This window comes from Pogona vitticeps, chromosome 3, assembly GCF_051106095.1.
Source record: "Pogona vitticeps strain Pit_001003342236 chromosome 3, PviZW2.1, whole genome shotgun sequence".
NCBI classification, from domain to species: Eukaryota; Metazoa; Chordata; class Lepidosauria; order Squamata; family Agamidae; genus Pogona; species Pogona vitticeps.
Window position 1 is genome coordinate 183,441,045 of NC_135785.1, and position 114,692 is coordinate 183,555,736.

Here is a 114,692-nt window from a genome sequence, read left to right on the forward strand (position 1 = left end):
TGTAACACCTTTTCCTGCTCAGTAATGTCCTTTTTTGAGATGGGGGCAACCCAAAGTGTATATAGTATCCCACATGTTGCTGCACCCTATATTTCTATTTCGAATGCGGCTCTGGGAGTAGATCCCTATTTAGAAGCCGCATGGAGCACTGTGAGTGCATGAGGAAATATTCAGATCACCGGAGTAATAAAGCAAACTCTTTTCTTCTGGGAGGAGGTCAACCATAAGCAGAACATATGCATTGCCTCATTAAGACGTCCAAGTGTGAAGGCAATCCGTGATTGATAGCCTTCTTTGGAGCTTAATGGTTAACGCAGGAAAGCTGAGAGAGCCAAGCTTTGAACATTTGCAGACAAAACAGCTACAGCACCTGCAACTGGAGTGACGGTTGCAACAGAAGACAATGTTTTCCTCGGGCTTTAAATTAAAAAATAACTATGGATAATGATAAAAGGCATGAAAATGCCCTTAAAACCAACTGCCAGGTATTAAATGCATATCCTCGAGCTGTGTTTTGAAAGATGAAGGATCTTGCTTTACATGTTCCACCTGAAATATGTACATGCACATTCTTGAACCTCTTGAAGAAGCATCCTGGGGTTTGCCCATTTCTGTCAGAGAAAGAACCCTGGAGCAGCCATACTTAGGAGGCGAGAGCATGTTTGTTCCCATAGAATTCTCCTTTGTTTCCTCATGTGTAAAACAACCTTTCGGTCATTTTTTACATTAGATCACAAGATAGGAACATTGAAATGATATGACAAAAAGCTTTTATATCCATAAAGACAGCCTATTTGGGTAGTCCCCTCCCATTTCATAATCTGCCTGCGTTTTAGAGCCATGGTTCTGAATCAGTGGCACACATTTCACTAGTGGGTTTTCATAAGCGTGGCCAAGAATTCCCTCTCCCTTGATCCCCATGTTCTTCTGCAGCTATGATGTATACGTTTGTATCATGGGTCTTTAACAGAGTGACTGATAAGTGGTAAGATAACAAGCAGTGAGAGCCATTGTTCTAGACTGCAGTTTGATAGTCCTGAATCAAAAAGTCCCTGGATTTTCATGCTGTTTTTAAGAAGCAATATATGTACTCCTTTTGTTTAAGCCAAGTAAGGCCAGAATTTAATTGAAAAGATTACATGGCAAGACTTCATTGAAAAATTACAAGTCTGAATTGCCACAAAGTAAGAAGCCAGTGTAGGCATTTACTGTCATGTACTGAGTTATGCAACTCAGCAAATACCTATACTAATTTCTTAACTTGCAGCAATTAACACTAGAGATCTGAACTAATGGAGTTATGCTATCAGGCATAACTAACAGGATTATGGCCAGTACTGTTTATTATCAAAATCACAATAAACTACCAGTACAGTTAACAGACACAGTGAAGTCGGAGACATGTGGTTAGTTGTGACTTCTATCCATTAGGTTGGTGTACAACAGGAATAGGCAAAAGTAGCCCTCCACATTTTTGGTTCACAACTCATAGTGTACATAGTGAGTGGAAAGAGATTATGAGATCCACAAATGCAATCCACAAATATTTTGAAGGTCACAAAATCCTCTCCTGCTTCTCTAATCACATTTATACAGAGGTAGGTTTTAATGAATATATTAATCTTTTTTAAAGAAAGTGTGGGAAATTGCTAACTTTGACTATTTCTTAAATGCATTACAACCAGGATTCCTTTTGCTTGCTTATGTTTTTTTATACTGTCTGTCTTAAAGCTGGTATCTGATATTTTCATTTTAACAAAGTACACAGGAAGTTACTGCAACAAAACCAGGTAGTCAAACTTTACAATGAAGGGAGAAGTGAGTTGATGGAACAACTGTGGCACTTTACTCATGTAATTTGAATCCACTGCTTTGGATTCGATCTTCTAGAGCTGTAGAAAACAAGCCTGCTGTAACATAAGCCTTCCCCTTTTCAAGCTAAACATACCCAGCTCCCTCACCTGTTCCTCATACTGCTCGGTTTCCAGAACTTTTTGCAACCAGCTAGTTACCATCCTTCTTTGACTGTGATGTTCAGAACTGGACACAGTATACCACGTGAATGCTGTTTCTGCCTCAGTGCTGCTTCAGGGGTTTCTTTCTGAACAGGAAGCTTGGGTACAGCTAGGCCCACCTAAGCTTCAGAGTCTTCAAGCTTAAGCCTTTCTTCCAGGTGCATCACATTTAAGTATTTGTAATGTAGGTACAACCCCCAGAATGGAGAATGGTGGTATTTGTAGTTGAGAACATCTGAAAATCCCATCTCTATTGCTGACTAGCCCACGTTCAGTTTGTGATCCAGGAAGATTCCCACATCTTCACTTGTACAGCTGCCAAGCCAGATATCACCCATTCTGCATTTTTACATCTGGGTTTTTTTTCTGCCTAAATATAAAATTTCACATTAAATGCTGTTGAAACTCATTTTGTTTGTTTTGGCTTAGTTCTCCAATCCCTTAAGGTCATCTTGCACCCTGATTCTGTCTTGTGAAGTATTTGTTATGACTCCCAGTTTAGCGTGCTCTGCAAATTTGATAAGCATTCCCTCCAAGTCATTTAAAGAAATGTTGAACTACCCCAGCTCCAGGACACAACTCTGTGCTCTCCCATCTGTCACTTCTTTCCAGGTTATCGTGGAACTGTTTGTGAGGACACACTGGGTACAATTCATCAATAAACTTCAAATCCAGTGCTAAACATAGCATTGTTGCCCTGCAACCCACATTCTACAAGAATATCACAAGGATGTTTTCAAGAGCCTTGTTGAAATCAAGATATATTACATCCACAGAATTCCCCTCATCTACCAAGCTTGTGACTGTTAAGAAACAGAGAGAGACAGAGAGAGATTTGACTGGCATGACTTGTTTTTTGAGAAACTCATTCTAACGGTTAGCAATCAGTATGTTTTTTCTAAATGCTTACAAAGCCCTAAATGCTTGCTCCTCTGATTTTTACTGAAACGTTGTCCACCAGTGTTCTCTCCTCTAGCTTGTGGATCTCCTTGCAGGTCCATATATTCTTTGAGTGCAATGGTACACCTCCACCCTTCTTGTTTTGTCTATTCCTTTTTAATAAGTTATACCCTTCAATTACCATATTCTAGTCATGCTTCTGATTCTGCCAGATTGCCTATTATATATTTGTATCTTGTATCAAATGTTCTAATCTGATTGTTTCCCATACTCTGTGCATTGGTAGAAAGACAATTGAAAATATGGGTCATTCCCTCCAGCTGCTTCATTACTGTCTTTTGTTATTTACTTATTGAGGTCTTGTTCCATTATCCTAGTTTCTGGTACATCACTAGCAATCTTGTCCCTAGTATTAGATGTCTCTGTATCTGCTGGCTAGATGCTGTGAGCAAAAAACGATTGACAGAGTTACAAAGGAAACAACATGCAGACATGGGCTTTTATCATCAGGGGGAATAGAAACCAACATTGTCTAAGCTTTATAGAAAAGCTGGGAGGGGTAATGATGAGGTGAAGGAGCCTTCGATCATTGATTATACCACTCAAAATAAGGAAGTCTTTGTTGAAATTAGAGACTTACGAAGGAACCCAGATACTGTATAGTTATTTCCAACTAATATTAAGGTGAGTTACCAGAAAATGGAGGAGTATCCTCTACAACAGGGACTAGATATCTAGTTCTGATTCAGAGAAAGAGGAATTAGGGCTTGGGTAGCTCCTCTCATCTGTAAAAATAAGTTTGGAATTATGTATATTCATAAGATTGATAGAAGAGGTTTGTTACCTGGACCAGCAGTTATTAGAACTGTTTCTTTCCTTGTCAAAAGATATTGGTTTTGGTTTTATGTGTATGTGTCCCCCTTTACTCATTCTCTCATTCAATTATCTACCTACTAATCCACCTATCTATACTTTTCCATCTGCAATTCTGGATGCCAGTTGGACAATAATGTACCCATGCCTGACTACAAACTGTATTACAAGACCAAAGTATAAAAGATCATGTATGGTTATTATTACTCTTACAGCACAACAAAAGTACACAGAATTCTACAGGAAGATACTGGCTGTATAGTTAAGTGGGTTGGAACAGAGTTAGGGTGTTATCAAACAGACATTTAGCCCACTGTATAGTGAGTTGCAGTGATGGGCTGGTTCATTTTCTTGGCAAGCGCACAATGTAATCACCAGAACAAACCAGGCTGTTCCTACTGAATTCCTATTCACACTATCTAGCAATGGATTTGGCTGCAGACAGCTTCTGAGAGGACATTTTCAATTTTTTTTTATAAATGATACAGTGCATCAACTCTGTGTAATAGAGTTTTTTTTAACTTCCTCTGCACCTCCATAGATAAGCATGTGTTTTGTGGTCCCAATATACACCTGTCCACAACTGCAAGGTAACGGTATATTCCTGCAGTGATGAGGGGGTCCCTTTTGTCCTTTGCTAACCATAACATTTGTTGTATTTTTGTGGTGGGCCTGAAAACTGTTTGTAGGCTGTGTTTTTTTTTCAAGTTTCTCCATGCGGTCCTGACCCCTTTGATGTATGGCAGAAATACTTTATTTGATTATGCCTCTTTTTTGTCATGGGTGGTGGCTGGAGTTTTTGTGTAGGTACTGGTCTGTGTGGGTGAATTTTCTGTAGACCTTGTGTCCCAATAGGAAAAGGGTGCATAATCAAAACACTGGTGGACTGTGTGAATCGGAACTGTGAAGCTCAATTTTTCAGCACCGAACTCAACTATCTGAATTGGGCCCTACAGGCAAATGGCTATTCCAAGAATGAATCACAAGAGCCATCAAACCAAGAAAACAACACCGAACTGAAGAAGAAAAACAGTCACCCACAAATAGAGTATTTCTGCCATATATCAAAGAGGTCACGGACCACATGGGGAAACTTTTGAAAAAAAGAAAATCAAAATGCAGCATCCACACCAGAATCAAGGAACATGAAAGACACTGCAGACTGAAGCAACCAGAAAAATTGGCAGTAGCTGAACATGCCCTGAAACAAGCTGGACATGAAATCCTATTTCAAAAGACAGAAGTACTGGACAACAGCAGCAATCATTATGTCAGACTACACAGGGAAGTCATTGAAATCCACAAACATTCAGTACAGCTTGAACAAGAAAGAAGAAAGTCTAAAACTCAACAAAGTCTGGCTCCCAGCACTGAAAAATGCAGCCTGCATAAAGGTCAACAAACTCTACCCAGCCACAAGGGACTGGTGATAACTGCACATAAAAGATTAGCTAAGGGCACCCATCAATTACACTGACAGATCATCTCTTTCCCCTTATCACAACAATATACCCATAACAAACAAAAAAAACCTGATCACCATAATCACCCAATCTCCTGAAAACGACAAAAAGCTGATCCCACAGCTACAAATACTCAGCCATCCCACACACTATACCAGAACACAGAGTTCTAACTCCTGTCCTCTGAAGATGCCGGCCACAGAGACTGGTGAAACGTTAGGAAGAAAAACCTCAGAACACGGCCAAACAGCCCAAAAAACCTACAACAACCATTTTTCAAATTTTCTTTTTTATAAAAGATACAGTGCATCAACTCTGTATAATACAGTATTTTTAAAAACTTCCTCTGTGCCTCCATGGATGGGCAGAGGAAGTGTTTTCATTTGCTAATGTCCTGAAGTGGCTTTCTCTTAAGCTACTTCACAATATGGCAAACTGGCAGTTAAAGGAACATTCTCACTGTGTTCATTTCCAGTGATTGCTTTTGCTGGAAACAACCCAAAATGGAGCAATCCTTCATGCCCCCCAAAAAGGAGAAGCCCCTGACAGGGGCCTAGAAATGTGCAAGTAGGAATGCTCTGGGGATGGGCTGGTTTGCTCCAGTGTTAGATTGTGTCATTGCTGGGAAAACGAAGTGAAGCAACCCATTCCCACACTGGACCAACAGTGGGCTAAATGCCCATCTGATTGCACTCCCAGTCAATATTTATACATCTCTATAAAGCTCTTTTTATATCAAATCCACTTTGCTCATCTCCATATATTTCAAATTAGCAATGAAGTGCCTGCGAGGCTTTAGAAGACCACACCAAATAATCAAAAGATCACATTGGACCTCAACTTGATTTCTAACAACTTTATTTAGTCTGATCCAACCCACTCCAATAAGCCCAGTTAAACAAGCCCTTAGATTCTCCACTGTTACTCCCAGAAAAAACAGCCAGCCTTGGGGAAGTTGCATGACCCCAGAATGCCACCAGAAGATGGAATTGGTAAACTACTTCTATGTATTTTATATCTAGAAAACCATGGAAAGGTTTTCTAGAAGCAACATTATACATAATTAGTATATTAACTTGGATAACTTGGCAAACTCCATAATACTAATTATGTTGAATATATCACAATCCTGCCTAGCATGTTAGTGACTGAATCTAGTCTTGTTCTTTAAAACTGTTCATCCAGAGAAAAGTAATGGGATTAGAAGACAAAGGATAACTTCAGCATGTAAACGATTGCTATAAAATGTACAGGAATATAGTTTCATTTTAGACCTATTACTGATTGTACATTTCAGAATTTACAAGGCAATAAAACCAGCTTCACAAGGGGAGCTATTCCTATTGATAATGTAGTACTTTTGAAGAGTGGAGGCAGATATTGAAATAACTTCGCTGTTTTCTGACAGTGAACCTGGGCAGAGGATTAACTATATGAAATAAAGTTTTAATGTCTTCAAAGTCTCCAATCATTTCTCATATTTCAAGTGTATATTGGTCCAATGCAAAGCCTTTAAGAGGAATTTAAGTAAAAAAAATTATGAGTATGGGTTCTTGGGAAACGGTTTCATATTACCCAGTGCAAAAGGAGCTGACTCCACAAGACATTGGAAGCAGGACACCAGATGATGGGAAATTATTGTATTTAAACCCTCTGCTATCGTTTATTAGATGAATGATCACTAAATCAGGAGAGTGACTCAAAGTAAAATATTTGAGGATATGTTGATTTTACATGAGATCTGAGTCCCTCTTCTGACTAACTTAAAGCAGAATTAAAAATTAATACGACAAAGCAAGCTGTACATGCACTTGTTAAAACTATAGAACATCAAGGGAACATCAAAACAAGTGATTTTTTTTAAAAAAAACATGGATATAGGATATTAAAATACTATAATAAGTTCCCTCCATGGAATATTAGTTTGGCTTTATCTCCTGTAATTAGTCACTGGCATGCAGAAACTCTGTGATGTTGGGTGGCCACTGCACACCAGGCACCAGAAAATTTTATTTTCCTGTCTTCCACAGATCAGGGGCAACCCACTCTGTATCATTTAGGAGACATTTTCACTTGCTGCATCTCCATGTCTGTGACATTATCTGTGTGTTTCTGGAGTATCAATTGTTGTTGTTGTTTTTAATTACCCCCAATGAATGGGGGGAAATGCAAATAGCTACTAGTTGGGGAGGGGGGGTTACACAGTGCCTTAATTGTGTGATGACCATTCAAATCTGATAAAACAATCAACCACATGCATGCTTAATGCTAATAGTGGAATAATATTTCAGTAAAGCGAAGCAAAATTGAATGAGAAAACTAAGAAAATGAAGAGTATTTGAAAATGCAAAAGGACTATCTAGACAGTGATGCAAAACTTTTCCTGACACCCTACAGTTCCACAAAATGGCAGGCAGAGCGGCTACAGGGAACTATATGTAACATTATCTCAATCTGAGCCCTTCCTAGTGCCTCAGTGGTTGGAGTGTCCAAGGAAGGCTTTTGGGCTTGGGATGTTCAGTTGTCAGTCACTTTCTCCCTTGGCTCTAGAAGCTCATGGCTTGTTCAGACAAGCACTTGTCCCCTTGTTTGGTGCATTACAGGGGTGGATTGATTCACTGTTTTTTTCTGGCAACCACACAAAGTAATCACTAGTGCAGACCAATTTGCCCTCCCCCCAGCACCCGAACCTGCACCTTTTTTGGTCCCGTCAAGGACTTTTACTTTTTTGGTGTCGGTTGGAGTGCTCTAGTTTCCAGCATGTGTGATTGCTGGGAATGGGCTAAAATCGAGCCTTGCAGCTGTCCACTGTCAATTTGGGGGTGGGGGGAATTAATCTAAGTGATTTAGTGCATCAGCAATTGTTGAACATGGGCCAAAATAATATTTCCACTTCCCCTGCCCTCCTTCTGCAGAAGAGCAGGGGAAGTGTTCAACTGACAACGGAAGGAGTCAGAGGACCGTTTGATGTCGACATGCTTTTTGGACGTGAACATTGCACCAAATGGCATGTTGCTCCTCCCCCCCGACTTCAAGCAACCCTATTTAGACTGCATGAACCTGCACTTCTTCAGTCTACTCTTTTATGTTCTATTTTCCATTTTCCTCAGTTCAAACTGTTGACTATCTTTTTAACCCTAGGAACACCAAATGGGGTACAATGAATCTGTTGCAGTGTTGCTTCATCCCGGGAGTGATCAGCAGTGACTTGCTCTGCCCTTCGCTCAACCCTGAATCACACAAATAACCCTGATTTGGTCTTATTTTGCACATTTGTCTCAAGACTGTTCACAAGGGTAGTGCGAACTGTGATATACTGCCATCAGTGCTGCTATGTAGAAAGAGCTTAACTAAATTGCCCTGGATTTCTTTGTGGCCTTGAGATGAACTCTCAGTATAGGGTAGGCACTCTTTTCTCTTTGGGGATTGCCAAGGCAACACTTAGATATGGCATCAGCTGCAGAATAGCTTTTTATTAATATGTGGAATATCCTTGGTATGTTGATGGATGGGGTGTGAGAACCTGGTTTCCTTTAAATTGCAAGATGAGAATTTTTAGTGTTACCGCAATAAAAATTCTTCTTTGAAAGATGTGAAGGGTATTTAATCTTCCTCCTCTCTTCCTGTGGTTCTCATTTTAATTTACTTCTTCTTTCTCTCCCCGCCTTCAACATTTGTACAACCTAAGGAAATTATATATGCTACATCTACTCCAGTTCCAATTTGTTCTGTACATTAAAAAGCAAACTTTTACAACAGATTACTTGCAGACAGAAATGGTCTTCCAAATGAAGAAGACTCTGAAGCATATCCAACTCATTTCAATTGTAGTTCAAGAGATTGTGAATGTGTTTTGTGGAAGGAGAAATAAATAATCCCCAAATTCTTAAAACAGAAGTCTTTTGAAGGATATAACTAACCATTTGGAAAGATGTTGCATGAAGGAGTGGTTTTTGCTGATATTATGTGCCATCAAGTCACCCCCGTCTTCTGATGACCCCATGAATGAGCAATCTCCAAAATGTTCAGTCTTCAACAATTCTGCTCAACTCTTGCAAACTCAAACCTTTAGCTTCCTTTATGGAGTTGATCCACCATATTCAGTCTTCCTCTTTTCCTACTGTCTTCCACCTTTCCTAATATTATTATCCTCTCCACAGAATCCTGCCTTTTCGTGATGTGCTCAAAGTAGGACAGCTTGTTTCATCATTTTTGCCTCCAGAGATAGTTCCGGCTTGATTTGATCTAGGACCCACTTGTTTGTCTTTCTGACAGTCCAGGGTATCTGCAAAGATCTTCTCCAGCACCACATTTCAAATGAATCATTTTTTTCCTATCAGCTTTTTTGATTGTCCTGTTTTCACACCCATACATGGTGACTGGAAATATAAGTGTGTGGATGATCTTGGTCTTTATATTTAGTCATACATCCTTACACTTGATTATCTATTCTAGTTCCTTCATTGCTACCCTTCCAAGTCTTCTGATTTCTTGGCCACAGTCTCCCTTTGGACTGATAATTGAACCAAGGTGTACAAAATCTGAAGGGGTAGGGACCCTTAACAGATCTGATGCAAAGAACATTTTGTCTATGCTGCATTGCTACCAGTGGGTTTTGCAAATTGGTTTTGGCATCCAGAACATGTAGGAACTAAATTCCACAGTCAGGAGACCTAGGAATTCATGGAAAGAAAGAAAGAAAGAAAGAAAGAAAGAAAGAAAGAAAGAAAGAAAGAAAGAAAGAAAGAAAGAAAGAAAGAAAGAAAGAAAGAAAGAAAGAAAGAAAGAAAGAAAGAAAGAAAGAAAGAAAGAAAGAAAGAAAGAAAGAAAGAAAGAAAGAAAGAAAGAAAGAAAGAAAGAAAGAAAGAAAGAAAGAAAGAAAGAAAGAAAGAAAACAAACCCTTGGATGTAGTTGGATGGTATATATGGCTCCTTGTTGTTTAGGCATGCCACTTAAAAAAAATACCAGTCAGCACAGCTTAAAGCTATGCTTGCTGGAAGATTCTGGGAGATATAATTTTAAAAATGTAACATTTCAAAGCTTGGGCAAAGAGTTGTTTGGTAATGTTTGAACAAGCTTACCACTTGCAAAATATTTTTGGAACAGATCCCAATGTGAAAAGACTGACCGGGCCAATTTGCAGTGCAGAGGGAGCAACAATTCAGAGAAACAAAAATGCTAACAGTCCCTAAGGGAAGAGTCATGATCAGCACAGCATCCAGAAACAAATAAAGGGAAGGAAAGCTCAATGGGAAATGACTTTATCCAATTCAATTTATATTTTCTCATTTCCTGTTATTCTTTTTCACATTATGCTGTTTTATCAATTACAGTACTAGTATAACAGGGTCTTTCCTTTCGTCAAACCATGCAGCCTAAATAGAAGTTGGTATTCACAATTTTTCCAGTGGCTTTTCTCAGTGGCTTATTTTTGCAAGCCCCACCAGCTTCCGGAAAAGGGTAAAGCCTTTCAGCTATGCAGATTTCTCATTTGTCCACCAAAGATGTTGGACCCACATGGAATTGAGTCCCGGAGCCCTCCTAAGGAAAACTGTAGGTTCAAGACAGCCATTAGTATAATTTCAAAGGGCTTTAGGTTATGGGAAAATTAGTTAACATGAAACTCATATTTGCTTTACCAGATAAGAGTACAGCTATAGATTACAACTCCTTTCATGTTTAATTATCATGGAATGGTGTTCAAATCAAACTGAGAAGATCACATTTCATTGCATAAATATGTGAAGAAACAGATATGCCCCTCCACCCATCCACCACACATAGATTAAATGTGTCAGATGTACTTAGGCCACTGGAGAAAATAAATCACATATTTTGTTACATCAAAAAAGTTTTAAAATGAAATAAAAGTCCCCTAAGCGTTGACAAGGAGAATGGCAGTTAATAATACTTCAGGTGGGGATGTGCCAGACATGGAAATGATAGGAATGATTAAGATGCATAATAGAACATTGTAACCAATTGGATTCTGTCTAATGTTTGCCAATGGGTGTTTGAGGGGTTAATTGCCAGATCGGATTTACAGGATGAGGCTTATTCTGCTTGTTCTATTAACATGAGGCTTTTCTGCTGAGAAGTTGTGTGTTTTTTTAAGTTATGCAGCCTGCTATTAGTGTGTTACAAAAAGAAGCTATTATGAAACTGCTATAAGTCTGCCAAGCAGAACATCTATACCAAGTAAAAATGTTTAAGAACTTTTAGCTTATTTTTCAACATGTTATACAGTAAACATTCTTAAAGTTTTTTTCATGATGTATGAATGAATATTGCTTCAACTGTAGCACACATAAGTTCATATATGTATGCCAAGGAAGAATCTATTCATGATCTGTGAGGAGTGTGTGTGTTTTTATGCTCATACTTGATCCGTTGTGCGTGTAAACTCTCGGCAATTTCAACACTGAATTTAATTTGGCCCTAAATTATTTCATTTTTAAATCCTTTAGTCTTAAAAATCTCCCTCCCTTTTGCGACTTACAGACCCAGTGCAGGAATGGCTTGGAAAAGCATTGAAGAAAATAATGCAAACTCCATGTAATCCCCAAAGGACTTTCATTACAGTTCAAGTATTATAGATACCACAGGAAAATAACAGGATAAGAGCCAGGCTTTATTGCCAGAAAGGTCAGCATTAGTCGGTAACATTTTAAGTCAGTAGAACTTAACACGTGAGCAACAGCCATATGATTTACACCCAATAGCTTTCACATTAAATACTGTCCTGTAACTGGGAACGTCTCTCTATTTTGTGGGCCTGGAAGAAGAAAGCAATTATGTTAGAAATCACATTAGCGGCAGCAAAGAAGAACACAGGATTTTTCAAAACAACTTTGCAAATACGTTTTGTCCTGCTTGACAGCGTACATCTTTCTTCATCTGAGATACTTTACTTCAAGATTCAGTGGCAAATGAAAATTCAGTGAAATGATGCATTCAAGCAATGCATGAAAATGTGTTCTTGTTTTCCAAAGCAAACTGGAGGAGTAGCAATTTCAATGTACTTGCATCCCTCCAAAAACTCATTTTCTTGGGCAGTAGATAAAACTCTACAAGGTACGACAAGGCTGTATACTGTCTCCCTGCTTATTTAACTTATATGCAGAATACATCATGTGAAAGGCTGGACTGGAGGAATCCCAAACTGGAATTAAGATTGCCGGAAGAAATATCAACAACCTCAGATATGCAGATGACACCACTCTGATGGCAGAAAGCGAGGAGGAATTAAACAAGCCTCTTAATGAGGGTGAAAGAGGAGAGTGCAAAAAATGGTCTGAAGCTCAACATAAAAAAAAGTAAGATCATGGCCACTGGTCCCATCACCTCCTGGCAAATAGAAGGGGAAGATATGGAGGCAGTGACAGATTTTACATTCTTGGGCTCCATGATCACTACAGATGGTGACAGCAGCCAAGAAATTAAAAGATGCCTACTTCTTGGGAAGAAAGCAATGACAAACCTAGACGGCATCTTAAAAAGCAGAGACATCACCTTGCCGACAAAGATCCGCATTGTCAAAGCTATGGTTTTTCCAGTAGCGATGTATGGAAGCGAGAGCTGGACCATAAAGAAGGCTGACTGCCGAAGAATTGATGCTTTCAGTGGGGATTTTTTTTTTTAGACCTAACTGAAGATGCTGGGTATGGAACCTAGGACCTTCTACAGGTAAGGCACGGGCTTTCCCATGGAGTGATAGGCCCTCTCCACAAGGTCTGCTGTAAGAATCTATAAGGCCTTTACTTACACAGCCCCTCCCCATAGTTGGGTGTAGGCTCCAAGGAACAACAAAGGGAAGAAGAGAAAGTGATCAAAGATAATGACTGCTGACAAAGCACCTCAGTGCCTGAGCTTCCACAGTCACATTTATCAATATATTGATGTACTTCAGCTTCAAAATATCTTCATATAGAGGTTCATTATTCTTTAGAACAAATCCTGTAAGGTAGGTCTACAGTGGATCCTCGACTTACAGACGGCTCCACTTACAGACTTTTCGAGTTACAGACTTCTCTGGCCGCAGAATTTAGGTTCGATTTGCAGCCAGAGAATCGACCTACAGACCGCGGGGGGGGGGGGGAACCAAAATGGAACAAAAACGGCCAGTTATGGGATTAATCGGTTTTCAATGCATTGTAGGTCAATGGAGCCTCGACCTATAGACTTTTCAGCCTGCAAACACCATTTCCAATACAGATTAATTCCGTAAGTCGAAGGTCCACTGTATATGGTTATCCTCATAAGGAATGATAGATGGAGGCTTTCTTAGATGCAATGACTCAGATTGATTTGAATTGTGCTGCTGGAGGAGACTCTTGAGAGTCCCCTGGACTGCAAGGAGATCAAACCTGTCCATTCTGAAGGAAATCAACCCTGAGTGCTCACTGGAAGGACAGATCCTGAAGCTGAGGCTCCAATACTTTGGCCATCTGATGAGAAGAGAAGACTCCCTGGAAAAGACCCTGATGTTGGGAAAGTGTGAAGGCAAGATGAGAAGGGGACAACAGAGGATGAGATGGTTGGACAGTGTCATCAAAGCAACCAACATGAATTTGACACAACTCCGGGAGGCAGTGGAAGATAGGAGGGCCTGTCGTGCTCTGGTCCATGGGGTCACGAAGAGTCGGACACGACTTAATGACTAAACAACAAAAATTTGATGGGCCATCTATTGAGTACATGGCCGAGGTGAGGTTTGAACTGAGAGGCTCACAGGCAGGGCATAGAAAGTTACTTTGTAAAAAATAAGGGTTAACATTACAGTTCAAAGGTAAGCATATGCCTCTATAAGTTACAATTTATAGGAAAGATCAAGTGTAAGGATGTGTCCCCAAAACCAAGGTCATCCCCATTCTTGAATTTCCTGTCACTATGTAGAGTCATCGAAGCTACCAACATGAATTTGACCCAACTCTGCAGTGGAAGACAGGAGGGCCTGGCGTGTTCTGGTCCATGGGGTCACGAAGAATCAGACCCAACTCAACGACTAAACAACAACAATGTATGGGTATGAAAGCTGATTTTTTGACATGTGGTGCTGGAGGAGAACTTTGCAGCTACACCGGGCTGCCAGAAAGGCAAAGTGGGTCCAAGATCAAATCAAGCCTGAACTATCTCTGGAGGCCAAAATGATACTTTGGGCACATCATGAGGTGACAAGATTCTCTGGGGATAAAACAATAATGCTAGGAAAAGTGGAAGACAGCAGGAAAAGAGGAAGGTCAAATACAAGATGTATTGGCTCCTTAAAGGAGTTTGCAGGAGCTGAGCCGGGCTGTTGAGGACAGGACATTTTGGAGATTGCTCATTCATGAAGATGCCGTAAGTCAGAGATTTCTTGATGGCACATAAAAACAAATATACAGTAGTTTCCACTGCCTGTAACAATAAATGCAATTGAACCATTTACATTTTCAATGCTGAGGGCATGAATTTATCCCTCATTAAGTTTCAATTATGTAAGATGTTTATTTGTCTTTTAAAGTGCTGCCAAATTGGAACTCACAGTAACCTCAGTAGGACTTTGGAGATATTTAAGGAGTGCTTTTACCAATTCCACCCCACTCCTCCCTGTGAGAATCCAGCAGGGATTCAAACCCAGGTCTCTTGGGTCCTAAATCATCACTCTATTGAGTTTACCCACTAAACCACATTGGATACCCATAAGTTAGTTTTGTTTTTCTTTTCAAAGAGAGTGTATGAGTCACTTCCAGCAAGTATAACAAAAGCAAAATAAAAATAAAGGCAAAAGTACTGTGGCACCTTAAAGAACAGCAGGTTCATTTAGGCATCTTTCTTTGTGGATAACCCTCCACTTCCCCAGGCATACAGAGTGAAATGTTTAGCCACAAGTTTATATACCAGTATACATTGGGGGGATGGAGAGAAGGCACAGATAATGAAAATTCAGAGTAATGAATACAAGTTAGGAACACTGAGATCACTGATTACCTAACCAGACAGGTGGCAGCTAGAGTGATTAGTCATCTACCAAGGCTGCTACATTTGCCTTTGAAGTTCAAAGACGAATCAACTTGAGGTCACAGTAACATTTGTCTATAAATGTTTGTACATATAGTTTAATTAATTAATAAGTGTTAGTTATGTATGTACGTAGTTCAAAAACGGCTACTATGATGGGCAGCAGAGTAGACACTCCAGAGAGAGAGAGAGAGAGAGAGAGGTCCTCCTTATGATTTGCTGCCTGAATCTTTGAAGTGGAAATCCTGAATCTTTAACCTGCTATTGCTGCCAATGGGTGCTAGTTCCCACTGTGTTGGTGTGGTGGAAGGCACAGCAGCTGCTGTTGCCCAGTGCCAGGGAAGACTGTGCGATGCTTCCGACTGCTGCTTCCCTCTCTGCCTGCCTGGTTTGATAGCTAGGCCTCCCCTTTGCTTTCGCCCTCTTACTTCCTCCTGACCTGCAAACAGAGCATGCTAAGTAAGGCTGGGATTGCAGCAAGAGGGGAACACCAGCCTCTGATAAGGAAGCGCCCACAGGGTCGGCTGGGGTTCAACTGAAGCCAGAAACAGACATTAAACATAGGCAAGCTGTTAATTACAGCTAAGCACCTGGTAATATTGTGGAAAGGTGATCGAAGCAGCTTTTCGGGGTTTATGGACTCAGACGGCAAAGGAATCCCCCTTTAAATCCTGAAGCCCTACCTGAAGATGCTGAGTATGGAACCTGGGACCTTCTAAATGTAAAGCATTTAGAGTGATGGCCCCTAGAAAGATCTCCCTTTAAATGCTGAAGCCAAACAAAGGAAGCTAATCACAGAAGTGAGAGAAGAACCTGCTATGACACTCAGATGCTTTTATTGGCTAAGGATTGTCTACCTTTAACGTCTCTTTTTGACTTGAGCAGTGCCCCGTTTTCCCAGAGGATCAGCCTCCACTGCTTGCGACTTTCTGCAGCAGGGAAAGCGGCTGTCCCGTGTCTGGCTGGCTGGGCTGCGGTTCTTCCTCTGCAAAGCCACGTAGACCCGAAAAGGCAAGGGGGGCACCGCTTTGGCAGGCTCGATCTTTCAGAGCAGCTCTGCTTTCCTTTTGATCTCTGAGCCCTTCCTTTCTCTCTTTCCTCCCTTCAAGCGGGAGATTCACAAGACCTTCCCGGTCGGGATTGTCTCCGCAAGAGATGCTTCGTCGCTCCGCGTAACACCCGCGCTGCCTCCCCTGTGTCATATGCGAATGTATGGGGTGGGGGGGGAGAGAGGAGAGGAGAGGAGAGACGGAGCCCGAGAACTTGAACAATGTGTGTGGGGGGGTGGTCGTCGGGGCGGATCTCCGACGGAATTCTCCGACCCGCCCCTCACCCAAGCCTATAGACCGCGGTCGAGTGGCAGACAGAGGGGGGGGCGCGGACCCTGTCCTGAGGTTGTTCCTTCGGGCAGGGGGATTCTTGCCGTGAGCTCGGCGCGGTCGCCCACCGACGGCTGAGGAAGGACGGAGGGAGATCCCGAAGGAGCGGAGCCGGGAGAGCCCCCCCCCCCCGGTTCAAAAGGCGCCGCGGAGCAAGGGACGCGGGGGCAAGCGCCCTCCGTGGGGCTCGGGGCGTCCAGGCAGGGGCACTCCTTCGCCCTCCCCTCCGGCCAGCATGGGGCTGGGCGCGTGGAGCACCTGCCTGGCTCTCTCCTGGCTGCCCTTCATGGCCGGGGGCTTCCCTCAGCGCGCCAGGTCAGTTTCCGAAACGGAAGGTGGGGGGGAAGGGAGAGCGAATGCAAAAGATTCTGAACTTTCTTTACAGAGGAATCGTGATTAAAAGGTGTGTGTGTGTGTGTGAGAGAGAGAGAGAGAGAGATGCCTCCGAGTTGCCTCCACCTTATAGCGACTCTAATAGGGTTTTCAAGGGACGTGGGAAACCCACTGTATACTATAGTCGGTAGCGTTACCGACTAAAACTCGGGATGCGTGGATTCGAACCCACTTTGCCGTGGATACTCACTGGGTGCGCATATGGAACTGGTAAAACCATTCCTTAAACGTATTAGTTATCTTGAAAGCCCTGTTGCTGTTGTTCTTATGTCCCCTGGAGTCACCTCTGAGGGAAGGCAACCCGGTCTAGCGATCCGTGAGCGATCCCCAAAATGTCGTGCCTTCAACTTTTTTGCAAACTCAAGTCAGTCCACCTTGCATTTGGTCTCCCTCTTTCCTGGCGGTCTTCCACCTTTCCCAGAGAATCCTGCCTTCTCATGATGTACCCAAAGGAAGACAGGCTCAGCCTCAGAGATAGTTCAAGGCTTGATTCGATCTAGGACCCAGTTCTTCCTCTTTCTGACAGTCCAGACGAACAACAAAGCTCTCCTCCGCCCCCACTTCAAACAAATCAATTTTTTTTCTCTCCTGTCAGCTTTCTCACTGGTACATGGGGATTGGAAATACAAGAGTGAGTGGATGGCCTTGGTCTCCAATGACACAATTAGCACTTTCTTCTTTCACTTTCACTAAAAGCCCTCTCAGGGTTTCTGTAATTCAAAACACAGAAGACACACAAAACATACAGTAGGGTTTTCAAGGGATGTAAGATATTTAAGGACTGGTTTTCGTAGTGCCAATCCCAGCCCCCTCGCCAGGTATTTCGTGGACAAGTGAAGATGTGACCCCAGGCTCCCGAGTCCTAATCTGTCCATCTACCACACACTGCTCAATCAAAGTATTACACCAATGTACTTACACTAATACTCATGTACAGTGGACTTGCTTAGCAACATGCACGCCTGCATTCACTGCCTCTCTCTCTCTCTCTCTCTCCATCACCACAGAGGGATGGGTCAGGCAGGCACCTCTTTCTTTCTCTCCCTTTCTCAGGACGGGAGCTGAATGTGCGAGTTGCCTCTGTCGAAACATCACTGGTTTAAGGAATTATTTTGGCTGCAGGGACCTCTTTCCTTGCCTCGCATGGTGCACCATCTCTGGAGGCTACAGTTCTCAAGTGTGGGTTTCCTCAGCTAGGGGTGGAGAGAAGAAAAGATAATTGCCCCCCCATCATAAACTTGTCCATTTTTAAAAAATATACACAGGTAACAACTATAATCAGGCTAACCTGTATTTTTAGCTGCCAAGGAGTGACAGTTCTGGAATTTTCTGCCCTGGGAGCCTAAATAACTTGGCTGGGCTGGGTTCCCGTGCATTTTCACTTGAATGGGAAAGGGAGCAGCATTTTTTGCTGTCTCAAGTGGCAAAATACGTTGGGCCAGACCTGCCCAGCTGGTTTCTTCACTGTGGGCAACCCAATCTTTAGTGGAATTTTGAGAGGAATTCAGCAGTTACAATGGTCTGTACCTAAAATAGGCAAAGGGGGAAATGATAGAGCTCCTTGTCAATATACCTAGCTCTGCAAGATGCACACCATCTCCTTTGATTGCTATGTGTTATACTATTAGGATGTCCTAAGTTACAATACTAGTTCTGCATATTTTTGTTTGACATTTGCCATCATCCCCAGCCTGGCAGGTCCAGATATGGACTATATATTTGGGTATTGCTGATTTTTTTAAATTTCCCTTTACCTTTGAAACTGCATTAAAGAAAAGACTGAGCCATTTTATATTGCTATATGATTTAGTTTCTCATTTTTGAGGTGAAATCTGTCAAATGTTTCTGTGCAGATCAGATAGATAGACAGGCAGGCAGGCAGGCAGGCAGGCAGGCAGGCAGGCAGGCAGGCAGGCAGGCAGATAGATAGATAGATAGATAGATAGATAGATAGATAGATAGATAGATAGATAGATAGATAGATAGATAGATAGATAGATAGATAGATAGATAGATAGACAGACAGACAGACAGACAGACAGACAGACAGACAGACAGACAGACAGACAGACTAGATAGATAGATAGATAGATAGATAGATAGATAGATAGATAGATAGACAGACAGACAGACAGACAGACAGACAGACAGACAGACAGATTAGATAGATAGCTAGATAGATTAGGCAGGCAGGCAGGCAGGCAGGCAGGCAGGCAGGCAGGCAGGCAGGCAGGCAGGCAGATAGATAGATAGATAGATAGATAGATAGATAGATAGATAGATAGATAGATAGATAGACAGACAGACAGACAGACAGACAGACAGACAGACAGACAGACAGACAGACAGACAGATTAGATAGACAGACAGACAGACAGACAGACAGACAGATTAGATAGATAGACAGACAGACAGACAGACAGACAGACAGACAGACAGACAGACAGATTAGATAGATAGCTAGATAGATTAGACAGGCAGGCAGGCAGGCAGGCAGGCAGGCAGGCAGGCAGGCAGGCAGGCAGGCAGGCAGGCAGGCAGGCAGGCAGGCAGATAGATAGATAGATAGATAGATAGATAGATAGATAGATAGATAGATAGATAGATAGATAGATAGATAGATAGATAGATAGATAGATAGATAGATAGATAGATAGATAGATCTGGCATGATTTTCCACCCTGGAAACTTTTGGGGATATCCAGTAATCCTCTAAATATGTTTTCCCAGCAGTGTTTGACAGTGTTGCAGGGCTTATTCCTGAAAGGGGGTTCATTCCAGGATGAAATCAGACAACAATTCTCAACCATATAAAAGCTCATCTGGGTATCAAGATGTTTTTTTCATTGTTGCAATCATTCTGGGCAACATCAGCCTGTCCATTTCTATGAGCTTAATTTATCCACATTGCTTCTATGTTCCATAAGCACAAAAATACTTCAAAGTAGTTCAAAACATCCAAAAGTCTTACAGCTATGGAAAAGCTGTACACACAAATGCTTAAAAAATATATATGAAAACTAAGCTCAACTGGAAGCAAATACTTGAGTCAGAATTCAGTCCAAAATATGAGCACATAAAAAGGACAATTATTTTTGGTGTTTAGTCATTAAGTCATATCCGATTCTTCATGACCCCATGGACCAGAGCACGCCAGGCCCTCCTGTCTTCCACTGCCTCCCAGAGTTTGGTTAAATTCATGTTGGTAGCTTCAATGACACTAGCAGAGAATACATCCCTTAAAATATCAAAGTTCTTAAAAGTAAGAATGGATTAAAGTGATTTTCTTAGCCTTTAAGCATATTATTAAAACACACAGAGAAAATTACTCTAAGCGTTCTCACCCACCAAGCTAGTTGGAACCTATGGAGGAAAATCCATGTTGTTCTCACTACGACTGTTATGCTACGTGATGTCTGATGCTCCTTGTGTTGTCATGTTGTGTTGCATTATTGTGTGTGTCTCCTGCATATATTTATAGTTCTTTCAGATGTTTACACTTCTCTTCAACTGTAAATAATAGGCTCTTGATGTACAATGAAAGTTTTTATAATACAATTTTCTTTTGCTTTTACAACTGCTGTAAAATGCAATTCCTGTAAATCAGAACCTGGCAAGCATCCACCATGACAATCAGTATTATTGTTTTGATGAAAGTTACCAAGCCATCTATTACACTGGGTGTAAATCACAGGAATTGTAAAATAAAGGTAGAACAAGTCAACAAATGCCACCCACTGGTCTTCTCACACATTGCAACATTCTACTATAATATAAACCAATTATTTCAATACCCTTTTAATTCTCTGCTTTGTTTAGATTTTTTATCTTTTGTAAACATGTTCAACTGTCAGGTGTGAAAGAGATTCATTCAGTTATTTATTAAGTTATTTAACTTCTATGCCACCCACTCTACCCAATTAAAATACAATAAAAAAGGTAAAACCATTAAAATACAATTAAAATATATACTCTAAAAATTATTTCCCTGCTTTCAGACTTGGCTGGAGAACTGGCTGATTATTTTGCCGTGACTTTTAGTAAACTGCTGTTTAAACCTCATTTTAAAAATACAGTACAATGTACATTTTCAGGGCTGCTTTTTCTACACCCTCCTTTTTTTAACGCTCTATATATTCAAAATTTCACATCTTGGCAGATGGAAGCCATCGTATCAGGCAGATTTTCAGTACCTAAAAGCCAAAAGAGAAAGAATGAGGGCTAGGAAATATTACTCCTTTAGACTATAACTCCCAGAAAAATCTCTGAAATATTATGGAAAAGATTACAGTACTCAGAAATCAACCTTTTCAGGTTCTGGAAAGAACCATGCTATTTCCTTCCTCATCAACCACATGGCAAATCAACTTTGAAATTGTGCTGGCATTTAAAAGAGATTATGACAGAGCATATGCATCCAGAAATCGTACTGGAAATGTCAGGCTCTCGAGATTGCCTGAAATAATAATCTGAATCTCAGCCAATGTCCTTACATCTAATACTGAATGTCAATAGTACTTCATATAGAAGCCGTGAATAGTCTGATGGCACATAGTATAACTAATGGTGGAATTCTTTAAAAATGTATCTGTTTTGGTGTAGGTTGATTTAGAAACCTAGTGGGCAGAAAAAGCAATTAACAGATTTTTTTAATGAATAATTAAGCAATTTATCTAATGTTATAGCTACTGGAAGTGAGATTTGATGATAAAATGCTGGCAGGCTTCAGGCTTAGATGATCTGCTCTTTTCTTACTAGGACTTACACCCGGAGTCTTCTGACCTGAGCCATGTGTCCAATGATGTAATTGTGCCATCTTGGGGGGTGAGGGTGGGGGGAGGTTCAAGGTGCCAATGTTTTTTTTGCAGCCAAGACCCTCCCTGTTGGCTCTGTCAGATTGCTCTCTCCACCCCTCCTTTCAGGTAGCTGCTGGTTCATGTCACTTCAGACTGGTCCCTCCTTGAAACCCCCCTGGGAGTTAGAAAATCTTTGTTGGTTCTCCTGCAGATCGCCCAGCAAGTCTATCAGTAGAAAAGAGCATCTACAGGAATTTGGGGGTGGGGGTGGGGACAAGAGATAGCATAGTGGTGCATAGTGGTATAATGAGCATAATGAGCACACCCTCAACATGGTGTGTCTGTCCGTGTTCATTAAAATTATAAATAAATGTAGGATTCTAGGGATAAACACCTCCATTTATTCCTCTCCCTGTGAACACGCAAGGCAGTAGATCCAAACCTACCTTCTGCCTAATCTTATAGTAGAAGCAGAAGAATATCCGAGGCATGAAGGAAATGCTTTAAAAAGTATCCAGTGTATTCTTTAGTTACAGGGAAGATTTCATGTTTGGTTTGTGGTTAAATTAATCATGTATCTCTCCAGAGACATTTCATGGTTTCCACATTGCATTCTCATTTTACCTAATGAAAGTTCACATAAAGTTCATGGAAGTCTGGAAGATGGTTGTATGCAACTGCTCAGTAGAGAGAAGATTCTTTATGAAACAACAAAACACATGAAGCTCTGTGATATTGCCCCCTTTTCCTGTCCTTTTTCATAAATCTATGCAGCCCAGATTGCCTATGAGTCTAAGGAGACAAAGGACTGGGGGAAGCAGGGAAAAGCAGGTTGATCCTGCTCGCTTGACTTGTTGGGTTTTCCCCTGCTCCAAATCCTCCTCTTCCACAAACTAAGTGGGGTAATGCTGGCCCTACCATTAGCCAGAATGAAGCAGTTGCCTTAGGCTGTATATATTGTGGGAAATGAACCCTTCTTCTTCCTCCTGAGACTCCTTGGCTATTTCTTATTCTTGAAGGACAGGGTTGTGTGTGCTGTTAGACATCTGTACATAGAACAAAGGTGGGTGCGCTGTGTTTCAAAAGAAGCAAGATTGATTCTTGTACTAAGAAGCTCTGAGAGATGGAAGTGGGGAGAGCATTAGCAGCTTCTCCTTTTCTGTCATTTTTCTGACTGGAATTGTTGCCTCCTGAGACTGTTTTTGATAGGAAAAAAAAACAGAAATAATGCATCATGGGAGTGCTTGTAATGTATAATATAATCTTTTCCCTTCTGCATCATTTTTATTGATTAATAATAAATATTTCTTTACACCTTCTACTACATGAGCTTTTATTGTCACTTGATTTTTTAAAAAATGCTTTCTATGACAACAGCTTTAGATTAGCCAGTAGCGATAGATTAGCCAGTGCTGGCAGAAGGCGGGATGGCGAACCTTTCTGCCAGGTTGCAGAGTGGCTAATCTATTGCGAGCAACGGAGCGATAGGAAGGCACCATGGAGCTCGTGGCAGTGGCGGAATCATGAGTGGTCGGTCTGGCCCCAGGGGGCCGGGCCCTTGTTGTCTGCACCTGTGGGGGAGGATATTCATATTCGTATACGAATACCTGTATCTCTATTTGTAATCATTAAATGTTCATTTTGTCCTAAGGTGCGTTTCTTGAGTAAGTTTCATAAAGAGAAGGTCACTATGTTGCTGCAAACGGTTTGTACATGGAAAGAGTTTGTGTGCTGTATTTATGAGTCCTTGGCTCTTGTCATATCCAGCAAACCAGAATGCACATAAGTTACTTGAATTTGTGCTACTGTTTACTTGAAAACTATTGTTATATTTGGTAGTAATGTAGTGATGATCCTATATTTACAATTCCTCTCCCTCCAACATACAACTAGCACCATGCAGTTGTTAAGAGAATATTCTTAAGACAAATAATGTAGAGCTTAGAAGCACAGATACTTTGGAACTTCTCAAAGCATGGATGGAAGAGCTTCTTAGAACCCCACAACTGTTCCTCTTAAATCTCGGGGGGAGGGAACTACTATGGAATTCTACAGGTTCTGTCCCCAGTGCTAATTTAGGAAGCCAATGTGGGGGGGGTCATCATTTGGAAATCAGACGTAATAGTCTGATGATGCCCAGCTCTCCATTTGTCCATTGCATTTGAAACAGGAGACACCAAGCATGATTTGACCTAGATACAGGAATAATGAGGCAAAATAAGTTTAATCATAAAATGGAAGTAATATGGGTATGAGAATACTTTTTGGGGCACCAGATATTCTTGGACTAAAACTCCCAGAAGCTGTCACCACTCATGAAGGCTTCCTACTCATGAAGGTCATCCAAGAGGATACTGTGGCCAACAGCATCAAAAGTCTCTAAGAGATTAGATATAGTAATAGAGTTGCATTCCTCCATCTGTTTCCTGTACAAGATAATCCACAAGGGCAACCAAAGCTGATTCTGCCCAGATTTGGGCCTGAACACCAAATGAACTGTTTTAAGATAATTAATCTCCTTCAAGAGTATTGACAGTTGAACCAGTATTACTCAAATTCCTTGTCTCGAAACAGAGTACTTGTCAAACACCTCTGATTGCAGAGAGCACTCCTTGCTGAATGGGTGCATTACCTATTTCCCTAAGAGTGGCAACAACCATTGCATTATGTCACACTCACCCCTTCCTGGACCCATCTGGTTGTCTGTGGCTACCTTGAATAAGCTCCAGCGGGTGAAGCCCCAGTGACCATGCCATGGACCAGCCGGTTTCAAGTATCGTCCCATCTCCTCAGGCCATAGCAAAGGAATGTTAAGGAACTGCCCCGAACAGAAATGACTGCTCTGATCATTTTATCAGATTTTTGCTTTGCTCAGGATAGAGCACCTGCCCACCTTGCTTAATGTATGTGTTATTTCCTTCTCTGCAGTTAAACCTTCTCTGTTTTATCCATAGCTCAAGAGACCGCAGGCAGCTGCTAGCTGCGAACCAACCTGGGGTCTGTCACTATGGTACTAGGCTTGACTGCTGCTATGGCTGGAAAAGCAACAGTAAAGAGCATTGTGAAGGTAACAGTAACAACATGTTATGCCTTTGTGTTTATAAACATATACCTAAATCTGAATGAATTTGGCTTCTTATGGGCCATGCCAGGGTTAACTCTCTTTCACTCTGCTGGAAAACTTGTGGAGACAGTGCCATTTCCTGCTGAGAAAGAATGTGGGCAGACTGTTTAAAATTATATGGAGGCGAAATATTGAGGCACTTTAAATTTTCTGTACATCTCTAAAGGCCTAAATAGTGATCAGGATTTCTTAATACACTAAGTATTTTAATAACCCAGCTTTCTGTAATTTTCTATAGGTATTAAATAATTCTTTTTTAACAGCTTCTGACTCTTATCATTTATGGGACAGGCAGGTCTATCTGGCAAAATTTATCAACTGCTTAGGGCCTTTGATCTGAAGTTATCAATAGAGTGAAAGTCCTGTTCCTATGTTATTGAACCACTGTCATTTTGTCTATTAGCAGTATACTCACCTGGTCATGGGGATATGTATAAATACATAGACATGTATTTACACGTCATATATCTGAAGAAGTTGATTTCCTTCAAAATGGATAGGTTTGTTCTCCTTGCAGTCCAGGGGACTCTCAAGAGCTTCTTCCAGCACCACAATTCAAAAGCATTAATTCTTTGGGGGTCAGCTTTCTTTATGGTCCAGCTCTCACTTCCATACATCTCTAAAGGATGAGGAATTAAAGAACCTCTTAATGAGGAGAGCGCAAAAAATTGTCTGAAGCTCAACATTAAAAAAAACTAAGATCATGGCCACTAGTCCCATCACCTCCTGGCAAATAGAAGGGGAAGATATGGAGGCAGTGACAGATTTTACTTTCTTGGGCTCCATGATCACTACAGATGGTGACAGCAGCCAAGAAATTAAAAGACGCCTGCTTCTTGGGAGGAAAGCGATGACAACCCTTGACAGCATCTTGAAAAGCAGAGACATCACCTTGCCGACAAACATCCGCATTGCCAAAGCTATGGTTTTTCCAGTAGCGATGTATGGAAGTGAGAGCTGGACCATAAAGAAGACTGACCGCTGAAGAACTGATGCTTTTGAATTGCGGTGCTGGAGGAGACTCTTGAGAGTCCCCTGGACTGCAAGGAGAACAAACCTATCCATTTTGAAGGAAATCAACCCTGAGTGCTCACTGGAAGGACAGATCCTGAAGCTGAGGCTCCAATACATTTGCCATCTCATGAGAAGAGAAGACTCCCTGGAAAGACCCTGATGGGAAAGTGTGAAGGCAAGAGGAGAAGGGGACGACAGAGGATGAGATGGTTGGAGAGTGTCATTGAAGCTACCAGCATGAATTTGACCAAACTCCGGGAGGAAGTGAAAGACAGGAGGGCATGGCGTGCTCTTGTCCATGGGGTCACGAAGAGTCTGACACGACTTAACAACTGAACAACAACAATCATGATTTCAAAATGGCTGCTATCTGTTATTGGAGGTGTTGGACAGGAGGCAACGGAACAGAGACAATTTCTTTTTTTTACCATTCTGTAGTTTGTAGGTTTCTACTAAAAGGTGTGGATAGCATTGTTTGATAGTGGAAAACCTGTATGCATATGCAACATATTGTTTCTTTTTATGGACTCCACTGATGCATGAACATTTTTCTGTTTCAAGAGTTGGCAAAAAATCTCAGAGGTTCACTTTGGGGTTTTGATCCCTTTTCAGTGTTTAATATCTTCTCAGGCTTGTTTTGGTAGAGATTAAGAAACTTGAAGAGAAATGTATCCTATATGCAAGCCATGCAGAAATATTTATAGCCATGTGATTTTGATTAAGCAACATATGTTGTCATCAAATACTCACATTAATAGAGGACTGATAATTTCTAACTGTCTAGAACTCTGGTGGAAATACATCTATGATTTACCTGTACAGATGCTCAGATTTCAGGCCCCTGAGGAATTAATTTATTGAAGGATCCATGGTTAATTATTAGCCTCTAAGCTTTTAATTTTCAAAAAGAAAAAATCAGTATAAACACAAGGGAGCTGTTGAATGTTTTCTCCAGCTGAATTCTGGCAAGGGTGGATGAACTAATAAAATGTTGACTTTAGGAGTCATCCAGTTCTTAGATATCACATGTGCTGTCCTGATGAGTTTAGCTTTGAGTATCTAGTGCAGATGAACAAAAGTTCACATCATAATTGATATACTCACCAGGCTGATGTCCAATGTTGAGCTCAGCCAAAAGAGCCTTCTGTCCATACATTAATGCAGATTGCAGATAATATTTCTAGTTGAAAGCATCAACATCTGTTGAATGGAGCAGTCTTTTATTAAGCATGCTTTTGTATTGTTTGTGTAACCCCAATTCATCTGTCGAAGTCCAGTATATCAGGTGGTAAGAATGATAGCATGTAGAAGTCTTTCAAAGCAGCAGTTAGAGTGGGTGTGAATGTGTGTGCACACACGCATCTGCACGCACACATGTTTAAACAACAGAATTCCCTTGTATTGTTACTCTATTTTGGAAAATGTTTTTAGAAAACCTGTGGTTTGACTCAGGTATGATATATGTACCTGTGTGGTGGTGACTGTAGCTGGCAACAGTGATGGTAAAATTTAATTTAAGTAAATTTGGAACAAACATTATTTAAATTGTCAGATATCAGTAATATATTGCAGAAGAACATTGCAAGAGACAATGAAATCCATACATGTTCAGTTTGACAAGTTAGAAATATTGCTGAAGCCGTCCTGGAACTTCATTGGCTTCCCTAGTGACCATGACCAACAGAAAGAAAATCTAATAATGATTGAGAAGACTCCAATTATTCAGAGAGAACACAGTATGTTAGAAAGCAGGGTCTATGGGAGCCAGCCACTGTGACGGATGGTATATTAGTTGTATTATATTCTGAGGTGGAAAAATGTCCAGGTCCAAATGTGAGCCTCTTCATTCTTCCTGTGTTCTTAGGATAATTTCCGTGGAACTTGCATGAGGTTTAAGCCAGTCCAGAAAGAATGTGGACCTACAGTAATCTAAAACAGATCTCATAACCATCCAAAAGGAAATCACTGTGTTTCGAAATATGTGTAGATATATGGAGAGCATTTATTAAATACTATGTTAAATAAGAAAAAGAACACAATTGTGGATGTTCCTGGGATGAATTTCTTTTTTGCTTGTTTTTTTAAAACCACTCTACTCATCTCAGGGATACCCACAATGGTGTTAGATATTTGCTCCACCCAGGCCTCTGCCTTTTTCTTTTCTTTTTCTTACTGAACATAGTATTTAAATAAAAGCTGTCCAAATATTTTAGAGGGCACATCAGAGCAGCCCCAAAAGAGATTTAACACTTTCACTTGAATGCCAGTCTGCTTCCTTCCCTGGGAATTATGCAGATTTCAAACATGGGAAAGAGAGAAGGGCAAGAAAACACTTTTGTCTGGAAGGAACATCAGAGGGGATTAAGAGGTTGGTGGCAACAGGTGTGTCACGGACCACTGATTTGTATAAAAGGGGCTAGAAAAAGTAGATACCCCAGCTTGTCTCTAAGAAAGGGACTGTAGCTCACCTGCTGTTCTAAGAAGACGCAGGTCCTGGATCCAAGGGACGTCTCTGCTAAGGTACAAATAGTAGATAGATCAGTTTAGCCTTTGTTGTTTCTGGTGTGATTCTTTTAAATTACCAGAAACCGTATCTGTATTTTATTGCAAGTAACTTTTGCAGCCCTTTTGTAACTTTTTGGAACTTTTGACCTTTTCTCTCTCTTTTCTTTTACTAAAATACAAAACTCCTTTCAAGCAGCCAGCTGGATTTTTGGCTGAGAGGGCTGTAGTACTAAAACCAGGTCTTGCCTTGACCAAGCTCCCCAACTGTTGGTGCTTGGGTGTGGGTGTAGTGGCAGTGCCACTCTTGCAGAGAAGGCACCTTGCTTCTCAATGTCTAGCGTTGTAGATTTTCCCCCAAAAAACTTTCTGGAAACACTGCCAGAATTGAGGGTGTGGGTTTTTTTTTTTTAAGGGGAAAAATGATCTCTGTCAGACTCCGTAGCCATCACCATCATTGACTCTTACCTGGGCTTATCCCCCTCCCCAAAGAGAAACAAGAGCAGGGGGCCAGAATGGCTGTAGAAAAGGATTCTGACCAGATACCATGACATGCTGCTTGAAATGAGTCCTGTTGAGAACACATTTAGAGTCAGGATAATTGAAATGTGAAAGCATGTAGGGTCAGGACAAGGTTGTGCTTGGATGGGAGACAACCAGTTAACTTCCACAGTCTTCAGGAAGGGCTAGCAAAGAATCCCTCTTGAAACCTTGGAGAGCCTCTGCCAGTCACAGCTGACAGCCCTTGGTTAGAGGACCAGTTGTCCGATTCAGTGACTGAAATCCAGTAGTGAGCTGCAGCTAGAACAGGTTTATTGGAACTTACAGAGAAGTTGACTCTTCAGATTTTCAGATCAAATTTCTACTGATTCAGTGGGTCTACTTTAGTTGTGACTTGGTCATGGATTTCAGCGAGTACAAGATAGTGTTTTTTATGTTCCTAATGTTTATAAAACCTTCTTGAACTAAGCCACATCAAGGAAGGGAGAAGTTAATGTGGTGGGAAACAAGCTTAAGAAATGGAAAGTGAATTCAGAAATTTCAAATATTGACTACTGTAAAACTCTACATACATGGGGCTTTCCTTGAAGGTGGCCCAGAAACTACAACAGATGTAGAATGTGGTTGCCAGGCTGATGTAGAGTGTGAACAACTTTGACCATATCCCCCTAGTCCTGGCTCACCTGCATTGGTTTTCTGTTTCATACTGGGCCAGGTTCTTACCTATAAAACCCTGAATGGTTTGGGACCTTGTTACTTATCAGAGTGCCTTTCCCTAAGAACATCAGACCATGCCACACAATCATGGCAGGCCATGCTCTTGCGGGTTGCCACACTGAGAGAGGTCAAGAAGACATCCACAAGAAATCAAGCTTTCTTAGCTGTGGCATCATCCTTATGGAATGGGCATCTGGTAGAGCTGCATCTGCCCCAACTCACTCCCAGCCTTCAAGAGGATGTTCAAGACTAGGCTGTTCACAGAAGCTTTTAAGGGTGCTTTTGCCTGAGCCACTATGCATTTATCCCACCTGTCCCACCATTGCTTAGGTTTAGATTTCATTTTTATGTTAGATTTATTAGATTAGACTTTTCTTAATTTTTTATGCTGCTACTGATGATCTGTTGTTATGTTGTCTGATTTCTTTTGATCATAAATGGCTAAGAGTAATGCCTGGTGGTATACAAGGATAATGAATGAATGAATAAATGAATAAATGAATAAATGAATAAATGAATAAATGAATAAATAAATGAATGAATGAATGAATGAATGAATGAATGAATGAATAAATAAATAAATAAATAAATAAATAAATAAATAAATAAATAAATAAATAAATAAATAAATAAATAAATAAATGAATGAATGAATGAATGAATGAATGAATGAATGAATGAATGAATGAATGAATGAATGTTTGCTTTCTGGTGATGGTGATTGTAGTAATAGTTGTCATTACTAGTTATCTATTTTACTTATTTAAAACTTCTATAACCCAACATATATCACAGATTCTCAGAGGAGGTTACAAAACCATATAAAATGATTAAAAACACAAGATTTTTGAAAGCTATTTTAAATGAAACAGATAAAAACATACAACTAAAATTTTAAAATGTTAAAACCATTGTGCAGGCTATGATCCTCATCCCCAAAGGCTCTAATAAATAAGCATGTTTTGACTTAAGAATCAAAATGATGCCAATGTCACTACCAGCTGAGCCTCCAAGGGGAGGGTGTTCAACAGTCAGGGTGCTACAGCCAAGAAAGCCCTCCCCCATGTTTCCAAATATGGTACTATAGGACAGCTTTGTGGAGTGACAGAAAGATGAACAAGTGGGTCGTAGAGGAAATCAAGCCTAAACTATATGTGGAGGCAAAAATGATGCAACTGAGGCTGTTTTACTTTGGGCACATCATGAGAAGGCAACATTCTCTGGAAAAGACAATAATGCTGGGAAAGTTTGAAGGCAACAGGAAAAGAGAAAGACCAAATAAGAGATGGATTGACTCCTTAAAGCAATGGTTCCCAGCTTTGGGTTTCCAGATGTTCTTGGACTAGAATTCCCAGAAGCCTTCACCACTAGCTGTGCTGGCCAGAATTTCTGGGAGTTGTAGTCCAAGAACATCTGGGGACCCAAGATTTGGAAACACTGAACTAAAGAAAGTCATAGACTTGAGTTTACAAGAGCTGAGCAGGGCTTTTAAGGACAGGAGATTTTGGAGATTACTCATTCATAGAGTTGCCATATATTGGAGGTCACTTGATGGCACATAACAACAATATGTTTCCAAAGAAGAAATAGTTCTTAATGGTGGGACACAGAAAAGGGTCACCATAGCAGATCTTAGTGATAAGGCAGGTTTATGTACAGAAAGTTGCTCCTTCAAAAATCTAGCACTAGACATCAGCTACATTAAACATGTTTCTCATATATCGGTTTTTTAAAAATAAGGGTCTTTTAATCATTTAAAGACAGAGCCATCTCCTGATTTCCATTACTAAGATCTTGGAGACTAATGGAATAAAATAATTTTCAAAACATTGTTTTATAATTGTTAAGCTTAAAAAACCCTACTGGCAGCTGCAGAAAACATCAAAGAAAAACTGAACCTGGCTACTTAGGTTGTCATTTAACCTTCTGGAATAACCATGGCTTTCACTGTTCATTAAAATGTAAGGACTAGGGGTTATATTTGATCTTCCAACTGGAGTAGACCCATGGAAATCAATGGAGCTTGAATCATTGTAACTGATAAGTCCCGTTTATTTTTCTGGGTCTGCTGTACTTGGATTTACAGTATCTCCAACAGGCCTGATGGGGTTCTGCTGAAAGAACATCCCTCAGATATTTATCAAAATGCCCAAACAGTTTTATATGGTTGAAGGCACTCCTTATATAATCAATGGTCAGATCACACTGAAAAGAACAAACTGTTAGGTTATGTAACACATGTCATTTCATCATGTTAATGGCAAGTAAAAAGACTTTTGTTTACTGTTGACATTTTTCTCAAAATTAGTATCCTCAACATTTATACCACCATATTTTTATTCTATATAATAATTATAGCTTCGAGTCAGTGTAAATATTTTTCAGATCAAGCAAAACAAGCATTTTTTGCAACCCCGATATGGGTCTTCTTTAGCAGTGCTTTTCCTGCTGATGTTTTAAACATGTAACTGAATTTATTTCTTTATTTGCTAACAAACTAACTTCCATACTTTTTTTTTCTTACTTTGTTACTTACTTTGTTCCTGTCATACTTTTCTCCCAAAAATCAGTCCAGGGCAGCTGAAGAATATTCCAGTTTGGCAGTCTTGGTGGGAGGCCAGTTCCCAGAGGTGTCACTCCAGCAGCACAAATGATGCTGCGCTCACAGACACTTCTAGTTCTGGACTGTGTACAAGGTGGGATCCCCCACCGTTCGCACAGTTCACCAATTGCATGAGCACTTGCACTGCTCGTTGAACCCACATGCAGTGGGTTGCATTAGGACCACACAAACAAACCTACTTCCCATTCCACTATGATGAAAAAAAGTCAGAACTTTCCAAGCACACTGTTTTTCTCCTCCAATAACAGCACGTCTTTGTCTTGTCTTGTTTTGTTTCTTTGGATTTTGCCTGATATGCTTTCACAGACTAGTATAGCTACTTCTTCTAAAACAACAGCTTATACTGTACTGTATATTCAATATTTAATGGAAACTTAAGTTTTTGGTTAAAACTTGTATTTGTTACATAATACCAGTCAAAGATCATGTATTTTCATATCATCATCATCATCATCATGCTGTATTAGATTTAGGCCATCATGTTTTCAACTCCCTTTTCTTTTATTCTCCCTCCATAGCCATCTGTGAACATGGATGCAAATATGGGGAATGTGTGATGCCAAACAAATGCAAATGTTTTCTTGGATTCACAGGAAAAACCTGCAACCAAGGTATGTACAATCTCATTTTTTTTCTTATAGACTACATTTTCAACAAATGCAGTTGTTATACTCCAGTGTCATTTACTTTTGGTGAGAACTGACTTTTGATTGATTGTCAACTTTGACTGTAATGAAGAGACCCAAATTTCAGGATGTAAGAAAATATATTGCTCTATTTCAGTCTAAAAATTCAGCCTGAATGTATGGCCTTCTTCAGGGGCATTGATTTTTGGTCTGACTTAGTTCTTTCTCCTTTTGGGGGGGTTATACACAACTTCAGTAGATTAGTTATGATTCAGTATCATCTACCTTTTGAGAGACTAACCTGATTAATCATGAATTTTAAATTACTGAAGAAGGAAGAAAGTTTTAAATATCCTATGTTGTGAACTACTTGTCCAATATTATTGACTGATTGATTTGATTTGTATAATGCCCCTTCCATGAACACATGGCTCTGAGTGGTTAACAAAACTCAGAACCCCACACATCCCATAAAACAATACAGTCAGTATGGGGGTTCACTGCTTATTCAAAATCAGTAAATCTCAGATTGATTTATTCTGAGATTATGTGCTCAATATTTTCACTTCAATGATCATTAAGAATATTTCCCTAAGGATATTGGTAATTCTAATTAGTAAGAATATTTTTCAACAAGTTATTACACTGCATAAAATAATATAATAAAAGTGCACCTGTTTTTAATGGTCATCTCTACAATTTATTGTACCAACATTCAAATGAGTATAAAAAAGCCATTTTTATAGTTGACTTTTATTGTTGTCTTCTTGTTTATGGAGAGAGCACCAGTATTCGATGGATTTAAATTTTGATTTTTGACTGTTAGGTGGCTGGACATGCATTGCTAGCTGTCTCAAGGCTCAGGACCAAATCTGTGTTGTGCTTGTGGAATGCTGGCATGGCAAAAAGGGGAGGGAGCTGGTGCATTCCCAGATGTGGGCCCACCCTGCCATTTGGAAAAAGTCTTGAAGTAGAGCACCAGTGTTGTAGCTCATGAACCTTTTTGTTGCAGAAACTCTAGCAGTACACGGCCTCACACACACACACACACACACACACACACACACACGTGTGCACACACACACACACACACACACACACACACACACACACACACACACGGTGTGAGAGAGAGAGAGAGACTCTTGGGAGTCCCCTGGACTTTAAGGAGAACAAACCTATCCATTCTGAAGGAAATCAACCCTGAGTGCTCACTGGAAAGACAGATCTTGAAGCTGAGGCTCCAATACTTTGGCCATCTCATGAGAAGAGAAGACTCCCTGGAAAAAACCCTGATGCTGAGAAAGGGTGAAGGCAAGAGGAGAAAGGGACGACAGAGGACAAGATGGTTGGACAGTGTCACCGAAGCTACCAACATGAATTTGACGCAACTCCAGGAGGCAGTGGAAGACAGGAGGGCCTGGCGTGCTCTGGTCCATGGGGTCACGAAGAGTATATATACTTTTACATAAGCTTTCGTTAGGATGGACATTGCATTTTGATTTAATGGTGTGCATCAAAGAAATTGAATGGGATGAAACTCTTGCAGGTCTCAAAGAATATGTTCCTGCCACCACTAACATGACACTGCTGCTGTCAAAAAGAGTAGACTATTGCCATGACTGTGTCGCTGTGTAGCAGCATATCACATGACTCCTAATGTATATGGCACAGGTTGAAGGATGTTTAAATACCCAGCAAGAGCCTTCTCTCTCCTTACTGGATATTTTCTCTCCAGTTTGCGACAAAGAAGAGCTGAAGCCAGCACAGTCCCAGGACAATGGGAGGTGAGAGACAACTTGCTTTGACTAGAATTCAGTCCCAAATGAATTAGTCGCATTACGGATTATGTTTCTGTTTGGCTGTGCTGTGCTTTCAGAACATCTACATGTATATATAAATTACAAATTTATATATTTAAATAAGAATTATATCACAATGCAATGTCCATCCTAACGAAAGCTTATGTAAGAGTGGATGACCGTCTTTTCTAAGCAGGAAGATCAGAGACTGTACTACTTAGAAGTACAACCTTCCCTATTTAGCATGCACATTGCCTATGGCTAGGGCATTTTAGATGTTGTAGACAGAAAATAACTCTCCCGTTCTTTGATTATGCAAGGTTAATCTGCTCATGGAACATCTGGAATCCCATTCGTGTACACCCTGTTTCCCCAAAAGTAAGACCTAACCTGAACATAAGCCCTAGTATGATTTTTCAGGATGCTTGTAATATAAGCCCTACTCCAAAAATAAGCCCCAGTTAAGTGAACCCACACCCTCCAACATTGTGCAGCAACCAGATGATGATGACATGACTGTAAAATAAAACATCCCCTGAAAATAAGCCCTAATACATTTTTGGAGCAAAAATTAATATAAGACCCCATCTTATTTTCAGAGAAACACAGTAGTTGTAGATTTTTCGGGCTGTTCGGCCGTGTTCTGGAGGTTTTGCTTCTTAACGTTTCGCCAGTCTCTGTGTTCTGGTCCAGAACACAGACAGAATTCTAACTCCTGTCCTCTGAAGATCTCAAAGACTGGCAAAACGTTAGGAAGAAAAACCTCCAGAACATGGCCAAACAGCCCAAAAAACCTACAACAACCATCGGATCCCGGCCATGAAAGCCTACAAGAATCCATTCATATATACTTTCTGTTACAAGATGAAATCAAACCCTGAAGTGTCTCATTTTGTCTGTACTGGAATCACATGCAAGTTATTTTCTTCCTCTCATTTTCTGCTACATACAACCTAATGTAAAGTACTCCTACTGGATCAGTGGGTGCTTGGTAAATCAACGTTTACGTAGGTTTTATTGATTCAGTCAGTTTGTCCTGTGAGTACCTAGTGTGGTGTATTGGACAGAGTGATGGACTAGTGTTTGAATGCCTGTTCAGCAAAGGAAAATCACTGGAGCAGGATGAGGGTGGGTAGCATTGGTAAAACCACTCCTTAGATATCTCAGTTACCAGGAAAAACCTCCTATAAGTCAGTTTCAATGATGTAATATCCCAATATAGGCTAATACTAGTGTAAATTTGGATATAAACTGAAGGGAACAGATTGCCAACACACAAATATCCAAGGAGTAACAAGTAAACATTATTTGTTGTAAAAACACCCAGCAACCTGATACCACTAAAAGATCTAAAAATGACTGTTGTTATGCTCTCATTTCCCCTCAGAGGAACAAAATAACAAAATATCTTGATGCATCTAATCAAGTGGGCTGCAGCCACCAGAAGCTCATGCCAAATAGAACTGGTTGGCTTTTAAGTTGTCCTTACTATCAATTGATAATATAAAGCACAAATAGCCAATGTGCATTCCCTCCTTCAGGGTCAAAAATGCAGCCACCAGCATCCTTACTCCCAATGTTTTTTTTATCATCTCAAAAGGTCACCTTGTATTCTCTGAGGGAGGGTTGGAAAAAATTCCATCATGTTTTGAAGAAGCCTCAGCACCATGATTTCCCTCAAAACTTATTTAATGTTTTTAAATTTCCTCTAGAGGGCAGAAGAGGGTGTTTCCAATAAAATATCTAATTTTGTAAGATTTTGGGGGGAGGGGTAATTGGGGGGGGCAGGTGCAACTCTTCAAGGTCCAAGGATGTATATGTGTGGTCCCCGAACCTCCAGAGATTTCCCTCCCCAGGTGTAATGGTTGAAAATAATTTGCAGCATGGTCTTGAAAGTTGCCTTAAAAATATGAAACTGTTTTGTGCGTGTACACAGTTCTATATTTTTCATTCAACTATGAGTTGCTTTGCCCAGCCTACTGTCACTACATACAGAAAATATGTCAATTTTTCTGATTTTGTATATACATAGAAGGTTTACAGTTTTAATTGAGAATTACAGATGTTTCCCTTGGTCAAGTCTGAGAACCTTTGAGACGTGCCGACAAGCCTAAAAGGTCAACCTGTAACTAACAGTGTAACAGATGTTTTCTTTATTTCTTTTCCTCCGCAATTGGTCTACTTGTACAAAACTCTTTCCTCGCTTCTGTCAGGTGTGCCAGGAATTTCATGTTAGTCTTCCTCGTGCAGATAGTCTGGTGAATCTTTTTCTCTTCGCCAGGAGTCTGTCTCCCTTATATCCTGCATCTATATCTCCAATGAGAATGTAAGCCATGAAACAACATTGCAATAAAGTCTTTCTTTTCCTTCAACGTTTCAAATGATTTCTGCAGATATCAATGAATGTGGATTGAAACCCCATCCCTGCAAACACAGATGTATGAACACACACGGCAGCTACAAGTGCTATTGTCTCAATGGGTACATGCTCATGCCAGATGGCATCTGCAGAAGTAAGTGGCAAATATTATATTAGGTTGAGTGAATGGGACAGACTTAAGTCTGCATTATAGCTAATAATAAAATAAATTATGATACACTATACGGCAGTGGTCCCCAACCTTGGGCCTCCAGATGTTCTTGGACTACAACTCCCAGAAGCCTTCACTACCACCTCTGCTGGCCAGGATTTCTGGGAGTTGAAGTCCAAGAACATCTGGAGGCCCAAGGTTGGGGACCACTGCTATACGGAGTGTAAGATTTAGGCCAGGGGTGAAGAAACTTTGACCCCAAAATGATTTCTACTACAAATCCTTCTTTTTTTAAAAAAAATGGCCTTGAAAAATAGGATTGGTGAGAGTTGTAGGACCAAGCATCTGGAGAATCGAAAATTGGCTTTCCCTCATGCAGTCTATAGCATATGAATGTCTCCAGACTCTAGTGCTGTCAGCCTTTATAGTCTTATAATTGTTCACATGTTTAAATGTTTCTCTTTTAAGGAGAAAAGCTTGGTATATACATATATACATTATTTATTTATTTATTTATTTATTTATTTATTTATTTATTTATTTATTTATTTATTAGATTTTTATCCCGCCCTATAACTTTTTTTTGTATAATTTTTATTTACCATTTTACTATGATAAATCACTTCCCCGTGGTGCATTGGTTAAACTGCAGTACTGCAGTTAATTCTCTACTCATGACCCGAGTTCAATCCCAAACTTAATTTGTCTGTAGGATATTTTAAAATTTGAGAAGTACATGTTTTTTCTGCATCCTTTCAGTGTTGCCTGTGACAACCTCTTCTAAGCCTGGCCATTTTCCATCTGAATGATTTCAAATTTTAATTGAGGTCATTTATTTGAATTGTATGTTTTATTGTTGTTTTAGTGTTGTACACCACCCACCCACCCACTTAGGCAATAGGGAATGAATACAGTATTAGCAGAGATCTTTTCTGTTACTATCTGTAATCTTCTTGTTTTCTGATGCTAGCCTAGCATTTGACAAGTAACAATATGTTTTTAAAGATTCCAGGACATGTGCTATGGTGAACTGTCAATATGGCTGTGAAGAAGTGAAAGATGATGTGCGATGCTTGTGTCCGTCAAGTGGACTTCAGTTGGCACCAAATGGAAAAACATGCATAGGTACATCTAGATGTTCTTGATGCCATAAATTTCAACACAAAAGGATACAAGTTAATGTCCTATGAGAGCAACAGAATCAAACAGCAGCTATAATTCTAGGGTAAAGGTTAATGAGTACTACTCACATAAAGTTGTGGGCTGTTATATTTATAACTTTCATCACTGTTGTCCTCCATAAGTGGCTTTTGGTTTGAATGGGGAGGACATCTCACACTAAACCTGTCCCCTCACCTTAGAGCATGACCCACCCTTGTCATCATCACTATCATATAGGAGGCTTGTGTGAGGTTCCAGTGTCAGATAGCTGAAACTGGCAATGTTTTCTTACCTCACAGAACCTGAGTGCCAAAACACTCTGAGAGCTGTTTCCACTGAGCAATTGGAAGTCCCATGAATTTTCTGTATGTTCACCACTAACTTGGCCAGTTCATTACCAGCTCCTCTATGACCAGCTGAATTCAAAGCAGGTAGCTAAATAAATATTGCAGATGAGCTGAGAGTGTGTGGCTTCCCTTTTTGTTGCTGTTTAGTCATTTAGTCGTGTCCATTAAGTCTTTGTGACCCCATGGACCAGAGCACACCAGGCCCTCCTGTCTTCCACTGCCTCCCGGAGTTGGGTCAAATTCATGTTGGTAGCTTCGATGACACTGTCCAACCATCTCATCCTCTGTCGTCCCCTTCTCCTCTTGCCCTCACACATTCCTGCAGGGAGCAGGGATCTATTGTTATGGTCCGCCCTCGAAGGCTACTGGATCCTGCTGGATTCCAGGATGCCATGAGAGGTGTTACGGCTGACCTGGCTGGCGCTCCTGTCGAGGCTCTGGTGGATGGCTGGTTTGCTGCCGCGACTAGGGCTGCTGACATGATCGCACCTAAACGCCCTCTCCGGCGCAGAGACCGCCCGGCACCCTGGTTTAACCGGGACCTCCGGGCGAGGAAGCGGGTCAGGAGACGGCTAGAGCGCAGGTGGAGAGGGGCCCCGACGGATCTTAATAGGATAGCTGTCAGGGTCGCTACTAACCTTTATCTTGCTAAGGTAAAGGCTGCTAGTAGATCATACCTCGCTAACCGGATAAGCGAGGCGTCCAACCAGCAGGCGGAGTTATTCCGTATAGTACGCGACCTTTCCGGAGTTGGTCCGGGTGATGGGCCTCCCCCTAGTTTTTCGCCGGACCAATTTGCAGCATTTTTTAAATCAAAAGTGGAGGCCATCCGCCGGGACCTCTCTCCTTTTTTGAGTACAGTGAGTCGAGCTGAGATGTCCAGCGCTCCGTCTTGCCCGGTGACTTTGGACACCTTTCAGCCTGTTACGCCAGATACTGTCTCCAGGGCGCTTGATCGCTGTCGTGCCACCACCTCCTCTTTGGACCCTTGCCCGGCCTGGCTAATCAAAGCAGCCAGGCCGTTAACAACGGAGTGGGCCACGGCTATTATAAATGGGTCTCTCCTTGAGGGCAGATTTCCATCTGCCCTGAAGGACACACTCATTAGGCCCATTAGGAAGAAACCTAGTTTGGCGGCGGACGAAATTGGCAACTACAGGCCCGTCGCCAATGTTTCCTTCCTTAGCAAGGTAGTCGAGAGGGTGGTGGCCGACCAGCTTCAGGCGCTCTTGGAAGAAACAGATGCCCTGGATCCATTCCAGTCGGGCTTCAGGCCGCGCCACGGCACAGAAACGGCTTTGGTCGCCCTGTGTGATGACCTACTGAGGGAGGCCGACAGGGGTAAAGTGTCCCTGTTGGTCCTCCTCGACATCTCAGCGGCCTTTGATACCATTGACCACGGTATCCTCCTGGGGAGGCTCTCCGAGTTGGGAATAGGTGGCCTGGCATTGTCCTGGCTCCGTTCCTTCTTGGAGGACCGTCCCCAGAGAGTCCAGCTTGGGGAGAGGGTCTCGGCCCCGTGGAGCCTCAATTGTGGGGTTCCACAGGGGTCGATTATCTCCCCAATGCTATTTAACATCTATATGAGGCCGCTGGGTGGGGTCATCAGGGGGTGTGGTGCTTCGTGCCACCAGTATGCGGATGACACGCAGCTCTACATCTCCTTTTTGCCAACCGCAGGAGAAGCCGTCCTGTGCCTCCAGCGCTGCCTGGGGACTATACTGGAATGGATGCAGGAGAACGGGCTCAGGCTGAACCCGGACAAGACGGAAGTGCTGAGGGTGGGCCCCCCCACAGTCGGGGATTTGGGTAACTCCCTCTCTTTTGGGGGGGTGACTCTCCCTGTTAGGGATGGGGTACGCAGCTTGGGGATCCATCTGGACCCGGTGCTCTCCATGGAGTCACAGGTGGCATCGGTGGTCCGCACCGCCTTTTTTCACCTTAGGCGGATAGCCCAGCTGCGGCCCTACCTGGAAGTGGGGGCGCTCACCACCTTAGTACATGCGCTCGTAATCTCAAGATTAGACCACTGTAATGCGCTCTACGTGGGGCTTCCTTTGAGGCTGCTGCGGAAATTACAGGTGGTGCAGAATGCGGCGGCCAGATTACTTAGTGGAGTGAAAAAATTCCAACATATTTCGCCCACTCTGGCAGCATTGCATTGGCTGCCCATCAGGTTCCGCATCGACTTCAAAGTGCTAATGCTTACGTATAAAGCCCTAAACGGTTTAGGGCCTCGATACTTGGCGGAACGCCTACTCCCACCAAGCTCTACCCGGGTCACACGGGCGAGCCAGGAGGTGAGGCTGAGGAGCCTAACCCCGAGGGAGGCCCGGAAAGAGAAAACAAGAAATAGGGCCTTCTCGGCGGTGGCTCCTCGCCTGTGGAATAACTTACCTCCTGACATTCGCGGAGCTCCCTCGCTGGGCACTTTCAAGAATCTATTAAAGACCTGGATGTTTCGGCAGGCCTTCTCATAAGACTATTTTTTGATTTTCTTATCTCTTTATTGTCTTTTTTCTTTTATCTGTTTTTGTATTTGTTGTGTATTCTTATTGTATTTTAACGTTGTTGTAAGCCGCCTAGAGTAGTCTTCGCGACTAGATAGGCGGGATATAAATAAAATAAATAATAATAATAATAATAATAATTCCCAACATCAGGGTCTTTTCGAGGGAGTCTTCTCTTCTCATGAGAGTGGCTTCCCTAAGGTCACCTTAATTTGTTTACTGAGATGGAACGTGAACTGGAAACTTCTTAAGTCACAGTTTGCTTACTGCACCCTAACAGTTTTTGACAGTGGTTCCTAACCTTGGGTCCCCAGATACTCTTGGACTAAAATTCTCAGAGGGCTTCACCACTAGCTGTCCTTGCCAGGATTTCTGGGCGTTGTAGTCTAAGAACTTTGAGACCACTTCCTACTTCTCTCCCATGGCTTTTCTGACACCTGTGTAATCTCTTTGATTGCATAGGAACTGTGGGATGGAAGGAGGAAGTCCTTAATTACCAAAAAATGCCACTATCAGATGACTTTACCAACAAAGGGAGATTCTCAGTAATTAAATACTTCATCCTTCTATCCCATGGTTTCCATGCAATGAAAGGGATTACATGGCAGCTGGAAAAGCTGCAGGACAAAAGTTATAATTATTGAGAATAACCCCCTGGCAGTGACATCATCAGCCTTCCACAGGCTGTAAGTTAAGTAGTAGGATTTCAGCCACCATGAGACATTTGTGCTAGCAGAGCAAATGAAAACTGGATGTGTGCACATGTATGCCTTCATGTTCTCAGTACTGTGAGGACTGTGTGCTCTTCTTTCCAAAGCTGGCCCTACTACAAGATGGAGAGAGGTATAGTAGCTGCCTTAGGCACAAGATCTAGGGAGTAGCAGCATGGAGGTGGGAGGAAGGCAGAGCTATGTATGCCTTGTGTCATCTCCCTAGACTTGTTAAGCTAGCCTCTTGCCTGGAGGTACAATACAGAACACTGTCCCATCATCAGTGCAGACGTGCCAGTCCAGCTGGCTCTTCCACATGGAATGAGGTGGGTGGGTGTCTGTCTTATCCTTTTTGCCTCAGGCAACTTTTTTTCATCCAGTGTTGGCAGCAACTGCTACATTGCACGTCTTCTTGGACTGTGTTTTTTAAAAAATGAAATGTTGAAAAACGATCTCGTTTTCTTTTGTGTTAAGAGCAGCATCCTCGCTGCTCTTGCTCAATCAGTGGCAGCATGCACAGAAAAACTGAAGGAGAAAAGCACAGGATTTTGAAAAGATCCTAAAATAAAGTTTTGTCTAACATTTTGTGGACACCTCAATTCTCCCTACTGGAGCTATACAGAAAGTTTTGGTTGAAAAGAAGTGGAAAGTAATTTTCATACCATTTTTATTTTGGAAGGGAGACATCTGAGATTGATTCTCCAACTGTAGCTATATACTATATGATGACATGGCTTAACAGTATTAGGAATGTTTTGGGAAGAGGAGGGACTTTTTCATCCCAGCAGGCTCTGGGGATCTTTTAGAGCTTAGGAGAAGCTTGACAGGCACAGGATATGAACTCTAACAGTGATTGCAGACGTTCATAACCTTTCAAGCAGCATATTCATTAAACATATCAAGCTGAGCACAATTCCAGAGAGTGCCTGCTGCTTTTGACATACAGCTGCAACAGCAAACTGTACGTGAATTTCATGATCTCAGAGTGGTTTTGGGAACCGTGTAATGCACCCATGTGAATTAATGGCTCAGCTGCTAAATGATTAACATACCAGAGAAAGAGATGGATGGTATTCTTCCTCTCAAATCTTTGGAACTCTGTTAGGAACATCTCTGTTGGCTCTGTCGATGGGATTACCATCTTACTGCCACCCTTCTCCAGACTGTCTTCCACCATCCCTTATAAGATCCTTAATACTTACTGGGCTGTTAATCAAATAATACTTTGGCCATAAAATGAACACAGGGAATACAGATGAAGTCTATCGGCCAGATTCCTCGTGCACAGATGTTCTGTTTAGATTTTAGTTTCCTTCAGAAAATGCTTTGATATATTCAGGATAGTGAAAACAATCCATCTGGGTGTGAGGTTCATGGTTTCAAGGTGAGGACTGCAGCCAAATGGTGGTGATGGTGGAGGTGGAGAAGGACATATTGGGAGACTGAAATATTTATAAATTGCATATGTTTACAAAGGTCTCACATTTGAGCAAGGTTTGCAAATTGTTTCCTAATGTTTTGTGCCTAAACATTGAAGATTTGATGCAGGCCATTATTGTCTTGAGGAAGTAGGGGGAAGGTAGAGTGGAAAGAAGTGACAATGAAAGGAAAATAGAGTGAGTAGCTGTGGGGACAAACCTGAGCAAAAGTAGGATGTCTTAGCTAATGTTACTATGTGGCATCAGTCCACATCTTTCCCATGACAGCATAGAAAAAGACTGCGTACAAAGGCAACTTTCTGTTTGAGTTGTGCTTATAATATTGTACAACTATCTATAAGGCAAGTTAAATGCAACAACCTATTGAATATTTTACTTCAGTTTACAGGTAGGAAGTTTAGAAGCAATTATTTGCTGAGTTGTGTGATGCCTAAGTAATAATCCCCTGGCTACTCTTCCACATAGGTTGATCGTTAAGCTTAGAAAGTAGACATATTGAGGGGCTAAGTGGGCGTAGTCACCACAGGTGCCAGAGTCTTGGGGCAGGATGGACTTCTCAAAGCTGGGCATTCAGGAAGGAGCTGTATTGTGTACATAGTAGAATTAGCCCCTGCCAATGTCACAGGTACAGATGGCCACTTCCTATTCCTTCTTGCTTAGGGTGCTGGCTCTGCTGCTTTGTTGCGACTGCACCACCCGCCTCATTCTTGGGTAGACAGAGGGTAGGCGGTGCTGCTGCCAGGTATTCCTTTCTGAGTGTCCAGGGAGTGCCATCACCTCCCCACGAACATGTGGAGGGTAGTATTGCCATGGCAGAACATGGGAGGTAATGCTTTGTTTCCCACCTTGGGCAGTGAGAGAGCCTGAGCCACCCCCTTGAACACACTGAGTTTCTTGAACAAAACATAAAATGGAGACATAAAAAATGTATATATTTATTAGGGGCCAAAAAGCTATAGATAGTTCTTATATACACTGAAGATAATGGATTTTATTACCATTTTTGTTGTCATTTGAATAAAACATGGATGTGATTTGTGGGATCCTGGTAGCTGTAGTGGGAAAAAAGTTACATTTCCAAATTCTAGTATCTAAATAGTGCTGGGAGGCAGGGATTTTTCTGGGATATTATCTATGTAATATTATATGAGCTTGTGCTTCAGCTAGGACTTGACAATCAAGAAATCATCCCCAATTGACTGGCCTGATTATACATAAAGCTGTTTCATTAAGTCTTTCATTTTTAGACTTTGGAATTGCTGCTGATTTCTGTTGAAGACAGAATCTGGAATAAAATATGGGGCTTTGTTCAGGTGGGCTGTCTCCTGAACTGGAATGTGTTGAAAACCTTGATACTAACTGTGGATCCTAGCTTTGGATGACTCACAGTACCATGTGTATGTGCAATTTTTACACTTTAAAAACCTGGGAACTAAGGAAAATTAATGTGTGGGAGTGGGGGAGTCAGCTAAAAATTATTGGATCAGATGGATTTTTCAGAAGAAACAGCTGGCCTGTAACCAAGATACACAGAAATCAAGGATGAATACTAGGGATGGATTTTGCACACCTTTGCTAGAATTATAATGGGTTATATTTATCACTAACAGTTATGACCACATTTTATTTGATGATCATTTTACTTTGATCATCTTTCTTGTGCCTGCATTTTCCCCTTGGCCTTACCCAATTTCATTTCCATGCCCTAGATATTGATGAGTGTTCCACTGGAAAAGCTGTTTGTTCTTTCAACCGCAGATGTGTGAACACATTTGGAAGTTATTATTGCAGATGTCAAGTTGGATATGAGCTGAAACATATAAATGGACGATATGACTGTGTAGGTAAGACTTAGATTCTGGTTCTGCTTGTCTTTGTATGGGAAGGTGTATGTGTGTGCATGTCTGCGTGTATCTACCAGAATATGGAAAACTTACTTTTCCACTGCCATACTGGCCGGGGATTCTGGGAGTTGTAGTTAAACAGCAGAAGGAAGAAAAGCAGAAAAGAAACCTTTTCCGAGCTCTGGTATGTCTGTATATTATGTATTATAAATTTAAATATATCTTTGAGAAGAGTGTGCTTGAAGTCCAATTGTTAGGTTTTGTTTAGGACTCTGCTTAGTCTCTACTGCTTACCGTAGTAGGACAAAGTAAATGTACTGCAATTGAAAACCACAAATGTTCCAGAAACATCAGCTATTTATAAATTTTCTGTCACATATTTTGGTCTGTATCAGGGCGAAGGTGGGCCGTATTGTGTATCAGGGTGTGGCAAGCTACATGGTAGTTTGGGGCAGTCAACGTTACAACAGAGAAATTTAGCCATCCCAAGGTTTCAGGAGCTAAGGTTATTCAGTTCTACAAAGGAGAAAGTCACTCAGCATTTTGCCTAAGCATAGAGTTCATTCCAAATAAAAACTAAATTTTATAATTTGAAAAATGAGGGGAGAGTACTGTATCAGTTTTCTAGTTTGCTTCTTCTTTCCAAGAGCCCTCAAAAGCTTATGAGCATCCCAGAGGGAACTGATCACTGTTACAACAGTATGCCACATTAGATGGGCCTCATTCTGCAGGGCTCCCCTTCTAATTTACCTCACTTATACAGTGGTGCCTCGCTAGACGATGATAATCCATTCCACTGAAATCGCTGTTTAGCGAAATCATTGTCTAGCGAAAAGCATTTCCCCATTGGAATGCATTGAAACCTGTTTAATGCGTTCCAATGGGGAAGAATCGTCATTGTCTAGCGAAGATCAGCCATAGGAAGTGGCTTTGCGAATCGCCAATCAGCTGTTTAAATCACTGTCTTGCGAAGCTTAGGTCCCGAAAACACCTGTTTTGCGAGCGCAGAGGGAGCTGTCAAAATCATTGTCTAGCGAAAATCGGTTTGCGAAGCAGGGACCAAACATTGTCCAGTGAAATTCTCCCATAGGAATCACTGTTTTGCGAATTGCTATAGCGATTGCAAAAAGTCAATGTCTAGCAAAAAAACTGTCATGTGGGGTAACTGTCTAGCGAGGCACCACTGTACAATGGAACTAGAAACAAAGATTTTTATTCAAAGAGGCGCTTTGAATTTGGAAGCTAAATCCTGTAGCCTGAACCCCAATGGTAAGTTACAGTGAGATGAAATTCACTGATTCACAGGGATTTACTGAGTGTTTTCAGCATTCAGCAGTTAATTGGACAGGTCTCTTCCAGTTGGGAGTAGCAACTGGATTTAGGCCTCTGTTTTACGTTGCAACTTAAATCTGAAAGACTTTGTCATGCTCCTTACCCAGTCTTCAGCCATAGTATTTACCATGACACTGCCCGACAACTAATCTTCTCCGAGAAGTCCTTTTTCTCACCATGACAAGCAAAAGATAAACAGCTGTAATTTTTTTCTACATAATGAAGAACTGGGATGTTTTGTGTGTTGTTGTTGTTTTCAGTCTGTGACTTTGTTTCCCCCCTACAAATGTCTTTCTATAGATATAAATGAATGTATGGCGAATATAGCCAAGTGTAATTCCCATGCAGAATGCCTCAATACCCAAGGGTCCTTCAAGTGCAAATGTAAACCAGGCTACCGAGGCAGTGGATTTGAATGTTCTGGTAAGCATCCCAAGAGAAGTATCATTCTTTCATTTAATCTCCTTCTTCAAATGGTGGTAAAGTCGAGCATTTCCACATTATGTTTTGCGAGGAAAGAAAGTATATACCTGATTTCACCTTGGAAGGTCTGAGCTGGTTTGCACAGAACACTAAACCAGGAGTGGGGAAAGCACAGTCTTGTAGATGCTGCTGGACTGCAACCATCCAGTATTTCTCACCACTGGCTGTACGGGGTAGGGTTGAGGGGGACTGCAATCCAGCAACATTTAAAGAGCCCCATAGTGTCCACGCCTGCACCAAATCAAGGTTTAACCCAGGACAGAGAATTCTTTTTGAGGGTAATTCCTACCCCATAGTCCTCTGGAGGCAGGATGGTATTGGGGCAGGGCCACATTCTTGATGCCAAGGGGTCAGATTCTCTAAGATCTCTACTTCTCTACCAACTCAGTCAGGAACCTATTGTGTGGTCATCTTCTCATTTGCGTAATTCGACATCAATCGAACTTAAGATGCCTTTGTTTTCCATGAATTTGTGTGTATGCTTGTTAAATAACAGACTTCTAAGAAATACTGGTTTTCTGTCTTAATTATTTTCAAATACAGGTTTCTAGCCTGTATGAACTTTTTTGATAGCAAGTATTTTCCCCTTCATGGATTGCCGCCTTGTCATGGTGAAGGGGCTTGAGCAATTCAGAGAAGCTATGGGCTATGCTGTGCAGGGACACCCGAGATGAACAGGTCATAGTGGAGAGTTTTGGCCATCTCACGAGAAGAGAAGACTCCTTGGAAAAGATGTTGGGAAAGTGTGAAGGCAAGAGGAGAAGGGGACGACAGAGGACGAGATGGTTGGACAGTGTCATTGAAGCAACCAACATGAATTTGAATAAATTCCTGGAGGCAGTGGAAGACAGGAAGGCCTGGCGTGCTCTGGTCCATGGGGTCATAAAGAGTTGGACACAACGACTAAACAACAAATGTAACATTTTTCCAGGAGACATCTACAGGTGGGGGGAAGGCATCTACCATCTACTCAGCCCATGAGATTGGTGACAGAATAGAAGAAAGATGAACAGGAGGGCCTTCAAGCACCTTCCTTCTCCCAAATTTTAAGTTAAAAGTTCTTCATGGACTGGGTTGGACAAACACAAGGCTTAAGGGATTTACAAAAGGGGGTTCTTTTGTTTCTGTTTTTAATAGAGCCCCAAGATTCACTAACCTGAGCATAATGCAAAAGGCATGGACTTTGAATTAGAGAATTGATGAGTGCAATAATTTCTTTTCTTTACTGAATTAGCCACTATTCCTTCTACATAAAAATGTACTCAGAGATATTTTCAGGTTTATTTGTTTCTGTGCACAAATTTCTTCTGTTGTTGTTACCAATAAGTAAGTGGAATGTTTTTGGGGAAAAAAAATCCCTGCCAATCTATTGCAAATCTCCAAGAAATCTATCTTGAAAGTGTTGCCCACCTTTATCCTTTTGGCAAGTGCTAGCCAGAAGCTACAAACCCTTGATGCTGCCCGATTCCCCCCTGGGGTGATACACATAAGATACCAGTAGATAATTAACAACCAATTATTGTACAGGTACCTGATTAGTCCTGATGGAGTAAGCGTTACGAGAAACATGAACAATTTAAAACATGCAGATGACACCATATTGCTGGCAGAAAGCAGCAATGAGTTCGAACTCTTTATGAAGGTAAACGAAGAAAGTACACAGAAGCAAGACTTCAGCTGAATATCCATTCATCAATCCAAATGGAGACGGTCGTCAGAAATCAGAAGACTAAGAATCAGAAACCAGCTATGAAGGAACCAGAAAAGCTAATCTCGTGTAAGAATGTATCATTGCCAAGACCAAGATTATCCACACTGTTATATTCATAATATTACTATGTATAGATGTGTAAACCAGACTTTGAAGAAAGCTGACAGATAAAAATCAATTAGTATAAACAGCTCATGGGTTTTCAGTTGTGTCAACACATGTTTGTTGTTTAAATAGTCCAAGCTTTCAATGGCAATATCCTGTGCCGTTTTGTCAGAGGATGCTAGAGGAGAGCTTCACAGATACCATGGACCATCAAAAGGGCAATCTGGGTCCTAGATCATATCAAGTCTGCACAATCTCTAGAAGAAAAAGGGAAAAACTGAGATTGTCATAACTTTGAGTACATCATGAGAAGGCAAGATTTACTGGAAAAGGCAATAATGCTGGGAAAAGTTGGAAGCAGCAGGAAAAGAGGAAGGCCAAATATGCAGTCAATGGATTTTATAAAGGAACTCACCATGCTGAGTCTGCAAGACCTAAGGAGGATTCCTTATAATAGGACACTTTGGAGCCCACTCATTCATAGAACTGCATAAATTAGAAGGGAAGTGATGGCACATGGTTAGAAATATGAATTAGCATGACAGTATGTAAATATTTCCTGTATTCCCCCACCATTTCATATATTTATTCATCAGTTTAGGTCTAGTGACTTCCTGTTATGTCGAACTGCTAGACTTGGGAGCTGTAGTCTAAAGCATAAATCTTCTCAACGTCCATCTAGAATCCAAGATAAAAATAATTTATGGCAGTGGTGGTAAGGATTTATTTACAATATTTTTTTTAGCCGCACCATTGCCAGTGGATTGGGCAGGAAGCATGCTGATCACCATTTACTGAATTGAGAGATGTCAAGTGTTGTCTGTACCTGGCTAAGGAAACTGGAATGTGTGGACTAGCAGGTATCAGATGTACTGGATGAATGCCTCCAGCCCTTCCCTCCTGATCCAATGCCAAGCCAATGCCCTTTTCGATATTCAAAGCCAAAACAACAATGCTGAGCAATAAGAATATTTAGTTTCCACAGACAGATTTCAAAGCAGGAACTGCAAGCAGATGTACTCATCTGTTGATTAGTCATCTTTGGCTTGAAAAATATCTACAGACTCTTTATTAAAACACTGGGGGGTTTGTTTTCATTATTGTTCAGAGGAAATTTGTCGGGAATTGGGGTTTCCTGTTTATCTTCCCCAACCGTACCCTGAATAAATAGATTTAGTGAACCAGATCAGCTAAACCACGGCACATCCTTTATAAACACTACTCTCCAGAGAACAGGATCAGCAAGTAGCTGAGCAACGAAGCCTTGATGTGTAGATATATCTGGGCAAAATGAAGCTGGAAATGCTATCTGTAGGAAAGACAGAAAGTACCATTCTCTCTTATTTGTGTGGTTTTCAACTTGCTAAAAAAGAAAAAGGAAAGGGAAAGGGAAAATGTTGCTTAATCCTGATAAAATTAATTGCAATTTCACTGTGTTCTCAGTTCATCTTAAAAGTTCTGGCATGTGTTCCTTGAGACCCATATAGGATTGCAGTCTTAATATCTTAATAAGAGAATGCGTAGAATCAACCATGTTTTGATGGTTTGTCTTCTTCTGGAAGCCTATACTGTACTTAGTTATGAATAACTAATGCAAAAGCCTAAAGAAGGGGAATTTTATGAATTCTGATCAGAGATAGAATACATCCTCCAGAATCCCATAGCCAACATTGTTGTTGGCTATACTGACAGAATCGGGGGCTAGTAGTCCAAAAGCAATTCTTTTCCATATCTGATTCTGGTATGAGAGGACCTGATTAATACCTCCTGAACTAATGAAATGTAGTTTTTCACTAGATTATACTCTTCTCTGAATGTGATTGTGAGACAATTTTTTTTGCTCAAAAATGTCTTACAATGCATATTTTGAGGTAAAAATGTGGGTAGAAAGATTATTAATAATAATAAAAAAGATTATTAAAATACAGTACATATTTAAATAGATAACAACCTATTTACTTCTAAAGAAGAAATAAAATTCACTTACAACTGATCAGTGACATGGATCAAAAGGAGACTGATTTCCTCATCGTAGTAGCTAAGAAATGTTCCTAAAACTCGCCTCTGTCTTTTAAGGGACACAAAATGGAAGTTGCTGTGCACAGAGGAGTCTGTGTAGGCTACAGTTTGTGTGTGTGTGTGTGTGTGTGTGTGTGTGTGTGTGTGTGTGTGTGTGTGTGTGTGTGTGTGTAAGATGCCACAAGATTTTTAGTTGCTTTGGCTGTTATCTGCTTGGGCAGCAGCTGTTCCTTTTCCTCAATATTGAATAGCAATCCAGTAAGTAATTGATGAGGAATGATATCTGCTGGGATTGATACCCCTTTGTTGTTATCTATTTCTGTGGTTGGTTCAGGCCTTTACAGTGCACAACAGATGGCAGACCACAGTTCAGTTTGAGGGCTGGTGTTCAACTTAAAGCTGCTATGTTGGTGCAGGCCAGTAGGTCTCAGACAAGAATAAGAAAAGGCTGTGTATTTATTTATTTATTTATTTATTTATTTATTTATTTATTTATTTATTTATTTATTTATTGGATTTATATACCGCCCCATAGCGCTACAAGCACTCTCCGGGCGGTTTACAATTTTTAATTATACAGGCTACACATTGCCCCCCCAGCAAGCTGGGTACTCATTTTACCGACCTCGGAAGGATGGAAGGCTGAGTCAACCTTGAGCCGGCTACCTGGGATTTGAACCCCAGGTCGTGAGCACAGTTTTAGCTGCAGTACAGCGTTTTAACCACTGCGCCACGACAATAGAGGGGGCAAAACCATTCAGTATTTCATATATCTTCAGCTCTGTGCATTAGCTTGACTCTGCATGGAGCAGGGATGGGAAAGTGTGGTCCTGCAGATGGCATTACACTGCAGCTTCCAGCAGGCCCAGCCACCAAAACCCCTGGTGAGGCATTGTGAGAGTTGTAGTCCAACAACATCTGGAGAGCCAAATGTTTCCCTTTTTGATTCAGACATGGCTTTATATATAATATAAATTATTTCAAATCTCCTGTGTCTTCAGATATGCTGCTAATTTCCTTTCCATCAAACTGAAAAGCACGTTGACTTTTAAAAAGTAAGATAAATTATACTTATTTTGTGCTCCTTCTCATCCTTCTCCCCAGTTATTCATGAAAATTCAGTCAAAGAGATTCCAAGAATATCTGGCATTGCTAAAGAGAAGCTCAAGAAACTGCTTATACAAAAGAACAGTGTAAAAAAGCATGAATATATTAAAAATGTGATCCCTGAACGTCCTATGACCCCACTTTCTAAAACTCAAGTAAAGCCATTAGGCTATGAAGATGGTGTGTACACAGAGGGGGCCTATGGTGAGCAAGGGAAACGCACGGGAGGTGCTGGAAGAGGTGGAGAAACAGAAGAGAAAGAAGACGTGGAGGGAGAAAGGGACAGCTCTGAAAATCAAGCTGGCCATGAGAAGAAACTCCGAGGAGATGTATTCTGTAAGTTTCACCTTTATTTTATTTCCTATACGTAACATTACATAGAGTTTTGGAAAGCATTTATTCTTTCCAAGTTTCATACTTTAATAGCAAGGGCTAGTATCTGGTTGCACAATCAGTTGTGTGACAAACATGCCGCCAAATAGCCTACCCACACATGGAATCCCAGAACTGGACACTGGCCAGCTGTTTTGTGGTATCTGCTACATGAATGTGCCTGAAAAGGACAGAAATATTAATATAAACATAAACAAAAGTAAATGAATACAAGCAATAATTAGAATTTACTTATGGAATGTTTCACATTACATTGGCCAGAATCCTACTGGAGTTTGTGTAAGGTCCACCAAACTTGCGGCATTCATTGCAGCTAACTGACCATGTGCAGGGGCATGTCCCGATATCCAGTCGTTCTCTTGCTAGCCGATGTGACAGAGGCGGGTTCATCTTCCCTTTGGGCTTTTCCTTCTCCAGTCATGAGAAGCCCTGCCAGGTGCTCGTCCGCAGGGGAGGGACCATCACACGTCTTGGCTGCCTCCTTCCTGCCTTAAGCGATTGCTTGTACCAGCCAACCCGCTTGCCTATGGCTGTCAAGCCAAATAAGAGTTCATGTGGTGTGATCTTGCCAGGAAGTGATGCTCCATGCCCCCCCTTGCTCGCTTTCCCCCTACATTTTTGTTGCAAAAAGTGTAGGGGGAAAACAGTTTTTTTGCAACAAAAGTGGATTGCTTTGATCCCTGCCTTCTCCTTCCACTTTCTTGCAATGAAATAAATTTTGGGTTAAAAACGTGTGGGTATCTTATACATAGGGGTATCTTATACACTGAAAAAATATGGTATATACTGCAAGTATGTTTAATATCGGCAATCCTACTCACTGAGGTGTTCTGAAAAAATGCCAGAGTGTGGTGTTGTTCCTACCACTACCAATGAAAATGCGTTGTATAGTTGTCTTTTGACAAAAGAAATAATGGGCTAACACTGAATTGTCGTAGGCTGAGGATGATAATGAATGAGTTGAAGTGACTACATAGTGAACATCTTGCCTGGGGGCACCCCAGCTTAGCATGCTATATACCCCAGTGCCTACATGCTTTTTCTTTCTCTTGTGGATAGAAACTTTATACTTCTGGATTCAGGACCTGAGCCTGCAAAATCATGGTGTAGTCGGTCTTCAAAGCAGAAGTATACATGCATTTTTCTCTTGGGCACCTTCTGATTTTGTGGAAACATAATCACCTAGGCTGTGATCATAAAAAAAGCTTCACTTGAAGCACATTCTTACTATAATTTACATCCTAAGATGTCACACGGTCATTTTATTGATGCATTTAGGCTTTGAATCTTGTTTAGCAAAATCCGTGCTTGTGATGCCTGGCCTGTTTTTCCCCTCTGTCGGTGTTAATTATATTTCTTTCTCATGGAAATATTCAGATAGTCACATCCTTATAGCAAAGCATGGTCTGGACAAATGAGATAGATTGAATTATGGTTTTCTGAATCCTCCTAGCACATTTAGTGCTTTGGAGTAAAGCTAGGTTAAACAAGTGGACAAAAATATTAGAGCATATCTCTCCTTTTAATATATGGGTTTACCTTTTCATGTTGATAGGACCTTAAACTCAGGATAAATTGTATTCCTTGCTTGATCATTAATAATAGTTCAGTAATTAAAATATGTTTTGATGTTGACATATGTCAAACCAAGCGTGGAGGCTCAAGAACATTTATTATTGACTGAATTCTTCTCTAGTACATCAGAAAATTCCCCAGGAAGATCAGAAGCATCAGATTGTGGACCTTGTGGATGTCATGCTAATGTATGGCTTAGCAATTACGTGCACAAAATTCAAGCAGAACTGAAAAAATTTACATCTTGGTCTAACAACTCCCAGAAACTGCCAGCCAGCATAGTCACAGCTAGAGTATGTTGCCATTTGTAGTCCTATTCTTCCCCCCCCCCTCCGCGCCCAAGGACTAATCAAACGTCCATATTCCCCATCTCCCTTTATGAGCCTGCCTGGGCATTCAAATTCTCAGGAGAGGCCGTTCTCTTGATCCCACCACTTTCACAAGTGTGTTTCGTTGGGACATTGGAGAAAGCCTTCTTTGTTGTTGCTCCTAGGCTTTGGAACTCCCTCCCACAAGAGGCCAGGCTGGGCCCATCTTTGCTGTGTTTCTACAAGCAGGTGAAGACCTTCCTCTTCATGCAAACATTTCCTTAATTGACTAGCTGTCTGAATGGGTTTTTTTAATGGATGGTTGTGTCTTACTGCTTTTAATGTTTTTGACGTTGCTTTTGTTTACTGTCTTTGGTGTAGCATTTGCTTGATCCTTTCTAATATTTGTATACTTACTGTTTTTAGCTAAAATGTCTTTTAAAGAGGTACGCCACCTTGGGTCATTTTAAAGGAGAAAGAAAGGCTAGAATATATTTTAAATTAAAAAAAATTAAAAATAAATAATTATGCCTTTGAACCAGGCATAGTTATTAATCCTGTACAAATTGTGCATATGTAGAATCTCTGAGCTTCAAAGGAAGAACCTCCCTTGTCCTAATCAGTGCTGATTTTTAATACTCATATCCTGTGAAATTTCTAACACACTGCCTAGAGGACTTACATCATCACTGCATTATGTTTTTTCCTCAAGTAAAATATCCACCAAGAATCCACCAAGAGGCACAATACATTTGGATGGAATAATTTTCTTCTATGAAGACTTACTCATCGGGGTATTGTCTGCTGAAATACTGCTTTATAAATCTGATAGCATAGTCTGTTGGAGTGCCTCACTCATATTTATTTACCTGCTCAGATTCCAGGGTATTATAAAGTAATTTGATCAAAGCTGTTCCAGATGTTGCTCTAACAATTTATTCTGTGTTGAGTTTGTCATCCCCATTCCATAATTTCTCAGATGTTTCACCAAATGGGTTTTTACTTTACAGGCCCCTTCCAACTGCATTAATCTATGATTCTCTAGCTGATGCCAAGAACATGTAGAAATCAAACAGAAGGAATACAAAACAAATAGCCACCACTGTTGATCTGTAAAAATAATGAGGTTCCCTGACACAAAGATGGTCAGAACTTTGCTATATCGATAACGTTCATATTTGACTTTTGTCCTCAAATATATCCTAGAAGCAAGCAACAGAGACATTAGCCCTTAAAAGTTACAGAACCCAATCTCCAAAAAGCTACTTAAGGCACAAACCAGAACTCAAAATTAGCAATCTTTATTTTTGGACATTCTTATATGAATGCTCCCTGCCTAAGCTGCTTTGTCAGAATCTGTTTCAAAAGTAGCTTGTTAATAGCTAGATAGCTTAGTGGTTTAGGTATTTTGCTGGGGAGTTCAATTTCCTATGGTACCTCTTGGGAGTAGAGCCAGCCTGTGTGGCCTTGGGCAAGCTGCACTGTCCCAGCGTGCTCCCAGAAGAAGGAATGGTAAACCGCTTCTAAGTGTTCGCTTCCTGGAAAACCCTGAAAAGGGTCACCATAAGTCAGAATTAAGTTGATGGCACATTATTACTATTACTATTACTATTACTATTACTATTACTATTACTATTACTATTACTATTACTATTACTACTACTACTACTATTATTATTATTATTATTATTATTATTATTATTATTATTATTATTATTATTATTATTATTATTATTATTATTATTATTATTATTATTACAAAATGTTGCAGGGGCAAGAGAACAAGGCTGTTCCTGAAAAAGAAAAAATGGGGGGAAAAAACCCCTGGCTATTGTTAGAACAGGGTGGTGCAGTGAACAGAGTGATGGACTAGGATTCTGCAGAACAGGGTTCTAATCCCAGCCATAGAAACTGACCAGAGGAGTAGAACTAGTGAAACCACACTTTAAATATATCACTTACCCTGAAAGCCCTGTTAGGGTCACTATTTTTATTTTTTTATTTTATTAGATTCATACCCCACCCATCTAGACAGATAGTTTACTTTATAGTCTACTATCATTCGGTTCTGACTTGACAACACACACACACACATTGTTGGAACATAATAGCTCTGTAACTCTCTGGATTATAGTTTCTCAAAAATATTTTAGCTAAAATATTGCATTACTTTTAAAATTTCATTTAATAGGTATTGGAAAAACTGTGATGTGAAATTCAGACATAACCTCAAAGCAGGCTTTTCTATTCTATGTACAGGTCTATGTGGTTTCTCCTTACTGTCACTCCCCTCATGTGCTTCAATTTATGAACTAACATCTGGATTCTCAGCAAGCCATAGTCTGCATTTCATTTTAACCCAACTTACTGTGGTTTTCTTAAACTATAATTTTACTTGCAAGCCAGGATCACAAACCGAAGTGTGGTCACAGTTGGTATTCCTGCTCTGAAGACTAAAGAATCTTGAGCAAGCCATGATCTTCCTGGTTCAGATGCTGAACCCCGATATATAAAGGATGGGAGAAATAAAAAGCATGCAAGCCCCAGGGTACATCTTGCTAAATCAAACCAGGGTGCTTCCAGGCAAAAGTTTCATCATATAATTTGTCTTATTATCATTTTCAGCCTATTTTGTTTTAATTTTCCCACCCTTTCTTTCATCAAAGGACAACTACACGGTGTATTTTCATTAGTAGTACTAAGAACCTAATGGCTGGAAGAACCCCAGGCTTTGGTATATATGTAGGGTTGCAGCATTCATTTATGCTCAATCAAGATTCTTTTATAATAATTCAGAAGCTCTGGCAAAAACAAATTTTGATATAAAATAGTACCTATAGATCCTTTCCCACTTATGTTAAAGCAGTGTATAACCAAATAAATAAATCATTTTGATTGTTGGTGTCTTCAGTGCACTCTCTCTGCCTGCCTGCCCCCCCCTTACACACACACACACACACACACACACACACCTTCAGTATGTCATGTTGAATAGCGATCCATTTTAGAGTCAGAAATGTGCATCTTCTTTATGTAAGGTAAAGGTAAAGGTTCCCCTTGACATTTTAGTCAGTCGTATTCGACTCTAGGGGGTGGTGCTCATCCCCGTTTCCGAGCTTTGGAGCCAGTGTTTGTCCAAGGACAGTTTCCATTGTCACGTGGCCAGCGCGTCTTAGATTCGGAACGCTGTTTACCTTCCCACTGAGTTGGTACCTATTTATCTACTCGCATTTACATGCTTTCGAACTGCTAGGTTGGCGAGGAACTGGGACAAAGTGATGGGAGCTCACTCCGTCGCCTGGATTCAATCTTACGACTGCTGGTCTTCTGACCCTGCAGCACACAAAGGCTTCTGCGGTTTAGCCCGCAGCACCACCATGTCCCTTTTCTTTCTTTCTTCTTTATGTAGTTGGTTCCAATTCAAGAAACAGAAATCTAAGCGATTTAAACCACAGGCTCAACAACTTGACTCTTGCACTGGTACTAGCAAAGACATGTTTCTGTTCATACATTATGTATACTATTTCCTGGATCATCTTTCTTGCATTCCATTAAGCATCTTTAACTGCCTTGAGGGCCTCTTCTGGCTTTTTATATCTGTGTATCTTTACTGATGGGTGCAGGGGGATTACAGACCTTGTGTGATTGTATATTTTAGTAACATCTGTCAGTGGTTTCACATCTGGTCTCCAGAGAGCCCTGTCTGTTACATCCTTATCTACCAAATTATCATTGGTACATATATCTAATAGCTGAAGTGGTCCCTAGATTAGTTTTATGGATCTGAACCAAACTTGAAGCAGATTGTTACATCCATACACATGAAGGTAATAGCCCACAGAGTAGTCTGCAGGAATAGCAGTTTGACTACCATAACTGACTTGGCAAGATTTTATCGGAACCAGGCACCAAGGTATAAAGGTAACAAAGAAGTAAATAAATAAGAAATAAAAAATATGCACACACAGAGAGTCAAGAGAACAGGGTTTTAAAACACACAGTTCCTTGCAGCTGCCATGCATCTCCCATTTCCATCTATATCTACCTTGATCAGGTCTGCCATAGCTGCTGGATGTGCTCACATGTGGGGTTGGGTGGAACACTTACTTTCTGTACTAGAATACATGTGTGTACAACTACATATGAAGGGCATAGCTGAGAAAGTCAGTTAGCTCTTTTCAGAGTGACAATCAAGCATATTGGTTTACTGCAGCATTCCTTCCATGTAGCACATAGCCAGGAGCATACAAAAGGGTGAAAGGGATAGTGCGGAAGGCAGAGCGAACTATTAATTGGCCACAACTTTCAAAAATGTTCCAGTAGTGGAATTGGAGGAAAATTAAAATACCTCCTCCTTGGCACAGTGGTTAAACTGCAGTACTGTACTGCAGGCGAACTTCTGTTCCTGACCTGCGTTTGATCGTGACAGATTCAGGTAGCTGTACCAAGGTTACTTTCCATCCTTTCTGAGTTTGGTGCTTGCTGGAAGGCAAAGTGTTGTTTGAATAATTATGTTGTAAACTGCCCAGAAAGTGCTCTAGCACTATGGGGCAATATAAAAGTCAAAACAACAATAACAACTCAATCTCACTACTGTCTTGAACGTGAAAAGCACCATAATAGCACATTTCATTTACTTTATCAATTGCCTGAGATTTATGCCCCAGATAATTTTCAGTGGAATACATCATAAAGGTTTACATTATCCTTTAAGCCATCAATCAGGGTAAAGTACCCCACCCATCCTAAAGAATGTGACCAAACTAAATTCACTTCAATTAGCACTTCAGTACAAATGAGATGAGAGTCCCTTCCCTTTCTTTCATTCTGCTTTAAAAATAAATAGAAATAAGGATAAGAGATGAAGGCATTTGTGAAATATCAGTAAAATGCCTGTTGCTTAATGTAGTAAATCACTGTACATTGGAGCAGGCCCATCGACTCAACAGAATTTGGTGGGTCAACCCCTCCATAGGTTCCATCAATTTAAATAGACCTACACTAACTGTGACTTACTATGCTTAAAGTGAAGCTGCACGTAGGCCGAGATTTGGTCTGTGGTTTGGTCCAGTCTGGGGATGGGCTAGTTCACTTCTTTTCCTAGTAACCACATGAAGACAGGAGGGGACAGGTGTGTGTGTTCTCTGTTATTTTTCATTCTTTTTTCTTTCTCTTTAAAAGGAGGAGGGGTCAAATAAGGTTGCCTGAGGTTTTGTGTGGTTTTCTGCCCTGAAAACACCCTACTCTAGCATGTGCCTGCAAGGATGGCCCCAAATGACATTTTGCACCTCCAAGTGAGGTTGTTCAGCACAACCCAGACTGATCCAGATTGGGATAATTTTGCTGTTTGAGCACAAAAAATTCAAAGTTTACACTTGAACTCAAATAGGCATTTACAGTGGTGCCTTGCTTGACGATGATAATCCGTTCCAGCAAAATCGCTGTACAATGAAATCGTCATTAAGCGAAAGTAAAAAAACCCATTAGAATGCATTAAAAATCGGTCAATGTGTTCTAATGGCCGAAATACATCACCGTCCAGTGAAGATCCTCAATAGGGCGGCCATTTTCTGGTGCCTGTCCTTAACACAGCAGGGAGCCATTTTGAAACTGACAATCAGCTGTTTTCTGATCATCGTTAAGCGAAAAATCGTTTCCTGGAGCAGAAAACCGATCATCGTCAAGCATTTTTCCTATTTAAACATCGTTTTGCGATTGCAAAAACGATTGCAAAAACATCGTCGTGAAGCGATTTCGTTGTGGAGCGGGGTAATCGTTAAGTGGGGCACCACTGTATTTATTTACCTCCCACCTTCCTCTCAAGGCAGCTTGTAAAATGGTTAATAAAACAGATACGGCTAAAAGCATGTTATACTATAAAAACTTAGTTCAGTGTATTAGTTTTAAGCAACTACTGAATTAAACATTTTAAAACAATGTGAAAGCACGTAATTTTACAAAAAGTAAAAAAGGAATGCATTCTCCATTATAATGCTCTTCCTAAGCAGCCTGTTCAGCTGCCACAAGGCTACCTGATCTTTTTTGCCAGTGGGTGGACAACAAAAAGAGGTCTAATTTAGTCTCCCTTTGCATGGACTTCCATATTTAGAACCATCTCTTGGGCCAATACAATATAAGGCTATGGGACCCGGGATGCGTTTTGAGTTATTATGGTGTTGCCTTTTGAATATTGGTTTATAATATAGTATTTTTACTTATTTTTCTTATCCTACAAAGTATGTGCAGTAATCTTTATCTCATACATTAGTGCACAAATGTCTGATCTTTGCCTGAAGAATTGTCACATGTTCCAATCCTGCATTTACACATACGACTCCTGCACGTTTGCTGCATTTCCACAAAATATTAATGCAGATAAATTAGCTCTATGTCAATTTTGGACAAGTGCTTTTATTTTTTTTTCTAAATGTTGTCATACAAACTAATGCAGTTCCTGTTGTCACAAATGGTAAGTTTGTGTGTCACTACCATTGGCTGTGAGGTATGCAAAATTACACACATTTACTTGTTTATGTGTTTCTGCAAGGGTGGAAATTAAAGTGTTCTTTTTTAAAACAGCTAAAGAAGCTGCTGCCTTTGCTCCTTTCCCAGTACAAAGGAAAATTTCAGACCAAAAAGCAGAGCTAGAAGGTAGGCAATTATTAAAGTAAGACATTGGTCTACTAGTTGTAACTTTCCCCTGCAACTTTAATTAACTGAATGTTTAATTTTAAAATAATTAAAAACATTTCTTGTATTTGACAGATTATAGCTAAGCCAGTTAAATAGTAGTGGAGTTGTGTGTGTATGTGCTTTAACTTATATACCGCCCAGTAGTGCTAAAGCGCTCTCTGGGAGGTTTGCAACACTTTGTACCCCTCTCCTCATTTTACCGACCTCAAAAGGTTGGAAGGCTGAGTCAGGCTACTTGAATCCATCAGGATTGGACTCAGGTCGTTAGCAGAAGCTTGACTGTAGTACTACAGTTTAACCAATGTGTCACAGGGAGTTGAAAGTAACTAACACAAATAACTAGTTACTTTAGCTTTGTTTGTTTCTCCAATAGTAGTAAAGCTATAGCTGCTTAACATTATGATTTTAACTTAGTCAGGGCTAAGCTTTCATGACATAGCTGTAGCATTTCAACTCAAACGTTTGTCCTTCCTACTTTGCATGTAATACACCACTTGTATTTCTTTTTTTATGACCCTTCCTCCTTCTGGACCTTACCTTAGTGGACTGCAGCTTTGGGCGAGGATCTTGTGGCTGGCAGCAAGATACCGATGATGACTTTGACTGGAATCCTGCAGATCATGTGAATGGTAATGTCACTGTGGCCAAATTGTAAAGATGGATGGCTTTGTGTAACTATGAAAGAGTAGGGAGATGAACCCCTGATGTTCACAGAGACTGGGATGGGAAGTGCTGGCTTTATGTTATTCAGTTCTTTGGACCATGTTAAGTCCTACTGCAGAGTGACCACCCATTTTCTTGAATAATTTTTCAGAGGGTATTTAGGGCTATGGTAAGGAAGGGTGAAAAACCCCTTTGAGTTCATGGAAGGCCATGTGTGGTTTTTAAGAATTTGTCCTATATATTTCTATGTGATTTCACATCTGCATTTTCCTTTTTGTTGGGATTCAGCTTTACTGTTTGAAAGTGCTCTTCTCTTGGAATTTGTCGAAATATCTAATTTTTAAATAGTTACTGTTTCCATAGATGATACAGAAATCTGATTGTTTAAGAGAGAGAGAGAGAGATCTGCACATCCCTTATAATCCTAGACATGACTTTTTTTTCTCCATCCTTTTGATTTATTTCACTCCTGCTTAGAAGGCGTTTTGTGTGATTAGCCAGGAAATTGGCTTTATGTAAGATAGTGGGCCAAGTCAAGTATAATGATATAAGACTAATAAATGTGGTTTATTGGATCAAGAATGTGGATTGACATCTCCTGTATTTTGCCTTCTATAATGCAAAATCTCCATTGTTAGTTTCCTATCATTTTTTAACAGTGCTTGAATTATGTTTCCCAGAATTCCTCAGCCACCACGCTCACTGGGAGTTTTAGGTAGTTTTTTTTAAAGTAACTTTTTAAAGGTCCAGTCTGAATTGGAAAATTATGACTTCACTTCTGACAACCCAACTAACCTCCTATGTTCAGATGTAACCGGAGAGTTGACAAACTTGAAAAAATTATGTTACAGTAAATACAGAGCTTAGAGCTTTACTCTTTTGCATTACAACTCCCAGATCCTTTCAACCAACATGGTTGAACTTGCTTTCTGGAGGAATCTGGTACCTGTAGTCCTTCTTTTGGGTAACTGACAAAAGGGAGGAAGAAGAACCAGTCATGCAGTGCTCTTTCTTGACCATTCATGGGTTCATGGTCAATTTGGAATTTTTGTATCAAAACAGGTCATGTCATATGTAGCAATGACATTTAAGGCAAAACAAAAGTAATATACAATTTCTCCTTTTCTGAATCCCTATATATAACTCTAGGTGATGGATATTACATGACTGTTCCATCCTTTGTCGGACACAAGAATGATGTTGGTCGACTGAAACTTCTACTCACTGATCTTGAACCAAAGAGCATATATTGTCTGATTTTTAGTTATCGACTTGCAGGAGAAAGGGTGGGGAAACTAAGAGTAATCCTGGGTGACACGACTAATAGTCCTTCCTGGGAACAGAGTGTGGAGGAGGATGAATGGTGGAGAATGGGACAAATTGAAGTACAAACAGAGGCTGAAGCAACTACCAATGTAAGTTCAAAACTAAAACTCAAATTGTGAAGACGAGGACAAATATCTGTGTTTTGTGCTGACTTCTCTTTAGTGGTTACTAGTCATGATAGCTGTATGGTGCTGTTGGGCTCAGAAGCAGTATGGCCCTGAATACTTACCAAACACAACTGGCTGCTGAAGAACAAAACAGAAGAGCACTGCAGCCTTTCAGTCCATCTTGTGCATGTCCTTGGGACATCTACTTTGCCACTGTGAGAAGCCCAATGCAGACCTAAATAGATCTCTAGGTCTCAAATCAACTGGTGGTCCCAGTTAGAGCAGACGCTTTGAATCAGTGGGATTCTAATAAGGTTTGACTGTCCATTCAGCAATTGATTACTGCACTTGAGACTAGCAACTGGATTTAAGCCTTAGTCTCATCCAGTAGGGCTGTTCTTGTAGATTGTGTGGTGGACGTAACAGAGATGAGCAAATTGGTCAATTTCAGCATCACTCATGGTTGTTTTTTTGCAGCCTTAGGTTTATTGTGTCTCATCTCTCTGTATATGATTAAAGAAAATAAATGCTTGAGATGCCTCCTCTCAAGCATTTTTCCTAATATATGGATTTAAAACTCATTTCCCTCTCGTATAAACTTTTTAACATGTATTTTATATGTTATTGTCATAATGTCTATTTTTTTAAAAAGTAGATAACTGCTTCACAAAATTTGGGAAAATGTGAATAGTGAAGTAGAAGTGTATTATGATTTGTGTATTGGTTCAGGAAATATGAGTTAGGTAACTTCATATTCAAATGTGATACAACAATTCCCCGTTCATCCCAACTGGTTGCTCAATTATGGTCGTAAAGTTTTGAGGATAAAAGTGTTCCATCAAATTCATTATAATTTAACCACTCAGGTAGTAATGTATATGGTGACAACAGGATGTTAGGGACCACAAGATGGTCAGAAGGGCAGGAAAGATTCATGGGGTCTGCTATTCTAGGGGTCCTTGTCTCTTGTGCTTATGAAGAAACGGGTCATTGAAATACATCTAGAAGGAACAGAAAGAATATAGCAGGCTGTGTGAAGATGCGGGTAAGAAAATGATGGAGGGGCAGCTGTCTCCGATGGTGAGAGGGAGACACTAAGAGAGTAAATTCCATGGGCATACTAGCTCTTAGAATGGGGAGAAGCATTTGTAATGCCCAGTTATGTTGAAATGTATTGTTTATACCGTAGTGGTAAATGTATAGATTTGTAATGCATTGGCTTAGCCAATACATGATGGGAGACGTGAGTGAGAAGCATGGAATATGTATTGATAAGAATGGTTCTGATTGGCTGGGAGAAACTAGGGGTTGGACTGTTGGTTGGATTTTTGGAGATTCTGGAGAGTAGAAAGAGCAGATAGGTGGTGATTTTAAACAAAAGAACTGGGAATTTTGGGGGGGGGGAGATGTGACAGAGAGTTGGAAGAATTGCGCTGAATGAATTTAAAGCCTAGGAATAAATGACATCCTTTGGACAGTGTTACTTTAATAAAATCTTATTAAATTAATTCAAGCTGAATGGTGTGGAGAGACATGAGTGAACAAGCAAATACACCTAAATAGTCAAATGAAAAGACAAAAGGAGTTTTGACATCAGTATATGAGAGATGAGTAGGACAGCATTAAAGTTACCCTTCACCATCCACAATTTTCAGTTTCCAAAAGGGGTTTCAACCACATATAGAAAAATAAATGGCACATTACTCAACCAATAAAGTTGAATAATTTATCTTGAACAAGGGAAGAGGACAAATTGGCACTGCAGTATCCTGGACTGCTGTATACAAATTCATGAGCAGAATGCCAATATTAATTACCCTGAATATGTATCAGTTTGTGTTTTATGAACTGAATCCTGTATGTGAAGATCAGAGTTGGTTTAAGTGTTTTACTCTGAATAATTTCTTGGTCTCTGGTTGGGTCAATCAGCCCATGAAAAAGGCAGACGTTCAAATATGTACGCGCATGAGTGGAGCAGGGAGGTATTGGATGCACATGAAACTTTCATAAGGTGGGCAGGTGTCTTTCCTTTTCTTTTTTTCAACTTTAAAGAAAGGCAACACATTGTACTCAACAGCAGCAACATCTGTTTCCTTTTAAACTTTGATTGGGAATGGCAGTGGGAATGTTACTACATTATGATGTTGTCTATGTGGCCCAGTCTCTCTCTGAAAAGTATGTAAAATCACTGACCCCCATGGCCATCTGTTAAGTGGCAGTATGGCTTCTTCTTCTAATTAAAAAGAGAGGAAATGAAAAAAAAAGTTGAAATCCACAAAAGAGTTCTCTGTTCACTTTCACTGGAGGCCAAGGGCACAAGAACACAACTTGCAACTTGACCAAATTAGGCCAATGAGATCTCCTTATACCTTGTTAGTATTTTGTATTATTCTGATATAAGGGGATTGTATGATACAGCACGAAGAGTCGGACATGACTAAATGACTAAACGACGATGATACAACAAAGTCTTTTCAATAGATTTAAGTCTCTGTTTTTTTTAAAATTTCGACAACAATCTGCAATACCTTGGTTAATGTAAGTGGGATTTTTTGGTTTGTTTTGGTCTTATGAGCATGTACTTACCTGTTAACAATTCATCTTTCTTAATTCTATTTCTTTGCCCACTGTTTTATTAGGTCATCTTTGAGGCTGAACGTGGAAAAGGTAGAACTGGAGAAATTGGAATGGACACTGTGATACTATTTTCTGGTATGTGTCCTGAAGGCCACTTGACGTGGGATATCTGAGCTTACTTTCTGACTGTTACTGTATTACTGTATTATTATGCTGTACTAATAAAGAATTTTATATCATTGTGGTGTAGAAAACATGCAGATGTGGGAATTGTGTTTTGAATGACAGTGCAGACAGAAAAACTAGCAAGTCTAAAATGTCTCCACCAAGGAAACATGTTTGTATATAAAACATTTGAAGCTTTGTTTTTATATGTAGCTCTGCTGTATTAATACCATTTATGGCCACAGCCTTATATAATGTGAAAATATTTGTCTAGCTCTTCTACAATAGATGTGCTTTATTATATATAAAGTTTCATTTTTAAAAATCCTATTATTGTTTATTCCACAACCCTCATACAGGAGTATGAAGTAGTACTTTTGAAAATTTAAAGCACTGAGTCTGGTACATTTGATACTGTAATTGCTTTTTGGATGACAATCTTACAATTCCTTACGGTTCGCTTTGCTGGTTGGAGCTGATGAAATTTGTCAGCCCAAATCTTCAGAGGCTAGATGCTGCCTGTCTTGGATTTAGAGCCCTAACAGTATGGAGAGACCACCTGTGTTAATAATATTTTTGTGCTCTCAAGTTGATTCTGACTTACAGTGAGTCTTCCTATAATTTTCTATGTTTAAAGCATTCAGAAACAGTTTACTAGTCTGTCCTTAGGTGGTGCTCTGGGAACATACAGCTTACCCAAGGCCAAACAGGGCACGTGACTCCATCAGCCACACATCATCCGACTGATCTTGGTCCCAGGGCTCAGAATGAGAATTTGAAATCCTAGCACCTGGTACTGCAAGCAGGGGCTCCAACCCGGGATTTATACCAGTACACTACGATGTGGATACATGGGATATACCACTGGGGATATACCACTGCATGCTTGGTGACTATTGCAGTAAATCTGTCAAGTGTGAAAGAGGAAAGGCCTTTTAAGAAGTCCTTAAATCAGTGGTGGGCAAAGTGCACCTGTGGATTTTGATCACTTCTAGTTTTGAACAAAAGGCCTAAAACAGCTCATGGGAAGACAAGGCTATTTTATTGTGTTTTTAAGAGCAAACTGAAGGTCTTCAGGCAGGCCTTCCCTCCTGCCGTGACTTAATTTTTTTCCCCTCTGGTTTTTGGTTTCATTTTCGTCTCTTTATTGATGATTTTAATTTTATTGCCTTTTTTTTACTGTAAACCCCTCAGAGTAGATTCGTCTAGATGGGCGGTATAAAAGCCATATAAATAAATAAATAAATAAATAAATAAATAAATAAATAAATAAATAAATAAATAAATAAATAAATAAATAAATAAATAAATAAATAAATAAATAAATAAATAAATAAATAATATTATGTTGTGTGGTGTCAAGTTGGAACTACCTTATAAAGACCCTAGTAAGGCTCTTGAAGTGATATACAGTATTTAAGGTGTGGTTTTGCCCGTTACACACATTCTCCCCCATGACTTCCACGGCCAAGCAGGCATTTGAACCCAGGTTTTCTGAGTCCTAATCTGCCATACTATTCACTACATTTTACTAGGTAACTAATGGGAAAACATAAATCCTGAAAAATTGCCCCTGTGCCCACTAAAAGCCTTGTTGTGTCTCTCAGCAATGAGAAAGGGGTGGGGATGGGGGATGCAAGGCCAGCAAGGGTAGACCTCCAAGGTTTAAGAGTAATTCCATATAGCCCCCCAAACCTCTGGAGGTTGCCCATCCCTTTCTTGCAAGCTTACGATGATCATAGCCAGTAATTCCTGTATCACACTTTGTGACTCTACTGGTGCTAATACCAGTGTACCTGTGGTGACATATACACACTGAATTAACTCTCAGAATCCAATCATGGCTGGGAGCTATATTTCTGTCCAAATGTTTATCTTGCCACTCTTCAAAAAGTTTTTCTAAAATAAATCTATTGAATACTGAGCTTCTGTAGTTTCCTTATAAGCTCCTGGTAAAGATTACAAAATATACTGTTTTATTTACTCATGGAGAAGGCAAGAGGAGAAACACCTTCCAGAGGCATGAAACACTATTGTATTGATATTGGTGACATTTCTTTGGCATAAGTGGTGTGGCCGAGACATATGGTGAGTGATTTCAGCAAATATGGTGATTGCGGTGCTGGTTACACATGGAACACTGATGGCTGGCCACAACAAAGAGAAGCGTGTCTCCCCTCTCTATACCCAGCTATACTGGTCACACAAATATTAACTTCCTTATAGCACTTCCATGCATAGCTGGGAGAGGAAATTTTTCCTTTCACTCTCAAGGACAGCCCTGTGTTCGTGTTTAGTATTGGGATTTCTCCAATCACTACAGTCCGGGATAGCCTACCATTGGCAGACTGAAACATCAGATTTTGTGGAGTCACAAAAGGATGCTAAATTATTAATTATTAAATGTATTATTACTGTATTTTTATTACCAGGGATAGGGAATGAGTCTTCTGGAATTTTTTTTCTGCCTCATGTGCCAAAATAATTTACTGTATTTTTCCATGTATAAGACTATACTTTTGTCTAAAAGCTTTAGACTAAAATTGAGTGTTGTCTTATACACGGAAGCAAGCTGAGGAGAGAACAAAAACAGGTGGAGGGGAAAGCAGGGATCAAAGTGATCCTGCAGATCCCTTTCTCCCTCCTTTTGCTAAGCCCTGCGGGGCTTAGCATGAAGGGAGAAAGCAGGGATCAAAGCGATCCTGCAGCACTTTGATCTGTTTTCCCCTACACTTGCTAAACCCCACTTAGATTTCTTAATTTTGGATAAGAAAAGTGAACGGGTGTTTTATACACAGAGGTGTCTTATACATGAAAAAATATGGTAGCTGTCTTTTGGTACATTCAGTGGTGTAGTGAAGCCAGGGCTTGCAAGAACAGAACCCCAAGACTTTCTGAGTAACAGGGACTATGTCATCCTTTGCAGTCTCCCTTAGAGTTCCATGTCTCCTCTGAAACCTAACTACAATCTTCACAGTAGTTGGGAGAGAAATGGATTTCTCTTAACAAACAATATATTGTTGAAATCTCTCTTATAGTGCAAAGTACTTGAGGATAGTTCGGTGTTGAATGGACAATTAAGGATCATTAGCTATAGAAAAGACATGTTCCTGGTGAAACAAAACAGCTAGATGTCATTTGTTGATATGGATCAATCCTGCTGCCCACATTTTCAGACTTTTATTATGAAGAAGTGGAGGGGGGCCAGTTATGGGGATTATCCTAATAAGTATGTACGTTTCAATATTTGCCATTATACTACTGGGTGCAATACACCTTGAACTGGAGAAACATGCTATTTGATCTTCCATAACTGCTGCCCATAACTGCTGTAAGGGTAGGGTTGTCAGATGTCAGGCAAAAGGAGGACATGTCCTCCTTTTTAGCCTAATGTCCTCCGTCAGGCAGGCAAAGATAAAAACCTTTAAAATGTCAGGCTTTTGTATATTTTATGTTATAATTTTGGATGGGAGGGGGAGAGGTGGAAGGAGCCCCCTTCCCCCTGGCTTTCCCCGCCTCCACCTGCCCGCCCGCCCCCAGTATTTTGAAAAAAAGCCTCCATTGAATTTATTTTTAATTTTTAACATGACTGTTTCTTGGTTGGTTCACTAAGAGACATTGGCAGCTATTGTAATAAAATTGTATTGATTGTGAGTTTAATCTGGAATGATTCAAATGAAACATTCAATATGTCCTCCTTTGTCCTCCTTTTTGTTCTTCAATGTCCTCCTTTTAATACCCGTGTATCTGGCAACCCTATGTAAGGGGTAATCTCATATTTGCCTAAGATTCGCTGGATACCTGAGCATGCTCACAAAACTTTGAATCATGTTTCATGTCATGTTACAGCATCATGATTAGAACATGAAGGCCACATGTGCAGGGAAATCAGTTTGCTTACAACAGGGGTGGGCAATTAATTTCTATAGGGGGGCCACATGAAAAATCAGAACCGTGTTCAGGGGCCGAACCAACTTTACTTAAAAATGAAATGAAACAGTGATGTTATGATTGTTTCTGTTTTAAACTTGTTAATCTTCACAAATACTAAAGAGGTTTTTTGCGGTATGTTAAAGATAAGCAACTGCTCAACTTTAAACAAAAGGCTATGAATGGTTTTGATGTCCGGCGGGCCGGACAGGAGCAGCTTGCAGGCCGTATGTGGCCCTCAGGCCGCACTTTGCCGAGGTCTGACCCACAACAAAAGTAATCAATTAATCTAAGAATAAGAAATTTCAATTGGATTGTGACGACACAACTCATGTGTGGGAAACAGTGTTGGTTCCTTCCTCTCTGTGTGCATTTATGCTCCACAATAAAATTACCAGGGAGACAATATACAATTCATATCAAAATCTTTGAGGGTTTTTTGTGAATTTCCTTCTTCCGTTATAATTTCTTCAAAGATATGCAAAATTTAATTTCCCTTGGAATTATTTTTTCTCATGGATATAGTGTTGAATGATATGTCTGAGCTATATATATAGCTTTTGGAACTTACTCAGTTATTTTAAATTACTAAATTGTCCTTTAAACATTTACTGATATATTTGATGACAGATTGTACTTAAAAAACGAACACATGGCCTACTGAAGTCTGAACTATACAGGGTACTAATTATAAAGAAAGAAAAGAAAAATCAGCTCTTGTAAAAGCTCTTAAGTTCTTATGAATCTATATATACAATACTTGCATATCTTCTTTTGAATACAATTAAGTTCACATATAGAGCACAGAAAAATTATTTCTCAGATTACAGCTGACAATCCAGAAGTAACATTTTCAATTCTTAGCAAGAGTTAAGAAGCTAGGAATGAACCAGAGAAGCCGGAGTTCTCGTCCCCTTCCATTCCCCAACTATGTCTTATCCATGGTTAGAGTTGTCCTGGCCTAATACAGGCTTCCCTCTTAATTGGTGTTTGCTAACCAGCTGACTCATGATCATTGCCACTCCTGAATTAGGTGGCATGGTGTGACATTTGACATCGTGGCTTGTTTGTCTCACTAAACACAGAGCTCACAAAGGCAAACCAAAACACCTCTTGACACGCTGCTACCAGTTGATCTCTTTATCAACTTACTTTACTTAGAAAAGACGAAGGTCCATCCAGTACTGATGTTTCAACAGAACAAGCTTATTAATTACAGATGGTTTCTGGAATAATTTATAAGCACATACTTCAAGATTCATCAAACTTCTATATTAATTATCACAGATTACACTCTAATTACTCTACAACCCCCCCAAACTATCCTTCTCTCTCTGATTCCAGACTCAGACTGACTCTAACTGAACTCCTTCTCCCAGGCCCCGCCTCTTCAGCAGCCCCCTTGGCCCCGCCTCACAATCACATTAATATATAACTCATGAATAATACATATAACCTAGAATGGATGCCACACATGGCTTTATGAGCACTGTCCACACTATCCAGGTAGGCACTACAAGTATGACCTCAGATCTTATACATGTGAAGAATTGTGGTATTATTGTCTGAAGAGATGAATAAGCCAGAAGGAGGGATGCTCAGGTGTATAAAATCTGTATCTGTGAACTCTTTCCCTTTTCCCCTTCTTCTCCATGTCAAGTTTTGCTAGGACTAAATGTTTTTTCCCCCCTTTTCTCTCTACCTCTCTCTCTCTCTTTTTTGGTATTTTTTCAGATATTTACCTTTTTAAAATAGCATGTATTCCTTAAATAAATTTTCCCACTGTTTAAAGTATGATTAAGTGGTAGTTTGCTCACATTTGAAATGGCAGCATTTTTCTCTGTGCACATTTTTCCAGATGCATCCCAAACATTTGTCAGTAAAAGGATTCCAGTCAACTCATTGCCATGAGGAGTCTCAGAAGTGGGTATTGAGACAAATCTATTGATCAATGGACTGAAATTGGATTCCTGACACATCCCTAGTGGAGTTTATTCATTTTATGTTGTTTGCTATATCCTAACTTCCCTTCAGTGAACCCTCTATGGCGCAGCGGACAGAGTGACTGTCACAACCAAGACAGGGCCGAAATCCCTGCTCAGCCAGAGAAACTCGCTGGGGGAGGAGGACTGGTAAAACCACTCCTTAAACATCTCACCTTGAAAGACCTGTTAGAGCTGCCATACGTCTGTACTGATTTGATAGCAATAACTTTTTTTTCTGGGAGTGCACAGTGGTGTACATGGCTCTCCTGTTTCCTACTTTATTCTCATAACAACCCTATGATGTAGGTCATGCTGAGAAAGTACAACTAGTCCAAGGCCACCCAGTGAGTCTTATGGCTGAATGAGCCTTTGAGCAGATCTCTGTACATAGCCCAACAATCTAACCTACACTACACCATTCAAATGTTCTCAGTAGGAAAAGCCACACTTATTTTGCAGCTAATCTTATGTAACCAAGTTGTTTCCAAATAGGATTGGGTACAAATGTGCCCTTTTGCATGCTTTTGATTCTAGGATTATTTATTGTGCCTTTCACAGTCCTTTTGGCTACTCAAGGATACTTGCTAAGTATCTTTGTGTACTCTGCTCCTAGCCAAGTAGGAGCTATAACAAGCTCACATTAATATATATATATATATTAATGTGAGCTTGTTATAGCTCCTACTTGGCTAGGAGCAGAGTACACAAAGATACTTAGCAGGTTTTAACAGTCTTTAAGGCACCACCATGTTTTTTTATTTCTTTTAATTTTTATTATTTTTTCATTTTGTTTTTCCCTACAAGCTTGCACAGACTAACATGGCTACACTCCTTCTTCTACTACAACCCACTGACAATCCTTTGCCTACAGAAAGAGGGCAAAACAATTCATCCTGCATTGCCAGAGTTGAAGGCTGACATAAGAAGCTTGGAGCCTCCCTCTTAGATGTTACTTTAACAGACCTGGGTGCTCTTCCATGTGGTCAGGGTAATCTTCTGGACTTTCCCATTTTCGCACCTAGCCTGTCAACCTTGGCAGTGCCCAGCCTGAAGAAAGGTCTTGCTGTACTCAAAATCACAGCTGCTTTTTAGGAAGGCCCAGGAAGGGTGTTACCCAGTCTTGTTTTGGGGTTTTGCTGAAGGACTAAATCACTTTTTCCCTTTCCAGACATCCTTGAGGCTTCTCTTGTTCCATCTGAAATTTCAATTCAAGCCTGTCAACATTTTGTACTGTCTCGCACCAGCAGAGGGTAGCAGAGATTCAAAATAATGTACATACTGTACCTAAAAGACTGGGTGTCAAGAACTTGCTGAGCGACAAAGGTACAAATTGCTTTGCAGGGGAAAAAACGTCGAATTTATGTTCTGCTGCGGAACATAATTTAGAGTTTCGTTACCACTTTAATCGTCAACCCTCCTGCTGCGACAAAATATTCAAAACCTAATGTACCCCCCGATTTAATCCGGAAGAAATGTTCAAGACATATTGCGGGTTAACTGAAAACACACCGGACTTACTTCGGAGCACGAGGACATGTGACTGCACAGTCAAAACGGCACATTTATTATTATTATTATTATTATTATTATTATTATTATTATTATTATTATTATTATTATTATTATTATTATTATTATTATTATTATTATTAACAACAGCAACACTGGAGGGCACTATACATGTAAGCGCTGGCGCACACACGCTTATAAAAGGGACAGACAGACAAAAATAGTGGACGATCAGCGAATCGAATGAAATATTCCTAAGTTTCAGAACAATTCTCCGTATCTGGCTCTTATGACTTAATGTATTTTCGAGCTTTGACCCAGTAATAGTGCAAACCGCTTTGGAACTGTTAAAATAAAAAAGCCCTATAGAGTTGCCCGCCCGGTCAGTCCAAATTGAGCCGCCCTCCGCCTTCGCCTCCCGACCCGCTTTCTGCCTCCCTACTAACACGGGCTCTGCGTCACCCACCAATCACAAACACAGCCGCGCCCCCCCCCCCCCCGCAGCGAGCGTCGGCGTCGAGAGTGCGCAAGCGTGGAGAGAAGCTCCCGCAGAGCGAGGGGAGTCGGTCCGGGAGGAAGGTCGGTGAGCTAAACTTCCGTGGATCCGTTCAAGAAAGGGGAGAGGAAACGGGAGCGGTTGCGAACAAATTCCTATTTGGGTGGGGTTTCTCTCCCTTAGCTCCAGAATAAGGGTGGCCGTCTAGCCTTAAGCGGCTCCGCCGGGAATTCTGGGAACTGAAATCCAGATTTTGACAGGGAGCCACTACGCCAGATTGGCTTTTGGACTAGAATTCCCATGATTCCTCGCCGTTGGCTGTGCTACTGAGGGCGGATGGGGATCGCAGTTCAATAATCCTCGAAGAGCCAGGGTTGCCCACTTTAGATTTAAGAGGGGCTGTGCTCTCTCGTTCTGTCGGCGGATGATTTCGTGCGTTTTATTTCTCTTTCCCGGCTGACAAAAGTGGGATGTACTAAACGGATGATCACTGAAAGGGATGATCGGGATGATTGCCTGCAGTTCACCTCCAAGCCCCTAGATGTCACTATCTTTTTTCACTTAAGCTCAATTTAAACAAATAATAACCAACATAAAGCTTGTAAAGATGTATGACTAATCTAAAAACGGGTTATTAGTGCATATATGTATACCTGGCACTGGTCTCTGTGCGTTTCCTGTGGGATGATGGCTGTATCTTTCTGATTTACGTGGGATGATGGGGTTATTAGTGCATATATGTATACCTGGCACTGGCCTCTATGCGTTTCCTGTGGGATGATGGCTGTATCTTTCTGATTTACGTGGGATGATGGGGTTATTAGTGCATATATGTATACCTGGCACTGGCCTCTATGCGTTTCCAGTGGGATGATGGCTGTATCTTTCTGATTTACGTGGGATGATGGGGTTATTAGTGCATATATGTATACCTGGCACTGGCCTCTATGCGTTTCCAGTGGGATGATGGCTGTATCTTTCTGATTTACGTGGGATGATGGGGTTATTAGTGCATATATGTATACCTGGCACTGGTCTCTATGCGTTTCCAGTGGGATGATGGCTGTATCTTTCTGATTTACGTGGGATGATGGGGTTATTAGTGCATATATGTATACCTGGCACTGGTCTCTATGCGTTTCCTGTGGGATGATGGCTGTATCTTTCTGATTTACGTGGGATGATGGGGTTATTAGTGCATATATGTATACCTGGCACTGGTCTCTATGCGTTTCCTGTGGGATGATGGCTGTATCTTTCTGATTTACGTGGGATGATGGGGTTATTAGTGCATATATGTATACCTGGCACTGGTCTCTATGCGTTTCCTGTGGGATGATGGCTGTATCTTTCTGATTTACGTGGGATGATGGGGTTATTAGTGCATATATGTATACCTGGCACTGGTCTCTATGCGTTTCCTGTGGGATGATGGCTGTATCTTTCTGATTTACGTGGGATGATGGGGTTATTAGTGCATATATGTATACCTGGCACTGGTCTCTATGCGTTTCCTGTGGGATGATGGCTGTATCTTTCTGATTTACGTGGGATGATGGGGTTATTAGTGCATATATGTATACCTGGCACTGGCCTCTACGCGTTTCCTGTGGGATGATGGCTGTATCTTTCTGATTTACGTGGGATGATGGGGTTATTAGTGCATATATGTTTACCTGGCACTGGCCTCTACGCGTTTCCAGTGGGATGATGGCTGTATCTTTCTGATTTACGTGGGATGATGGGGTTATTAGTGCATATATGTTTACCTGGCACTGGTCTCTATGCGTTTCCAGTGGGATGATGGCTGTATCTTTCTGATTTACGTGGGATGATGGGGTTATTAGTGCATATATGTATACCTGGCACTGGTCTCTATGCGTTTCCAGTGGGATGATGGCTGTATCTTTCTGATTTACGTGGGATGATGGGGTTATTAGTGCATATATGTATACCTGGCACTGGCCTCTATGCGTTTCCAGTGGGATGATGGCTGTATCTTTCTGATTTACGTGGGATGATGGGGTTATTAGTGCATATATGTATACCTGGCACTGGCCTCTATGCGTTTCCTGTGGGATGATGGCTGTATCTTTCTGATTTACGTGGGATGATGGGGTTATTAGTGCATATATGTATACCTGGCACTGGCCTCTATGCGTTTCCTGTGGGATGATGGCTGTATCTTTCTGATTTACGTGGGATGATGGGGTTATTAGTGCATATATGTATACCTGGCACTGGCCTCTACGCGTTTCCTGTGGGATGATGGCTGTATCTTTCTGATTTACGTGGGATGATGGGGTTATTAGTGCATATATGTTTACCTGGCACTGGCCTCTACGCGTTTCCAGTGGGATGATGGCTGTATCTTTCTGATTTCCGTGGGATGATGGGGTTATTAGTGCATGTATGTATACCTGGCACTGGCCTCTACGCGTTTCCAGTGGGATGATGGCTGTATCTTTCTGATTTACGTGGGATGATGGGGTTATTAGTGCATGTATGTATACCTGGCACTGGTCTCTATGCGTTTCCAGTGGGATGATGGCTGTATCTTTCTGATTTACGTGGGATGATGGGGTTATTAGTGCATGTATGTATACCTGGCACTGGCCTCTATGCGTTTCCAGTGGGATGATGGCTGTATCTTTCTGATTTACGTGGGATGATGGGGTTATTAGTGCATGTATGTATACCTGGCACTGGCCTCTATGCGTTTCCTGTGGGATGATGGCTGTATCTTTCTGATTTACGTGGGATGATGGGGTTATTAGTGCATGTATGTATACCTGGCACTGGCCTCTATGCGTTTCCAGTGGGATGATGGCTGTATCTTTCGGATTTACGTGGGATGATGGGGTTATTAGTGCATGTATGTATACCTGGCACTGGCCTCTATGCGTTTCCAGTGGGATGATGGCTGTATCTTTCGGATTTACGTGGGATGATGGGGTTATTAGTGCATGTATGTATACCTGGCACTGGCCTCTATGCGTTTCCTGTGGGATGATGGCTGTATCTTTCGGATTTACGTGGGATGATGGGGTTATTAGTGCATATATGTTTACCTGGCACTGGCCTCTACGCGTTTCCAGTGGGATGATGGCTGTATCTTTCTGATTTACGTGGGATGATGGGGTTATTAGTGCATATATGTTTACCTGGCACTGGTCTCTACGCGTTTCCAGTGGGATGATGGCTGTATCTTTCTGATTTACGTGGGATGATGGGGTTATTAGTGCATATATGTATACCTGGCACTGGCCTCTACGCGTTTCCAGTGGGATGATGGCTGTATCTTTCTGATTTACGTGGGATGATGGGGTTATTAGTGCATATATGTATACCTGGCACTGGCCTCTATGCGTTTCCAGTGGGATGATGGCTGTATCTTTCTGATTTACGTGGGATGATGGGGTTATTAGTGCATATATGTATACCTGGCACTGGCCTCTATGCGTTTCCAGTGGGATGATGGCTGTATCTTTCTGATTTACGTGGGATGATGGGGTTATTAGTGCATATATGTATACCTGGCACTGGCCTCTATGCGTTTCCAGTGGGATGATGGCTGTATCTTTCTGATTTACGTGGGATGATGGGGTTATTAGTGCATATATGTATACCTGGCACTGGCCTCTATGCGTTTCCAGTGGGATGATGGCTGTATCTTTCTGATTTACGTGGGATGATGGGGTTATTAGTGCATATATGTATACCTGGGACTGGCCTCTATGCGTTTCCAGTGGGATGATGGCTGTATCTTTCTGATTTACGTGGGATGATGGGGTTATTAGTGCATATATGTATACCTGGCACTGGTCTCTATGCGTTTCCAGTGGGATGATGGCTGTATCTTTCTGATTTACGTGGGATGATGGGGTTATTAGTGCATATATGTATACCTGGCACTGGTCTCTATGCGTTTCCTGTGGGATGATGGCTGTATCTTTCTGATTTACGTGGGATGATGGGGTTATTAGTGCATATATGTATACTTGGCACTGGTCTCTATGCGTTTCCAGTGGGATGATGGCTGTATCTTTCTGATTTACGTGGGATGATGGGGTTATTAGTGCATATATTTATACCTGGCACTGGTCTCTATGCGTTTCCAGTGGGATGATGGCTGTATCTTTCTGATTTACGTGGGATGATGGGGTTATTAGTGCATATATGTATACCTGGCACTGGTCTCTATGCGTTTCCAGTGGGATGATGGCTGTATCTTTCTGATTTACGTGGGATGATGGGGTTATTAGTGCATATATGTATACCTGGCACTGGTCTCTATGCGTTTCCAGTGGGATGATGGCTGTATCTTTCTGATTTACGTGGGATGATGGGGTAAATAATTTCAACTCTATATGGAACTTCAATTTCTTCTGCTAACACATTGGACTATTTAGAATAGTATATATTTCTTGAGAAAATGAAATAGTCATTTGTGTGACTGAAATGCATTTATAGTGGGTAAAGTAGTCCAGGCCATAAACATTGTTGGCTAGTGTGTGTAATGTGGTCTACTATAGGCTTCATATTTGTGAAAAGTGGGGGGGGGGGTAGTCTCATTGGTGGTCTAAGATATCGCCGTAGTGTATGGAGGTCTTTAATATAGTATAACATGTTTAAGGCTGGGTCCACACTGGAGTTTCCAAGTTCTGCTTAGCTGTTCCGTCTGAAACAGCTGAGTGGCACTTTATGGACCTATTTTTTTTGTTTTCATCCTTATGCACACACAACAGAAGGGACACCCATAGACTTCTATGAGGATTCCATAAATGTCTGTAAAATTCTGTTTATTTTGAGCATAAAAAAATAAAAATAAGGGGTTTTTTTTAGGTATTAAAACCATAGTGTACCAAAAACTACACATATTTGGTTTCACTTGAATAGTATCAACCTGCACAATAAAAGACAACTTGTCATTTATACGAACTATGAACTCCAAAAAAAGTAACCACTCTCAAAAATTGCATAATTGCATTTTTTTTCCACATTTTACCCCACATAGTAATTTTTTACTGATTTCTTAGTACATTACAGGCTAAAATAAACAATGTGAACACAAAGTACAAGCACAGAAAACAAACCCTTAAACCCCTTTTGGTCGTAGACCAAAAAAATAAATAAATATTATGTTCTTGAAAGGCGAGGATGAAAAAACGAACGCTCAGAAAAAAACAAATGTATCAGGAAGGGGTTAAAGTGTCCCCACTGCTCATGATCATCTGTCATCTACATAGATGTATACATACACACATGTAACCACACAAATATGCTCCGATATATTGTATACACCCCCAAATGCAACTTAGTAATCCACAAGCAAAAAATTGGTACAAACTTTTTTTTTAATACTGTTTAAGAATAAAATAACAAAGCAAGTAATTAGTGAGATGTAGTACAATCTCTATCAAGTGGTGGGAGGTAAGCTTTTCCTGTATAAACATTTTATGTAAACCAATTTTTAAGAAGGTATTTTATCTCTTTTGCATTGTAAGCATATATAATATGTTGGTATTCTTCCTTTTGATGCTTCACATTTTTGGTGATACCACTTTCGACATATGACACAAAAAATTTGTTTCTCTTCGTGTTCTAAGTCTAGAAAACAATGGCTTGATGAGCACATTGTCCAACCTTCTGCACTGCCATAGTGGGATGCAAAATTTCTTATGTCCTCTTCTGTATTTCTTTCCATTAGTTGTATCATGGGTGGATTATAAATTAACATTTTTTGTGATATTCTTTGGTGTATTTTTTCTCCTTTTTCTCCCATGTGCTGGTAATCCAGTAGTTTCACCACTTCATCTAGCCACTTTCGCACTTTTAAACTGTCAAAATTTTTTATATATTGAAGTCCATTACATATGCTATATGTGTGGATTAAAACGTGTAATCCACAGTCATAGGCATTGTTTTGTTTTGGGCAGTCTGCACTTACTATCCAGGTCCATTCAGTCTCTAGATACTGTACATTTGAACATAAAGCATAAATGCCATAAAGTATTTTTTGTATTATTTGGCAATACTTGTCATATGCATTGTTTGACAATGAATCCAGTATTATTACTTTCTTCTGGCGAAGATCAGCAACAGCTAAAAGCCAATGTACCCCTCCACCATACAAAGATAGGTCTGTATTTATAGGAAAAAGTAAGGCATCAAAGTTTAAAAGGGACATATGATCTGCCAGTTTTAAAAAAGGCAAGTACCCTCCATTGGCCACAGCATGGAAATAATGGGTTGGCACAGCAAAACAACAGCTGGAAAGAGCAGATGACTTTATAATGTTTATTAATGCAGAGTCTAAAATGTCTCCTTCCAGCCAAGCCTGGGGTTTTAGACATGGTGTGCGGATGTCAAAGTCGCCTTCAATATTGTGCCAGGGATAATTCTCTTTCTGAATGTTTATCTTCTTTGGGGTACTTGTGTTTTTTGGACATGGGAAATCCTCAACAATTAAATCAACAGAATTACTTTCTGATGACAACTCTATAATGGATGTTTCTTCTTTTGTGGCAAATTGTGTACTACGTGCAAGCATTGAATCAGGCGCTGGTTCTGTTATATATGCATAATCTTCTTTGCGTGGTTTTTTGCGACCTGATTTTCCCTCACAGCGCTTTTTTCTTGCTTGTTTTCTTAATGTTGATAGGCAGTATGAAAAAGTGTCTTGTATAAAAATTCCAGTAGCTTTTTGCACAGCGATTATATGAAAGCAGAGACCAGAGCTTTTACATGAGCAACTTGGCTTTGGGGATAAAAAGACAGAATGCACTTCTTTTTTAAAAGGATTTTTAACTATAAACACCTGTAACTGTGTATTCAGAGAAACTAAATTTCTTTCTATACATAAATTGGCTATGGAAGTCTGTGTCATTCTTTGACATGATTGTTTATTTATAGTTGGTGTTGTATCCGGATTCTGTGATTTTACCTTAAAAACAATTTTTTCTATGGGTAAGTAGTCTGGAAACTGTGTATGTTCTGTTGGCCTTTTCAAAAGATCTTGAAATGTAGCTTTTAGTCTAAATTTTCCAAGGCCATATTGAGCCCTTTCGAACTCATACAAATAAAATGTCTGTAGATGTTCAAAACAAAGTAGAATGCTGTCCAACGGTAGTTCCTTCCAATCAGTTGCATCCTTTAAAATGCGATTCATACTTTCACTGACATTATTGGTTGATGTTTTGTTCTTAAATGCATGAAACTGTTTGGTATAAAACCTGCTTGAAAATTGAAACATTGGCTCATGTAGGTATTTTTCAAAATAATTGCTAAAAGACTCAGACCACAGTATTCTAAATTGCTCATATTTAATTACCCACTCTTCTTTGCTCTCTGCATTTCGTAACTGTTCAATGTGATCTTTTAAAACTTTGATGTCGTCTTTTTTTCCACCAGCACGTTTTACCCAAAATTCAACATCTTTTAGGATGTGATTTCCACACAAAACTAGTGGAATGTTGGGTAAAACTTTATTGAATGCACTAATTATTCCTTTTTCACGATCAGTTACCACAGGAATATGTTTAATGCTGCTCAGGTCTAGACTAGGTGAAAGTTCACTTATAAATTTTTCATGGTGTTTTTGAAATTTCCGTTCATGAATCATAAACGCAACAGGAAAAATTGGATCATTTTGTAAAATAGTATTTCTTAGTACAAAACTAGAAACATAGAAGTCACCAAGGTTGAATGTTGTATCATAGGAAATCATCTGATTAGTTGTTGGATCATTTTGTGCCATGGTTAAAAGGTCTTTTGCTAGATCTGTTATTTCCTTTTTCCATGCTAATACAACAAGATCTGGAAAAACATTAATAATTCGAATAAATTCTATTTGGTAAGCAAGCTGTAGTGTTGCAAACAAATCATCTTTATTCCTCTTCTTAAGGTCTTCAGAGTATTTTAGATTTTGAATCTGTTTCAAATCTCTGGGACGGTTTACTGCAATTCTCGCATTATCTCCTTCTGCAGACGCTTTACTGTGCATCTCAGAATATATTTTTTTAGGAGCATTATGTTTAATACACTCTAACCTTCCTTCCACAAATAATGATGGTGTTGATGGTATAAATGGTCGGAAAGATTTCGCATTACCATGTTGAGTAGGGTGATAAAGTGAATGATCGCCAAGATAATGAATTATTACAATGTTTTTCTTTGGTCCCGTGATATATTTCCATACATTTTTCTTGAACGACAAAATACATTTTTTTCCTCTGCCATTAGGATCCTTTATTGCAAAATACCTAGAAAACAAATGCGTAAAATACAGTTTAAAACTGAGCAAAACGTCTTTAATGATTATCAACATAAAAAAAATGTAATAAACAAAATAATAATAATAATAATAATAATAATAATAATAATAATAATAATAATAATAATAATAATAATAATAATAATAATAATAATAATAATAATAATAATTAATAATGTACACTGAGGCAGTGTTCACACGGAATTTTGCTTGTTGTTGCACAATATGTGCTGGTACACCGCAAAAAAAGGCCCATGATGGAGCCGATGGGATTTGGGCTACATGTGCTTTTGTTTTGTAGAACACACGGTTTCTGGGCGTCACAGCATACATTGGAGAACAGGCAGAGTCTAATGGATTAAACTAACCAAGCTGCTATTGCAGTTCTTGCATTAGTTTGCAAAAGGGACAGGTGTTTGTAGGACCCTTCCTAACAGGGACAACATAGAGCTCAGTGGAAGGGTTTGCCTTAAAAAGAGGAGCTCATGACGCCTATATTGAACTTTTGCCAGTCAGTAAGCTGGTTTTACATATTGCTGCAATATATGCTTATAGCGACACACTGCTAAATGTACCAAGATATAAGCATGTATTGCAGCAATATGTAACACCAGCTCACCAACTGGCAAAAGTGAATGAATGGGACTCATGGCACCTACATTTAAGTCGAACCCTTTCACCGAGCGCCAAGGTGTCCCCATTTGGAAGGGTCCTACAAAAACCTGTACCTTTCCAGCACTAATGCAAAAGCAGCCACAATGGAAGGAGCGTTCAAAACCACCATGGAGACCGTATATATGTGTGTGTGTGTGTGTGTGTGTGTATATATATATACACAAGTTAACCCGTGCAGGATACTCGTGCATTCTAGTCAAATCAAGCTACTTAAGATGTTAAAAAGGTTCTTGTCATGCGCTTCGGCCTAGCCCAGGCCTCCTCAGGGGAAGTGAGTTACTTCCCGAGGCAAGAGCCCTTTTTTAACATGCCCTTTCTGATGCTGCCACCTGCTGGCTGTCAGAGGTAGTTTTGGCCACAGCCACACACACACACACACACACCACTGGGATTATATATATATAATTATAATTATATATATATATATAATTAACAAAAGGATACTATTGTAACTAACATAAAAAGATTACACTAAGTGTACTTACGCTTTGTATAGTTGCATTTCAATAAACCATTTTCGCTGCTTGTTGTTTCCACGTGAGATCCATCTGTACTGGTCCCTTGAATAGTCATTCTTGTGTAGGCTTTCCAGAGCCACAAAAATGTAGACTTCTCCTCCTTTTGGAGCCACTGGTGGTTGGTGCATGACACATTCACCAGATATATCATTTTTGAATACTTTTTCAATAAGATCAGAAATGTATTCATATGTGAGTTCTTCTTGAAGATGTTGTAAAAATGGTCTATTGGCCATGATGAAAAATTCCAAAGACCAGTTTTCAGCAGTAACAAATACTCAAGTAGCTGGAGTTATGAGCACCTTCAAAGATCTCAGAGGTCCAACAGATCTGACTTACCTCTGCATCACACAGGGTTTTATGCTTTCAATTAAATGTATCTTCTTTGCATCTCACAGAAAGGACATGTGACCAGATTGTTGTATATTGGTAAAGATACATGGAGGTCATAAACAGGTCAGAATAATTAACAGAAATTATCAAGAGGTAGACAAAGATAAGAAGAGAGAATCCCCCACAAAGAACTTGATATACTTTAATAATGCTTAGGCTGGGTCCACACTGGTGTTTACAAAGTCTGCAGAGCTTTTCCATCCAGAACGGACTGAATGGGCATATTTCTTCCGTCTGCATGTTTATACAGACTGAACAAACGTGACCTCTGTAGACTTCTTTGGGGGTTCTGTAAGTCCATAAAATTTTGTTATTTTTAAATGGAATAAAAAATGTATCATGCAATATTTTTTTTCCCTTCAGAATGAGGGGGGTGGGGGGGAGTGGGTGTCTGCAAGGGGACAGAGCCTAACAAGGGATTCAAAAATGGTTGCATACAATGTCTAATGTTGGCCATACATCAGACTAAGGCCAAGTCCACACTAGGTCCGTGCAGCCTCCGTTCGGGCTGCACGGACCTAGCCGGAACATAGACGGAGAATGCAGCAATTCTTCCGTCGATGTTCCGTACAAGCCTAACCATAGGCTTGAACGGAACATCGGCGGAAGAATGCTCCGTCGGTGTTCTGTCTACATTCCGTGCTAGGTCCGTGCAGCACGAACGGAGGCTGCACGGACCTAGTGTGGACTTAGCCTCACTTAACCACAACCCTCCAAACTTTCATCCATCAAACCTGTTTGTCCAACTAAAACAGCGCGGCATAAATCTAACCAACTCTTCATCAGACAAGCCAACCTGCTGACCTTCTGTCCAACTTGAGATATCACCGGAGTAGGCCGGATTCACACTGCTCTATTGTCCCCCATGGGATTGCTGTGGCTTTCTTACAGCATCTGTTAGGGTACTGTCTGACACCTTTTAGTGTGGTATCCTAATGGATACAGTGAAATAGTTGCAAAAACACTGTATGAACTTCTTCTGCATGGTTTCAATAAATAATTTTTCTCAAAGACTGGCTATACTGAATAATTCCAGCAGAACCACAACTTCCAGCATCACAAACTGTCCATAATAGATAAAACAATAAACTAGATCTGTTAGTTTGAACTCTAATGCTGGCCATACACTAGGATGACATCATGCATCGTGTGGTCACAGTATATTTTTATGTAAGATGTTGTTTAAACACGCACTCCCGCTCGACGTTCGTTGAATCTTATGTTCCTTCTATTTGACCATAAGATCCATCAATTTTCTTTGCACATCACGTGCGCATTGAGTGTGCCAGAATGTGCATTGGTAAATATAGGAGGAGTCAAATGGGAGTTGGTCCTGCAGCGAGTCATCCCAGTATATGGTTAGGGTAACCCTAACCACAAACCTTTAAAGGTTAATTTCATAATATCGATGATAGGACACTCGACAGTCAGAATATTACCCTTGTGGAGGTTGACCTTGCAGAACAGACGATCTTCTGCAAGTCGATCATTTTATATAGTCAATCTTGCACAAGAGCCGATGTTCTGCTTGTCGACTTTCCACAGTTGACCTAAGGAGAATTGACCTACTGGCCATAGACAGCCAGATCCCCAATAAACTAACCTGTCACCCTTGAGAGTAAATCAGCTATTACAGACAAAACTGGTTGTGGTACAATAGGTCTCAGCTTGCCTTCACAGACAGGTGATGCAGGGTTACAGGTTCTATCACAGTATGTGCCTAAAGTAAGGGTGCGCTGTACTGATACCTGGATTATCAACACAGCAGTTCCAGCTGTTTAATCGATGGCCGTTAGGTTAACTGTGAAAGTTTGACGGGCATGAGGTCAACTCATGTGGAAGGTTGAATTATGGTTATGGGTTGTAGTTGGAGTTAAGATTAGGGGTTAAACATAGGGTTTATTGTTAGGGTTAGGTTTTGGGCCTACGGTTTGGGTTTAGGGTTATTTCATTTTTTAAATATTGTGTTTTAATTCTGTTTTGTTTTTAGCCCCATTATGGGACTAGATTAGACTATGCGACCGCTTGATAGCAATACTGCATTACAATATACTAATTACAATATACTACCTATAAACAACTGACCAATACGGTCAAATATATGGGCCAATATGTCAAACTAGATCATATGCACTAAAAAAAAGACATAAACTACAGCCTTTATTAAAAATGATACATTTTATTAAATATTAAATAAACAGACAATAAATAGACAAGAATAAAAAACCCGATAATGGATGCAGACAAATGCTGGGTTGATATGCAAATTACACAATCCTTATTGCATAGTGATCAATAAGCAATCACAAAAAATACAACAAAGTAACAATATAAATAATCAATATAATAAATTATATCTTATAACCTCTAGTTTAATCCACTGGGGTTATTGGGGAAGCCTGTCCTAGGTGTCTGGTACCCTTTAAAGCTAAACTGTGCTGCTGCTGTACACTGCTGGCTACGCTGTAAAATGAGTACACTATGGGGAGATATCAGATACAGACTTCAGCTGTAGTCTTATCCTTTCCTGCTATGTCTAGCACCTGGCCATTGGAGCCGGCCACAGAACAGCCAGCACCAAGGCAGGTGAAAGCACCTGATAAGCTGCAAACAAATAATACTCCTTATATAAAATAAGCATAGCAGCTGTGCTGTGAATGGTAACAGGCAAGTCATGAGCTCCATACTTAAAAAAAAAAAAAAAAAAAATTGCTTTGAACACAATTGCTACTTTTTTGGCAAGTAGCTGTTTCTATGACCTATTTGTGTGCTTACATTCCTTCATTTATTTATTTTCTTTTATACTGGGATTACATGTTTGATGGGTCCATAACAGATTACCAGTTTTCCATATATTTATGGGTTCAACATATATTTGCTGTTCTGGAACGAATTAATATTCCATGTTGAGGGACCACTAAAAAAATAAAGCCATCATCCCACAGGAAACGCATAGAGACCAGTGCCAGGTATACATATATGCACTAATAACCCCATCATCCCACGTAAATCAGAAAGATACAGCCATCATCCCACTGGAAACGCATAGAGACCAGTGCCAGGTATACATATATGCACTAATAACCCCATCATCCCACGTAAATCAGAAAGATACAGCCATCATCCCACTGGAAACGCATAGAGACCAGTGCCAGGTATACATATATGCACTAATAACCCCATCATCCCACGTAAATCAGAAAGATACAGCCATCATCCCACTGGAAACGCATAGAGACCAGTCCCAGGTATACATATATGCACTAATAACCCCATCATCCCACGTAAATCAGAAAGATACAGCCGTCATCCCACTGGAAACGCATAGAGACCAGTGCCAGGTATACATATATGCACTAATAACCCCATCATCCCACGTAAATCAGAAAGATACAGCCGTCATCCCACAGGAAACGCATAGAGACCAGTGCCAGGTATACATATATGCACTAATAACCCCATCATCCCACGTAAATCAGAAAGATACAGCCGTCATCCCACTGGAAACGCATAGAGACCAGTGCCAGGTATACATATATGCACTAATAACCCCATCATCCCACGTAAATCAGAAAGATACAGCCGTCATCCCACTGGAAACGCATAGAGGCCAGTGCCAGGTATACATATATGCACTAATAACCCCATCATCCCACGTAAATCAGAAAGATACAGCCGTCATCCCACTGGAAACGCATAGAGGCCAGTGCCAGGTATACATATATGCACTAATAACCCCATCATCCCACGTAAATCAGAAAGATACAGCCGTCATCCCACTGGAAACGCATAGAGGCCAGTGCCAGGTATACATATATGCACTAATAACCCCATCATCCCACGTAAATCAGAAAGATACAGCCGTCATCCCACTGGAAACGCATAGAGGCCAGTGCCAGGTATACATATATGCACTAATAACCCCATCATCCCACGTAAATCAGAAAGATACAGCCATCATCCCACAGGAAACGCATAGAGGCCAGTGCCAGGTATACATATATGCACTAATAACCCCATCATCCCACGTAAATCAGAAAGATACAGCCATCATCCCACAGGAAACGCATAGAGGCCAGTGCCAGGTATACATATATGCACTAATAACCCCATCATCCCACGTAAATCAGAAAGATACAGCCATCATCCCACAGGAAACGCATAGAGGCCAGTCCCAGGTATACATATATGCACTAATAACCCCATCATCCCACGTAAATCAGAAAGATACAGCCATCATCCCACTGGAAACGCATAGAGGCCAGTGCCAGGTATACATATATGCACTAATAACCCCATCATCCCACGTAAATCAGAAAGATACAGCCATCATCCCACTGGAAACGCAAAGAGGCCAGTGCCAGGTATACATATATGCACTAATAACCCCATCATCCCACGTAAATCAGAAAGATACAGCCATCATCCCACTGGAAACGCATAGAGGCCAGTGCCAGGTATACATATATGCACTAATAACCCCATCATCCCACGTAAATCAGAAAGATACAGCCATCATCCCACTGGAAACGCATAGAGGCCAGTCCCAGGTATACATATATGCACTAATAACCCCATCATCCCACGTAAATCAGAAAGATACAGCCATCATCCCACAGGAAACGCATAGAGGCCAGTCCCAGGTATACATATATGCACTAATAACCCCATCATCCCACGTAAATCAGAAAGATACAGCCATCATCCCACTGGAAACGCATAGAGGCCAGTGCCAGGTATACATATATGCACTAATAACCCCATCATCCCACGTAAATCAGAAAGATACAGCCGTCATCCCACAGGAAACGCATAGAGGCCAGTGCCAGGTATACATATATGCACTAATAACCCCATCATCCCACGTAAATCAGAAAGATACAGCCGTCATCCCACTGGAAACGCATAGAGGCCAGTGCCAGGTATACATATATGCACTAATAACCCCATCATCCCACGTAAATCAGAAAGATACAGCCGTCATCCCACTGGAAACGCATAGAGGCCAGTGCCAGGTATACATATATGCACTAATAACCCCATCATCCCACGTAAATCAGAAAGATACAGCCGTCATCCCACTGGAAACGCATAGAGGCCAGTGCCAGGTATACATATATGCACTAATAACCCCATCATCCCACGTAAATCAGAAAGATACAGCCGTCATCCCACAGGAAACGCATAGAGGCCAGTGCCAGGTATACATATATGCACTAATAACCCCATCATCCCACGTAAATCAGAAAGATACAGCCGTCATCCCACTGGAAACGCATAGAGGCCAGTGCCAGGTATACATATATGCACTAATAACCCCATCATCCCACGTAAATCAGAAAGATACAGCCATCATCCCACTGGAAACGCATAGAGGCCAGTGCCAGGTATACATATATGCACTAATAACCCCATCATCCCACGTAAATCAGAAAGATACAGCCATCATCCCACTGGAAACGCATAGAGGCCAGTGCCAGGTATACATATATGCACTAATAACCCCATCATCCCACGTAAATCAGAAAGATACAGCCATCATCCCACAGGAAACGCATAGAGGCCAGTCCCAGGTATACATATATGCACTAATAACCCCATCATCCCACGTAAATCAGAAAGATACAGCCATCATCCCACAGGAAACGCATAGAGGCCAGTGCCAGGTATACATATATGCACTAATAACCCCATCATCCCACGTAAATCAGAAAGATACAGCCATCATCCCACTGGAAACGCATAGAGGCCAGTGCCAGGTATACATATATGCACTAATAACCCCATCATCCCACGTAAATCAGAAAGATACAGCCATCATCCCACTGGAAACGCATAGAGGCCAGTGCCAGGTATACATATATGCACTAATAACCCCATCATCCCACGTAAATCAGAAAGATACAGCCATCATCCCACTGGAAACGCATAGAGGCCAGTGCCAGGTATACATATATGCACTAATAACCCCATCATCCCACGTAAATCAGAAAGATACAGCCATCATCCCACTGGAAACGCATAGAGGCCAGTGCCAGGTATACATATATGCACTAATAACCCCATCATCCCACGTAAATCAGAAAGATACAGCCATCATCCCACAGGAAACGCATAGAGGCCAGTCCCAGGTATACATATATGCACTAATAACCCCATCATCCCACGTAAATCAGAAAGATACAGCCATCATCCCACAGGAAACGCATAGAGGCCAGTCCCAGGTATACATATATGCACTAATAACCCCATCATCCCACGTAAATCAGAAAGATACAGCCATCATCCCACTGGAAACGCATAGAGGCCAGTGCCAGGTATACATATATGCACTAATAACCCCATCATCCCACGTAAATCAGAAAGATACAGCCATCATCCCACTGGAAACGCATAGAGGCCAGTGCCAGGTATACATATATGCACTAATAACCCCATCATCCCACGTAAATCAGAAAGATACAGCCATCATCCCACTGGAAACGCATAGAGGCCAGTGCCACGTATACATATATGCACTAATAACCCCATCATCCCACGTAAATCAGAAAGATACAGCCATCATCCCACAGGAAACGCATAGAGGCCAGTGCCAGGTATACATATATGCACTAATAACCCCATCATCCCACGTAAATCAGAAAGATACAGCCATCATCCCACAGGAAACGCATAGAGGCCAGTCCCAGGTATACATATATGCACTAATAACCCCATCATCCCACGTAAATCAGAAAGATACAGCCATCATCCCACAGGAAACGCATAGAGGCCAGTCCCAGGTATACATATATGCACTAATAACCCCATCATCCCACGTAAATCAGAAAGATACAGCCATCATCCCACTGGAAACGCATAGAGGCCAGTGCCAGGTATACATATATGCACTAATAACCCCATCATCCCACGTAAATCAGAAAGATACAGCCATCATCCCACTGGAAACGCAAAGAGGCCAGTGCCAGGTATACATATATGCACTAATAACCCCATCATCCCACGTAAATCAGAAAGATACAGCCATCATCCCACTGGAAACGCATAGAGGCCAGTGCCAGGTATACATATATGCACTAATAACCCCATCATCCCACGTAAATCAGAAAGATACAGCCATCATCCCACTGGAAACGCATAGAGGCCAGTGCCAGGTATACATATATGCACTAATAACCCCATCATCCCACGTAAATCAGAAAGATACAGCCATCATCCCACTGGAAACGCATAGAGGCCAGTGCCAGGTATACATATATGCACTAATAACCCCATCATCCGACGTAAATCAGAAAGATACAGCCATCATCCCACTGGAAACGCATAGAGGCCAGTGCCAGGTATACATATATGCACTAATAACCCCATCATCCCACGTAAATCAGAAAGATACAGCCATCATCCCACAGGAAACGCATAGAGGCCAGTCCCAGGTATACATATATGCACTAATAACCCCATCATCCCACGTAAATCAGAAAGATACAGCCATCATCCCACTGGAAACGCATAGAGGCCAGTGCCAGGTATACATATATGCACTAATAACCCCATCATCCCACGTAAATCAGAAAGATACAGCCATCATCCCACTGGAAACGCATAGAGGCCAGTGCCAGGTATACATATATGCACTAATAACCCCATCATCCCACGTAAATCAGAAAGATACAGCCATCATCCCACTGGAAACGCATAGAGGCCAGTGCCAGGTATACATATATGCACTAATAACCCCATCATCCCACGTAAATCAGAAAGATACAGCCATCATCCCACAGGAAACGCATAGAGGCCAGTGCCAGGTATACATATATGCACTAATAACCCCATCATCCCACGTAAATCAGAAAGATACAGCCATCATCCCACTGGAAACGCATAGAGGCCAGTGCCAGGTATACATATATGCACTAATAACCCCATCATCCCACGTAAATCAGAAAGATACAGCCATCATCCCACTGGAAACGCATAGAGGCCAGTGCCAGGTATACATATATGCACTAATAACCCCATCATCCCACGTAAATCAGAAAGATACAGCCATCATCCCACTGGAAACGCATAGAGGCCAGTGCCAGGTATACATATATGCACTAATAACCCCATCATCCCACGTAAATCAGAAAGATACAGCCATCATCCCACTGGAAACGCATAGAGGCCAGTGCCAGGTATACATATATGCACTAATAACCCCATCATCCCACGTAAATCAGAAAGATACAGCCATCATCCCACAGGAAACGCATAGAGGCCAGTGCCAGGTATACATATATGCACTAATAACCCCATCATCCCACGTAAATCAGAAAGATACAGCCATCATCCCACAGGAAACGCATAGAGGCCAGTCCCAGGTATACATATATGCACTAATAACCCCATCATCCCACGTAAATCAGAAAGATACAGCCATCATCCCACTGGAAACGCATAGAGGCCAGTGCCAGGTATACATATATGCACTAATAACCCCATCATCCCACGTAAATCAGAAAGATACAGCCATCATCCCACTGGAAACGCATAGAGGCCAGTGCCAGGTATACATATATGCACTAATAACCCCATCATCCCACGTAAATCAGAAAGATACAGCCATCATCCCACTGGAAACGCATAGAGGCCAGTGCCAGGTATACATATATGCACTAATAACCCCATCATCCCACGTAAATCAGAAAGATACAGCCATCATCCCACTGGAAACGCATAGAGGCCAGTGCCAGGTATACATATATGCACTAATAACCCCATCATCCCACGTAAATCAGAAAGATACAGCCATCATCCCACAGGAAACGCATAGAGGCCAGTGCCAGGTATACATATATGCACTAATAACCCCATCATCCCACGTAAATCAGAAAGATACAGCCATCATCCCACAGGAAACGCATAGAGGCCAGTGCCAGGTATACATATATGCACTAATAACCCCATCATCCCACGTAAATCAGAAAGATACAGCCATCATCCCACTGGAAACGCATAGAGGCCAGTGCCAGGTATACATATATGCACTAATAACCCCATCATCCCACGTAAATCAGAAAGATACAGCCATCATCCCACTGGAAACGCATAGAGACCAGTGCCAGGTATACATATATGCACTAATAACCCCATCATCCCACGTAAATCAGAAAGATACAGCCATCATCCCACAGGAAACGCATAGAGACCAGTGCCAGGTATACATATATGCACTAATAACCCCATCATCCCACGTAAATCAGAAAGATACAGCCATCATCCCACAGGAAACGCATAGAGACCAGTCCCAGGTATACATATATGCACTAATAACCCCATCATCCCACGTAAATCAGAAAGATACAGCCATCATCCCACAGGAAACGCATAGAGACCAGTCCCAGGTATACATATATGCACTAATAACCCCATCATCCCACGTAAATCAGAAAGATAAGATAGTGACATCTAGGGGCTTGGAGGTGAACTGCAGGCAATCATCCCGATCATCCCTTTCAGTGATCATCCGTTTAGTACATCCCGACAAAAGTCTGCCCTTCCCTGTTCCAGAGGGGCAACTTCACTTTCAGCGCTGCTTCTCCACTGGAAGTGGGAGGAAAGGTAGAAGAGGTACCTAGTGCTTTTTTTTTTTTAAATCTTCTTTGCATATATTTAAAAACTCAAGACCAGTGTTTTTAATCCCTCACACAAGAAAGTAACAGTTCAGGACAGAAAATACAGTGTTTTGGGATGCTAACTGGTGTGGAAGTAAAATTCTCAGTCCATGTGTGATATTTATAAATACCCAAAAGCTTATCAGGCAAAATCCAAAGGAAAAAAAGAACATAAATTAAAATTAAAGGGTGTTGGGTTTTTTTGTCCTGGTTTATTTCTTTTGGATTTGGCCTGATATAGTTGCACAGACTAACACAGCTGTTTCTTCTAAAATTACTTAAAAGCTGTAAGGGAAAGTATTATGCACATGTCAAAGGCACAATTTTATTTGATGTGCTTCAAAGCTGATTATTGACAGGGTTGGTTTCTAGGGTTGGTTCTTATCAAACTGCCTTTGGTATGTACTTGTGCGCACCTAGCCTATATATCTTTATCTTGTCACCGCTAGTCTTGCTTTCTGCACTGGGGGAAAGCCAAGAGCTACAGCCATTTGGGGATGCTGTAGGTGTAACAGGTCTCAAGATACTCTTTTTCCTTAGAGTACTGAGGATTTTACAAGGATTTTCAAGGGACAATATATTGTAAGAACCTTTGGCTTACCCCACACAGATAGGTGACGTTCAGAATTCTGCAAAGTGTGGACTGTAATCCTCTCTAATATAATGTAGGAATCTTGGAGTTCACTATTCATATAAATATCGTAGTAATAATCCTTTTATATCAAGCCAATTTTGACATATTCAACCATTTTTAGGGTTCTCCAGACAGAGACTATTCAGAAGTGGTTTAGCATTCCCTTCTTCTGAGGATGCTCTTGGACTGTGTAGCTTGTCCAAGGCCATACAAGGTGGTTGTACGCACAACAGCCACAACGGGGAACTAAACTTACAACCTTTAGCTCCACAGCCAGATACGTAAACTACTGAGCTATCCAGCCATCTATTCATATAAAAAGGATGCAGCATACTGAGAATCAGTGAGAATTTGATGCAATCCTTGGTAGGCCAAACAAACCCAATTGGGTCTTTTGTCCCTTTGCTGGAAAAGAAATTACTCCTGTTAGATGAGCTCTGCCTTTGGTTCTAATTCTGTGACTGCACAAAGAATGTAGTACTTTCCTGTGAAAAGACTTGTGTTTAAAGAGCAACCTTGGGATCCTATATTTAAAGGATACTGCAGGGCACAGTTATACATTCTACAATTATACAGTGTACATCTAAGTCTGTTCACTTCGAGGTAAACCTGAATGGGTTTATTGGTAAGTATGCATTGGACTGTAGCTTATTTTATGTATTAGAAGAATTATATCCTGTCTTTTGTCCTTCATTTTGGATTGTGTAGTCTTACAGTTTTCAAGGTATTCAGAAGTAGTTTACCATTGCCTTCTCTTGTCTTGTATTAACAAGATTTAGCTTGAGCGTTACTGCTGCCATCTCTGAAAATTGTTTGTCTCTTTGCACTACTGCTGCTGCCCAGCAGCTACCCTACCCTTTAAGTTTTTCTCTGCCCCAATTTACCACTGGAATGATCAGCTATCTTCTGCTGATGTGATTGTAATTCTCAAAAATGATAGGTACATCTGTTGTCTCAGCTTTGACTGTTCCACTTTTGGTGACTCTGCTAGGAGTCCAGATTTGTAAAGTAGTTGCTTTCACTTTCCCTGACACACTCAAACCTGTGTGTCATATTAAAGTGTGCATCCAGGAACTTGAATTTGCAAGTCCTGAGCAGGTTCTTAAAAAAGTGGACCTTTCAGAGGTCACTAGTTCATAATTTAATTCAGTGCCATCAAGTCAGTTCTGGTTTATGTGACCCTTGAGAGGGTTTCTTAGATATCAAATACTCAGAAGCCTTTACCAGCCCATTCTTCTGGTGGCACTCTAGGATTGTGCAGGCCACACAGACTAACTCTTCTCCTGGGAGGCAGAATGGGAAACTGAACTCCCAAGCCTGGCTTCATCACCAAGTACTTTGACACACAAATCTAGCCACATCTTATTCCTAAATCACAGAGTTTCCGTAAACTGGAAGCAACTTGATATCAGGTAATAATGTTTGTCCTTAACAGGAGCCCTAATATGTTAAAGTAACAAGATGTGTGCAAACCTTGTAAAGTGAAAGTTATACATATTTGTGTTCTTGGGCTGCAGCCACAGCTTCCAGAATTGGATTACAGCTCCACAGCAATTATGTGAGTTGTAGTCCAGAAAGACAAATACAGTGGTGCCCCGCATAGCGAGGTTATTCCGTTCCGGATTAACTCTCGCTATGCGGAATCGTCGCTAAACAGGTAGAGGAAACGTATTGAAACGCATTAAACTTAGTTTAATGCGTTCCAATACCTTGCTTACTTACCCGTTCAGTGAGGATTCCCCTTGCCGGCAGCCATTTTCGCGCCCTCGCTAAGTGAGGGCAGGGCGCGAAAACGGCTGCCGGCAGCCATTTCCGGGCTTCCGGCGGCCATTTTGGAACCGCCGATCAGCTGTTCGGCGGCTCCAAAATGGCCGCCGCAATACCCGATCTTCGCAATGCGGGTTTTCCCCATTGCGAAGATCGGGTATGTTTCTGTATAGCGATCCCGAAAAAGGGATTGCTATACGGAAACATCGCTATACGGTGCACTCGCTAAGCGAGGCACCACTGTATACACATCTTTAGTACTGACTATCATATTTGCCTTTCTATAATATGTAGCTGGAATATTTGATAAAATATTTTTGCAAAAGTCATCTGATCATGATTTCTTGCATTGTACCTCTACCCGTTAAATACAAAATATACTGCTTGTAGAAAAACCTGTATTTGTTATTTTCATTTTAGGATTTACTATGTCTGACAAAAAAGAGATTATGACTAGAGCTAGCTGTATAGAGAATCTGCTGTCTGGAAAAAGATATCAAGATATTGGAAATCATCTTGCTTATCTTGAAACTGTTGATGTAACTGTTGACAATCTTCAGGAAACAGATATTGCCAAGGCTGTATTCAGAATTCTCAAAAACTGTCCATCTATGGTACTGAAAAATAAGGCAAAGCATTTACTGTCAAGGTGGAAAACACTTTATAAGAATCATTGCAATCAATCAATACAAGAAAAACAAGTGCCTGACAATGCAAAAGAAGATTTGAATCACCTTCAAATAGTCTCTGAAGATATAAACTCTTCTGGAAAACTGAATCAGCATGAAAAATCAAGTCCTGCCAGTTCCAGCAGTTGGCTGCCTTCAGAAAACCATTCAAACAACGCTGAAAGTCATGTGCAAAAGGATCAAGCAAATCTACAGTTACTGAGTCAGTCTGGTTGTGTTAATGAAACAAACTTACAGCAGCATCATGCCTTGGCTTTGAGATTTAAATGCACAAAACTTCTTTACGAAGCTTTGATTGACTCTGCAACAAGTACTGAAGATAGCGAAAAGCATCGCAAAATAGCTGAGGAAATTGAACAGCACATCTTTGCACTTTATGCTAAAAATGACAGGAAATACAAAAATTGCATCCGAAGCAAAGTTTCTAATTTGAAGAATCCTAAAAATTCTCACTTAAAACATAATCTCTTTATAGGAGTTCTCAGTCCTGAGACATTTGCTGGAATGTCTGCCATGGAAATGGCATATGATGAACTGAAGCAGCTCAGGGCTTCATATACTGAATCAGTAGTTTGGGAGCATCAGCTTCCCCAAAATATCAGTGGTTCACATACAAACAAAATAAAATGCAGACACTGTGAAAAATTTGATTGCACTGTTACTGTGATTGCAAGGGGAGCTCTCTTCCTTCCTGGTTGGGTGCGAAGTACAAATCCAGATGAACAAATGATGACGTATGTAATTTGTAATGAATGTGGAGAGCAGTGGTACCACAGCAGGTGGAATTGTTTATGATCATGTATTCTCTAGTAAATTTGTCTTTTGAGATCTTAAATATAAAATTTCAGATTCCCTAAGTAAGGTATCTGACTATAAAAATGCACACTATAGCACAATCAGTGTAATAATACATTTGATAAATAAATAATGTTATATAATGTATGTCTGGTTTTTCAAATATACTAAAAAAGTTCTGCTTTTATAATACATAATGCTGGGCCAAACTGAGCATAGCTTCACAACTATTTTCCCAACGCTTGCATTCCCCTTTCTTGTAAGTTTCTCAGGGTAGATTACAAAGGGCCATAAAGAATGATGAAGCAGAGACAGGAATGTCCCTGTTGCCAAGATGGTATATGTATTGATTCTTGAGGGAAGGGAGCAGCTTCAAAAACTTTAGTATGTAGCAAACTCTGAGTGACTATATGGCATTGTCATACCATTTCATACTGCTCACAGTCTTAACTAGTCAAAATGGCTGGGGCCTGGCTGAGGGGGCAAGTACTCTGGCTTTTGTCTACTCCAAATGCACATTTGGCATATCTTTGAGTTTGGATGGCACAGTTGGTTGATATGCTTCCTGACTGGTTGGGTTCATACTGAAGCCTTAAAAATGATCTGAAGACAGCAAGTATGTTTTAAAAATTAGCCAAATGGACAAGAGTGAGGATTTTCATCCCTCTTGAAAGCTCATGTTTTTCATTTAAACATTAGAATATGAAAATTCAGCATACAAAATGTTCTGCAAAATTGCCAGATTCTGGGCTTGAGTGTTTGTACTTTGTGACAGGTCTGAGAGACAACTGAGATGTTGCTAGGATATTGACCATCAATATCAGCAAATTATGTAAGTTGAATGTTTTCATTTGGAATGACAATATAGATCCACTGTTTTAAAAAAGACACCAAAATGTTATTAATTATGCCTGGCGGTGTAACACAGTTGGCATAAATCATGGCAGCATATTGTGGTAGATGTCTACACTGAGTTCTCAACATGTGACAACCATTTTAAGGAAGTGGATGTTACAGCTGATATAAATTGAGGGGAAATATAGATGAATTCTTTCCTTGAGCATCTGGTGTGAAGAGAAACTCCAGGTACTTTAGTTAGTTTGTGACAAAAAAGCACAATTTGTACCTAAGTGGTTAGAGATGCCTGTCTTTCATTTTGACAGATTCAGTCTCTGTGACCTGAAATCATTCCATCAGTATTTCATCTATCTCATGGCATTTATTTCTTCCTAGTGCTTTCAGAGCGGCTTTTACTTCACTTTCTAGAACTATAGGTTCTTTGTCATAGGACGTCTCTCCAGAGGTGTCTGTCATCCTACTATCTCTTCTGTATAAATCTTCAGTATACTGTTTCCACCTTCTCTTTATTTTCTCTTGGTCAGATAGTCTGTTTCTTGATCATTCAGCACTTCTAATCTAGCATTAAAATTCCCTTTTATTTCTTGAATCTTCTGAAAGAGTTCTCTTGTTTTTCCCCTTTTGTTGTTCTCCTTTATCTCTTTGCACTGGCTATTGTAGTAGTTCTGTCCGTCTGTGACATTCACTGAAAAACTGCATTCAAGTTTCTACCTTTATTTCTGTCACCTTTTACTTTTGCTTCTCATATGTTCTTTCTTATTCTGTTTCTTCCATCATCCATCTATGTTTTTCTTTTCTTTTTACTGCCTTAAAAGCACCTTACATTCTTCTAAACATTGAGAAAGTGTCCTGTTCCTGATTCTTTTTGACAGCTCACAAATCCTCCCATGGTTTTGGCAGGCCTTTATCTTGGCCTCAAAAACCACTGGGCATGTTTTAATCTTCTGCTGGGAAGCATTCCCTTGTCTTTATTTCAATGATAGAGTACAGTAGTGTACAATATACTTGTAAAAGGAATTGCGGAACACAAATTACATTTCAAAATATTTTTATATTCAAAAAAATAACAATGAGAGGAGGCTAGGATGATTATAAAGTGCAGAAGGAATCATTGTCTCAAAACCTCAACAAGACCACACATATAGGAATAAAAGTAAATTACTAATTATTATGGTAGATTAGCCATAAATATTTCTGAGGTTAGAACATTTGACCAGAATGACTCCTAAAACTCAGCAACATATACACAGATTGGAATCAGTTGTCTGTGATACACTGGCCTTATTAAATTTCAACGATCTTGAGATCGTTCTTTACCTACTGAAATGGGGTGTCTTGACCATGTCAATGCAAAAACTTCTAAGGCTCTATTACGCATGATTTGAAGAAGGAAAATGTGAAGTCAGTGTGAGTTCACTTAGCTGTATCCTTCATGTTCATGGTGCTTGAATTCCAGTGGACTAACTAGAACAATTCAGCTGACTGAATTTATTAGATTAGAATCCATTTGGATTGTATCATTAGGCAAGCAAGGACTGCAGCCATATTTCTAGTTTTTTGATGTATTAGAAACTGATGCAAGAGGGAAAGGATTGTTCCCACATAGATATCTACTATATCTCATAGAGATATAGTTTTTAATCCAGATTTGTTTTTAATCAGCCTGTGAGACAACATATTACAAACTTCTGTAATACAAAATGCTTGTTTATTCTAGCCAGAAGGCAACTAAAAATACCAAGAAAAAAAATATTGCACACATTTTAAGTCTAAATTTGTTCGCTGTTCATTTTCAAGGATTACATGATATATCCAAAGAAATTAATTATAATGTACAGGAATTGAGCGTAAAAAGGTTGCCACAATACTTTTTTGTTGTTGCTGAAAGGGACAACGGTACAAAGCTATCTCTCTGAAAACTCAGCATTTCTTATAAGGGCAATTTATGGCTCACCAGATGCTGTTGGATTACAACTCCCATCAGGCTTAGCCCTGACAGCCTAGAATGACGGGAGTTGCAACCCAACAATATATGGAGGGCCGGAAGTTGCAATCTCATCTTAATATCTTTAAGCATTACTAATATGTAACTACAAAGTGTCAAGTGTGTGGGCCTCGGCAGGACCAAAGCGGAAAAGAACACGCAGTACTGCCCTGGACAACAATACCTGCAGCATCAGCATACTTTACCCCTCCCCTAGGCCCGCAAACAAGTCAGGCAGAAACAGTGAGAAGGCAGGCCTACAACTGAAGTTGGGAGAAGAAGAGGGCGCGTCTCCTAGCAATAGCCTGTCCTCCAATCAAGATGAAGCGGGGGAGGGGAGAGGAAGAACTGCGGCCTTCGCCCAATGTCACGTGAGAGTCAGGCCCCGCCCCCATAGCGCAAGCGCCGCCATGTTGTTTTCCTCCCAAGCTCCCTCCCTTCCTCTTCCCCTCCCCCCCTCACCGGCAGGCGACGGCGGTGTCGGCCGCAGGTGTCTCGGAGGGTCGGTGCTCGTTCTTCCCGACTTCCCGATAGGTGAGCGCCTCCGGGGCCTTCGCCAGCTCTTGCCTGGTGGGAACGGAGGAGTTTAGGGAGGGAGTTTCTGAGAGAGGCTTTCAAGCGGGACCGTCGGTGCCCGAGCCTCCGTGACTCTTGTTTCCGAAGCTGCGGGACTCGGCCGGGCTTGTGGGTAAACTCTGTGTGGTCGGCGGGAGTCGAAGGCAAGTTGCCCTCTCGACGTTTCTCCTGTCTTGGTTGCCTTGCGTATACAGTATTTTGTTTGTTTTCTTTCTGGGCTTTGTCCTTGTCGCGGAAGGGAGGCCCGACCTAAGGCGGTGGGGGAAGCTTGTAGGAAGAAATGGAAGCTAGTGGAAGAAACCACCCGTTCAGGCAGTAGGAGCCATAGCAGTTCTTTCATTTAGAAGTATTCAGGTTTTTATATTTTCAGGTCGGCAGTTGTTGGATTTTGGGGGCCGGGGCGGGAGATCTTCCCGGTGTGATCGCCTCGTTGGACGTGCCCAAAATACGAGGTGCTTCTTCCTATCTCGAGGAACTTTCTCCTCTTGATGTAGGGAGCTGGGATTTGAACACACACACGCACATACACACAAATCCACCCTGTTTTTTTTTGCTTCCTAACTCGCAGAAGTGGCATGATTAAAGATCCCGTGATGCTGAGACAGAGGGGCTGAGGAGAAATAACTTCTCTTCTATATTCCTGCGCTGACGCATGACCAATTTATCTCTAGGCCAATTTCTCAGAACTGATTAAAATCACTGTATTATCAGGGGACAGCTCCGTTTTGTTATGTGTGTCTCCTTTGTCTTTCTCAGTTTCTAACATCTTCCATGTGGAAAATCGCTTTCCTGTGTGAAAAAAAAGATGATGCATTGCGCCTGATTTTGTTTTTGTGGCTAACAAAACTGAGTTCAAGCGAGACGTTTGGAAGCTACCTGTGCAGTGTGCATAATTTTGCTTACATTAGCAGATGATGAATGATATAACTCACTGGATCTAAGCTGTGTAGTTAAATAGGTACTCTGGTTCTGCGTTGCTGTGGCAGAAGAGAAAAACCTAGGCCATCACTAGAGCAAATACAGTAGTTTTTGACAAATTTGATCATCACTGTATGACAGTGATTACTGAGTGTACGATTGACAGACAGTCCGATACGTGTGTGCCTTGGGTTCAGTTTTAAGAAAGGTTCTTGGACAGAACAGTCTGACTTGAAATGACTTGAATGTCTTAAGTTTCCTTGTCACAGACTCATAGTTCTCATAGGATGGAGAAGGCAGTATTGCGTAAGAAGTTCCTGTGAATGCTGTGACAAGGTGTTAACTTTATTTCAGAATTTCCAGTGAAAGAGATACTCATAGTTTTCTGGGGTAGTTACTCTTTTGCCACACTGTGCGTATGGTTAGAAGGTAGTTCCTTGTATTCAAATTAGCTGTACTCTTCTGCAACATAAAACCCAGAACTGAAGAATTGTTACGCCAGTTTCTAAAATCTTTGATGAAAAAATGTTCTGTTGACAAAAAAATCTATAAAATTAAAAGGTGGTTAGTTCAAACTATGTAACACCAAATAACTGGTAAGCCTGCAATTACATACATCTTCTTGGGTCTACTGTTGAGTCTAACAAATGGATTTAATGTATAAGTACCTCTGTCTCTCACAACTAATATGCTTATAGAAGCTTTGCATGAACATTCCCAGCCATTCATCATGCCACTTTAAATTCCTGCCAACAATTATGCAGATTTTAAATGACGTAATTGAGAAGAAATTTGAATTATATTCAACAGATACATTTTTGAAATGAAATACTCCAAAAGAACCTGTAGTAGTAGTAAGGACTTAAAAGAGATGGTTTTAAATCTTCATTCAGCCATGAAAGTCACTGAGTGGTGTGATCCTGTCATAGTCTGTTAATGTGATCTAGCTCACAGAGTTGTTGTAAGGGTAGAATGGGGGGGGGGGGGAGAGCCAGGTATGCTTCAGAGGAAGAGGTGAGATATAAATGTAACATAGAAACAGGAAAATGCTTTTAAAAACGAAAACATTTCCAGATAAATTTGATGTGTACAGGAGCTGGCTGGATAGCTCAGTGATTTGGGTATCTGGCTATAGAGCCAAAGGTTTGGAGTTCGATTCCCCACTGTGCCTCCTGTGAGTAGAACCAGCTTGTGTGACCATGTGCAAGTTGTACAGTGGAAGAAGGAAATGGTAAACCACTTCTGATTATTCTCTACCTGGAAAACCCTGGAAAAGTATCACCATAAGTCTGAATTGGCTTGATAGCACATGATTACGCTTTAAAAAGAAAAAGGTTTTGTAGGTCTTTGACAAAGTTCTGGAGAATGATTTCTACATAGGACTTTTACATTAAATTCACAGGCTTTATTTCAACATCCCTTTCTTTGGGATGAACGGCAAATCTGCTTTTAAGTTGTAAATATCTGCAGCCCTGTTCTTAAGGCCTTTACTAGTGTACTTCATTAGTTGGACTGAACAGGTCCAGCTCCCAAGGACAATATGTTGTACCTTTACTTTTCAAATTTAGTGGACTTTATAGTTTGAAGCTGGCCACGAGTACAGTTTATAAATGGACCCATTAATAATCCCTTCTAACCAATAATTCTTGGAGTAGTCAGTTTTAAGTATGTAAGACCCCCAGAATATTTTAAATTTAATTAGCCTATTAGTTCACTTGATAAACTACATACTTTGCATACAGGAGGTTTTGTTTCCCTCTGTGATAAATCTAGGTGGTGCTCAAGAAAAAAAAACTGCCCCAAACTCCAAAGAGCCCTTACTAGTTAGTGTCAGCATACTGGGTAAGGTGGACTGATAGCCTGATTCAGTGCCCAAAATCCTGTTGTGCAATTATGCAAACAGTATACATTTGGAAGTGAATTTCTGTAAGTTAAGAGATTTCTTTAGACATTATTTGTTATATACTGAATTTTGCAACTTGGCATGCAACAAATAATGGTTACAGAGGTAACTTAATTGCCATTTGTGTCTAAAAGATACATTGTTTGCTTAATTGCCCAACAGAATGTCAGCCACTATAAGGCGTGCTTGTGATAAAGGGAAATGGGGCTTTGTAATTTGGAAAAGATGAGAGGAACGTTGCGCTTAACTACCTTTGTAATGGCTGCAGAAAGCTCAGTATCATACTTTTTCTGCAGTAATTTATACTGATTGCACTGTAAAGTTTTCATATTCAGTGCATTTTCTGCATTTTAAAAAAATGTTCTTATGTTTTAGGAGTCTCTGTCTCTTGAGTCCATTTACAGTTAATGTTCACCACTGTATAATATTTGGGTTATCTGAAGATATGTCATTATTAATGTCTTTAAAGGTTAGGTAGAACCCCTCCCTCTTGTCCTTTTTGTGACAAACAGCTGCCTTTTCAGGCAACTTTTAGTAACTGAATTGGGCAAGATTGGGTTTCTTCTGGATGCTTTGCATATTTATTCTATTTATTTATTTTACAAGCCACCCACACTACCCAAATGTCTCTGGGTGGTTTACAACAATTAAAATGCAATTAAAAAGATAAAAATTAAAATATATACTCTAAAAATTGCTATCAGGGCCCACAGTTGATATTTCAATTAAAAGCCTTCTGGAACAGGAAAGTTTTGACCTGGTGCCGTAATGTCATCAGTGTCGGTGCCAGACAAATCTTAATTGGGATGGCGTTCCATAGTCTGGGGCCCTTTGTCTACAAACCATCCTTGAGGGATGGCACTTTCAAAAGGGCCCCCTGGCTAGATCTTAACTGCCGGGTAGGATCATATGGAAGGAGTTGGTCCTTCAGATATCCAGGGCTCAAGCCATTTAGGGCTTTATATGTCAAAACAAGCACTTTGAATAGGGCCCGGGCAGCAACTGGTAGCCATTGTAATTTAAACAGAATCGGCTTGATGTGTTCCCTAGTGGCCCAACCACTCATCAGCTGCGCAGTTGCCAGAGCTTCTTCAAAGGCAGCCCCACGTAGAGCGCATTGCAGTAATCTATGCAAGATGTGACCAGTGCGTGTGTAACTGTCATGAGACTCCGCTTGTCCAGGTAGGGCTGTAGCTGGTATAATTTCCGCAGCTGAAGGAAATTGGTGGCCAAGTGGCCACCAAGTCCACTTGGACTACCAGAGTTAGACTGGGGTCCAGGAGCACCCCCAGGCTGTGGACCCTGTCCCTATGTGGGGCTGCCTTTGAGGCTCATGTGGAAACTTCAGATGGTCCAGAATGCAGCAGCCAGGCTTATTAGTGGTGTGAGAAAATATCAGCACATCTCCCCCATTCTGGCTGCACTGCACTGGTTACCTATTCGTTTCTGCATCGACTTCAAAGAGTTAATGATTACATATAAAGCCCTAAACGGTTTGGGACCTCAGTATTTGGCAGATCGCCTCCTCCCACGCAGATCTACCCGAATCACCCGACATAGCCAGCAGGGACGGCTGAGGGGGACTGACGCCGAGGGAGGCCCGGAAGGAGAAAACAAGAAACCGGGCCTTCTCGGCAGTCGCCCCTCAGCTGTGGAACACACTTCCCACTGAAATTCGGCTGGCACTCTCACTGGGTGTGTTCAAAAACCAACTAAAAACTTGGTTATTCAAACAGGCCTTCCCCCCAGTCACCTAAGTTCTTTTCTTTCCTTTTCTTCTGGTTCTTAATTTTGCCATCTTGGATAGTATTAATTATAATAATTGCACTATGCTCGTTATTTTACGTTGTTTTAATGTGTTTTAATCTTTGTAAGCCGCCCCGAGTAGATGTGGTCTAGAGGGGCGGGGTAAAAATTGAATAAATAAATAAATTAGGGGAAATGTAACCCCATTCTGCCCGGCGAAGCACCTACTAACAGTACTTCCGCCTTGTCTAGATTGAGTTTCAATTTATTAACCCTCATCCAGTTCATTATCAGGTCCAGACACGAGTTCAGCACAGAAACCACCTTACCTGGATTGGTGTAAATTAGAGGTAGAGCTGAGATTCGTCAGCATATTGCTGACTCCTCAGTCCAGACTTCCTGATGACCTCTCCCAGCGGTTTCCTGTAGATGTTAAACAGCATGGGGGACAGTATCGAGCCCTGAGGAACCCCATGACATAAACACCATGGGACAGAGCAACTGTCCCCCAGCACCACCCTCTGGACATGGTCAGCTAGGAAGGAGCGGAACCACCGTAAAGCGGTGTCCGCAACTCCCAATCCAGCCAGCCTATCCAAAAGGACACCATGGTCGATTGTGTTGAAAGCCGCTGAGAGGTCCAGGAGTATCAATAGGGTTGCACTGCCCATCTCTCTCCTGGCAAAAGTCACCGTACAGGGTGACCAAGGCAGTCTCCATACCAAAACCCGGCCTGATACCCGATTGAAATGGATCCAGAAAATCCGTTTCATCCAGCAGCGCCTGGAGTTGCCCTGCCACAACCTGCTCCAACACTTTGCCCAAATAAGGGAGGTTCACCACTGCTTGGTAGTTAACCACCAGCCTTGGGTCCAGGTTAGGCTTTTTTAGAAGTGGCCAAATTACCACCTCTTTCAAGGTGGTAGGGACCATTCCCTCTCTCAAAGAGCCAGGTGCAAACCCCCCTGGCAGATCTTCCAATTAGCCAATAGTGATTTTTTCCCCCTGTAATATATAGGGCCTTTTCTCCGTCTCTGCTCTGGTCAGTCCAGTCAGCATACAGCATTTGATATTAAGTAGTTTCCCAGTATAAATTGTTCAAAAGTCTGAATATACAAACACTAAATGCACATATGTATGTCCTCCTTTTTGTTCTCCACTGTTTGTGCTATTCTTCCCGTCCTCTCCGCTTATCACTAGTGAAGAAGGAAAATCGGGTGCACTTTGGGTTTTAAGTGGCTTCTTTTGAAAGTCTAGTTATTCTAAAAGTAGCTCTCAGCAGTTTCACTTCATCAAAATTGAATTGCACATGGTTAAGCTGAACAATACATAGTTACATAATAATGCTGTGTGATTATGTGCTTCATTTGCTGGGGAGTAGAAATTTGTACAGTGGTACCTTAGATATAGTATATTATGATAGAACATGTTTATTTGCTGCAAAATTGCATGTGTATGTCCTAACTGTTAATAATACAATTTCTTGGGATTTTTTTGCAGGTATTTGATTATCATGTGTAAACAGTGATAGCAAAGGTAACTATTTTGATTGTTTCATTTGAATTAGAGGAGGGGAAAAATGAGGAATACCAGAAAATATAAAATTGTAGATCTTGATTAGGTGAACCTTGAACATTTTATAGAATATTTACTTCCTTGATATACACATGCAGAAAAGAAAAATAGTGAAGGCATAGTTGATTAGATATAAATGTAATGTGGGGAAGGGAATATTAAGATTGAGTGTCGTGTAAATTACAGCTTTCTTTTCTGAAGAAAACCCAGAAAGGCTAGCTAAAAAGACAATGATAAAATACAATATCAAAATAACAAAGAAATGAATAAAAATTGTAATAACATGTATATTTACTACATGTACAGTGGTGCCTCGCTTAATGATTACCTCGTTAAACGATGAATCTGCTTGATGGTGAGGTTTTTGCAATTGCAAAACGATGTTTCAATGGCCAAAAATCGCTTTACGACGATTGGTTCCCTGCTTCGGGAACAGATTCTTCGCATTATGACGATCTGAAAACAGCTGATCGTTGGGTTTCAAAATGGCTGCCTGCTGTGCAAAATGGCTCCCTGCTGTTTTTAGGAGGCATTTTTTGCTTTACAGGCACTGGAAAATGGCTGCCCTGTGGAGGATCTTCGCTGGACAATTAGGTATTTAGCCCATTGGAATGCATTGAACTGGTTTTCAATGCATTTCAATTGGTTTTTTCTTTTCGCTTGATGAGGATTTTGTTCTACAGCGATTTTGCTGGAACGGATTATCCTCGTCAAGCGAGGCACCACTGTACCAGATTTATAATAATGCATTAGTAGATAGCTTTCTTGCTAGTAGATAGCATGGGAGATTGCTGTTTCTTACAGCCATCTCCCATGCTGCATAGCAAACTTCCTTTGAACTGAGAAACTGAAAACATGAGAAGTAGTTTGTACTAACACATGGGAATCTGCCAGTCAAAGAGAAGAAGCAGAGAAGAAAATCCTCACAGGTCTGTTGTTTGCACCTAAAGTAGGACTTTGGATTATAGCCAAGGGTACATATACAAAGAACTATGAGTGAAAGACAAATGTCAGCACTGATAGACAAATGCATTCCTAAGATTTCAAAAACTTCTGTAAGAGGAAAGTCTAATAGCAGTTCCCTTGACTTTTGCTTGTGGGAGACAATTTTTGGATTACCTATATAATGTTCCAGCACAAACCATTTTATGATCGATCACAATACACTGAAAACAGAAGTCTTGGTTTCTGTTAACAACTATAAATTTGGAATTTATTAAAGAGGTAACCAGTGTAGTTGTCACTAAGACTCTAGGGTTAATGCAGGTGTATTACAGTAAAAATTGTACTACTCTCTCCAGCTGGTGGAAAAAAAAATACTGCATTGAAATGGGTAATGTCAAAAATGGCAGGTCACTTAACACTTATGTACTGTGTGGAACTATATTACACTAAGACCAAAATCCTGTTACATAGCTCAGCTGTGCAAGGAGAGTGATGTTAAAATTTAAGTTTCTGTGTCAGTTTCAGATTGTGTGCAAATTTTTCTCATTGTGTGAAAACCAGAGTAAAATCTGGGACTCTTGTTATGTCAGTCCCTTTTAGATGCAGAACTGTGCAACAGGATATTGTCTGCCATTTTCATATATCAAAGATGAAGAAGGTATTTTTGAAAGATTTCTTATTAGAGCACCCAAGGAATCATTTCAGACTTTCCCAGAGTGATATACCAGATGGGCGGGATATAAATCAATCAAACAAACAAACAAACAAACAAACAAATATTATTTGCTTAATTTCCATGTAATGGGAGTTTTGATGCATTTACTTGGAGACTATGATAGAGAACCGTAATTTCAAAATGTAGTACAACATTGAGATTATGTCATTGTACTGAGACATGTTCTTTCTCGAGGAGCAGATTTAGTTTTCACTAGCAGGCATTCTTCTATGTCTTGCTCCATTGTGGCTTAATTTACCGTATTTTTCCATGTATAAGACTATACTTTGGTCTAAAATCTTTAGACTAAAATTGAGGGTCATCTTATACACGGAAGTAGGTTGAGGAGAGAACAAAAACAAGTGGAGGGGAAAGCAGGGATCAAAGCGATCTTGCAGTGCTTTGATTCCTTTCCCCCAACACTTGCTAATACCCACTTAGATTTCTTAATTTTGGATTTGAAAAGTTGGGGGCGTCTTCTACATGGAAAAATATGGTAATTCCTGGTATCTTCAGGTATGGATAGGATAATATCTTCCCTGGAAATCTGAAGAATTGCTGCCTGTCAGGGCTGGATGAACCATGTGTCTGATTCTAGGTAGCTTCTTGTGTTCTTGTTTGCCCAGTCAGAGGCCACACTGCCAGATATTCTGGGAGTGGTACCCCCCCTCCAAAAAAAGGTCTATTGCGTATCTAGTATTTACTTTGTGCACTCTCCTATTTCACAATCTGCAGGATCAGCATACACCATAGCATGCATCCTGATGAGCTAACCAACCACCTTCTGAATGGTTAAGAAAATTTTATCTTCCTCACTAGGCCCAAAATATTGGAACTTGTAAAAGTCTTATCACTGGGCAACAAGTTACAATAATCAAATTGTTACATGCACTGTGGTAAGTTATCAATGACATTTGTTTTTAAGAAACACATAATCTTTTCATTGGTTGGAAGGGGGCCTACAAGGCCATCAAGTCCAACCCCCCTGTGCAGTGCAGGAATACAATCAAATCGTATCTGCCAGGTGATTATCCAAGTTTTTCTTGAATGCCTCCAGTGTTGGAGCACTCACCAACTCCCGAGGTAATTGGTTCCACTATCATACTGCTCTAACATTTAGGAAGTTTTTCCGATATTCTACTGAAAGCTGGCTTCCTTTAACTTGAGCCCATTGTTGCGTGTCCAGCACTCTGGGATGATCAAGAACAGATCTTGTCCCTCCTCTGTATAACAGCCTTTCAAGTATATGAAAAGTGTTGTCCTATCACCCCTTGTCTTGTTTTCTCAAGGCTAATCGTGCCCAGTTGTTTCAGCCTTTCCTCATAAGGCTTGGTTTCCAGCCCCCTGATCATCCTTGTTGCCCTCCTCTGAACTTCTTCAATTTTTAAGCATCCTTCTTGAAGTCTGGTGTCCAGAACTGGACACAGTACTCAAGATGAAGCCTGACCAGTGCTGAATAGAGGGGGCCTAGCACCTTGCAGGAGTTGGAAACTATACTTCTATTAATGCAGCTTAAAACAGCATTAGCCTTTTTTGTAGCCACATCACACTGTTGGCTCCTATTTAGCTTGTGATCTAAGACAATTCCAAGATCCTTCTTGCTCCTAGTTTTGCTGAGCCAGGTATCTCCCATCTTGTAACTATGCAATCGGTTTCTTTTTCTGAGGTGCAGTACTTTGCACTTATCCCTGTTGAATTTCATTCTGTTGCTTGCTGCCCAGTGCTCCATCCTGTCAAGGTCATTTTGCATTTTGTTGCTGTCTTCTACAGTATTAGCATTTCACCCAATTTGGTATCATCTGCAAATTTGACACACATTCCCTGCACTCACTCCACCAAGACATTAATAAAAATATTGAAGAGCACTGGGCCCAGGACTGAGCCTTAGGGTACCCCACTAGTTACTTCCTCCTAGTTAGAGAAGGACCTTTAACCATCACCCTCCGAGTAGGATTTTGTAGCCAGCTGTGTATCCACCTGACACTTCCAGCCCACACCTAGTTAGCTTGCAAATCAGGAATAATGGGGCACATTGTCAAAAGCTTGCTGAAGTCAAGATATACTATGTCTACAAGATATACTACCCCTGTCTATCAGGGAGGTGACTTGATCAAAAAACGAGATCAAATTAGTTTGGCAGGATTTGCTTTTGACAAATCCGACTTGTCCTCTAGTTATTACTACTTTGTTTTCTAGGTGCTTGCACAATGACCACTTTATGTTCTGTTCCAGTTTTGCTTGGGATTGATGTCAGGCTATCTGGCCTGTAGTTCCCAGGTTCCTCTTTTTTGCTCTTTGTGAAGATAGGGACAACATTGGCCGTCCTCCAGTCTTCTGGTACCTCACCCGTTTCCTATGATTTCAAGAAAATAATGGATTTGCTTTTAGTTAACCTCAGCTCATTCTCAGCTTTTGCCCTCCCTGCATTTCCTTGCTATTTCTCTGTACTCATCCTTGGTGGCCTGGCCTCCTTTCCATTTCCTGTACATAAGTCCTCCCTGAGCTTTTTGTGAAGCCATACTGGCTTTTTTTGTCTCCTTCCCCCTTTTTTCTTATTGGAATTATTTGTAGTTGTGCCTCTAGATTTTTTTAAAGAAGCTCCCACCATTTTTGGACTCCTTTTCTTGTTAGGATCTCCTGCCATGGGACCTTACTTATCCTTGTTCTGAGATTATTTAAATTGGCTTTTTAAAAATCCAGCAGACGTCTGTGTGGCTACACTCTGCTTTTGTTTCCGTTGAAATCAAGAATTCTAGAAGGACATGGTCACTCTCACCTAAAGTTCCCCTTACTGCCACTTCCCCTACCAAGTCATCTTTGTTGGTCAGAATCAAGTCAAGGATAGTTTCTTTCTCCACTTTTTGTAGGAAAAAATTATCAGCCACACAAGCCAGGAATTTCTTTTAAGGGCCATACTTGGCAGAATTTGCCTTCCAACATATATCTGGATAATTGAAATCTTCCATCACTATGTCGTGTCTTTTCGAAAACCCTGCAATTTCTTTCCAAAAGTTCCATCTGCTTCTTCTCTTTGATTGGACGGTCGATAGTAGGCTCCAACTACCAAGCACCTTTTGTTTTTTTGCCCCAACTAGATTGATCCAAATGCTCTTGATGGGACAGCCACTCTCCTCCTCCTGTATTTCTGAGCAGGAATATGTTATTTTTGACAAATACTGTAACTCCACCTCCCTTTTTATTCTCTGTTCTTTTTGATCAGTTTATATCCCTCAATTGCTAAAACAGAAAATGTGTAGATTTACTATGAACCACTTAAACTAGCATAGCACAATTTTGTGTACACTTTATGTGGCAGATACCCACCCCAGCCATGTGTGTACTTATTTTCCTATTGTATGGGCAGTTCATATTATTTGAAGCGCACTTACCCAGCTGTTTCAGAAAATTGTTTCCAGAATATACATAATCAATCATAAATGAGCTGGCAATTTGTTCTGAAGAATTTGTGTTCCTCCAATTGCATTTATGCATCTATATTCTATCAGATACATGTCTTCAAGTGGCTCTGTAAACTGGCATTACCAGTTTAGAAATTGATTAGGGAAAGCACTGAGAAGTTCCTAAATTGCTCAGTTTCCCATGCCATTTATTCTTCCTTGAAACACTCTTTCAGGCCAACTTTAGGGATAATACAGCCTTAGAAGTAAGTCCTGAATCTATGTGACAGATGCTTTAGAGTGGCTAAATGAAGAAGCAGGAAAGAGTTGCATTAATGGTATTAGTGGTCTTCAGATGTGTCTCACTGGATGAAAATCTTGAATACTATGAAATTTGAATAGTAGGAAAATTTCTGACTAACTCATGGATTATGTGTAATTTCATTAAAATAAATTCCTTGTGGGAGTTTTAGCAAGCAAATGATTAACAGTTGATTTAATCACTATGTGGGCACTTGACCAGTATTGCAATGTATGTGTAAGGAAATAATAAGGTATGAATTAGGTTTCTTTATCTTGCAGAACTGGACATTGAAAAGCATCTGTTCGTGAACCAATGGCAGCAAAATCATCACTCCTTAAAGTAATCCTGCTTGGAGATGGAGGTGTTGGGAAGAGTTCAATAATGAACAGATATGTGACTAACAAGTTTGATACCCAGCTGTTCCATACAATAGGTGTAGAATTCTTAAATAAAGACTTGGAAGTGGATGGACACTTTGTTACAATGCAGATATGGGACACTGCTGGTCAAGAACGTTTTAGGAGCTTACGGACTCCTTTCTACAGAGGTTCTGACTGTTGCCTCCTCACTTTCAGTGTAGATGACTCTCAAAGCTTCCAAAACCTCAGTAACTGGAAGAAAGAATTCATTTACTATGCAGATGTGAAAGAGCCTGAAACATTTCCATTTGTGATACTTGGTAATAAAGTTGATATACCTGAAAGGCAAGTGTCTACAGAAGAAGCCCAGCTTTGGTGCAGAAACAATGGCAATCATCCTTATTTTGAAACCAGTGCAAAAGATGCCACTAATGTTGCAGCAGCTTTTGAGGAAGCTGTTCGAAGAGTTCTTGCCACTGATGATAGGTCAGATCACTTGATTCAAACTGATACAATAAATCTTCACCAAAAGCCCAAGCCTAGCTCATCATGTTGTTGACTACTTACATTTTCTTTCTTGGCCATGTATCATTCTAACTTAACTTGGAATAATAAATAAAATAATATTCAGTGGATGCCACTCTAATATACTAAGTTGTAATATTTTATTGCTTTATGTATTTGGCAGAGGAGGGCTCCTCTTCCATAAGTGACCTATTGCTATATTAGAGTGTCTGACACCTAGAAAGGTACCAACTCAAAAATTCATTTTATTTAAATATGTCATTTGAAAATCAATAAACTATATACTAAAACTTGAAGGTTGTAGAAGCACTACTTGGGGGACTTGTTCTGAAATTCAGATGCCGAACAGAATTTTTATATGTAAATGTATATTTTTATGAGAATACTAGTCTGTTTTGCTTCACTAAAGCCTTTCTTTTCTAGAGCAATAATAGTAGGTATTAGGGTCCTGTTCTAGTTGTCCATCCTTATTGTGATTTTTTTAAAAGACTGAGCTAATATGAACACTCTAACATCTTTTCGTATTTGCCTGCTGTCACTGAATTACCTGTAGATTTTAAGTTAGGAAATAAAGCTGCATATGCAGAGCCTGTGTGGATTTGTGTATATTCTTCCCCCCTTTGGGAGATCATCTTATCCTTTGATGGCCAACAGACAACAGCTCTGCTGGAAAACAGCTGAGTTTTAGCAGCCTCAGCAGCTTGCTGACTGAACTATAACTGGACATTTAGCAGTAGGAAAAAAGTGTTGTAGCAAGTGCTTTTTTAATTAATGTGAGAATACTGTTTAAAATGTTAGTTTTCAGGGCTCATTACAATAGTTTCCCTTTGACCCTATTTTAATTTTATAATCAATGTTCAATCAACTATTTAGCCCGACACAATTTTGACCTAACATGTATTTGATTCGCAAGATTTGAGGGTTTTCAATGAGAAACAACTGAATAAACTCTGTATATTTATAAAGGTTGGGAATCAAATCCTGTGCAATGTGTTTTCATGAACACTGCCCACTCCAACATATGCCAGACAGTTGCTAGACTTATATGTACATGCTTGCTTAGGTATTGTAAATGAGCTAGAAAACTAAAATTTCACAATTACTTCACTTAAAAATTATCAAAACAGTACTTGGATGACAATGAAATTGATGAAACTTGTAATTTGATTTAAAAAAAAGCTTTTGTCCCTGTTCATTCAAAAGGAAAGGCGCCTAGAGTGGTCATTTTGAACACATAGGTGGGGTATAAATAAATAAATAAATAAAATACTAGAAGCTTTTGAAGTGCCCTTATTCTGCTGTTTCATCTTTCTGAAATTTTCTCCATAAACCACAAAATATCTCTCATTTCTTCTGGTGTTTGCATTGTTGAAGATTTTTCCTACTACTAAGTTATAGAACATCAAGGCAGCTGTTCAAAAATAGAAAAAAAATAGGTTGATAGAAACTTAATGTCCACTTTAAAGAATTTCAATGTACAGAAATATTTCAGCATTTTAAATTATTTTACTTGGTAGGTTAATTAACATTCTCTGCAAATGTATAATCTAGCACAATTTGTAATTTGAGTTTTTTCAGGCAAAAAGACTTCAAAAGGAAAGTAGCACAGCAAAATGTACAATGCTTAAGCAAATTAGTAAGTAAAACATGTAAACAAATACAGGGAATGTAAGGGTATTGCCTGAGCCACACTACCTACAAATGTTGGTTTCTTCCTTAATTCTTTAAGG

General features: G+C 40.6%; 3 protein-coding genes across 10 annotated transcripts; all 3 read left to right on the plus strand.

The window, feature by feature from the left end:
• Positions 1-16,691: 16,691 nt before the first annotated feature.
• On the plus strand, positions 16,692-66,178 carry EGFL6 (EGF like domain multiple 6). The gene is made up of 12 exons (XM_020786758.3): positions 16,692-16,945; positions 24,774-24,886; positions 32,819-32,911; positions 37,122-37,241; positions 38,265-38,384; positions 45,136-45,270; positions 46,903-47,025; positions 52,025-52,363; positions 60,883-60,954; positions 61,539-61,625; positions 62,809-63,074; positions 65,732-66,178. Exons 1-12 carry the CDS (start codon positions 16,866-16,868, stop codon positions 65,840-65,842), a joined length of 1,659 nt encoding a protein of 552 aa, XP_020642417.3. The 5' UTR covers positions 16,692-16,865; the 3' UTR covers positions 65,843-66,178.
• Positions 66,179-73,754: 7,576 nt separating this feature from the next.
• Positions 73,755-97,299, plus strand: TCEANC (transcription elongation factor A N-terminal and central domain containing). 4 transcript variants are annotated; one of them, XM_020786704.3, is made up of 3 exons: positions 74,162-74,212; positions 93,140-93,227; positions 96,093-97,299. In XM_020786704.3, exon 3 carries the CDS (start codon positions 96,101-96,103, stop codon positions 97,154-97,156), a length of 1,056 nt encoding a protein of 351 aa, XP_020642363.3. In that variant the 5' UTR covers positions 74,162-74,212; positions 93,140-93,227; positions 96,093-96,100; the 3' UTR covers positions 97,157-97,299. The 4 variants fall into 4 exon arrangements, with proteins under 4 accessions (XP_020642362.3, XP_020642363.3, XP_020642365.3 ...); XM_020786703.3 differs by lacking the exons at positions 74,162-74,212; positions 93,140-93,227 and adding an exon at positions 73,755-73,837; XM_020786706.3 differs by lacking the exon at positions 74,162-74,212 and having other exon boundaries at positions 93,148-94,530.
• RAB9A (RAB9A, member RAS oncogene family) lies at positions 73,769-113,549 on the plus strand. 5 transcript variants are annotated; one of them, XM_078390387.1, is made up of 3 exons: positions 73,769-73,837; positions 106,642-106,677; positions 112,357-113,549. In XM_078390387.1, the coding sequence occupies exon 3, from the start codon at positions 112,391-112,393 to the stop codon at positions 112,994-112,996; it is 606 nt and encodes a 201-aa protein (XP_078246513.1). In that variant the 5' UTR covers positions 73,769-73,837; positions 106,642-106,677; positions 112,357-112,390; the 3' UTR covers positions 112,997-113,549. The 5 variants fall into 5 exon arrangements, with proteins under 5 accessions (XP_078246513.1, XP_020642366.1, XP_020642371.1 ...); XM_020786707.3 differs by lacking the exon at positions 73,769-73,837 and adding an exon at positions 100,394-100,532; XM_020786709.3 differs by lacking the exon at positions 73,769-73,837 and adding an exon at positions 100,495-100,717.
• Positions 113,550-114,692: the final 1,143 nt, after the last annotated feature.

Coding starts and splice junctions, on each gene's coding strand:
- EGFL6 (XM_020786758.3), top strand. CDS start 16,866: ATGGGGCTGGGCGCGTGGAGCACCTGCCTGGCTCTCTCCTGGCTGCCC. Junction 24,887..32,818: donor CAGTAAAGAGCATTGTGAAG/GTAACAGTAACA, acceptor CTCCCTCCATAG/CCATCTGTGAACATGGATGC. Junction 38,385..45,135: donor AAATGGAAAAACATGCATAG/GTACATCTAGAT, acceptor TCCATGCCCTAG/ATATTGATGAGTGTTCCACT.
- TCEANC (XM_020786703.3), top strand. CDS start 96,101: ATGTCTGACAAAAAAGAGATTATGACTAGAGCTAGCTGTATAGAGAAT.
- RAB9A (XM_078390387.1), top strand. CDS start 112,391: ATGGCAGCAAAATCATCACTCCTTAAAGTAATCCTGCTTGGAGATGGA.